This window comes from Coloeus monedula (genome assembly GCF_965178545.1).
Source record: "Coloeus monedula genome assembly, chromosome: 3".
In the NCBI taxonomy this organism is placed as follows: domain Eukaryota; kingdom Metazoa; phylum Chordata; class Aves; order Passeriformes; family Corvidae; genus Coloeus; species Coloeus monedula.
In genome coordinates, this window is record NC_138783.1 from 99,961,890 (window position 1) to 100,106,068 (window position 144,179).

The 144,179-nt window shown below is 38.8% G+C and overlaps 1 protein-coding gene across 2 annotated transcripts; it reads right to left on the bottom strand.

The window, feature by feature from the left end:
* Positions 1-1,361: 1,361 nt before the first annotated feature.
* MID1 (midline 1) lies at positions 1,362-93,182 on the bottom strand (the record flags this gene model as incomplete). 2 transcript variants are annotated; one of them, XM_082278429.1, is made up of 10 exons in its annotated part: positions 1,362-1,710; positions 3,267-3,474; positions 5,494-5,655; positions 13,989-14,132; positions 22,266-22,393; positions 25,771-25,919; positions 28,998-29,105; positions 42,100-42,195; positions 62,763-62,846; positions 92,523-93,182. In XM_082278429.1, the coding sequence occupies 10 exons, from the start codon at positions 93,180-93,182 to the stop codon at positions 1,362-1,364; spliced, it is 2,088 nt and encodes a 695-aa protein (XP_082134555.1). The 2 variants fall into 2 exon arrangements, with proteins under 2 accessions (XP_082134555.1, XP_082134556.1); XM_082278430.1 differs by lacking the exon at positions 62,763-62,846.
* Between the last annotated feature and the right edge of the window lie 50,997 nt (positions 93,183-144,179).

The following is a 144,179-nucleotide window of genomic DNA, read 5'->3' on the forward strand; positions in this document are numbered from 1 at the left end:
TGTAAAGGGAAAGAGAAAAAAATGCACCTGATTCAGCTCTGAGATAAAGTACATACAACCTCTATTGCCTTCACTGAAGCTCTTCTACCAACACCAGGATGAATGTAGGGTCTCCCCATGCAGATTTCTATCACTGCTGAGAGCTTACTCTTTGCATTCACAAAGTGAACTGTGCTTTCCCAAACAACCTGGGACAATGATAACCATGAGCAAACTCCAGCTGCAGTGTTTCTCCATACAGCACATGTAAAACAGATTTCCTTGCTTTGTTATAGACACTACACAGTGTATGACAATGAAACATTTGTATTTAATTTAAAACCAATGGTAAAGTGGCGCATGTCTCACTTCCGAGTTGTTGGCTGGGCTTGCTATGTTGAACCTTGTAAAATCAGCAATAAGCATTCACATGTCTACCATCAGAACCGTGACACCTTCTATTACAATCAATCCTCAAATGATGCTTTATCAAATTAGTCTACAGTCAGACCTTGGATTGGCTGCTCTCCTCCAGTGTTGCTGATTCTCAGAGATGGTATCGGTTTTCCACATCCTCAGTGGTTCTGTAATGTTTCCCAAAGACGAAAGCGAAGCACTGGTAGATGGGAATATTGCCATCAATAAAATAAATCACCAGATGATTTATCCACTCACATTTCTAGGAGATATTCCACATGTTTTTTATGAACTGAGAGAGCACTGCCCTGTAAACAGAAGTAAATTAAACTTTATTCTTTTGCTGTGTTGGCGAGCTCCACTTCCTCTCTTGCTTATTTTTTTTCTTTTGGTCTGCACACTCCGATGTGCAAAGTAGACATTGGGAGATCTCGCACTCAACAAGGTTGGTAATGAGACCACTAATGTGGGCACAAGTAAAACTTGCGGTATACTGACTTGTCCACTATGCAGTTTTCATCCTTCTGATTTCCTGCTATTATCCACTGTAAAATAAAGTTATGCAAAAGGCTGATGAAACTTTAATTAACAGGACCATCAATGTGCAAAAAAACCCCCCAAAACAACAAGAAGTCATTTCCCAGGTGTCCATACTAGGCTTTCACTTTTCTTTTTTTTTTTTTCAATTTTTATAAATAATTTATAAATCTTCCTGTAAGAGATGAAATACAAAACCAACAAAACAAAACCAACTGAAAAAGAAAGTTCTAACATATTATTAAAGCCACTTCTTGTCCTCCAGTACAAAATACACAGAAAGAGAGATTCTCTCCTTGCCAGTTTTGCCCAAATTTGGCAGCGTTGTCTGGGATGCCACATGGGTCCACCAGCTCCAGGTAAGCTCCAGCTGGCACCACTGGGCTGCCCTGGGAAGATGTGTCATCCTACCTTTTGGCTTTTAGCAGTCACGCGAGCTGCTCGGAGGAGTCTAGGTGGTCAGGGATAGGCAAGCCAGTTATAATGGTCAAACATTTATTCCACACTGTGAACGTGGGGCACACTGGCTGGCCAAATGTAATGTCAAAAGTGTAAAGGTGTAGGGAGTTCAAAGCATCATAAAAGGCAAGGGAACCGTTGTCGTAGTCCAGCAAAATCCCGACCCGCCGGAGGTGAGGCGCGGGCTCGATGGGGATTTCTTTGCTGTTGTGCCGCACCACCCACGTGTTATTGCAGCGGCAAAGCACCCAGGAGGCAGAATTCTTTCCAATCCACTCATGCTTCGGTGCTGACTTGTAGGAAATACCAATAGCATACCTGCAAAACAAAAGAACACCTCAAGGAAACAAATGCTTCCTGCCATTTTGTCTCTCAGTGAAGTCACATGTTAGCCCACAGAAGCTGCTGAAGTGCCCCGGCCTCTTACTGCTGTGGGTTAAGCTCTAATTAAATGACGTTTCACCACAACATCTGCACAGGCTTAATTAATGCTTTGCCCTGTCTCTCTTTTGGGTCTGAGAGGTCAGGGAAACTCATTGTATTATTTTTAGTTTGGCAGCTATGGAAATTTTTTTGAGGACTTGCCTCTGCTATTGAAAAGGAAGATTTTTGTGTACTCAGCAACTCAGAGTTTGAATTGCTGGACCTCAAATTTCCATTTCCAACAGACGAATACAGAGAAATTCACTGATTTTAAAATACACTGCTATCTGTCAGCTAATCTGATCTCTCCTTGCTCCTTTAATACATGGCCCAGAAGAAGGAATGCAAGAGTAAACATCAAAGGACACATTAAACCCCTTCCCCCATTTTGCCATTTTCAAATATGTTTTGCCAGATGTTGGTGTGGTTTTCAGATTCAAATGAGTATTTTTGAGAGTGGGTTTCAGGCCAAGTGAAGCAATTGTAGGTAAAGACATTTGCTCTGCAAACCAAAATTTATGGCAAGATGTGCAGGGCAAAAGGACTGCGAAAATGTTCTCATTAATGGACACTGAGGAAAAATACCTGATTTGTCATATATAACAGAAATTTAAAAGTTCCTCATGTTCTAGACACACTGCAGTATTTGCTGGGCGTTCAACCAACAGAAGTTAATGTGCCACAAGGATTTTTTCCCCATTCCTTAGCACTGGCACAGAAAAACAGCATTTTTCTTCTTCGAGACAGTGGGTAATACCTGAAGACCTTAGTGATTTTTCCACTTCATTAACTTTCATCATGATGTCTTTGAATACCAAAGGATAACATCTCTCCCATTGACTAAAGGACCTCTGAAAGACACCCCTGTATGACACAGAGGATCATTCAGAAGTGAAGGAAAGCAGTCGTCTATTTCCTGCCCCTTGCTTCATACCCTGGGGCACAGACCTACAGCTCTGCTGCTTCATGCCCCCTCCCCAGAAGCAAATCTGACCTCTGCCCCTGTTAAACTGGATCATCAAGTTGTCCTCAGTTTTATTCATTTTTTCATAGTGAAGGACAGAAAATCTTTCACATTTAGTAGAGAAATGATCACATTTACAAAATTATCTATCTGTATAAACAAGGTGAAATTTTTTGATCCCTCCAATTAAAAAAAATCTTAAAACGTACTGTATGTGGGTTCAAAAAAACAACAATCCCAAGCTGTGGAGTAGAAGTCCTGTGAAGACTGCTAAATATAAAGATGCATAATCTGACAGATTTATTTCCAGGGTCCAAAAGTGCTGGAGATTGGGAAAGTCATCTGACAAACTATTTGAAAACACACGCTTGGCCTGCTCTTGCACTGTTCCTGATGTTTCTGCTACCGGCCTCTATCAGAGGAACTGTACCAGCACCTGCGTGGTGTGAACTAGTGCTTCTTTTCACATATATTTTTATATACCTACCACGTACTCCCACTTATAACCACTTCCCAGTAATGCCGCCCGCTGTCGATGAACACGTTGCCAGCTACTCCGTAGCTCCCTTGGCTCGTGAATCTCTCTGGTGTGTGACTCTTTTTGGATGATGTTTCATCCCGTTCCACTGTCAAGTTATCATGAGACACTTTCAGTTTTCTATGGGCAGATTTGGGGTCCAGTTTAAATGGCTGACCTAGAGAAGTAGAGACAAAGATGACAGAAGAATGATTTGGCTTAGATTTTAAAAAGGAGAGTGGATTAGCAAGCCTCTAAGAAGCCCACAAGATTACATAACCGTATTAATTTCCTCCTCTCAAGTGTTCTTGAGATAGACTAACCTATTTTGCTCCCTGCAATAGCTAGTTTGCATTGCATTGTCAGTTTACTGTCAACTTCATTGTGGACTAACTTCCCCGTGTTGATAATCCCTGAAAAGAGCCCTGCATAATCATCATGTCCATTATCTCTGACCTAGAGGTAACCAGAATACTCTAATTCTTGCATGTAATTGAAACCAATATACATGCTAATAAAGGTCTGAGGGTTGCTTTTTTCACAGCATATTAGATTTAGAATAAATTGTGTTCTATTAATTCTCTAGGGATAAAGCTCCATAATAACACCTTCGTCATTCCTACAAAAAGTATGATTTCAAATCTCACAAAATGAGCTTGAAAATAAGAAGCACTAGCCTTGTCTCTTTGTTCACTGACAGCTTTATTTGTAACAAGCACAGTCAACAACTCAGGATTGCTTTGGAAGGATGCCCATGTGGTGCTGGATACTGTGCATTAAAAGGAAGGAAGTGAAGTGTAACTTGGCCCAAATAATATGGTGCAATAACATTACTGAGGCTGTTGCTCTTGGCAAGTATCTTCGGCTGTAGCACAAGGTCTGTAGACAATAACAGGAAGCTCTTTGGTAAACCAAACCTTGCAGATATATAAGCCCACCACAATTCTGACAGGCTTGCTCATTGTTTCAGAAAGCAGAATGATCATTTACCTCCACCAAGAGACAGCTACAAAAGTATGACTCCACAAGTGGTCCAGCAAAGCACTTTTCCCTTCTTACTGTCTTTCATATCAAGGGGAAAAACATGTAATCAGAAGTTTTGATGACATGCACAGAAAATGCAAACTAGATCTCATGAACTCTGTGTGAGGCACTGGCACATGTACTTAAAATAAGATGTAGACCGTTCAGGGCTATCTACTTTTGCAATGTGCATTTAGTTATATATTACGAACAAATACAGAATAAACCTGTTTGAAAATATTTGGGGACTATTTCTTACTGCCTGGTAGTGGTAACATAGCCTCTTGTCTGCCTCTCTGACTGCTTAGTAACCTTTGTGTGCTGAAGCAGTATCTGAAGGATGTCTCTCTGTACTAAATTGTGTCTGGTCCCATCACACAGGTTAATAGCAAACAGGAGAAAATCAGAAGAGTGTACATGCCATTCTCTTCAGACTCCTTTCACCATTCACTATCACTCCCCCTCAAGCACCCTCCCCTACAATAAGCAGGTTTCAGAGGATGCACAGATCCCAGTGTTTCCTTTCCAACCCTCAGAGCTGCCCATGATGAGTATATGGCTGAGGGATTAGCTGGGACAAGAGGAAAAAACAGATGAAAACTAGTCTTAAAATTGCTATTCTACATCTGCTAATAATTTGATATCAGTAACCATTGTTTTTTTGAAGTGGGATCTCTGACTACTCTATCACCTTTCTGAACTCCATAAAAAAATGAGGAGGTTGAAGCTAAGAAGTTTTCCAATGTCCTAAAAAAGAGATCGTTTTGGGGGATAAAATTAGACTAGCAATTATCTTATGAACACTACACAAAAATAAAATGTTTTACTGCAAACATAAGGAAAATTTTTGCTTTGTAGAGGAAAAAGAATAGAGAGGATATTAAAACAAAACCACAAAAGAGTATTTTCAACCATTTCACATGTGATAGCTTAGTTCATATGTGATATTTCCACTGACCAAACTACAGATGTATCTCTCAAAAAACCCCAACATATTTTCTGTGCTACTGAAGACTCAGGCAATCTTGAATTATGTTAAATAAGTGGCTTTCATTTTGGAAAGCACTTTAAAAAAGTTAAACATCTCTGTCCTCCTGTATCTTTCAAAGATCAGACCTAAAAAGGAAGGCCAGAAAGGAGAAGACTTTGTGCATTCTGATCTCATGTTACTCACTGTTTGTCTTGAGCTTGCCAGGCTCGCTGCTCCGGCTGCCAGCCTGATTAATGGCCTTAACAATGAAGATGTACTTCGTGCCACTCTGCAGCCCATGCACTGTGTAGTGGTTTTGTTTGATATTAGGAACAATCATCCAGCTGTCGGCTGAGTTGCATAAACCTGCAATTTCAAACAGAGCACATCAGTCATAACACACTAAACACTTTGTAACAGAGGGACATTTAGAGCATTCCCAGGCACCTAAGGGCCAATATGAACTTTGCTTCTGTACCTTTTAAAGTGTTGTTACATTTACTGAGCCACTACTTAAAGCCCTTAATTCATTTTATCAACCTGCAGCCAAGGTACATTTTAAGTTCTTGCTATGTGAAGTGAACCATAAAAAGTGGGCATTCAAGAAATGGCTTGGTGGAGACACTAGCAGTCTGAGATTTTTCATATCCCAACACAAGGCATTCTTTATTGCTTAAGAACTGGAGGATTATGGAGATCCCATCAATCTACTGTTTGGATTAATGAACTCAGTTTAAACCTCGAACGTAAGCAGCAAAGCCAGGAGGGCTGGGGAGGCACCTTGGCTGACAGTCCCCAGGTATGCATTCTTCAGAACCTGAAGCAAATCATGGGAGGCCAAACAGGGTAGAGCATGGACTTCAGGGAAACCTTTGGCTCTTGCACTTCAGGCTTTGCCAGAAAGTAATCTAAGCCAGTAAATTTAATGGATGCAACTTTTTGATTTATGTCCACATGCTGAGATGCCAGCTGGAAAATTTTCCATTTATAAGACTTTTTGGTTTATACTTGGTTTACATTTGATGCCTACCACAGAAGTATAATACACAGGAAGTAGGTAAAATAAGGGAGTACCAATATCATAATCAAAACAGGAAAATACTCTATTAAAATGAACTTATTACTCTACACAAGTTTTTCCTACTGTGGCATAGCTGCAAAGGCAGTCAATCATACATACAACTCACTGTATATTTGGAACAGCTCCTGGTCTAATGGATTCCCCAGTCTCTTATTGTAGATGTTTACATAAATAAAAAAAATTAACATTTATGAAGAGTATATGTATTCACAAACTTTTATATGGTGATACAGCCAGAAATAGGTAGATGCAAATGGAAGTGTATGCATGTGTGTGCATGTGTAAGGCTGGAAAACTTAACAGAGAAATGCTTGACTGGATTAGGAACTTGACAGGCTTCTTGGCCCCTGTCTTTACTGGGCATATGACACATTATGAAAGCTGTTGTTATTTACAGACAGCTTTCACCTTTTAACTAATGTTCTACCAGCAAACCACTCATGAAGAGAATCTTTTAGAACTCAGTAGTAAATTCAGCTCTGCATATCAGAAAACATGAACCTTTATGTAAAACAAAATTCAAAGGCTACTGGTTACAAAACCTGAAAGAAAGGGATCTGTGATACAGGTTTGCAGTCTCACAGACAATTCATGGCCATACTGCAAGATTCCTTCCTAATTTGATATGTGCTTTTCATAACAAAAGATCATTAGAAACAGAACTTAAATTCCAAATTTCAATCTAAGTATTATGAAGTTCGTGTCTCTTGCATTACAAAGCATTCTTAAGAGGCAGGCAGAACAGAGATTCATCCTGCTGTGCAAATGGGTAACTGTGGCACAGTTTCAGGTTGGATTCATATTTTCTTGTCGCCTAACGAAGAGCTACAATGCCTAACCCATTTTTCTGGACTCTGAGGAGAGGCAGAAATCAGTAAGTACTTTCTTTCACTTCTCCAGGTGTGAAAATGACATGAGATGAGTCCCTCATCTATAGATGATTATATATACATATATATCTGTGTGTGTGTGTATGGTTGTATAGAACAATTATCTGCCTGTCTCATGAAGGGAAAGAACCCCACGTTATACCCCATGGCAACCCCAGCTGGGCCCAGCACTTGTAGTGAACTCCTTAAAGCAACATCAGTCCATTTCTTCTTTCACTGAGCCGTACACACCAACTTATACTTATTTTTTTAGGCTATGCGTGAATGAGTTTCCTATGAGGAAAAAAGAAAATAAAGGAAGCAGCTTCCTGACATAAAATATTTCACTGACAACTCAGAGGAAATCTCATCTTTCCCCAATTTGCCACAGATATTAAAGGGACACTTCTGTAGCTGAATTACCACAATGATTTTGGATTGAAACCATCCCTTACTGGACTCACAGGCACTATTGCAAAATAAGTATGTTAAAATAAAGCAAAATGAAGCACTGGATTTAAAGCAAGTTCAATATAATCAAGGAATCCTTAACTAAGATGCCTCTGATGGGACACAGAATAACATGTGACAATAAGTGGGATGGATACAGACAGTGGTCCTAGAAGGGTCTTCTCCAACCACAACCACACTTTGAAAGCAAAGTTCTGTGGTGTGTGTAAACCATTTATAAGCTGACCGTTATGCAGACACAGAAATGCCCACAGTTTTGCTAACTCATCTAGAAACTAGTTTTGTATTATTCACTGCAACTCTCTAATGGGCACATTTTTAAGACTTGCATTACGCTTTTTACAATACCGTCCAGAGGCTGATTGCTCCTTAACAAAGTACAAAACTTTGATCCAAATAAGTATATAAAGGACAGTAAAGGTATTGTTGCATTGCTATGAGTCTCCTCTCGAGTTCATCCCTTCCTCCTGGTTACGTGGATTTATACATACCCAATAATCACTAAGGACCTTACCTACCCTAAACTCTCTGCACAGTCAATAGAGAGAGTCAGAAACCCTGTGTTTGACCTGACTTATGTTGTAGAGGAAAGCTCCATCCTCTTTGATGGCAGAATACATCTGATGTTTCTTTTCTTTGTCCTTCCAGTCTTAGGCATCCCAGACTACTGATGTGCAATAAATGTTGGATGCGCAGTGACTGTCTCGGTTACTTTGCTCAACAAACCTTGTTGTCCCAACAAGCTCAGCTTTTGCCTATACATCAAGGGGCTCAGTGATGTGTTCTGATTTCTGACTGTAAGCTCTTTGATAACAGGCTTTAGATTGTACTTTCATTCAAAAATCCTGGGAATGAAGTATTGATGATTCCAAACTACAAGTCCAAACTCCTTCAAAAGGGAGAATAGTTATTATTGGCAGCCACGTTAAGCTTTTACATATGAAAGAATAATTTGTCACTGCATCAAAGGAATTTGTCTCCAGTTATGCCCTGTCAGGACAGCCTTTCTTCTCTGAATACAAAAGAATATGATTAAGGAAGTTCAGGGAAATGAACAAGCAGCCTGGTCACACTGACATCTGGGGGTAGTGTTTGCCCCCTCAGTTCCCTGCCTGTGGCAGCAGGTGAAGTGGAAAAGTACACATCTCCTCACTGGTGCAGCAGCAGGAGCCAAGGGTCTCCTATTGTACCCACTCCTAATCCAGGCTACATTCAGGTTTCTTGTTTCAAAAACCCAGGGCTTTTAACAGGGATATGCAGATGGTAAAACAATGTACTTTAAAACTGTAGCCTACAAAAATGTAGAGAATTTAAATTACATCCTGGAATGGTGCTGTGAGCACAGTGATGTCCATACAGGATGTGTGAGTTTTCAAAACAAGTTTCTCAGAGTCTGGAGATAATAATTTGTAAAGCTATTTCCCTGGTGTTGGCTGTTGATGCACTTTAAAAAACAGATGGGAAAAATCCCAAGGTGTAAATCCTCCTAAAATTTACACTGGAAGATTTTAATAAAATGTATTTTCTTGAAAACTGGAAAAGGAGCACAAAAGTCATGGGAAGGTTATTTAATCTCTTGAGTATTTTAATTATTGTAAAATGCTTTATTTAAATAAATTATTACCAATTCAAATTGGTAGAGCGAATAAGGTAGGTGAAAGTAACAGATAGCTCTCCACCCCCACTCTTCATTCCCATCTGAAAAAAAAATAACATATGCAGGATTTCTGCAAAACACATTGAATTTTTTTTTAAAGACATACACTCTTTTTATACGTTAAAGAGGCAGAAGTTTTCCTGGTTTTATCCCAAATTTGCTTTTGTGCCATTAAAAATTCTCACTAAAATCTTCAATAGAAATCTGAAGACTGTAAGGAATCTGCTTTTGGTGAAATAAAACTTAGAGAAAGAGACAAAGGCTAGAATATTAAAAAATGAATTGGTGAATCATAAATTCACTGTTTTTAATGGAAACTTGGGCTCCTAATTGTCTTAGATCCTTCAAAAAACTTTTATGCTCTCTCAGAGGAAGAGAGGTCCTGTAACAGTGAAAAGGTTCTGACAGTAGTACACTGTATCCTTGACATGGTGATTTTTTAGAAATTAGACTGTGTAACTAATTAACCCTGATTTCTTTTACCAGGTAAGAGAGAATGATTTACTGATTTTTATCAAGAAGGAAGAGATGTATTTTTCCTGAAGAATCTTGTCTCAGAGCTAGAGAAAAATTTGAACTGTCCTGAAACACACTGTAACAAATCCGTGGTGTTAATAAAAGGCGTACTGAATGAATACTTGAAAATCTATTAAAATGGGATAATGAAATTATAATGCATGTTAGTTAGCTAGTGACAAAGTAATTTTGAAAGCTTTTACCATATTCAGATTGCAGGTGATTAGCTGCCTCTCAGAAATGCAAATGTACAAATGGTATAACTCTGAGAACAACTGCTTTAGTAAAAGCCTACTTAATCTAAAGTTCCACACTGCTCTTATGCACAGAACAGGTCTGCCAAACATTCAATAGCCAAGAAGTTTGGCCACATTTGGAAATAATCTTTCCTGTATGAAATAGGATTCAAATGAAATACTCTATTTGGACTTTGGCCATCAAAAGTTAACTTTCCAATTTTTCAGTTAATAAAAAAGAATATAGTTGATTATGTTGGATCGAAAATATACTAAAAAAACATAGTATTGCTTGTTTTTGTTACTGAATTCTTAGCAATCTCTGGATGATATATGCCTCTGGTGGGGGAAATGTACTGTGAGTGGAAAGTGCAGTCAAGCTGGCTATGTGGTTTAAGAAACAGATTCCAAAATAACAACCTCCATTAGCACGGTAGGTGGGTATGTATGCAAAGTGATTCCTATTGTCTCAGGGGAAAAAGCTTGTTGGTTTAATGCAGTACTTGAGCTACTCCCTGGTGACTAATTCATAGCTACAAAAACCACGGAACTGAAGTCAAGCTATGAGCCTGTTTACATTTTCTGCTACAGGCAACACACAATACCAATGGAAATTTTTGGGATGTGACAGAGAAATAAAAATACAGTTATGTGCAACAGCATGCATATGCCATAAATAGGAAGACATTTGTGCTAACCCAAAGTCTATTTCATTAAAACAGCATTTAAAAAAACCCCCACAAACCTATCCTCAGTTCATCAAAACATGAAGGCTGCAGTGCAGCACCTGCTAATGCCACTTACAGTGACACTAGCTCTCTGTGTTCAACTGCACTACTGAGGTACACTCTGATATTCTAAGAAGAGCCTTGGAAAGCCATTTGTAACAGGTGGGATGTTGAATCCTTCTGCAGGATCAAGAATATAATGTGACAAAGAGAATAAATATCCAAGCAGTTCTCTTGAGTAAAATGAGGTTAGGATTGACAGAGCAAGGAGAAATGGTCTCAAATTGTACCAGGGGAGGTTTAGATTGGGTATTAGGAAATTTCTTCATGGTCAAGCATTGGAACAGACTGTCCAGGTAAGTGGTGGTGTCACCATTCCTAAAGGTATTCAAAAGTCATGTGGATGTGACATTTAGGGCCATGTTTTAGTGGTGGACTTGGCAATGTTAAGTTAATGGATGGACTCAATGATCTTAGAGGTCTTTTCCAACCTAAGTGATCCTATGATTCTATGATGTTTGTTAGTGGGCAAATCTCCAAAACCAGTGTAATTTGGAATGAACTGGGAGAGTCTCACATTTTACAAACCCAGGCAGATTTGTAGCATGTTGGCAGGAAGGTCACCATTGGAGGTACTCAAGTCTATATTAAATAATGAAATTAAAAAAAAAAGCTTTACAACGTTTGGAAAGGCCTTTCACTTATAATACATGCATGTATTTAATTTGGGTTAACATTATAGCTTTCAATTAAACCAGGGTATTTGCATAAGAACTAGCTCTCTTAAAAAAACCCCAACCAACCAACCAACCAACCAACCAAAAAACCCCCCAAAAAACAAAACCAAAAACCCCAAACAAAACAAATCCAAACCAAAAAACCCACCAAAAAACGGGCCATTCTTTCATTTCTTTCTACTCTCATTTAAGGTCTTCTGAGCATTTTGTAAACAAAATTTGTTTTCTCTTCAAAGTTTTAATTATGCGGTTTTTGCAAAGTGATATGAAAGTTCAGACTGCATACTGAACACTTCATGCCATGCTTGAAAATTATATTGCATCCCTGAAAGCAGACTTATTGATACATATTTTGCTGATCAAAACTTTCACGTCTACATGGGAAACCTACAGTGCAGCCTAAAATAGAAATACCTTGTTATTTATTCACTAGTAAGCAAGGAGTAAAATCCCACATCTCAAGGGTGTGGAAATGGCACACCTTTTACTGCTGTTCACACATGTTGTTCACATATAATGCAAATCATTTACTTGCACAGCATAAAGCCATAGATAAAAATGGACTAGAAAACAAGCAACACACTCTCTTAAGTCCTTTCTGCTTAGTAGTGGCTAATCAGGGAAGCTTTTCCTTCCTTATCTACCTTGCTTCAACTTCTTCAAAATTACTATTAGACTTTTTTATTTTCCAGCTTGCTCAGACGTAGAAGCATGTGTTGAAGTTTATTTGGTCTTTCCAGCAGCCTTAAATTTTGCAGTGTATTCTTCAAAATCAGGCTGTTAAGGGAAATACTGCATGAAGGTTTTGACAAATCATTCATCAAATTTTCAATAATCCATCTTCTTTTTTTAAGTCAATCCTGAACACTATAATACATTCACAGTATGCTACTTAAAAAATGTGTTAAGATGCCAGCACATGGATCCTCAGATATCCTTTCAGATGGCTTGAAACCAAACTCCTGCTTAGTGATGGAGAAGATGAGAGGTACACAGTAACAGAGGAGTCAGTGGGAGAGCTTGGCTCAGTACTCAAACTTGGCATAGACCATACAATTTTTCCACTGACATAAAGTATGTAAACATGCCCACAGCACTGAGTTTCATCAAAGTATCTCAACAAATTTTCTTCTTACAAACAAATTTTGCAAGAAGGAAAGCATTTCTGCCCTGTCTCACAACAAGGTCTATCTAGGTCAGTGCATGTCCAGGGTATTAGCTGGTGCACCAAGGTTAGGGTGTAGGAAGGTTTTAAGGAATAGGGAAAGCACACACTGATCATTTCTCACCATGTTCTCCCAGGCTTCAACAGCTTACAGCTCTGGGACTTCCAGAGCCACTTCATTGCACTTCATTGTTCTCAGTGTACTTTTCTTGCATGATCTGTCCAGGCATCTCTTGAACTCCAAAATACACCAGCCCTCTGTGGCAATGGGTCCCCTATCTAAATATATGTTGACTTGAACAAACTCCACATTTTGACTGATTTGGCTCATTTCAGAATCCTTGTTTAATAAATCAAGTATGTGTCAGCTAGTGGTATTCCCATTAAATAGGGATCAGGAAGAAGTTGAATGACTTCTCCAAATTCATACTCAATGATCCCAATGATTGCAGACCACTGAACCCAGAAGTGCTGACTTCCTGACCAAAGATTAGACAATATTTTTTTTTTTCTGTGATGAGTAGTTATTTTACAATAAACAATCTAAAATCTAATAAATAAAATCGGTCATTAAAGAAAGTCAGAGATTCAAAACATAGAGAGTACTCATAAAAAGTGTGCTATGATACAAAATTAACATTTGTTAGTCTCATTTTAAGTAAAACCAAGTTACCATATAAGTTGTTGTTCCACTGATGTTTTCTGACTTAGCCTGTAGTTCACTGAGACCTATGCTTTGTAGCCTTGAAGACAGTAAAAGTCAGAGGGAAGGACTTAATCTGTATTTCACACAAAGGTCCAGATGTCAAGTTTATATAAATGACAGTGGGGTTGCAGTTCTAAGTAGTGACCAGTTCAACACAGGCTCCCACATGCAGACTGACTAGTGCAGACAATGAAACGGAGGTCTTTGAACTTGCTGCATCTGCAAAAAGGGACTTGGGATGCAAGAGGCAAGTCCTGTTAATACAGACAGTACTTGTCCTGGGTTTAGTCTTCAAAAGTTCCCAATACATGACACTCCCAGAAAAGACACAAGAAATTCTAACTGAAGTAAGTCTGAATTTTAAATGCTTTTAAAATCATTATAGGTTTGGATTGAAAATTTTGGCTTTAAACCTATCTAGAAAAGATTTTTTTCCTTTTTTTTTTGACATAGGAGTATATTTATCTTTAAAGACACTTGGTTTATGTAGAAACCATACGGAAACAACAAGAAAAGAGAAGGTTTATACTCACTAACAACGTTGGCTTGTCCAGTGAAGATGGTGTACTGCAGCTCGTAAGAGACCACACTGAACTCATCATCTGATGTCCAGTGCACAGTAATGGTATCATAAGAAGCTGTACAGAGCTCTTCTCGAATGGTGGGTGGGTTGGGAGCTGTGAGATACAACACAGGAGGCACAATCAGTGAAGTATTTTCCCTCTCCCCTGAGATTAGGGGATGTAGTTGATGTATGAGTTTGTAGCGATATCATCCAACAGATTTTCAACAACTTTTCACTAATTCCAGTACTAACTGTGATTATCAATTAACTGTTAGGAAGGAATTCTTAATATCAACATAACCACCTGGGAACTCCAGGTTTTGAAAATATTTTGTATTAAAGTAGCTTTAGTTTCAGATGCCCTAGAACAAGTGATGTATTGGTGATCACATTAGATGGGTACAATGACGAGTTAATTTTTCTAAGATTGCTCTGATCATTTCACCAAACTTATCAAAATTACATTGATGCATGTCAAGAGGGAGGGTCAACACTTTTTTCAAGTAAACACTGTTTACTTGAAAGCAGTGTTTTCCCAGCCTATCTTAACAGGGGTTTCCATTAGTGGTATTGTGGTGGTTCATCCTTCCTGGCCCCGCTCCAGGCTGCACTATGATCTGTCACTCATTAGCAAAAATATAATTTTGGGGAAGCTCCCAACACTCATACTTTCATGCTGATTTTTCTCCATTTTTATTGATCTCTCGGCTATCCTTTCTAATTTAGCTGCATATAATTTCTGCTGGTTATAAAATTCACTTTTTCAGTATTAAATAAAGAGTTCCTATCATAGCATAATTACTGTATGAATATTACAACCAAATAGTCACCCAGGAGTCCTCTGTTTCTCTCTCTCTCTTTTTTTTTTCCTAATAGACAGAAAAGATCTCTGTGTAGCAAGATATACAGACTTTTCCCATATTATTGCATGTTTGTTTTAAAGAACTGTTTAAAGAAGTGAAACTTGAAGCAAGTTACTTAGGTCTAAATTTTCTCGTTTGCAATCTTTAAAAAGCCAAACACCTAAATAACAAAGAAATGAGTCTCTCTTTGAAAGACTGGTGGATCTTCCCACATCCTTGTCTCAGTGGGAGCTTCATTCCAAATCATCTTCCCTACAAGCCATATCATGAAAAGAAAAATAAAAAATCCTTATGCTTAATAGCATTTCTCCCAGCTGTCACAAGTGAAGAAGGAGAGCACTCAAGCTGAAACAACCAAAATATGTCTGCATTAAAGGAAAAGAAAGGCAACTGTGAATGTTTGTGGTTTAGTTTTGGTTGGTTATTTTTTTTCCTGTCAGCTCTTTAACCTCTGATAGCCACAAATAATAGCCTCAAAAAAAGTGCCTCTGAAGGAATTCCACCTTTACTTTTGCAACATATTATTTTTATGACACATCTATTTTATTTTCCATTAAGAATTTTTATAGATCATGTCTCTGGTTTACTGGTGTATGTTCCCAAGGATTAAAGTGCAGACACGTTTCCAAGCAGCCTGTTTTAACCATGGGGCATAAGGAAACATTCAAATGTGTTTCATGATATGGCCATGATTTGTGATGCTCTAAATATTGAATCACAGTAGACAACAAATGCCTTTTTTTAACTTGTCAGACAAACCCTTGGGAAAGATGGGTATTAATGAAAACAAAGACAAACAAAACTCAAATAAGAACAGGAGAAGAATATAATCAAAATGTGGAAAAAAACGTTCACGGTTTTCTGAAAAGACTTATGGTAATATCAGCTGTGTTCCAAAAATGTTTCCTGTAGAACAACCACAGGAGGTTTTAAAATTTTTTTCTTCCTAGCTGGGGCTTCATTTCAAAATTTTCCTGTCCTTCAAATGCCAAACAAAAAACTGGAACAAGTCTTAATTACAAACATACAAGTAAATAAATTTTTTTTGTCTGCTGGTGTTCAACTAAAATTTTTTTCTGTCATCTCCTGCACCTAACAACAAAATATTTTACTTGAGAAATGTACTTGTTATTATTTCAACACAGAAAATAAATACTAATTTATAGAAAGCAAAAAATACTGAAGGTTTAATTAACTGTAAACTGCATTTCAATAACACCTAAGCATCTTCAAATTCTTTGAAAATGGCAGCCTAAGTTTGCTTTTCGTATGCACACCTGGCCTTATAGCTGGAAGTTTACAGGCCTTCATGTAATGAAAATGACTGAGAGAGGTTTGACCTAAGCAGGACATATTTTCCCTGGCTCTTGTGATTAACCCACACTCACCTGAGACTATACTGCATGAATTCAGCTCTTTGGCAACATTCATTTCATAAACCACTCAGAATAAAACAAATACACCTGCACCTCCTACAGAAAGGCAGGAAAGTCTACATTTAGATGCTTTGTATGAGAAAATAATGTAGCAGTCCAACTGCCAAATTCATCATTCCACAGCACATACTCCTTTAGAGAGTGTAACTTTGTAATGCAATTTGAGATTGACCTCAACCAGCTAGCTTCAGTATTGCATTTGGTAGCGTGTAGTTTGGTTACTGAATTCATCAGTACTGTTACAGAGCTCTGTGCCACAGGAAAACCTCCTCAAAGACTCCAGTGATCTCAAGGCTGCACCAGAAACTTCCCCTTCTTGACTTGGGTGTGCTTCACCACTGCTCCAGAGGGGAAGCCCAGTATGCTTCCAGCACAGCAGTGGAAGACATAATACACTTCTCCGTAGAGGATCAGACAAAATATCTGGGAGTGGTCACTGCTTCAGACACTCAGACTTTCATTCACCAGCATTTGTGAATCAATACTCTCTCACAAGACAGAAAAATCATTGCTGAAGGCTGTTTTAGTTCATTTTGACTCAAAACTGAGTAAACACACTTAAAAATTCAGTAACCACACCTGAAATGCCTGAAAGGCATTAATATTAGAAATGAAGTTTCTTAAATTTGCTCTCAACAGTAACTGATCTCATGAGAATAACTACTCCCTTTCAACCCAGTTAGTTTAGTGCACCTTCCTTTCCATGTCATCTGCATGGCTGTTGCTCTGAAGCAGAATGAATGGCTCACAGGGTTTACACACCTGAGAGACAGTTTAGGGACATTGCTTCCTTTCCCTGGTGAATCCCAGCATGAATGCGGTGCCTCCTGGGTGCCTATCGAGATTCTATCTAAATCCTCCCAGCACAAGGTCACAGAGATTGACTAAAACCACCTCAACTTCATTTTGTATGCTCAGTTTCTCTTTCCCTGCTGTCATGCAGTGATTGACTTGAAAATGTTCCTTATGGATTTTGATACTGAGTAACAGACAGAAGACCTAAGCAATCTGCTTGACTTAATGGTGCTAGAAATATCCATATTTCTGGTATGACTGTGAGGGAGGTGCAGAAGCTGCACTGACCCTCTCTCAGATGTTCATTACTGACTCCATTTTGTATCATGGCACTGGACTGAACCAGCATACAGGAATTTGAAAGGCACAGTTACATCAGATGTGAATACAAATTTTATGTATTTTTAACTTGTCATGTATGAGTTGGTACCAAGGGCTCAGTCATACAACCATCTAGACATAGATGGTAGACCAGGACTTCAGGTAGACCAGGACTGCTCAAAATCAACAGAATGAGAAGAGATTACACTCAAACCATGAGACTGAGCGCTGACCATAGTTGGTTTTTGATCTTTCAATGCTGAAAGAGCTAAACAGTAAGAGAAGTTGTGAAGTATTTCCAGAAGGAAGTTGTTTCTGTGTGAAAAAATTGCTGGCATATCCTAGGCAATACATATTTCTTTGTGCAGTCATAGCTGAAGTAATGGATGAAGAAAACCTATCACTGTATCAGATGGGATTTCTGAAGTAGGGCAAATTGCAAGGCCAAAGAGTAGATGTTCCTGCAAGTGATTTCAAAGTATTAAGACACAAACCAAGCATTTTTGATTCACAATGGACAAAAAACGTCCTTATAACAGTAATATTGTGCAGAGGGTTTGCAAGTCATACATATTGCCTGGATCTAGCTAGATACATGTTTAGAAAAATGATTTCCAGATGAAGAGCTTGAGCAACTGTTAAGATAAGAATGCTTTCAAAAGACATAAAGGCTATATATACAGAGAATACAACAGTCAGATGAAGATTAAAAGTATTGTTTTAATATACTGAGCTTGATATCTCAATGTCTGGCGGGCAACTTTCAGAAAGATATCAGAGATTTTATGTGGATAGCAGAAGCTTAGGACAGACATCTATGTAAATGATAAGCACAAACTAGTTAAATTTATTTCTTCAGTAAAAAAATAGCCTAGAAAAAAGATAAGGTTGGGGAGATGGAGGGTGAAGAAGATCTGACAAATATTATACTGGGAAGAACCAAAGGAGAAAAAATCTCCAGGAGACAGCCGAGGTCAATTGTTTCAAAAGCAACTGACAGCAGAGATAATGAAGCTGGAATTTAGGTTTTGACTTTTTGTTCAGAAGCCGTACAGATGATAGTTATAAGGTAGGCTTCTTCACTTAATTCACAGCATAGATCTATGACTAGGATGTACAAATGGTCTTTGTTTTACTTAACTGTGAAGCGTGATAAAAATAAAGCCTAATTTACTCTGTCACAAAGTGTTCAGGTTATGATCTATGAGAATTCCATGCACCAGTCTGAAAGGAGTAACATAAATCTTTCTCTGAAGTTCTGGACAACAGTAGAGAATAATAAAATGCATTCTACTCTTGGGATTATATATATACACCTCTATCTCATATATACCTATATACATATATTTGCATAAATATATTCTAGATGTCTGCATAGGTTACATTTTATGCTCAGATAATTTGGACCTGTGCTTTCCATTTTGCCACTGTAGCCATATGCTATTTATTAATGTGAAGAAAAGCCAGCTAGAACTGTTTTTCACTGGGCATCAAGGGCAGGGATAAAAATGGTTTGTTAGGAAAAACCAGCTAAAATGCTTGATACATATGTAAGTTTCCTTAGACTGCATTGTGAGCAAATTTTTAAGACTGTGGATGGGTTAGGAAAAAGGCAGAGAAGGAGTTACATAAGTGACACAGCCATCATGAGTGATCACAGAAAATATCCTTATAGCAAGGCAACCCTTCATTTTGATACAGATAAATCCTTTGTTTTCTTCAGTGTACAGCAATTAGGCTGGTAATATTGACATATGATGTACAAAGGGGAGAAGACCTGAGGGATGCAGGAACAGACTGCTAGACAGAATTCACCTCATGTAACGTTACAGATCTAAACCACAGTTATCTGCATTTGCATGAATATTATCTATCCTCTGTTTGGAGACAACTGGGAGGAATAGGCAACTCCAGAATGGAGTCAACTGCCTCGACATATGTGCCTCAAAATGAGATGGTTATTTCTCTTATTTGACTATAAAAGAAGACGTGGCTGATTATTTTAAAGGTAGATTGCTAGGTTAGGGCAAATGAGCCTTTTTTTTGTTTTAATTCTTCCTTTCATTTCCTTGGACTTTTATAATTTTGGGGTGAATGCTCAACACAATGGCAAAATTCCTACAGAGTTGGAGAGAGGTAGACACCATAACATTACACTGGTACTGTATAAGAAGCTGAAATTACTCTTATCACATTATTATTGTGTTTTATTTACTTGAATATGTGTTAGACACTGATTGTATTCATCTGTCACACAGTGATAAAGAAATTCTTTGCAGATAAAATTTCTCTTTTAGATATGACAAGAACCCCACAGCTCTAGCAGGCAGGGGTGCTGCTGCCCTGTGCATGCACACAGTCTTGTGCTTCCCAGTATTAATCTGTTCACTTATTCATGGAATCACAGTGTCAGAGAATAGTTTGGATTGGGAGGGACCTTAAAAGTTCTTCTGGCTCAATCTCCAGACAGTGAATAGGGACAGGTTGCTCAGAGTTCTGTCCAACTTGACCTTGGATGTTTCCAGGGATGGGACCTATACAGCCTCTCTGGCAACCTGTTCTACTGGATCACCACCTTCATTTTAAAGATTTTTTCCTTATATTTAGTCTGAACTTACCTTCCTTTGGTTTAGAACCATTACCTCTTGTCCTGTCTCAACAGACCCTACTAAATGTTTTAAGTGTTGAAAGACCACAATGAGGTCTCCTTGGAGCCCTCTCTTCTGCAGGCTGAACAACTCTAACTTTCTCAGCCTTTCCTCAGAAGAAAAGCCAGAAGACAGCCCTCTGCATGGAAGAGATTACAGTGGCTGGCAATGAGGAGACTCTGCACCCTCACATTCTCCTGAACTAACACAAGTATACCCTCTGCAAACTGGAACAAGTGAATGGACCCAGGAAGTGTTTTCCAGTGCTTTTCGAACAGTGCTTTGTGCCTTTCATTGCAAATTCTTGCTATTAACAGCAGATGCTTAAAGACCCTGCAAAATAAAAACCTACCACATCTCTTCTGTTTTCAATTGAGCTGGAATGAATTGTTCTAATTCTGGCATTGAAATCAAAACACCCTAAATTACAGTAATTTGTTTCTCTTTGTGAGTCATTGTACGCTCTGAGACTGCACATTACTCAGGCTTTCAGTAAGGGTCTAATCCTGTGGGCTTCTTCAGGCCAAAGATCTCAGTTAAGTGAGGTGGGGCTCTGCTGTGTGGAGAACCCACCCCGCAGCCTGGCTCAGAGCACAGTGTGCTCTCTAGTTCCAGACACAGCCAGATCCTCCAGTTCTGTGATGGGGAAATACACAGTGTCACCGACATGAGAAAACATCTTTCACTGCTGAGCCTGTGATGTTGATTGCTTGAGCAGCTTCTGGTTGCTCATGGGAACTCTGCCAGGCAGCAATCTGCTGCAGCAAGGAGGCAGCCCCAAGGGAGACGATAACATGTCTCCCGGGAAATAGGGTTTGGTCCCTGCTTTCCCTCCTCTGGCTGCTCCAGGCTGAGCTCCAGCTGTTCTTTCACTCCACTCTGCTGCAGTGGCTTTTAACCATTTCTCAATCCCACTTCCTCACACTCTGGTGGTGAAGAATGCAAGATGAGGAGGTAGGAAATGCATCCCAGTTGTTTGAAGCACCTAATGCCTCCTGGGGCATTCTGGGGCTGCTGGAGGTAATATATTCAGGATTACGAGGGTGAGTGTATTTGGTTTATGTAGCAAGGTTTTGGTAGTGGCTGGGCTGCAAGGATTATCTCTGTCAGAAAAGATCAGGAGCTGACTCAGTATCCAACACAGATACTCGATCAGTTCTAAGACACACCTGCCAGGGTCCAAAGCTGAGCCCATCACTGGTGTTGATAGTGCCTCTGTGACAGCATTTTAAAGAAAGGGTAAGAAAGGCTGTGCATAGCTGGGGGGGAAAGGAGTGAGAAAATGTGATAAAAACAGCCCTGAAGATGCCAAGATTGGTGAAGAGAGAGGGAGATGAAGTGCCCCAGGTGCCAGAGTAGAAATTCTCCTGCAGCCTGTGGTGAAGACTATGGTGATGCAGGCTGTTTCCCTGCAGCCCACAGAAGACTACGGTGAAGCAGATCTCCACCTGCAGCTGTGGAGCTGCTCACACTGGAGCAGGTTGATATGTCCTGGAGGAAGCTGCAGCCTGCAGAGAGAGGACCACACAGGAAAAAGGTTTCTCACAGGAATTGAGGACCATGGGAGACTCACACTGGAGCAGTCCACCTCTGAAGGACTGCATCTGGCAGAAGGGACCCACTCTGGAGCAGTTCTTGGAGAATGGCAGCCTTGAAAGGGCCCATGTTGGAGAAGTCCATGAAGAATTGCATTCCATGGGAGAAAGCCCATGCCAGAGTAGGAGAAGGGCACCAGGAAGAAGGCATGGCAGAGATGATGTGTGATGAACTGACACAACCTCCATTCCTCATCCCCATGTGCCACTTGGTGGGGAGCAGGTACAAGAGCAGGGAATGAAGCTGAGCCCAAGAAGAAGAGAGCGGGGGAAAGGTTTTTTTCATAGATTTATTTTTATTTCTGTGTCCTACTTTTACAATTAATTTGCAATAAATTACATTAATCTTCCTCAAGATGAGTCTGTTTTGCCTGTAGCAGTAATTCTTGAGTGATCTCCTTGTCCTTATCTCAACCCATGAGCTTTTCATCTAATTTTCTCCCCTTACTGAGGAGGTGGAGTGAGAGGGGCTTGGTGAGCATCTGGCAATCAGCCAAAGTCACAAACACAGGGAGGACTGAAGAAAATCCTATCACTGCTATTTTATGAGGAATATATAATAGTAGCACCTCAAGAAAAAAAAGTACCTGTAAGGTAATCAAGGCATTCCAACAATTTCTTCTCCCTGGTAAAATCGAGTGCGAAAGTATCAAAAGTATCGTTGAGATTAATTTCAGGAATTAGAACCTGGGAGGATGCAGTTGCCATGGAAACCCTGTAATGAAAAGAAAAATGTCTTTTAGCCCTCAAGACAAAATGGATTTCATATCAAGGTGGACCTGATCAATATGATTGTTATTGCTTCTCAAAAAGCTTGGCAAAAGCCTCCACATGTATTTTATTTATAAAATAAATATTTATTAAGTTAGGAACTTTTTCTTCCACTTTTATTTTTGAGAGCAAGATCTCCAATTTTTTTTTTATTGAGCTTAGGTCTAACATGCAGTGTCAGGTAAGATTTTAACAAAATATTGGTCAAGCAACAATATACCTTGAATTCTTTTTAATCACCCATTGAACCAAAGAAGAAAGAGCACTATAATTAACTAAGTTCTAAGCAATTCTAACAGATGCTGCATCTCTCCCAACCCTTGTTTTCCCAAGAAGTTCCTTGCTCCAGGCATGCCTTGGCACTGCTGTCCCAAGGGCTTGGTGCAGTCCCCACACCTCCTCAGCTGTTCAGCACAGCACACTGCTGTTAACTTCAAAAGGCACAGGAGGGAGATAAAACAAATAGATGTCAGCATGGTTTATTTTAAAAGGCTTTTCCCTGCAAAACATGTGTGCAGACTTATATTTCCTCCAAAACTGAAAAGCTTCCTTGCCTACCTCATTTCAGGAGCTACATCCACATTTTCTCTGTTCAGATGTAATAATACAAAGATACGAACTTTTCACAAGAAAAATGCCATGAAGAAGCATTTCTCAGACCCTTCAGTCTGGTATCTCAAAATGCATATTTCTGGAGACCTAGATACTACATATGTTTATAGAAAGTTTGACTGGTTTGAGGAGAGAGATCACTAAATATTTTGCTACACAACAGAAATTGGGCAAATGTTTCAGTTTGGAGGTAAACAGACAACCATGCATGCCATGTATGTCTGTTATCCATCATTCATGACACATCTAATCAAAATATTTTATTGCTTCAATTTAAAATTTTCCCAAATTAGAGTATTATTTTTCGGTAGACAGGACTGAAATGACTCCAGGACAAATGTTGACTAAGGACTACTTTTTTTTTTTTTTTTTTTTTTTTTTTTTTTTTTTTGTAGTATTTTAGGAAAGTACAATAAGGAAAGTCAAAAACTGAGCAGTACATCTCATTGTCTTCAGCATAGTTTTCAAAAGCTGAGCTGAGAAGGTTTCCTAGTAAATATTCTTGTTACAGTCAGTTTTCAGCATTGTTTTTCTTGCAGCTGTGAATGTAGAACTTAGTTTAAAGTAGATCCTAGGACCGTTTGGGTTTTTTTTAATATCACCAGGTTATTTTTCGACTGTTTGGGCATATGCAAAGGGTGCTCTGTATTTACATGTGTTACAGTCAGTTTTTGAGGACATCAACAATTCAATATTTCAGACAGCATGTTGCCATATTAAGTTCAGAGGACTGAATTTTGTCCTGTAATTCTCCCTACTGTTGACACTGTAAACACTGACACTGTACTTGATTGGAAAGGGTTTTTCTAGGATAAATGTATTTCACCTACTGTAAATAATGCACGGCCTAAATCATCAGAGTGTATGTAATGACTTTGGTTGCGTAGCTGCCTGTTGTGCTTAAAACAGAATATTATACTGCAATTACTTTGAAATGTGTGGATGAGGAAATGCAATGAGCATGATTTCAGGAGACTGCTTTAGCTACTGGAGCTCTGAGCCCTGGTGAGACTGTTACATGAGCAGCCTAAAAGCAAACAAAATGTTGCTCACCACATGAGAACTAAGAGAGTTACTTGTGAGGAATTATTTTTCAATCCAATTTTGCCTCTTTTTCCATTTGCAATTTGTCCGCGAGCACTTGGTGGTTTTTTTACCCTTAGTTTTATTCACTGCTTGGAATGATTCTCTGATTTTCAGGGTGTTCACAGCCATCTCATTACAGACAACAGTCTATGATAGCCAAGAATTAAGTTTGATTGGGCACATATGTCAGCTTGTCTCATTTCTGCTCTCCCAGTGTCTCTCCTGTGATTGTATTTATGATGCAACTGCTCACACTGTTCAAGTTCAAAATGGAGCTTCTCTGAATATTCCCTGGTAGTCAGTTACAAAGCTCTGTGTCTCCACAGGTTTCTGCTCTACTGCTGGTTCTGCTGAATACTGAAAAAAAGGGCAAACCCCGCACCTTCAGCTTTTGATACTTGTAGTTTTACTACTGGCTTCAACTGGGATGCCATAATGTTGCTCGGTGACAGAATACAAACCACGGTCTGAGAGACAACATATAACTCACTGCCTTGCCTGGCCTTGCCTGGCTTTGCCTTTTTCAACTGATTTTCATGTCTCTGAACCTGTAACAGGCAACCCAGTGTTGCTGGCTTATTTATAAAGTGATAATTAGCTTTGATGAAGACTGATACAGCACACCAGAGTAGATGATAGAGTTAAAAAAACCCCAAAATATAATAGGAGCAGAGAATTTCATGCTTTGTATTTGGGGGAAATTGGCTGGAAAATGTGAAGTTATAATGTGAACCCAGAAATACAAAAACCAGCTATTTAAAAAAATTAATAAAAAGCCTACTTTTGATGTCTTTCTTCTTTGTTGTCCATATTCTCCTTTCTTTAAATTTTTTAAATTTTTAAAAAAACTTTTCTGATTGATTTCTAAACAGCTGATATTAGAGCAGAATATTTTTTCATCAGAAAAACTCAATGGGAATGTTTCAGCATTCACAGCATTGCACTGAATGTGACCAGACCAAATTTTCAGATAGCATGGTACTTATCTTTGAGATCCTTGATATATCTGGCTTGCTGAAGAGGAGCCAGGATCCTGAAAGGAGTAGAAATTGCCTGCACCCAGGGACCCAACACAGCAACTGCTGTAACTTCCAAACCCCTTGGACTGTTCAATCTCCATCTCTTCAAGATCCATAGTGCAGGTACACAAAGTTACACACTTCATAATCTTGTAGCTTGCTATTTGTGAAGAATATGAATCCATTAAGATAATTCCCAGTTTCTTCTAAGGCATGTACTTGCTGCCTGATTTCTTTACCAATTTCAGAATTTTTTATGAAGTAGGAATTTCAGCCACAAACCTGTTTTTATTAGTGTATTTAACATCAGACCTCTGCTTGGCAACCATTCTACCTCTTTTACTTGTGCACGGTGTTACTGTTCTAGCTCTTAATTTGCACCCTCTTTTGACTGCTTCTCTTCTCAAAGGGATGTTTTGATTTAGCATTACAGTGAGGTTCTTCCCACTCTGGTACAGCATGAACTAGCCTTTTGTGGGAATATGTCAACTGCCCCCCTGCCTTTGACCACACCTGTGATGTGACAAGACAATACAGCAACTATGACAATCCAGCTGCCTTAAAGTGTGATTTTCCTTTTCATTGAGAGGAGTGTCTCCTTTACCTTTCAGTGATGTTTTTAGCTGTTTGCAGGAAGCGAGCGTGATCATTCTCCTTCAGCGACTGCTCAGCCTGAGAGATGAGGGATGTCGAGCGCTCGATGCACTGTTTGCAGTTTGCAATCTGCTGAGCCAGTTTTCTCAACCTCACCACCTTGAGTGGAAACACAGGAAAGCAGTCATGTCTCTAAGGTCACAAATCATGACTGAGTTTGCAATTCAGAAGCAAAGCTGGGCAAAGGAGCAGTTAGGATGAATGGCTTTGGTGACAAGAGCTTCTTTCACACAAGCTTTGTGGTGAACTCCATCTAGCCATGTAATATTTTTAATAAGGGACAGGCACAGTCTTTCTGCCTGAATATTTTCCACATGGAAAACAACAGGAGAGAGCCAAAACAAGCACAGCTGGCCTATTTTCCAGCAGAAGGAACGTCATTTCCTGGTAATTTCTGCTTACATGATAACTAAGGGCTATTTAGATAACCATTTCCCTGAAATTATGAGATCTGTGTTAGAGGCTACTTATAGATTAACTACTGTTTTTCTATTACTTAGGTGAGCTTCATAACAAAAAAAATCTGAAAATAAATCTTAACAGAAAAAGACTTCAATTCAATTAACAATACATGCCTGACCTTCTCATTATGTGCTTTTAGTAAAACAGGGTGTTTTCTTGCTGGATATTTTTAACTGGACAAAAGCACAGTAGTGTTGGAGAGCTGATTATTATTACTGCAAACATACGTGCTGGAGATAAACACAGTAGATGTGACTGTAATCATTAGCTGAAAGGTTAAGGAAGGGCACAGTCCTCCGTTTAAAGACAATGTTGGCTAACAAAACTTTCAGGAACTACAATAGTTCCTGAAAGGTCTGGGAGTCCTTCCCTTTGTTATCACATCAGGATCATAGTTTTAACAGGAGTAAGAAATAGGAAGGAAATTAAATAATTCTGGAGTTTAGAAAGGCACATTAAGACCCAGTTACATGCAAAATGAGGAAACTAACAACCAAGTGGGTTGGCAGAAATATCCAAATTTATAATCAAGATAACATTCCCAATCTCAGGAATTAGGGCACAAGCTATGAAGTTGCTGAGCTGTCTTTCAGATATATTGGCATCCTAAGCAGTGATGAGGGTATATTAGTGCATGTATCTGACAACAGAAACAAGTAGCAAAATAAACATTCTTGAAAAACTTTCCAAATAAGATACTGGCCAAATGATTTGTGTCATGTAACATTTGTATCTCTTTAAAGATAGAAACAAAAAAAGAGGAGAAAATGTTTGGAATGCACAGGTTTTGGTACTGCTAATGATTTGATCAGCTTCTAGGATGAACTAATGCCATAATATTTCCTGTAACTGGGCATTTTCAGAGATTCCAATTCAGTCTACACCAGTGCAACCAGGGAAAGGTTCACTTTCACTTTTTTTTTAAAAAAATTATCTATTTATTTACTAATTAATTAACAAGCAAACAGTGAAATGAAATAAATGTTAACTTGTGAATTTTTTGCACTAGAAGGCATGCCATGATTTGTGATGCCTATATATGAACTATATTTTTGACTTGATTGATTCTTTTTTATATCTTCAAGAAGATGAAGATGATAAATTGAAAAAGGAAGAGTCTCATCTCACTCACTCCCCACCCACTTCTGCAATGGTAGGAATGACATCTGCCCTAGGATTATCTTATCTAGTTGATATTTCCTTCTTTCCTGTCACATCTTCTGTGGGTTTTTATCAGGTTTGCGATAGGTGAGATTAAGTATGGAGCTGCACAGGGTTTTCAAACTTGTGTAACTGAATCTGCAGCCTTGCAGGCACAGCTAGAACCTAGTATGTGAGTGTTTCCAGCTCTGTAGCCACACCTATAGTCCTACAGAGAAATTTGTCTTGCTCTACCTTCCAGAAAGACCCTTAGCCATAGGTCCCCTTAAAGGAAGATACCTTGGGCAGAATTTCCTGTGGCTTTTCACATGGGTCTCTTGAGACCCTGAAATCTTTCAATATACCCCATTTGAGTCAAAGCATTCCAGATCTTAACTGGACCTCCACTGATATAACTTTCAGTTCAACAAAACAGAACAAAGAACAGGGACAGATTCTGATAACATCTCTATTCAAATAAATTTGGAGTCAATTGTATTAAAAATCTTCCATGCTAGTGGAAATTAGAATATATCTTTGCAAGCAACAGAGTAAGTTTTCTACTTCATTGGCAGCACATCTGGTCTCTCTGCATAGAGAAACACAGCTGAAACAAAAATGAAGAAGGCCATCTACTTCATTTGAAGGGGATTATATTTTGTTAACAGCATGAGGAAATTCAGGTTTTGTCACACAGTGTATGGGACCTGTGGTTTCAAACGTGTTTAAGTTAGCCCTTGCCTACAGGCCTTTCATTTCAAGTTAATTGGAATATCTTGACAGCCACATGAACCATTTAACCTGCGCTTGACATTATTCCTTTCCTGAGCTTTTCCCACACAAGAAGAATGAGTATCTGACTTAGTTAGTTTAGGAGTTAAACAGTAAACACCTTGTATGTAGAAAATAAAAACATAAATTCAACTCTAACGCATTTCTGAATTAACAGTTAGCTAGCAAAAGATGTTGAAACTTCAATATCAGAGATTTTTCCTGCTCAATGTGTTTGCTGCTCATAATCATGGAACTTCAGGACTTAGAAATGCACACCTAATTTAATTTCTTGCACACTTTTGAATATATTTTTTTGTAAATAAGTTAAGACTTCTTATTCTCACAAATGGCAATGACTGGAACAAAATTTTTATGCAATAGTATTTGAATAAACAATGGAAGTACCTAGGAAAAAAAAAAGATAATTGCGAGACATGATTCTCTATGCTGTGACATTTTGTGAAAGTTAAAACTTTGGGGGAAATACTGTCAGGCACATAACAGAGTGAAGGAAACATTAAGTGGACATAATTTAATTGTCATTTAGCCATCATGACCACATTTCTGGTTTTATCCTTAAAATCTGTAATCACCTGTAGTGAAAGAAATGCCAAATAAACAGTTGAGGTCTAGCATACTAATCTTCAAGGATTTCATTCTTCTTTACATGAAAGTAGCAGTAGCCAAGGACTACACAAGGACTTTTACAAATTTCTGCTAATAATATCTGCAGTAAAAAAAGCTGCAATCAAAAGGAAACACTGTTGACCTACTTGTGATCTAAAGAATTAAAGCTTTTACCTTTCCTTCCTTGATTTTGGTTCCAATTATTTGTCGTCTTTGCTGGATTATTTCAATGAGTTGGTCACATTCTTCCATTAGCTTGGTTTCCTGGCGGGAGGCATTTACCTACAAAGTAAAACATTATGATTAGCAAAACCTTTTTTTGACATTTTCCTTTTCCATTTTCTAATTTAAAAATTGCAATTTCTAAAATGTTGGGTTTGGCTTTTTTTTGCTCTTTTCCATGTATGATCTGTGTTATTTTAAGTCCCCTCTTTTGGATTTTGGGAAGTACTGAATTGAATCTCAATATCTTGTTTGCAAGAGGCAGGCCTTGCAAATAGATAATCGGATATTTCTAACTCCAGTGAGAAGTCTGTTCTGGTGAGTATTGAGTGGTGTCAGCTCTAACACACATCAGTGAGAAGCGAGGTGTCTTCAGGAGGTGCTTCACACGTCACAGTTTGCAGCCACATAAAGCACTGCAGTGAACACCAGTGCTCTTAGGAGCACAAGTACTGGATCAGAGAGTCCATCTGGTGCAGTATCCCCCCTCACTGCTGTTAGTGCCAGCATCTGTCAGTAAACAACATTAGGGGGAAAGGAGTACCAACATGTGTGATGACTCCCATGAATGTTTTCTTGTCCTCCAACCACTTGCAGCTCAGTCTTCTTGAACCAGACACAATTAAACATCATTACTAATACTTAGAATAATTATATTACGTGTATTTATTTAGTCTCTCCTTCAAACCCTGGAAGTGTTGAGAATCTGCATCATTCTACAGAAATGAGCACCACAGCTTAACTCACAGTGAACAACTGCCTCCTTTTAGATGGATTTGAACCTATCTTCTTCCAGCTGCATTTAATGATCCCAAGTCCTTTTACTGGAAAGGACAGTGAATTACTGATACCATCTATATCCATATATTGGTTCCTGAAAGATTCAAATTACCAAATATCCAACTATAGCAAAGCATGTGCTGGCTGTCTTAATTATTCCTGTTTTGCCTCAGCAATGAATCAGATAGAAAATAATGCGCTCATGTAGTTTTCTAGAGTATAAATATATGAAGAAATGAAAATTTTTTAGTGCAAAAAGCACTTTTTTAGTGCAAATATTAGCTTTCTATAGTAAATGTTGACTTCTTTTTAAAAAAGAAAACAAAACGTATAATAGAAAAGTTTGGGTTCTTGGATGAATATGTTTTGTTTCTGAAGGAGACTGACTTTTTCAATGAAAAGTGAATATTCTGTACAACCAGAAAAAAGTACTTCCCCTTCAGCAGTTGCACGTTTAGCTTACACATAGCTTACACAGTCAGAGAAAAAGGTAAAAAGTTCTAATCATGTTAGAAAAAAAAAAAATAAAAAAAAGAAAGGACATTTCAGAGCTATGTCCCCATTTCCACTTTGCTAAAAGAGGGTAAGAAGGTAAAGCAGCTTTCAGCCCTGGCTAATTGCCCCTACAGCCATGTCATCTTTTCCACTGGGATAGTAAGAGCCAGTGGTGAACAACAATGGGGAATAGTTTCAGGTGACAAGTAACTATATTGCACCTCTTGGTTGTTTTTTCAGTCTGACGAGCCCCATGATCTGCATCAGTATTCTTTTCTTTCCTTCCAACAATGTGTTTAAACATGCATTTACCTGTAAGCACATTATGGAACTCATTAAGCTTAAGCAAATGCTTATATATCTAAATTTGGACCAGAACCAATTTTACAAATAACCTTCTTATGTGAAATATGCAGTGTCTTCCAGGCAAAGAGGGACTTGTTTATAAAGACCTCCTTTTATCAAGGTTTTGGATTATACATCTCAAATCTTCATAAAATTAGTTTGCACATTTTAGAGGCTTAATTATTAATCAAGACATCAAGATTATAAAGAGTGAATACATTTGTTTCTGGAAGGGGTCATATGTATTTGCAAGTGTTGATGAAGATGTAGAATGTATTCCCACCATGCTGTTTTAGGTGCCCATGGATCTCCTTACATTTGCTGTTTGCCCTGCCTGACTTCTCACCACAGTCCATGAGGAGAGACAGAGCATGAAGCAGCTCACCCAAATCCTCTAGCAGTGCCACTGTCTCTTCACTGATAGCTCAGGTAACCTAGAAAAGTGAGTCAATCAGCACTGTCCCTCCTATCCCCTCTATTCCTGGTGTCCCACCACCTCAGCTGCATCGCGCATCTTACTTGGCATGAAACTCTGCAGAGCTGCTTTCAACAAGCTGTACTGTGCACCAGTTTCCCAGCCCTGGTTTCAGTTTCACTAGTGGACTGAAATTCCACAAAAGAGCAGGGAATCCTACACAGGCTCAGCCAGAGGCAGCGATCACATCCACTGCACGTGGGCACAGCTCCTGCATCAATACCAAGGTCGGCTCACGCCACAGCCAACTTCAGCACTTAATTACAGTAACACTTTTGGCACTTAGTTATGGCAACACTTCATGGGATTTTTGAGTAGCTTCCACTCAAAGTGTTACTTCTAGCACCACTTACATCACCAATTTACTTTGTCAAGCAGACCTAATTAATTTTTGGGATTAACTGTCTTGAAACACAGAGTTACAGGAAGGTTAAGTCAACATTGTTTCATTTAATGCTCTGGTTGATTTGAATAATAATGTATTAATTGGATCTTAACCTAAAAAGCTCTACACTAAGAAAAACAAAATGCCTGGAAAAAATCTCTGGATTTCTTAATGCACTGACTGCAGACTTCTCTTTTTCTTTGAAATATGAAAAGTATACTCTTTTATAAACTCCATTTGAAGACATTTCCAACTTTATAGCTTGGACAAGCTTGTTAAAAATGAAAATAATATTCTAAAATTATATGATATGTCTGAGCTTTGTATGAAAAAAACCTCAAACATTTAATCTGGGAGCTTTTCTCAAGCTGAAATACTCCTTAATCACATTTTCAGCCCACAAAGCCTCTGATTCAGTAATAACTTTATAATCCAGCACATGCCTAATTTTAAGTGCACTATATTAGCTGTGGCCCTGAAGGGACTATTTGTGAGATTACCACTGAATATTATTTACTTGTATGTTCCCAACGAGTTGTATGTCAGACCAAAGGCACATGGTCATGTGTCAAAGAGCCACAGGCATGGATCAGGGCTCCGCTGTACAGGTGCTACAAAAATACCAGAATAAGAATTTTCCTTCTGCTTGAGTCCTTTGATGAACAGCAACCTTAACAATAACTTCCAGCTGGGCAGTCCAAGGAATGTGAGCTCTGTCTGGTGAAAATATTTGAGGTTTTACATTCTACATTTTTTCCACATTAAAAAACAAGCCCTCTTTCCAAGGAGTTTGTTAAGAGACTGAGAGCTGCCTTATAAAGGTCTGGTGACTGTGTCACATACTTTGTGAGAGACTTCAAATCATACAGAGGGTTGATTTCAGTCTGGGCCTCCTCCACCCAAGATGAATGTTGATTCCTTAATCTGAGGTATCTGTTGTCTGAGAGTTTATGCTAGACTTGGGGACATCTTTCTACAGAAAATTTCACTGACATGAAAACACTTAGTTTTGGCATCAACCAGTTCCTTAAACATCCATGTCCAGAAATACTTTGAACCTAAAGCTCTGTCTTTTATTGGTATAATTTTTATAAACTTATTTTCCATGCCACAAAACAGTTTTAAAACTGACTAGGAGGCCTTATGACTTAGCAAGAGCTATGATGTCTACAAAGAAGAAAAAGGACGGATTCTAGTCCCCCTGCTTTTGTGGGGAATTTATTCCCATTTCTGTAACATACACAGACCTCAAATACTTTACTGAAAAAACCCAACAACTTTGCAAATTTCAGGTTTCTTTCCAAGTTTTCCAGACAGATGGGTAGAGACTGTTGCTCTCTGCCTCTGGAAGTAGGTGTAGTTAAAATAAAGAAAAATGGGGGTTCCTCAAATATCTGTCTGGAAGCTGGAAACAAGGCCTCCCAGCCCAAAGGGGAGACCAGGCCAGCTGTTCCCAGCTCCACAAGCTGAGAACTGATCGGGAAGATGTTCTGCCCTCTGCAGAGGCTTCCTAGGCTTTCATCTTCAAGCACCTGAGTTAAATTGCAGCTTAGCTCATAAGAAAATGAATGTGGTGGTTTCAAAGTCCCCAGCAGATGTTTCGGAAGTCACAAAAGTACAGAATGACTAGAGATTCGAGGTTACAGTGGAGGTTCTATGGTTAATTCAAAAGTAAACTGAATCAGAGGGCTGGTTTCATACCCACAAAAACTTCCTCAATGAATATACTGAAGCAAAGGATTTTTTTAGTGTCTCAGCAGAATTTTTCTTGCAAGAGCAAAACTCTCCATCTGAGATTCCTTATGGATGAGGCAATTCTCTCCACAAGTGGAAATCCTCATGTGTCTTTTTGGCAAATAATCTCTAAATGACAAGCAAAATAAGACATCCTAAATTACAGGGGGTCTGCTTTTTAAAGGCTACACTGTCTGTGATAAATTCATCAAAACCAGAGCAATTTTTATTTACTAGTCATGAGCTGTTTATGCAAAATGGAAGAAAGTAGGTTGTAGGAAGAGTCTGATCTTTGGAAATTGCGACATGACTTTGAGTTTCAGCTTCATGATTTAAAAATTGTCTCAATTCCTTAAAAAAATAAATTCTTTGCAGCTGTGGCTGTACAGGCAAAGAAGAGGTATGAATTTTTCTTTATGCATTTGAGTTGATGGTTATAGAATGACTATGTACTCACAAGAAAACAATTACTGTATATTCACAAGAAGACAAAAATACCAGAAAAGTAAATCAAATTATTCCACTCAAAACTTGTTACATCATTGCCACATAACTTCACTCTATATTTGAGCCTGAATTTCTTCTTACACAAAACCTAGAAACCGAGATTAAAAAAAATCTAAAATTTTTACATATAATGGCCGATACCTATTTGTTCTAGGAAAACTTTCTTCATTGTCATGTAGATGTGGAACACATTTTCTTGGATCCCTAGATCTTGGTCCCTAGATGAAGTAAAGGATTATACTCCTCTAAAGAGAGAGGCCTGTTTATTTTACTTTATGTTGTAAAGAGAGTAATTTTCTTCATAGAGCTACAGTACATCAGTGTAATATTTTAAAGTCATCCATGTTTAATTTATTTATTTAATGGAAATACAGAGGATAGTCATTAATGTATATTTATGAAAAAATTTCTTCCCTTTTTTTTATGACCATACTGAATGAGAGTTGTGGATTCAAACTTTCTTTGTTTCATATCCCTGTTTGATAATACATGTTGTTAATTTAGTCTTGTGCAGAGCAAAAGCAACTCTTGGAAAATAACTTTTTCAGATTTATCCCTAGTCTGCGTAAATCTGATTTTATCTGTGATGACAAACTGTGCCTTTGGAAATATGTGATATTAATCAGCTTGCCATCTGAATGGATCTTCTACAAATTCTTTACTCTGAAATGGTGCAAAAAAAAGAGAAATGGTCATCTTCCATTTCAAGTGTGCCAGAGGCTTTGTTTTTGTTTGCATTCCACATCTATCTCTAACCAGGAGACCTGTGTTTAGAGGCAGTCTCAGTGCAGGTTAAACAAAGGTCAGTGCAAAAATATGCCAGCTTACTCTGGCTACGTAGGAATTTTGTGAATGAAGGATTGATTAGGCCAGGATAGCTAACCCACTTTGGGTCAGGCAGATAAGACTATCTGCCCCAATCTTGACTAAAAGTAAACTTTTTTTAGAAGACTGAAGTACTCATTTTCCTTACTAAAGTATTGTTTTAAAGTTTTTTGTCCTACTGTGCTTTGAAGCACATTGTTGAGAAACTAACCAGCAAGACATCGAGAAGTCCCCTGGTGACATTTACAATCTAATCCCAAAACAAAAAAAACCCCAGAATTCCATGGGGGAAAAAATTATAGGAATCCCATTATTTTTGCTTATTTTTTTTACACTTTATGTTAGTCCTTTCTTTAAACCTAAATAATGAAAATACTTTAAAATTGAACAATATTTAATTATTTATTGTTTTTACTTTGTTTTTCTTGCTGACATTAAGCCTTTGTTGCATATTGAGCAAAATATTCTACTTCATGTGTTTAATTTAGGGTGGAAAACCAAAAACTATCAAATAATTTCGGAAGTTCAAAGGACTGCCCATCCTTTCATGATGTTGAAACTAGTGCACTTGTAAACAATAGTTCAATACTTAAAACTGTCACGCAGGATCCAGCATCTTTAGTGTAGTGTTTAACATGCTCACAAGAGGACCAGTGCCTTTGGTCTCCTTGCTGCTCTAGTTACTCTTTAGCTGTTTATGTTAGGCAGAAAAATGAGGAATTCAAGAATATTTTGTTCCCACTGATGCCATGAAGATTTTTGCCTTTTCTTTTATACCCGTTATACCTTTTACAACTTCTGTATTCCTAGTGCTTTTTGCCTACATTCTTGGACTTGTTTGTCAAGCTAAGAGACTAAACATTCGTAATTAGGGATCAGTGTGCCCCAGACCCCAAGGTCCTCTCCAGAACACATTCTGTAAACCAAGATAGAACCATCCAGGGGAAGTTTTCTTGGGGAGGGGGGCTCACCTGAGCCCCTCATTGGGGAATCTTTGATAGATATGCTAATTAGTAAAACCTATAATGTTATACCCAATGTTGGAGGGACATAGAGACACAGAGACACAGAGACACAGGGAAAGACTCAGTGGGGTGCATCTCAATGCATATGACCTGGACGTGTGCACCTAAGGATCCTTAAAATAAATACCAAGGTAAAATCCCTTTTCCCCTTCTAACCATGTATGCCTCTTGATTTTAAGACCAGGAAAAGGCATCACCATAACAATAAAAGTCTCAGAGACAGTAGGTTCCATAAATTGACATTTAGACTGACAAGTTACAGTCTCTGATAGCAGGCACAAAATATTACCTGCTACATTAGTTAACCAGTGGTTAATAGTGAACTAAGCTACATTTACTAGTCTAAGGAAAAATTCTTGCAAGAATATCAGTCTAACAAAAATCTGAACATTTGGATATGAGACAAAGCAAGAGGTGGAGCAAATCAGAACTGGCCACCTTAGCAGGCAGTGGCAAGATCTGCTATTAGTTTATATACAATCTGTGTGACCTCTTACCATAACTATGAATCCAATTTACAGAAGGTACAAAAAATGGTTGTAACATACTCCAGCACGTGCCTAATCTGTACATAAAATGTACACATAAGTGCTGCAGTTCCACAGTTAGGGCAAATGATGCATTAGTAATTTTTGAAATCAATTTAATAATTCTTTAGGGAAATAGTATTTGACTACTAGGCTACGGCTTACTAGGCATGCAATTTAGAACATCCTTGAATGAATATTCTGTATCACCATATGCCATGCTTCTTGTTTTGTCAGTTTTTATTTCTGAAGTTTCTCTTTTCAGATGCTATATAAAGTTTTAGACTCTGACTAGGGCGTACCTGAGATTTCCATTGAAGGAAATCAACTTTTATGAGAGTGGAATTAAATGTAGAATGAAAGTAATTAGAAATCAAAATAGATCATGCCACATATTTCATCAAATTAATGTTAGTAGAGAAAGAATCTCCTGTACTTTCTCTCATTAGAAACTCTCTGCGAAAAAACAAGTGCTGTAAACCCCATCTTAGGGTTTTATGCATATCATCATGTTTGCTAATTAGTACCTTCCTGTGAGTGAGAACTCCCAGTTTCCTTCAACTCATATTTTCCTGTCTATTTCAGAAATAAAAAAATATCACTTACTTTTAGCACTTGAATATAGCAAATAAATGAGCTGCTGAACAAGCATTTTCACAAAAATGGAAGATAGTGGGGCAGAGGAAAAAGCAAATTTTGGTGGAGATCTATTCCAAATTATCTGCCAAGTTATCCCACATATTCCACAGTGAGGGTAAGCACTTATCTAATCCATTGGTCCTTTCCTAAAAAAACCCCAAAAATCCCCAGCAAAATAGACTCCTTATTCCAAATAAGGAGTGGCTCTGAAGGCCATTTGTTGTGCTTCAGACAGCAGGATTTACATACAGGCTTTCCAACTAAATTTTCCTATAGAGAACTTCTCAGTTTACTTGGGTTTTGACAAAAATAATCCCAAATCTCAAGGAGTGAGTACCATGAAAATTTGTGAAAACAAAGTACTCACTGTTTTTTATTGTCACAGACAAAGCCTCTTTATAGTTCAAGTGCCCTTTGGGAATTGTATTGACAGCTGAGTTTTGATTTTGCTGTCTCTCAAGTAACAGAGAAACCATAGGTATCTCATATAAAAATTTTGCATTTTGTTGCAAAATTTGAAGGAACTATCTTGTAGATGAAATCTTACCAGAAATTCAAAATTCCATTATTATGTAACTTTCATGTTTCGCTCATTTCTTTTTTATCAGCCATCTATAAAAATGGCAACAGCAGGATTTTTAGGTTCTGCCATTTTCTCTTCGTTGGTTTTGCACTACTGTTTTACACTGATATAAATGCATCTGGTATGTGTGAGTGTTGAGTATCTATGCCAGTGAAATAAAGGTTCTTTCCACTTTTTGTGCAGCTGATTATATAACATGACTATTAAAAACACCATTTGACATACAAAAACCCGATTTTTGATTGGGACCTTTACGCTGAGATTTAGCCTGCAGCAGATCTTCAGAAGTGAGCTAGAAACGGAGCATTTCCATTACATACAAAGAGCAAAGGATGCAGTGGATTGAGGGTTATACAATTAGAGGAAAATGCCTCCTCTTCCTTATACAACCAAAGATTATTTTACAGTGTTGTCCAGAATTTGCTTCCTTTGACGTTTGGTGAATTCAAAACAAAACAAGCAGAAAGACTGAAATACAGATGTTATAAAGCTGTCTGCAAGCAAAACCTATTTCCTTTCTCCTCCCCCCTAGATAATTGCTGCAATTTCTCCTCCAGCTGAGTTCAGATTATATTTCTGTCTAACAGATGAGAAGCTTCATGGTATTGACTATATAACAGACATTTAATCATGTATTTCCTAGAAGAGATGAGAAAAACAGTCCAAAAACAAAGCTCAAATTGCCTAGAAAAAAAGTAACTGGCATTAGAGTCTCATGCTCAAATTTGTGCCTTATGTCAATGAATGCCATGATCTAAAAGACTTGTACAGAAACCTCACACAGTCATAGAATGGAAATTATGACAAAGAAGCAAATTTTCTGTGACACAGCACTTTGTCGGCCAGAGAAACCTGTAACACTAAAACCAAGGGGGGAGAACCTTTCCTGATTCAACTAAGAAGTGGCTAAATCCAGCTGCATACAGCTGGAAGAGGCACAGCCAGGAGAGCAGGATGCAGCCCATCACCTTGCATGTGGCAAGCCTGCAGGGGGTTGGCAGTGCTGCAGTGCTCACAGGCAGGGCAGGTGTGCTAAAGGCCACACTGGGTCACTCCAGCACTCAGCACGATGGAGGGAAACCTGGCAGTGGGTTGGGGTGGCCACAGGGATGCTGTCACCCAGGGATTCACTGTGTATCCTGGGCCTGTCAATCCCAATTTTACCACAGTGTTTTTAGAAGACTTGTGAAAGGGCCGATGAAGAAAATTTAAAGATAAAATTATCCAAGACAGTTTTTAATGTCCTTAAAAAATTTTCTGCAGATACTGTCAGATGTGTGAATGCTGTGAACTAGGACTACAAAGAAATATATATCCAAGCAGTAGCCATTTCTATTCAATTTTCTCAGTTTGTGGAGAAGGCCCGATTTTATCCTATGAATCTGTTTATCATTTTATGCCGCCAACCCTGCCATCCCAGGGGAGGTAGCCACTGCTGCCTTCCCTGCACAGAGTGAGGAGCAGAGCTGCCTCACCAGAGCCAACCCCACAAGCTGCCCTGGGTGATGAGGTGCTCTGCAGAAAGCAGTCAGGACAAAAGCATGAGGTTGTAGACCTGCCATGGTCTCTAAGGAAGGAAAACAAATCTTTCCTGATTAACAGCCTTCAGGGTTTCTGCAAAACCAAGTAATGCCAGACAGGATTACAGAGGAAGGGAGAGTGGAAAGACAGAAAAATTAGTGTAAAACAAAAAACGTGTTATAGATGTGTCTGAAAGATGAGTAGAACCAGTGTGTCAGTGTACTCCTAAAGAAACAGTAAGAAAAGGGGACAGAAAAGTGTTACATTCTCAAGCGATCACATTTCAGGGTGTGGCTCCCTTTGAGAAAATGAAATTTTAAAAATTGTTACTGTAAGCTATTAGCACAGACTATACATCCATGTTAGGCATGAAAGCAGACATTCAGATACTGAAATTATTATTATAAAATGCTTAATATTATATCTTACTTAAAGCAGTAAAGAATACATGTTTGGCCTGATTTATTCACAAAGGTTTTCCTGCTCTTATGACCAGAACCACCCAAAGGAATGCAAGACTGGAAGTGAACTTCCTGAGTGTCCCAAGACGAGGTTCTTCATCAGGATAAATCCTGCCATAAATTGATAAACTCCATCTAAAAATAGGCAAGGTTTATGCCTCCATTGCTGTGATGAGAGGCCAAACCAGATACCCTCTCCCCAGTGGCTGGAAGGCCTCCAGCTTCCAAATAATCAACATCACTGATCAGTCCTTGCCTACTAGTGGGAGAAAAAAGTGAAGATAACTGTTTCAGAAAGGAATAAGCATTAGTTTTAAAACAGAGAGATTGGGATTTGGCCTTTGCTATAGATGAAATTACAGTTGGGAAGGATGTAAGGGTGGATCAATAATCTGCCATAAAGCTGGTTCCTGGGAAGCTACTGACAACTCACTTGGTTGATGAGAAACAGTGTCTTTGTGACAACATTTGATTTGTCTGGCAGGGATTCATTTATTCAAAACACAAAGAGCCTGTTCGTTGTTCATTTTTGGAAACATCAGTTTCTGCTCCATATCAAAAGCCAAAAAAAGACATTCCTTTTTAATTTTTCATGTCATATTGAATTTTTTGGCTTATGACATGACAAAGGCTTAAAAAAATGTTACCGTTTATAGCTACAAATAAATGGTAATTAGCATGACTTTTAAAAGTTTATACATCTCAGAATAAAATCTTGGTAACTTTAATACAAGGAATAATAATAATTTCCTTTCCTGGCTTGTTTTTCAAAATTCAAACTATATGTGAAACCGAAAACTTATTTCCTATTTTTTTTTTAAACTGGTTTTAAAGCCCCCAAAAGCTAAATCAAAATTAAAATTATTTCAAGTTAGGTAAGGAAAATCAAAGTAGGCAACAGAAGTCTTTAAACCTATGTTTTTATATGTTTACGAATGATGTACAATGTATTTTACATTATTATCTGTAATATAATATATCTAAAATGAAAGAGAAAGCACTCGCTGAAAAATTAACTTCCTGTTCAGTTTCAACATTTGAGTGAGTTCATATGTCAAAACTAATACAGTCATTGGAAACTTTTCCAAATATTTTTTAATTTTAAATTTGCATCATTAATGTTTTAGCTTATATATTGTTTTTTTTCATTTGGGTTCCTGGCTTGGGATGAATTTCTCTCATGAACAAGCAAGCAGAAAAAGAGTGTACTGACTTTTCAGAAAATCTATCTAAGCCACAGCTTCTCCAGTGCTGGAGACATGCACATCCTATCTGAACTTTTCACAGAGCTCTGAGAAACAGAGATAACTTTAAAGTTTACTTCCACATCCCACTTGCCCAATTTCCAGCACGGCCGAGGTCCAAGGTTTTGACTGAAGCTCATTTCTTAATATTTTGCTAATTTAAATGCTAATTAGACTAATTTGATGAATAAAACATGGTAGGAATTCATTAACAACTATGCTGTGATTGCTTTATGTCTACAGAGAAATTTTCTAAAACAGGACTCCAGGGACAGTGGCACATCTGTTACCAGCTGAACAAGTTGGATTCTTTGTGATACTAAACTTAGAGCTGGTAATATATTGCAGAACTGCAGAGAAGATGGAGGAACTTTAAATTTTACAGACCTAGCACATCTTGGACATAGGCCACCAATGAAGATGAGACCTTATGCTTCCTTGCATAAATCCTGAGCCCATCTGCTTCATGAGGTTTGCTCTGAGTGTCAGACACGGAAGAAGAAAATGTGCCTTATCTCTGTCTCTCATTACCTACTAATGTCATTCCAGTTGTTCTGCCTGGCATTATTGGTGCCTATATAAAGAAATTAAACCATTCACCTCATGTCTGATACTGTGGATACACTTTTGTGGTTTTATTGAGCTCTGTGAAGTTAATGAGGCTCCAGAGAAGTGGAGCAGATAGGATTATCTCTTTGGAAGAATAGGGGGATGTTTGGCTTTGGTTGGTTGGTCGTTTGTTTGTTTGTTTGTTTGTGTTTGTTTTTGTTTTTTCTTTTTTGTTTTTGTTTTTGTTTGTTTGGTTGGTTTTGTTTGTTTGGTTTGGTTTTGTTTGCTTTGCCTTTTTTGGGTGAATTTTTTTTTCACCTTTTCTCAGGGGGAAAGTATAGGTTCAGATCCCACCATGCTCAAGATTTTTTGTTATACTCAGAGTAGAATATGTAAATGAAGCAACTAAGAGACCTGTAACCACCTATCTTCTTTGGAAGATAAATATATTTCATGTATGACATTTGAGTACTGGTAAGTATCTAGATAGTTAATTCTGATTAAAAAACAAAACAAAACAAAACCAAAACTAGTGGTAAACAGAAACCTAAAAGAAGTTGGGGATCTGGGTGTTCCTATTTCCTTGCCTTCATTTTCCACCTGTAAATATTTCTCTATCTCACAAAGGATCCAAAAAGACAAACGTTACAGATAGTAGGTGATTGTTCAAGTAGAGCAGTGGTGGAGGCCATACTAACACACCATAGTTAAAACAGGACAGAAAGGAATGTAAAGGAGATTTTCTGTATTGAGAATACCATTTATCACTGAAAAAGCTTTAAGTCAGTTTACAATTATTTAAATTAATTTCTTCACTTGTTTGTTTGTTTTTGGTTTTGTTTGTTTTGTTGGGGGTTTTTTGTTTGGTTGGGGTTTTTTTTGTTTAAATGTTTGCTCCTGAATGCTAGGAGTGAATGTAATTAAGTTTATAAGTTTTTCAAATGAAGGTCAGTACTCACTTCTACATGTTGACAGGTCTGAATGAGTTTTGCCAGAAGAGTTTCCAGTTCAGTGTTCCTCTTAATAAGGTTGGTGAGGTTGCTCTCCAAATTTTGCTGTTAAAATGAAGGAAAAAAAAAAATTAACATTTCAAAGAATTATTATTTGGGTGAATATTTGAAAAATCTAATTACACAGGTACGAACATGAGACTTTCATATTGATATGTTCCATTACATGTTTGATTAGATTAGATGTTTTGTCTATGCAAGACAAGAGAGAAAAAAGTTCAAGAATAGAATTCTGGAAAATAGATTTTCTAAGGACCTAATAATAACTAGATTAAGCAAATAGTTTTATTCAGGAGGAAAAAAAATGAGTAAGGAGAAGACCAGAAAAGGTAAGAACATCTCCCCCCCCAAAAGTGGTTTATTTTAACTGAGAACATTTTAACTGAGACTCCTTATTCGCTGCTTTCAGTTGAACATCTGAGTTTAAAAGCCTGCTGCTAACTGAGGTCTCTGAGCTGGTCAGCACTTTCTTCTTAGGATTCGCAGTGCTGGATGGGCTTTGATAGATATGATTTAATTCCCTAGTTCATCAGAGTTATATTTTCAAACAAATAATTCTAAAGAAAAACATCCTTTCTATGCTTAAGAATGAAATATCTACTCGCAAACTCTGCCTTCACTAACTGTTCTTAAGATAGAACTTGTGGCATGTTTCTGTGTTTATCAACTGATTATGGCTGCCACTAATATCTGCAACTGTGGTAGAGCGAAGTCCTTTCCAGCTCACAGATCTGAGGCTGCATCCTGGCTCTCTTCTATTGCATGAGAGATTGAGATCTAGCAACAAAAGTTTCAGTTTCCCTTCTCCTCCCTGTATCCACAGGAAGGAAACCCAAGCACATGAGGAGCAGGTCTGTGACAGCTCTGACCCACTCCCTGGAGTTACTGAACAACAATACCAGAAGTGTGTCCTGTGCTTTTCTCCTGACAAGGGCTGCGAGTGTCTCTGCACGACTTCCATTAATTTCAACCCTCCTCATGTTTTATTAATGACCTTCTTTTCTTCACACTACTACTTTCCCTCTGGTGTATCTATTCTATCATTCCAGTCCCTGCAGCTACTCACCTGACTTGTATAATCCTCCTCCAAACCCCACCTCCACACACTCATTTAGAGTGTGCGTGTGTCTGTTTTCTGGTGCTGTTATTCTCTCCTGTTTCATGCTGGTTTAAAACACTTTGTTCCTGCCCCTCCCTTTCTGCAGCCGTGCAGTTCCCTTTCCATTCTTGTATATGGCTACAAACAAATGAATATGGGACTATTTCATTGCTGAATGATACATATTTTGGCATGTACCAGGGCTGATGCTGTAAGCACCGGGGAGGCAGTCAGTTCTGTTCCACCAAGGAAAGCACAACATTCTGATGGCTTTACATATATGACCCTTCCAAGAGGTGTGATGGGTGTTTGAAGTACATCATTTTGGCATTTTCTTCCCAGCAGAGCCGTGCATATTGTGTATGACAAGCTCTGGCTGTAAAAACAGCTTCTACACCACACTTATTTTATAGCCCATTAAAACAAAGAGTAACAAGAACAGGTACTTTTACTGAACTGCTTGTTCTGGATCCTAGATTTCCATAAGCCATACTGTGAACGATCTTAATTGTGAAGGCATGTTTGCTGTGCTGTCAGATGTCCCTTTGAAGGGCTGAGACTCATACGCAAAGTCAAAATATATATAGTTACTATATCACATAACTTTTGTCTTCAAAAAACATCTTCCTTAAGACAATCCAAATGTGCAAATACTCTTGAAGTTTTATTTATATAACTTCTTAATCTTATATATTAATTTTTTACATGTAATATTTTACACTAAAATGTTTAAGTGGAAAACATGTATTCTTGATTGAGGTGATCTAATTATAAATGTATTATTGGACATAAAAAATACTAACAGTTGGTACCTATACATACTATGAAGAAAAAATATATTAAAAATTGTTGTTTTGAATATATATAACTGCAGTTATTTTAAATAACTGAAAGCTATTTCTCTTCAACTAAAGCCATTAATACATGAAGAGTCAGCATTTTTCTCTGAAACAAAAATGTATTGACCCATAGATTATATACAGATTATTATATTCAGGTTATTCCCAAAATCTGGATATAATAATCTATATTCCTGTATAAATATATATATATAGGATGAAGAACAAAATCTTAGAATAAGTTTCATATCCAGTGACTATAAATATAAACCCATATATATTATTATGGCTTCACACAGGTCTCTTGATATCTTCTGCATTTCCTGACTGTGAAAACGGAAGAAAACCCCGAAACAAGCGAGTTGCCTTAGAAAAACTGGAGTTAATCCATTCCCATGCTCTCTCTCCTTGAACTGTGTAATTTTCCATATGGGAAGCCTGGAATTTTTTTCTGTGCAGTTTGGTATGCAAGAGATTGATTTTTTAAGTCACGCATGATCAGAACTTTGTTAAATTTTTGTTGAAAAACCTGGTGGCTGCTTTCTGAAATAAATGTCAATCTTTCCAGTTTCACTAGGGCAGTACCGAATGGCAGCTCTTAAAAATACCTGATTTGAAAGTTTTAAAGGTCATAAAACTTGATGGATTCCTGCATTATGTTTACCCAGATTTTCTTTTGTCAGTATCTTCCTCTAGTATTTTCTCCTATTATTTTGTCAGACAGACCATGGTGCCACTTTAGCTACCACATGATAGTAGGTACCAGAAGCAGAGTTTGAGCTCTGCCCTCTTTCTTTACTCCATATAGGGGGACTCAGAAAAGGCCTGAACATTTACATTTCAGAAACAGATGTTCGCTCAGAGACTTTCCAAAGTGTTGCAACCTCATTTCCCATCCACACCAGGATCTTCCCCAGTTGTGTAAGACTACAGTGCCAGATTTGGAGGTCCAGCCGAGCAGGAAAATGAATCCAGTTATTGTAGACTAGAATTCCTGGGAGAGTGAATTGTAGCCAGGTTTCAAGTCCAAAGAAATTGTGCTGTCACATTATGATGAGTACATGTGAGAATGAGTAGCAGAGTAACCTGATTCCAAGTATCTTCTACTGCTGCTCTGTTGGGCAAACCAAATTACGATTGTATTTTTGTTAGCTTTCTAGGGAAATCATAATTTCTTAAATATTCGCACCTGACTTTTCTCATCTTTTTTTGTCAGTTGCTAATTTTCATTGTTACCTGTCTATTAAAAACTGATCTTAGAAACTCTGGGGTTGTTTTTTGCAAAGATGCACAATAGTTGTTCTGCATTTTCCCTGTGGACAGGCTTCACATATATTAACACAGTAGATGCAAACTGCTCTCTAAAAGCAAAAGCAAGGCTGAATGCTTCCTGACTTACCAATGTAGATCCAGCCCAAGATCTTGACATTCCATGCATGCTTTGAAACTGTTTTTACAACATCCAGTATAAAGTGAAAAGAATGCTTACTGTCCATTTAGCATGGTCTGACAATTATACAACATAAATATTCCTATAATCTTGGGATAAATCCAAGTAGATGAAATCACAGACATGTAATTGAAAAAGACAGTTAAGGATGATGTTTCATTTTGACTCTGCATGCCTATAAAATGATATGATCCAGGGACTGAAGTCTAAGTTGGAAAAATTAATGTTAAAAACTAGAGGAGGACAACTCAGGACTGATCACATTTTTTAAGCTGCTGTCTAGCTCATGATCATGTTGCTGCTGAAGTCACGATCATGTTGCAGCAACGATTGTGTGAGGCTTGTGCCCTGATTGAAGTGGGAGGTCAGACTAGATGATCATAATGGTCTCTTCTGGCCTTTAAATCTATCAGTCTATGAAAACCAAATGTGAACCTATGCCCTTTGCCAAATTAACAGTCTCACGCACAGCATTGCTTGTCTAAAATAGGAAGGTAGCACAAACAGATAGTCCTAAGCTACTATATGGGTTGGAAATGATGTCAAAATAAATCAGTGTAAACTTCTAAAGAAGAGAAATGCTGAGTGTGTGTTCCTGCCTTACGTCACAGCACAGAAAACAATAGCATCCTCGAGATCATATTTTCAGAGACTTTTTCCATAAAAAGTGTCTATTCAAAAAGCCACAAGATAAAACATACAGCTATCAGGTACAATTAGATTTGAAATTCCATTTGAAGTAAAGCAATTGTATTTTTCTTATTAAAAATATTATTTTTCCTCCCATTGGCAAATATAAATACTCATTTGAATTTTCCACTCACTGCTTTGAGAACTGTTCCACTGAAACTGCAGCACATGCTAAGACACATTATGGGATAGTATATGTAACAACAGTCCTGATCACCATTTATATCAAATCCACCATGACCAAAGACTTTCAGCAGGAAACATTGACTGCAGTTTGCTTTTCCCTTGATCCTGGCGTAGAACTGACCAGTGTAAAGCATATTTTGAGACTATCTCCTGGTTCAAAGAAGAAAACAACTTTGCATAGTGGAAATTAAGTTTAGGGATTATACAGGTTTCTTGAGAACCACTGTCACCTTCCCACCACCTCTTTACAAGCAGTCAAAATGAAACAGTTTATACATTTTCAGTTTGGGTTGGTTGAAGTGTGTAACTTAAAGCCACGCAGTCACACTGCTGTAATACACAGATGAGGAATAAAACACCACAAAGCAGAAGTGTGATCACATTCTAACTTATTCAAGCCAGCAGGGAAACCAGAGTGATGTTGACATGGCAGATCAATCTTTAGTACTTGCAGGCTAGCTAGAGATCATAAATATACTCCCTGTCACTAACACAGTCCATGCAAACATATCTTCACTGAAATGTTTTCCTCCTAATTCAAAGGTATTATGCTTGCATGTGCTCCAGTTATATTTTCACCTCGTCATAGTGACATACCCCATGAACTAGTTGTCTGTTGCCTCCAGGACTTATGTCTAACCTATTAAAATAGTTGCCCATCAAATCCAGAATAACTGCCAGAATATCAAGCATGGTTTTGAGCCAGGTTTGGGGTATATGTGAGCTTAATGCTTCCTTTGGTGTTCTTTATTTAAATGGACATGCCAGGTGCACATGGAAAAACTTAAGCTCATTTTTGTTCTATGTACTTGTCCTGAAACAGATTACTACTCTTCTATAATATTCACATGCTCAACCCTGTATTTCTCCAGCCAGGGAATGGTAACATTTTAATAGGAATGACTGACCTCAAGTCTCAAATGTGCAGAGCTTGACAACTGCACTCCACATTCCTATGTGTAAAGAAATAACAGCTATGATGTTGATAGACTCCTGGGGATGAAGATTTTTACCTCAAGTGATTACAGGATATCACAAGGAAAGACCCATGAGATATTGCACTGTTAATTAATTGTCCAGGAGTATTTTTATTTAAAGTGCAATGAAAATATCTGCATGGGAAGCCATTATGACTCCAGTGATGTTAACTAAGTTGAGTCTATTTCCATATTTCTTAGGAATGTCACTTGATTTTTTATTAATCTCTATTTAACATGGGACATTGTGGAAACTAAAGGAAATCCAAGCACTTCGAATTCTGACCACATAAAATCTTTATTAACTGAGAAAGCAGTATTCCAGGGAGAACCTTCAATTACAGTCTTGTGTCTCTGCAAAGCCGTGCCCTCAAATATACCAGGGGTTCTTGCCATTTGTAAGTACAGTTCTGCCCTTTTATTTAACTACATTAATCTGTCTTGTAAGTTGCTCTTCAACCTTCCTTCACTGCTTCTTCTCCCTTGGAGAAAGAGAAATTTCATACCTGGGGCCTCTGAGAAAAAAGAACAGGACAAGATGTATATATATGTAGCACACTATAGCAAAAGTTTTCCATTGATGTGTACTATCAGGTCTGGAAAACAAACAATATATATACTTAAAAACTATTTGCCCATAGCAGGGACCATTTTTACCAAAAACACAGGTCAATGAAACTTGCACTGCATACTTATTTTCATAGTTATTTTGTTATTGTATGTATTGCATTTTGTATTGTGTATAAAAATGAAGTGAAAATAGCATTTTCTCTTAAACAGAGGCAGTCAAACTTATTACAACAATTTTGTTCCAGTTTAGACAGTGACAAAACTGACTATATAGGACAATCTGGTTTGGTTTTTTTTTTTTTTTTTTCAATTAAGCTATTAGAAGATATCCAAATGTTAACTTGGCTGGGATCTGGGGGGTTGTTTCAGTCTTATTTTTAATGAGTCATTAATCAAAGAAGGACCAGAATAATAATCAGGAATCAAGGATCAAGAAGGAATAGATTTAACATCTGACCAAATTAAAAACTAAAATGCAATTTGGACTGATATGTGAGTTAAAAAACATTTGCAAAAGTGTAAAAATATATTTGAGGCCACAATATATTTGATGGTTTTTTTCCTGCCTCAATGCAGGAGTCAAACTGGAAGCTGAAGTGTTAAAAGAGCACAACAAATACCAGACACCCTGAATTTAAAGCATGTCATTAAAGACTTATTGTGGTGAGCTAGGGGGCTTATAAGCTCATTCTTTTCCCCATGGGCTAATCCAGTGCAATGAAGGGGGTTAAGGACAACTTGAACTATTGCACAGCTGTCCTGCAGCACCCTAGCTAAATCTACTTCCAACCTCCCAGGACATGGAATGTACTTAAAACCAGGAGTTTAACATGAGCTCCTGCCCATGAGATGCATAATCTAATCCTGTGCAAACAAGATCTGGGAAGTTTTCATTCCAAAACCTGCAATTCTAAGTTTTTCCCATAACTAATGACAGATATCTATATGAAAACAAAGCAAAAATATTATCTAAAGAACCACAATTTATGCAGTGTTATTAAAGTCCTGGTTTCTACAGATGTCTGCCTAAACATTTCTGAAAGTTGTACTTATTTAACAGGTTTTATTGTGGAAAAAAAATCTGGGTTTAATCAGTCAATACATATTACTGCATTTTGCATTTGAAAAACGCCGTCTTATCTAAGTGGGTATGTGTAAAAACAATTCAGTATTATGCAAAGCTGGCAGGTTGGAAAGGTAGATAGGTAAGGAATGGCAAATTTCAATGTGGTGATTTGGTCTGCATTAGGAAGCAGTGGTGGAGCTGTCACAAGCCTAATTCAGCTCTTTCTGCTGGCCTGACACTTGTGGCAGCTGCCCCCTCCTGCATTTCTGTTTCTCAGTATGGCAAACAGCACGTTGAAAGATATCTATTGACTGCCCTCCTGAGGATATTAATTGTCCATCCAGAGAATGAAGCCATGAGTCCATCTCCTGTCATGGCTAGAAGGTTTGGCACACCCAGGACTCACATTGGCTTTGTCTTATTCAAGAAACAGAAGTGACTTTCTGTGCAGTTCTGCTACAGGGAGGAAACAGGTGCATCTGTGAACACAACATATTCCCAGCTGTTGCCCTAATGGCACATTAGGAGCCATACAGGCACCATTGGTAAGCCCAAGGGAAGCCAGGGAAATGCACTTCTTTAGGAAAATGCCTATCCCACTGTCCAATGTCATGGTGCATGAGGCAAGTGTCACCAAACCAGCTAAACAGAAACCCCAACTCTGTCATTGGGTGAATTATACTAAACCAAGCACCACTTACAATTGTGTTCTTTGGGGGTTTGTTTTTATATTTGTGAACCCTATGAAATTTTGCCAAGAATTACACCATGAGTTAACTACAGCACTCTGGAGCACTCTGTTTTCTTGTCACTGAAGTCATTGATGGCTCTGCCTTTTCCTTGCAGTGAATATACCATGGATCATACCTTGCAGCCTACATACCATAAAAAAGTTGGCATCTGTTGAATTTGGTGTTCATTCTGTCACATGTTCACTGCCTTGCTGCCCATGGCTAGAGCTTGCTCTAGACAGAAGTCTAAGTCTCTCTGTGTTTTCTTCTCCTCATTTGCTCTATTTCCTATTCAGCAAACTAAAACCATCTACTAGATTGAGTAAATGCCCTGAAAGAAGTTTGGTGTGGGGAACTTGAGTTCCCCGCAGTTTTCAAGTTTAGATATAAGTTTAACTTTTTGAATAGAAGGCTTAAAAATTCATCTAAAATAGTTGTTAACCTGACCTGATAATATAATTTTTCAGTATTTTTCTATACAAATCTTTTGACCAGGCACCGGATCTCACATATAGGAGTTACTAAAATAATCATCTTTGGCTCAGATTTCAGGTACAGAGCTGTTATTATATTTAAATCTTTGACTTTATAAGTTGCTACGGACAAAACCCGATAACAACATTAAATAATCTTAGTATCATTACATTCTTAGGGACTTATTAAGAGAATGTGATGGTGGTGAGCTGAGCTTAAACTAAACAGTGAGTATAAATTGCAAGGTACAGATGATGACTTGGAAACAGATTTTGTTTCATATTTCTGTCATAGTTGGGTGAAGTTTCTGTTCTGACCTGCCTAGCCCTTATTGCCAATACTTCATCAGAGATCGACTCAAGATTCAAATTCCCTAACCACCACCACCACCAAAATAACCAACCCACCCCAAACCAAAATCACAAAACCAAAACCAAACCAGCAACAAACCCCCCACAAGTTTAGCTGGAAACTTAAAGTTCTGAGTATACTTTAAATACTGATGGACTAGAAAAATAACCAATCCAGCATTAATTTTTCCCTTGCATTTTGCAACTGATAAATGAAAGAAAAGCATGCCAATAAGATACTCAGCAGGCAGAAATATCATCCTCTCTCATTTAATGTACATCAATAAAGGCTTTTCCTTCCCTTACCTCAGCAGTGCATCCAACTCCATTGCCAGGTATCATGATCTCCCTCACTACTCCTACTTCCAAAACAAGCTCATATTTTGCTCCTTTTTTACCTGGTCATGGGTGTAACTCCTTCCCCTGATAAGATACTATTTTTCACTCCCTATTGGAGTGCACTTTCACAAAGAAATGAAATAATCAATTCAGTGTTAATCCAACTCTCATTTGAGAGGCCAATATTTCAGGGACACATTATTTTTCAACAGACCTCAAAAATGTATATGCAATGATTAAAAAACTCAACCAGCCAGAAGCAAACATTCCATGTGGAAGCCACAGCAGACTTGCATGTTCACTTACCTCAGCAGTGCAGATGAGGTTTACTTTACTAATATGAACTAATCAATTTGTATCAGCTAATGAGTTGTTCCTGACAGTATGAACAATTGCATGAGGATACTTCAAAGTAGTGAGTTTTAGCTCAAGAAGGCATGTTTGCAAGTAGTTTTGTAGTTTATTTTTACTCTGCTCCTATAATCACTTGCAGCATGCCAGACCACAAATGTAACTCAAGGCAGTTCTACTTCATTGATACTTGAGATCCCATGACTAAGTATCGAACATTATTTTCTATTTTTTATTTCTGATTACACTCAGTTTGAAAAGTAGAACTGGAAAAAAACTCCTGCCTGTTAAGAATCAGTGGATTGTGATAAAATGTTCCTTATATCACCACAGAAGTCTGGTGCCACAAAACATTTAAAAAAAACATTAAAAGATGACTCTTCTGCTGTAGTTTCCACAGTGATAGATCACATCACATGAAATCAAAGGATGATTTTAGGAAAAAAAGTGCTAGTAGAAGCCCAGATATGTGCACTTGTAAGATTTGAAAGTCACAAACACAGGTCTGTTTCAATTTCTAAAACATTATTTTCTACTATTCTGAGTTAGAACTTTGCTTTCTTGACATTTCAGATTTTCACCTGAAAGGCAAAACACAAAGGAAAGGCCTATGTGTTCTCTAAGAGAACTGGAACAATCAATAACAGCTCTGCATCTTCTACAGTAAAAGACTTTAAACATTTTACTAATGAAATAGGATGAGATTCTTTGTTTATGACCTTAATATTAAGCATACAAATTTGCACTAGTAAATTCAGTAAATCTGTCATCAGAAAAGAGAACATTTAATCCTTAAAAAATGAAAACAATTTATAAGTACATATATATACTATATTTCAATAAATGCTTAATTACGAACATAATACTTATGAATAATAGAGAACAAAATGCCTGAATCCACAGTCCCTTTTCTATAAGAAGAGCAAGGTACAGGTATTGCCCAACCCTTCTTCAACACTTTCAAACATTCAGATAAATCATTATAATTTTAAAGGGCCATTTTCCAGGTACCCCTTCTTCCTCCAAAATGCCAAATGCAAAAATGATGGTCTCTAGAGGTGTGAGTGATGAATCTAGGACAGAGGAACCCAGGTTGTGTGTATAGACTGGGGAATGGGAGGCTGGAGAGCAGAACCGTGAAAAGGGACGTGATGGCAAGCTGGACATGAGTCAGCAGCACCCTGGCAACCAGGAGGGCCAAGCATGTCCTGGGGTTCATCAGGCACAGCAGCACCAGCTGGGCAAGGGAGGGGACTGTCCTGCTCTGCTCTGCACTGGGGCAGCCTCACCTCGAGTGCTGGGGGCAGTTTTGGGTGCCACAATATAAAAAAACCCATCAAGCTATTAGAGGGTGTCCAAAGGAGGACCACGAGGATGGTGAAAAGCCTTGAAGGGAAGCCGTATTAGGAGAAGCTGAAGTCACTTGGTCTGTTCAGCCTGGAGAGGAGGAGACTGAGGGGAGACCTCATTGTGGTCATCAACATCCTCACGAGAGGAAGCAGAGTGGTGAGTACCAATGTCTTCACTCTCATGACCAGTGACAGCACCCGAGGAAGCAGCATGAAGCTGGGTCAGGGGAGGGCTAGTTTCGATGTCAGCAAAAGGTTTTTCACCCAGAAGGTGGTTGGGCCATGGAACAGGCTCCCCGGGGAAGTGGTCACAGCACCAAGTTTGACAGAGATCAAGAAGCATTTGGACAATGCTGTCAGGCACATGATGGGATTCTTGGGGTGTCCTGTGCAGGGCCAGTGTTGGACTCAATGTCATTTTGGGTCCCTTCCAACAGCATACCTAAACAAAGGATGCAAAACTGAGCTAGTCTTACATGGCCTGCTGATCATCTTTACATCAGGTGGGATAACAGTAGTAAAATGTAGAATCAGCCTGCCTGAACCCTCCCATATAGCTTTGTCTCCTTTTCTGTAGCCATTGTAACCATAATATGACAGGCATTCAGGTAATGAAAAATAAATGAACTTACATTTTGGTGAAAAGACTAGCAATTTAGAGAGAAGTGTAAATCAATTATTTCTGGAAAAAGAGAGGGAGATCTTAACATTTCATTTGACACATTTACACAATGTGACCAATTTATACAGACTTCCTCCAGACAAATGATTCATTTGATTTATGACAGCCTTTGAAGTTTTGCCTGCTATCAAGGCTACCAAATTTTTTCTGCTGATAACATGAGTCAATGCTGATTATATAAGTATGCTTTTCGTGGCACTTTGGGAAGATATAAAAACTGTAAAGCGCATGGAAGTCTTAACTTGAGGCCTTCAATTAATTCAGTTTGATTTTGATCTCAGACAAAGTTTTCTTTTGAGAAAAGATATGGATTTGATTTACTCAGTGCATTATTTCACATCTGTATTTTCTACATTCATTGTTTCTGAGAGATGAGTCTCTCAACTTTTTGAGAAACATGTTCACTTTAGCCATACAAAATACACAGAAATGCAGCTGCTGATACATGCTCTGTAATGTGAAAAGAATGAGTAATGCAATGTGCAAGGGGTGTAGAGAGAGAACAGGGTATTCTCTGGTGTTTCTGTGCATGGTCAACAATGGCCTTTTGAGGTCACACAATACTGATTGAGTGCTGAGCCTGATTTCATATACAACAATTTTAAATTTCCTCCTTTTTTCATTGACTGAAGTAAGATCTCTTCTCCCTGGACAAGCAAAGGCTCAAGGGGCCTCATAACAGTAGCTGTATACTTAAAGGGCCCCTACAAACAGATGGTCTCTTCACAAGAGCCACATGGAGAAGACAAGGAGCAACAGGTACAAGTTGCAGTGGGAGACATTTTACTTCAATGTAATAAAGACATCTTTTATGGTGGGAACAATAATTTACTAAAATAGCCTCCCTGGGGACAAGGGAGAGTCCTCATCACTTTACATCTTCAAGATGCAATTAGACAGATAGTCTACATCGTCATCTAGGCTCCCTTCTACATGAAAGGTTGAAACAGATCATCTTGCGAGGTGCCTCCCTTGCAAAGTGTGGTGTTCTACATCTGATGGTTTATTAACCACTCTTATTAGTTAAAGAGTTGTATCTGTAAATGATTCATTCTTTTAAGTATGGCTCTGTGTGCATGTGTGTGCATGTGTGTACATATGGAGGTGTTTCAGCAAATACTCCAGTGAAATGAACCTAAAGGTTAGCTTGGCCTCCCATTCTAGCTCGCTGAGCTCCACGGCTATATTTTGAGCTGATTTTGCCCAGTGTGAAACTATTTCAATTATGCAACTGTTCCCTGATTTTGAACACTACAGTGTCATTAACTATTATTATACAAAACTGAGTTATGTACAGGAGAGGAGAACTGACATCTTTCTAATTCCTGCTGGCCTGGTCCACTCTTTCCTGTATCTCCAGATGTTTGGAAAACAAAGCCTGGAAAGAAGTGCCAACCCTCAGGATGTCAGGCTCTCTCAGAGTGGGGGCCTTTGACTCCTTAGTTCTGTACATGAGCTGGTTCGCCCTGTGCATAAACACGCAAGTCTGTGAGATGGCCAAGAAAATAGTTGTGCAAATAGCTGAGGAGGGGCCAGGAGAACAGTGCCCTACATTGCCTGTGTAACTCTGACAAGAGAGGCTTGACTCTAAATTGCTGTTACACTCTCATAGGAAAAACAAGCTGGTTTTGGTAAGCCTTTCACTTCGTTGTAACTGTTCATGCAGGAGATGGGACATACATTTTGGAAATTACATATTCTAGATAATTATTGAATACTGAAATGACTGTTCCATTAACTTCTATTTTTTCATTTGTTTCTGCCAGAGTGGTTGCTATTGAACATATAAAACTAGCTTTTACCCATGATTTTTATAATTAATAAGGAACTTATTTTACTTTATAATTCAGTATCTCTGGTTTCTTTTTTTCGTAATGATGTATTTGTTCCTGAAGTTAACAGTGATGCAAATCTTCCAAAGTCTTTGTTTCCATAGTAACCACCTTACTTCAACTGAAAGACCCAAATCACATGCCAAACACGAGGCCCTAAAATGCTTTAAATTACTCATTTAACTAATTAAAAAAAAACCTGATAAAACAAATTTTCTTAATAGAGATAAAAGAGTAATAATGCCTACTTTGTACTTTCCCTATATGAATTTCAATTACTTTTACAAGAGGAAAACATCCTGATCCTTATTTTATAGATTATTCAATTTGCCTAAGATCAAATGCCTTTAATCAAATATGCACTTAAGGCTGTGCTATTTTTCCTACTGAGTCAATGAGCTTTAAATGAGAATCATCAGAAGCCAGTAAAGTTAAGAAGATCCCTCCCATTATGGATACTATATGCTGGTAAAATTTTTATTCAGGCAAGTAATCTGGCTGCTCAAGATAATGGTTATTGCTTGTTTGTTAGAGTGGTATCAGCCATTTCTCAAACAACATGTACATGGTTACTGAAGACAGTAAAAGCAAAGATGCCTAGGTTTGACAACAGAGGTGTGCTGCCCTTGCCACAGTCCATTGACATGTGGTCAAATGAAAACTTACTGGATGAACATTACCAATTCAGATTTCTAAACTAACCCCTTGGAAACATATTACCAAAAAAAAAAAAAAAAAACCAAAAAAAACCAACTGCCTTGCTGCTGAATGTAATTTTGAAACTGCGTGTCTGAAGAAAGATTTCAATAGTTCTTGATGGGTTTGTCCAGACCTTTAAGGTTGTCCCCTCTCATTATTAAATATGTGCTGTGGTATGTCTTCACTGTATGACACTAGCTGCTGGGTGCTTTTCAAAGTAAATAGAAATATGGTATATTTCATCTTGCAGAGTTCCCTAAAGGTAACCTCAGAAATGTCTTAGGTACAAACGAAATTTGTACATCAAAAATGTTTTTGAGACTCAGGGTCAAACAACTAGCATGAAATCAAATATGAATGAAAGAAAGAAAAGGGAAATGAAAGAAAAGGGAATCAGTAGAAGCAATGGATTTCACAACTTGGTGATTTTCTCTAAGGAAACACTGTATTTTAGCAAAACAGCTGTTAACCCTGACAGCTGCAGAAGGCCCCACGGATCCTGTGGACAAGGAGCTGGCCATGTGCTCTCACAGCAAAGGTGGCTGTTGTTGCCTTGAAGGTGTTTAAATGATGAAGATGTTGCACAAACGGGCTGTGAGGTTCTATTCTTGAAGACAGTCAAAACAGTTAGTCACTAGGCAACCTGTCTGCATTGTGAAAGGTGCTGCTGACTAGAAAACTTCCAGACGTCTCTTCCAAAATCAATTATTCTCTAACTCTATAATTGAGACACTTATTTTTATAAATCATAAATGTTACTGAAATTCTGAAAATCTATAGATAATTAGTTGAGCCATAAATAATTTTTATATAAAGAACTTAATGAAATATATTTTTAGAAGCTAAGTTTATCATATATTACTAATATATGATCATCATTATAGTAGATAAGTGACAATGTTTTATACATTTGACTGCACTATTCAAAATACGTTGTAAACCATGAGAGCATAATATGGATATATAGATTTTTCCATTAACTTAATTTAATCTATTCTTTGAATTTTTATCTTCTGCAGGATATCAAGCTCCAGTGAATAAAATTATTTTTGGGTAGTTACAGTTACAGAAACAGCACACTTTTTCTGCTCTGCCTGGAATCTTTAACAAAGAATAAGACTGTAATTTATTAAGGGATGTTTTCTGTTTTCAGTGCACTTGTGGGAGATAAAAAAACAGAACAGGAATTGCAAGGCATCTTCAGCCTTACCTATTTCATGTACTCGACTGAACAGAGAAATCTGATTTATTTTCCTCCATTCAGAGTTGGCTGAGGACTTCAACCATGGGTGGAAAAACTGCCACTCTTTTTTCAGGACTTAGTCTGCCAGCACATGGCATCAGACAGTTGTGGCTCAGTGCTCCTGCACTGAGCTAACAGGGATGAAAGTTTCAAAGAGCTTTAAATTAAAAGCACATTAATGGAGGGACAGACTCAGACCTGCTTTTAACTGCCTTTAACATTTACTTGCTTGATATGAAAGCTGTAGGGCAAAAGGAAGATAAAGCCTTAAAATGTGTGTGGATTACTCTACATAGGAGTACAAAAGCAACTGACTGAATTTAGTCCTTTACAGTGTTAGAAAACTGTAAAGAGAGAACCACCTACATGAATTACAATGCTTATATAAAACTTATGCCTACTTCTCAGTTTTCCCTGAACAGCCTGGCTGCCCTGGTTTTCTCTGCCCCATTAAACTGTGCGCTTTTTTTTCACAGTCAAAAATGTTACTTAACTGAAGTGAAATCCTTAAATCTTTTAAGGGTATACAGTATGGGTCTCCTAATTAGGACATCCTATAGAAACACAATTTAAAAAAAAAAAACTGAAGAAAGGGGAAAGAAATACTACATCATACTCTGTACTGAAATAATGCCCCAATTAAATAAAAATGTAAGCTAAAATTTGCATGCTCTTCATTTTTCCCTAGAGGTCTTGCATAAGGCTAAATGCATTTTCAGTTTAGTTTCCCAGATTTAAAAAAAATTGTGTGCTATTGTGCATCAGAGCTGTAATTAGTCATTTTGATAGTAACAATGGATTTTTTAATTTCACACCAGGCTGATCATTACTTGAAACCATTTATTTCAGTTCAGCACATCCCCTGTTAATTGGAATGTTTTGCTAGTGGTGTGTTCCCATTAAGATACAGTCTTGTCATTATGGCCATTAGGTTTGACCTCTTCTCTTGAACTGAACCCAGGAAACAGCAGTCCGGAATCCATGCATACAGACAGCTGGATTCAGATACACTAACAGCTATCCTCTTGTTCCTCTGTGAGCTATAGGTGAAATAAAGGAATTAGTATGCAAAATGTTGCAGTCTCTCTTGCATGTCGTCAGATTCTGCAATTACTGTGGTCATACCTGGCCTTAGAAAGTGGAGAATTTATAATGTCTGCCTGCAGCAAGGTTTTAAAAGTAGAAGTTTTGCTATAAACAAAAGGGCTAAATCCAGACATTAGTTGAATGTTAAGAATCGGATGATTTTGAGAGATGTAACTCAGTGCATAATTTATCCTCAGCTATTTAGAACATATTTCAGACTTTTTAAAGCTCTTACTCATATCAGCAGGGATTGTAGTTTCATCTGTGATTATGTGTATTTGACATTTCCCATTATTAGATCCTTATTTCACATACTGCAATGTGAAACTTGAGTTATATCAGATTAAATTTTCCAGTTGCAGTATTTCCTTGGCCTGATTTAATTTAATTTTTATTTTTGTAGAAATGTCAGATAAAACCACCAGCTAATTTCACAAAACAAGTTATAGAAAATGTGCTGCCATCAATGATAAAGTCTTGCTCTGCTGCTTCAGTGCTTTGAAAGCTGGACTTAAATTTAGCAGGAGATATTTTTGTGCCAGGTATTTGCCTTTCTGCCTTTAGTCTTTCCAAATTTAGACGAGGTCTGAAAAAAACTGTACATCACAGTTTTGCAACTAAGAATTCTGAAGACTGTCAACACCAGGTGAGCTCCAGACTCCCAGCTGACAGACGGGATGTGTACTATAATGGTACAGGTCAGGGCTACTCAAACTCCACTAAAATATCCTTGTAATGACTTCTCCCACCTGATGACCTAAGTCAGGGTCATATTCCAGATCTAAAAGCAGAGAGAGTTTGTCTCACCTGTGCCCCCAGTTCCCCTCCCTTGGGAGCACACTTGTTAATGCAGAGAAGTTCAACTGAAAATTGAAATTATACAAGCACCATAAGTTAGAAACAGAGAAAGGAATATGACACATACATGGAACTAAGTAGGTTAGCAATAGATAAAAAATGCTTCTGGTGAGGCTAGATTGGAAGGAGGTGCAGGGAAGAAATGGGGATGGATAACTAGAAAAGTGAGCAGTCACTATGAAAAAGGGTGTTGAGACTGGAAGCCTCTCTGGAAGTACAACCAGAAAAGAGCCTCAACTGAGAGGGCAAAATAGTAATGTAGATACTGGAAATGATAACCTCAGGAATGAAAAAGGGGAAGAGATGGTGGAAAGATAAGGTGATTGGAAGAAGAAACAGCAAAAAAGGACCAAGGAAAAGTCAGCAGAGTGGGATGAGAATATACAAATGGGAATTACTGTGTTGGGTAAGCAGCTGGGAAAATACAGCCTTGCAGGGTAGAACCACTAGGACAAGCGACCAGGGAGGGCAGAGCCCTGAGTAGAACAGTGGTCTGTGGGATGGCAGGGGCTTACCGAATATAGCTGAGCATCCATGGAAGTCGGAGCAGTCTGGGAACCAAAGGAAAAGGTTCAGAATAAATACAGATGTAGAAGCAGGGAAATACTAATCTCGGGACATGGATGCTGAGCCTGTACAACTGGAAAAGGATTTGAGCAGACAAGGAGACTGAGACTGGGTGTCAGCAAAGAGGAAGATCAAGTCTAGGGAAGGGAGATGGGAGTCAGAAATTAGACTCCATCAGAGGAAAAGGCCTCTAGGTGAATAATTTTGCAGGACTTTGTGTGGTTTTATTTAACAGGGAAAAAAGTCAGCACCAGATATCTTTCTAATAAATCTCAAATGATCCCTATGATATCAGCTATATTTTCCCATTTAGTATAACATTTCCATCTGCCAGCACATGTGTAATCATATATTACAACAGAATCACATAAATGAGACCAACAGAGACAACAGGTCTCTCACCAGAGAGTCTGGTTTTATTATCCCTCACAAATCTTTTTTGTGACCTTGGGAATACTTCTTACATGCAAAATGTGAGAAGTAAAAACCAGAAATGGTCCAATGGTAGTCTTTGGAAATGCTGCTCTTTTGTAGGCACTTAAAAAGGCAAAAATCAAAGGATCCTTTACTCTTCTAAAATATCAACTTGTGATTTCTATGAGTTTTTCCATCAATTTGATTTAGATAGGATTTCACCCTTTCATTGTTTGTAAAGGAAACTGAAATAAAGCACTTGTTCTCCCAATCCTACTTTTAATCAACAAAAGACTTCAATGTTAATGTGGTTATTTGGGTTTTCATTCCATACCTCAGTGTAAGGATCAAGAATTTGGTCTCTTTAATAGGTTTTTTTTTTCTTTTCTGACATTACCAATCAAAGAAGACGTTAAAGTAGTTTCATTTCCCACAATACAATCATTTAACAAAATGTGTTTTCTCACTTTCATGGTTTAACCCCAGCTGTCAGCTAAGTACCAGCAGCCAGGTTGGCCAGGACCTCAAGAATCATGTGGCTCAAACGTTCTTGGCAAAAGCACAGTCTAGACAAGATGGTCCAGCACCCTGACCTGCAGAATCTTAAAACCGTACAACACTGGGGAGTCCAACACCACTACCCTGAGGAGATTATTCCAGTCACTGATTGTGAAAAATTTTCCTTTCGTGTCTAATCAGAATCTCCCCAGTAGTAACTTGGACCCATTACCTCTCATTTTTCCATGGGACTCCTCGTAAAAAGAAGTCTCTATCCTCTTTGTAAACACCTTTGAAATACTGAAACATGATGATAAGGTCTCCCCTAAGCCTTCTTTTCAGAAGGCTTAACAAACCCACTTAGCTGGAGTGAAATCCTTAATTCATTTGAGGATATAGAGTATGGGTCTCCTAATTAGTACATCTCAATTTGAAAAAAAACTGGAGAAAGAGTAAAGAAAGTCCTTGTTTTAGGCTAAGCACTACTTAGCAACAACAAGTCATCAACATGTTCTCAACATTATTCTCACACTAAATCCAAAATTTAGCACTGTCCCAGTCTGACTCTGCCAGCTGGCTTTAGAGATATTTTTGTATTTAACACTTGTCATATGTAAAAGGTGAAATGTTCTCCTCCAATACTTGTATTCACTGCTAGCCGTTTCTCTTACCCTGCTAGATATTGCTGTTTGTTCAAGGAATAAGTCACTGTCTGGAATAAAAACTGTTTTTGAAAATAAAATTCATATGCCTGACTTAACCTGCACAGAGAAATCCCAGCAAATCCCAATTCCCTTGTGAAAAAAATACTTAAGCATAACAAGATTTACCACTTCTTGAAAAGATTCTGGAAATGGCATAGGGCAAAATCAGCATGCTTTTAAAAGCAACAGGTTTACTCTGTTACTTTCTTATTAGTCTTAAGGAAGAAACATTCCTGACTTTTAACATCCAGAAAAGAAAAAAATGAAGAAATCACGATGAGAGCTGCACTATTTTGAGCACAGGCTGGCATAAGAAAAACCCCTACAGAGCAAGTTTTTCACATAAGTTTTTCTTGACTTTTATTCCCAGGAGTGATGTTTATTCTATGGCCTTTGCCACTTCACATCACTGAATATTTCAGTTCTTTCATCTATAAAAGAAAGTAAAAAGTAACGTTGGCCTAACTCTCTTTCATGACACAATGCAAAACTGGCCTCAGGCAGTACCCAGAGGCCTTCCACAGCCACCCTTCATGCACTGGTACTTGCTGGTTTTCATGGGGTGGCAACAGGCACTACAAATGTCCTGACAGATTTACATGTTAATTCTCCCCATTGACTGAGACTGGTTACAAGTGTTACAACAACACTGAACATGAGGAGTCCTGTAGTCTCTAGTATGATACTGTCACTTACTGTCTGCAATGACAAGGCCAGTTTAAGAAATATGGGTTTTCCCTCCCCACTACTCTAATCCTGCGGCACTCTGTGCAGCTACGCTGTCAGCCAGGTGTGGGTTAAACCTCTGGAACAAAGTAGGGAATAATAATTATTCTTTAAAAGCATGTATAAAAAAACCATTTTGCAACATCTCCACAGACAGTTGTAGCAGAAAAACCGAGGAGCTGATGAGCTGTGACAGAGCGGGAAGAGCGAGCTGCTGAAGGGTCAGAAATTGCCAGGCGGTCTCCATGCCAAGGGCAACATCTTGTGGATTCACTAAAAAGTAATCTTGACTCACTAAGTCCCTTTAGCACTTTAAAATACACTTACATAGATCACTATTTTCACTGATGTTGTGATATTAAAAGGAGAGAGAAATTTACTAACAAAAAATGAAAAGTCAGCATCTGATACTACATGTGATGCTAAAAAAGAAAGGGAGGGAATAGAGCAACTGTACGACTGCTGCCAGTTTTCAGGAAATCTCATGCCAAGGTGTGTGATCATCTCTTTGGTCAAACATTATTCAATTTGCAAAACAGCCAGTTGATTCCAGATGCAAATTAATGTTACTTATTCATTAAATCTGATAATTCAATGACATTCTATTTACGTATTTTGAACTGGCATGACAATTTCTGCTATGAATGCCTGTCTTCCCTTCTATTTTAAAGTTATGTATGTGGCCAAAAGGTTTGCTCTACTTCAAATTACAAAACCAATGCTCTCATTTACTGGCACCTCTTATTTCACATGACCACTGGGAATGTATTCATTATGGGATGAGTATAAATTTCTGTTCAGGAAACTGAATTATTAATGCAGGTTTCCTTACCTGGCCTGCCATGGCACTACAGAGTGATACTGCCACAGCTCCTGAATTCTCAGCAAGTTCTGGACTCCAGGGTGGAGTTATTTCCTTGGTGAGAAAGAAATGAATTGATACAGAGAGAGTTGATGGCATCCTCGTATCTTTTATTTACGGTAGATGCAATTTTAAAGAGAGGAATTAGATGGCAAAGTCAGTGTGTGGTATGTGAATCAGAGGCTGGTTCTCAAATTCCAGAAAAGACTGCCTCATATAAAAACCCAGAATGTTTTTCAAAGTAGAGGAAGGACTCTGTTTAAACTCTTATCTCCAGACAGAGAATAACTCTTAGCTTTATCTGCCTTACCTTTTTTTTTTTTCTTTTTTGGCAGCTAGTGACTTAATTTCAAACGTTATTAAAATAACTTAAGAACATGCCATTGTTGAAAGGATCATTATTGCTCTCACCCTTTCATCAGCACTACAGCATGTGGGGGCATATGGCCAAGTACATCAAAATATAAATCCTACTGAAAACAAATCCTTCTCCAAGGTGCGTGATCGTAACAGCCAGCACCAGTGAGGAGGTGGATAACAAGCTATCATGAAGCAAGTAGTGAAACAGAACTATCTCTCCTATTAATGAGGTTTCAAATTACCTGAAATTACTCACAAAACTTCTCTAAGTGACATTTTCCTCAGAAGTTTCTAGAGCCTACACTATTTTCTTTAGGCTTATGACTGTTGAAAGTCTTGCAACCCCTCTGAAAATTAAGCAACTTTTTCTTGGAGATGTTAATGATTAGTTTTTCCAGATGCCGTGGATTTGAAGGATTTTCAAGGCATGGATTAAACAACCAAAAAACCCAAACAAAACAAACCCAAAAACTAAAACTCCATTGGAAAAAATAAAGGGTAAGTTAAATCTCAGGTAGTCACAAGTATTTTATTTGCATGGTATTATAGTTCATTTATTTTTCTGGATGAGCAAACTACAACTGTAGAATGGTGGGTATCCTCAGAACACCTGTGTCACGAAGTACTGGGTCATTCAGAAAAATTCAGAATCCACAGAATATTTTAAACAATTGCTCCCTGGAAAAAATGGGTCCAACTAACTGTGTAGAGTTGTACTGGTGAAAGAGGGAAGAGGAGGGAGTGAAAATGTAGGTTTTCTAGCATTCTAGAGGGAGATAGTATATTGTGGATAGTGAAGAAAAGCCTTGTTTCCAACAGGGTTTCATTTAAATTCATCCTTCTAACTTTCATTTGACTGCCTATAATGCCTCCATGCAACTTTCTTCCACATCTACAATAGTTGCAAACTGAATGTCTAACTTCAAAGAAACAGAGACAGAAGTTAGATAGGCCAAAGTCGTATGAATTTCATTAAAATTTCTTGCTGAATGGGGAGTGAGAGCTCTGTTACTGATCCTGTTGAGGAGGAAACCCATGGTATGAATTGAGCTGACTCAGGGCCTGCTGAAGCATCCATGTACCCTGGACACATCCCCTGTGCTGCCCAGCTGCTTTCCCAGCTGTTAGCCTGTGCAAAGGAAGAGGTATTGAGGGAATCCATACATGTTCAAGAAAGTATAGCAAGGAAGGAAAACTGAACCCATGGAGCATGAGAAGAAACTGGGTTTACTCAGAGCTGTAATTGAGGCACAAGCTGCTCTGCTCATAGCTTTGTTGGTCCTGCTGTCCATACAGCTGAATTTGTAAAGCACTTGCCACTTTTCCAGAGACTCCAGCCTAGACTGGAGCTGGATGATGAACACCAGGAAAGGAGCTGATTTCTGGCCACAGGAAAAATAAAAGCAAAGAATAAATTCTTGTCTAAATTCCTGAGCATCAACTGCTCTGAAGGCAGAAAGGGTGGTATTGACCCCAGCTGGAAAGTGCTACAGTAAATACTGGTTGTATCCCAAAAATACTGCAGGGTACGACTACAAACAATTGCCTAGCACACCAAAATACCTGTGATACTGTATGCTATACATTATTACCAGGCATACTACATTGCAATGCTGCAATATACTACTGCAGAATCACTAGGTGCAACAGGATAAGTAAAAGCACAGTTTATGGCCTGGAAAGGATTACAGACAAGTATTACAGTGAATGCAGCTTTGCATTCTTAGCACATTTTTTGTACTAGCACAATTTCACACTCATATTTGCAATATTTGTGTGCCTGTCAATTTGGGAAAAGAGTCTAGATTAATGACAAAAGTCTGAATTGTCAAAACAACACAGTTAGATCTATGAACTGGCACATTTCGTTTAAGCACTTTTAAAGGAGGTTCACAAGAACTGTTCTATCCTAGAGAGCTGTTCCTTAGCTAATTCATTTAGAAGTATAATGCCAAGCACTCAGTTAATTCATCAAACCTTGGTAGGGAGACTTTGCCATTTGGGATGATAGTGCCCCATTTTTACATTGCAGGTGGAAAAGAGAGCCTTTTTCTCACCTCCTGGAATGGTTCAGAGGACTTAGGCTGGAATTCATCAAACTGCATAAGCATATGCTCACTCTTAAATTCCTTCGTAATTATGAGGACTGTTACTCAACACCAGGAATCCAGATGAACTACACCACTCTACAACATGCCAAATCCAAACAATAAGCATACAAAGTAAATAAATAGACAGGTAATCAATTAATATGGTAATTATCACAGATAAAAAAGGACAAAAAACTACATTTTGAGCCTGCTAAAACCTCTTTCCTTCCTCAGTGCATGAGACATTTATCTGTAAATAAAATGTCATTAGTGAATAACTGTGAAGTTAAAAGAAGTTTGTAGTAATTGAAAGCAGAGCTGAGCACTGAAATACTCTCTCCAGGGATACTTATTCAAATACTGCCTTGTTTAAATGTTAGAGACTTTAGGCTAAAACACAAATAGTGATAATTATCCATAGTCCACAGATGACTAATTGATTACTGATGAGTGATAGTTGGCTAAAATTAAACTAATTTATCAACTTTGTATATAAATATTACAGAGCATGCTTTTAAAACCATAATTCATGATTAGAAAACTGTCCCAAATGTTTATAAGCCAAAAAACCATGAAACCAACATTTAGAATTTTTCCCTGAAGTTTTTAATTGTTACTATATTGTTATACAGTGGATCCAAAACTGAAATTAGTCATTAATTTTGAAATACCTGTGATAAATCAATCCATTTATAAGAAAATTAAGTGATACTGCATTTTTTCCTCTCTCTCCTGCTACAGAGTGGTGTCCCACATCAAAGTCTGCTTTGCTAGATATTGTATCAATATAAGACAAAAATGCAGTTCTGGCCCAAAAGTAGCTAAACATTTCAAGCAAAGAGCCTAGCATTAAATGATCAAAAATTGATACCACCTTTTATTAGCATAATTTTTTAATTCCTTGACATATGACATTCTGAAAAAGCAAAAATTCAGACTTCACTACTTTGGAAGTGCTGTCTCTGAGCCTGAAGTGACCTTGCCCTGAAACAGATCATTGCTCTAGGTTAGAGGATTAAATATGAGAAATGGATATTTATTTGGAAAATGGCAGCACTGAGACAATGACAAGATCAAGGAAGATGCAGCAGCAAAGTATCACCAAGTAGGCTGTTCAAAGGAACCAGGGGAAGCTGAAATTCAGGGAACATCAAAACAGGAGGATACTAAAGTAAAATGGCTGAAACAATATCCGGGACACACAATTTCGACATTAGTTCCTTGGACAATGAGGAACAAAATGAGCCAAGGATTAAATTCATGAGGAGTAGGAGCCTATATTGGGAACGATGTGTATAGACAAGCAAGAACTTGAGCATAAGAGCAGCTGTATGAGAAAAAGAAAGGTTAAAAATATGAGAAAATTCAACCTGTCTGAAAACACTGTTCTTTTGAATAACATACATATTCATACACAGACATAGGTATACAAAAATATATCTACCTGCGCATGGATGTATGTACACAGACACACACACAAACTTGTCAGTGTCAGGTCAAAAATATCTGGACAAAATGAAAAAAACCTCTGTGGATGTCCCATTCTGTGGATGCCCCATCCCTGCAAATGTTCAAGGCCAGGTTGGACGGGGATCTAATGGGAGGCATTCCTGCCCATGGTGGGGTCGGGGGGTTAGGTCCTTTCAAACTCAAGCCCCATGAATGCAGATTGTTCAGCCCATGTGACTGCCTGATTTTCTGCAAATTGCATCAATTTTAAATTTTGTTTCAAGCTATGTTTGTTTCTCCCCAGCTCTTTTGCCTTCAGACCTTGTTCCTGACTGATCTCAACGGCAATAAGCTAAAGCCAAGCATGCTGATGAGAAGTACAGCCTGAGCATACAGAATGCTGAGATATGACTCTCAGAGAGAGATGTCAAGCCTCCCAAATGTCATTAAAGGTCATAGTGTCAAAAATTTTAAAAATTAGTTTCTTAGATGCACATTCTCTGAGGGGAAGTCTTAAACAGTGGTAGACAGATGGGGACAAGGTAACAGTTGTCATTGTTGAGGAAGGAAGCCTATGTGGTTTAAAGAACAAAAAAAAGTGTGGGAGCACAGGGATGCAAATGTGTATGAGGGAAACCACAGTTGGCTGAATGTATTCTAGAAAAAAATGAATGAAAGTTGTAGAGCTTTATAAGAATGATGGTAGAAAGGTAGCTGAATTAACTGAATACACTGGTCAGAAACTTCATGCGATAAGCGAATAGTAGACTTTAGCTTTTACATTTTCTATGGCCCCAAGATGAATCTTTTAACACAGCTACATGTACAAGGAGCTATGCTTGCTTTCCTGAATTGCAGAGCAATTTTCTTATCAGGTATGGATATATTAGTGTGAGATATCCAAGTTCTAGCTGTGATTTCAATGTTTATAAATGGTTATAGATTGAGCACATAGTGTACAGAACATATACTTGAACTTTGACATCCCCTATTATTGATTTGAACAAGTTTCCTTCAATGTCAATTAAAAGTTCACCCATAATAGGAGCATGCAGCTCCTATCATAGTATTTCACAAAATCGCCCCTTATATATATATTCACTTACAGAAACAGTTGTGAACTTCCAACACAGAGTTCTCCCTAATCTTTACTGAAGAATACAAAAGTTAATCTGGTTCCCCTTTTCTCTTTCTCTCAAGCAATTTTTGGCTTTCTGCAGAAATTTTCTTAAAAATGGACCATACCTGGAGAAAAAAAAATGTTACTAGCAACATACAAAAAAACCCCAGCAATAGAAAGTTCATATTCAAATTTCTAGTTGTCCCGGCTTCCAGTCCCATAGAGAATCCTATCAGCTTGATATCTATAGATGTCTATAATAACAGTACTGTAAAGATAGGTAGGCTTCACCTTTGGACTCTTCTTTGCAGCACAGATTGGAATGCATTAATTAGGAAAAAAGAAATCAACTGAAAAACCACAAGTTGTCTCTATTTGAAAGCTACACTGGAATGGAAATTGAATCTTTGTGACCTAATACTGTGTTTAAGTGACAGGAGATTCAGTTGCTGGTTCTGAAATGATGAAAAACTGCTGAAGTGAATTGCAATATTAAAAGTGGATCTGTGCCCAGGCATTAGATTATATTTCATTTAAAGTTTTTGGGGGTTGCTTTGTTTTTGCAAGTTGAGAAATGGAATAATAGAAGATAATTAATTGAATATTAAGAGTAAGAATGGCAGGAGAGTATCCAATTTTACTTCATTCAGTCTTAGCTTTGTTTTAAGAAGAGAAAAGTAATTAAATAATGAATTCCTCATATAAATAATAACTGTTTCCAATGCTTATCTCATGTACTCTATGAAAATAGAAGAATGCAAAATTACTATCATTATCTCCTGATGTTTTTGGCTCTTGATCAAAGATAAACCTAATCTGCTCTGCCTGTGCCCTATATTGAGATTTTCTACATGAGTTTCACTGCAGCATTCATCACTTGTAAACTTTCAGGTTGCTCGTTTTGTTCTAGTAAGGAATAATGCTTTGTCAAACTTATAAGATATTTCTATCTAACATAATTAAAAATGAAACATTTTTTCAGCTTTCCTGCTTGAAATAAACGCTGAACCCTTTGGACTAAAATAGGTGATCCAAATCTGAAACCTACGTAAGAATTCAGAAAATTTTCTTCATTTACTTGAGGCAGCATTGTTTACTAGATAGAATATGAACACAATACTTGACAGAAGAAAACATCCTTGGGTTCCATCTCAAGATTTGGCAATGACCGTGGGTGAGACAAACACAATGCTTTCTGCTTTAAACGAAGGGTGCAGTCACAAAAACCGTGGGAGTAGATAGGGTTTTGAAGTGCTTCAAGGACAGAGCACAGCAGAAGTAATGAAAGAACGTTTGTGGTGGTTCTGCAGTGTCACGCTGCTTTCGCTTCACCCTGTGGTTTTCTTTCAAGTTCCAACAAAGATGTTTCATGTTGCTTAAGTTTTGCTAGCACCTTAATTCAAAAGTTTAGATAGAGAATCTAGCTTTAAAAGATCAGAAAAAAGTCAAGAAATCATGGCTGTAGCTGTCATGATGTTCAAAGTAATTTTCACTCCCCAAAATTCTTCAAGAGTAATGCCAACCTAGTGGCTGAAAGAGTTGATTTTCAGGTACAATCCACTGAGCAATACAAAACCTGTATGATCTCTGTGTTCTCTGCTGGAAACTTTGATGGTGACTTACAGAAATACATAAAGTCACAACTTGAAGTAACAGGCTGCATCTCTGATTTTCAGGTCGTTTATAAATTTGAGATGTGCTGCGCTCCTACTTTGCAAGGATGACTTACAAGACAACAGTGCTACCCATAGTACTTTAAAGGGAACCTGGTCCAGACAATTATTGACTCAATAATTTTTCATTAAAACTTAGGATACCAAGAAATTTAAACACCAAAAAACCAGACGCTTGTCTTTTTAATTTTTCACATGAATCTGTCCTCCTTAATGCAGCCCTATACTTAAAAGGGTATGTTCTTTTCTTCCTAACAAGTTTGGACAAACAAGTAAGTTTGTCATGTGGAAGAAAATATGCCAAACAGAAAGGCTTGCTTTCAGTTTGTTGTTTTTTGTACCGTGGTAAAAAGTGCTGGTTGGAGGCATTCCTGAAAAATACTGTTGTTCAACAATTCTGTTTAGCACTTTGAAATGGCATCCCTGGACTTTATCCCATTACTCCTCATAAGAGTGATCCTTACTCCTGCAAATAGTACAGCTGGACAGAGAAACAGATCACTATTTACCATACATTTCCATTACATAGGGCTGATAAACCATATTGTTTTTAACTATTCATGCCTCTTCCTTCTTAAAAGCTTTGAGATAACATGTTCATTCTCTAAAAGTTCCATTCCAAATGGTACCACAAAATGAAGGATAATGTTTATTTGCACGCAGCATGCACTGAATTGCAGTGATCTCTTCTAGGTAGGAGTTGCATCCCAGTTATCCCACCTTGTGGGATAGGGTCAGGTTATCCATAAGTGCTGAAGAAACAGCTTCCCATTATCCCTAGCCTAGGGCAACAAACAGATAAATATCACAAATTATCCAGTGCATGTTTGAAAGAAGTTTATTTTTTGAATATATAACCTTTTTTTCATGGTGTCTTGAATTAACTTTAATTCTGATAGTTTTCACACTGTACAAGTGCAGTATAAAATGACATGCGAATTAGTTGTGAATCTATCAAACCTATCAAAAATTACTGCTATTAAACATCTATCTTTCAGGGTCTAAAAGCAAAGGTCTTCTACATCACATGAATGATGTACACAGGATCACAGAGGGCTTTGGATTGGAAAGAACCTTGTTGCAGCCTCCCTGCCATGGGCAGGGACATCTTCCAATAGACCATGTTGCTCAAAGCCCTGTCCAACCTGGCCTTGAACACTTCCAGCAATGCAGCATCCAGAATTTCTGTGGGCAACATCTTCCAGTTTCTCATCAACCTCATACAAAAGATTTTTTTTCCTAATATCTAAGCTAAACCTACTCTCAGTTTAAAGCCATTTCCCTTTGTCTTATCACTACACACCCTGGTAAAAAGTTCCTCTCCAGCTTTCCTGTTGGCTCCCTTTAGGTACTGGAAGGCTGATGCAAGGTCTACCCAGAGCCTTCTCTTCTCCAGGATGAACAGCCCCAGTTCTCTCACCCTGTCTGCAGAGTTGAGATGCTCCAGCCCTCTGACCATTTTTGTGATCCCCTCTAGACCCACTCCAGCTGCTCCTGGCTGGTACCAGTGTGAAACAACAGCAGCAGGTAATAGTCAGTGGGTTGTATGAGGGTTGGCAGTCTGTCAGTGATGCCTGTGACGCAAGCCCCTCATAAGCAACACCTCTCTCTTGAGCACACGGGTGCCTCCCTCCATACCTGGCAGAAGAGTCACCCACTGCTATCACCAGTCCCCTTTTCTCTGCACAGGTTGTTACACAGGGAGCAGATGGAGCTGCCTTATTTAGTTCCAGCAACAATCCTGATCTGACAGGTGTTTACTCTCCAGAGCAGTGAAGTGGTTCTGTGAGGGCACCTCAGCCTTCAGGGGAAGTCTCTTCCTCCTGCAGGTTCTTGTCTGTTCAAGCTTCCATTCTTCTGCATTACTGCTCCCCTCCCTCTGTGTGTGCTGGTAGTGGAGCTTTTGCCTGTTTGTCCATGAGCTGTGGGTCCCCTGCAGACTGTGCTTGGAACCAGTTCCCTAACTCCTTCTCAGTGTCCCTAACTCCTTCTCAGTGTCCCTAACTCCTTCTCAGTGTCCCTGACATTGTGACATTTTTTGTAGCTCAGTCACCAACCTCTTAAGCACAGGATACAGACACTGCAATGTCCATTAAAAATTGATGATAAAAACTAGATGGTACTTTGTAAGAGGTTGCAGCCAGAGTAGAAAAATCTGCTTCCCTAAACATAACCCACAGTATTTACAGTAAGATTTAATTTGGTGATTCTGGATAATATTTTTTAAGTTAAGAAACATAATTTGAAAGTTTCTCATTGGATGTCATATCTATATTCCCTGAGCTCTTCAGCCAATTTCAGAGATGTAAACACCTTTCATACCTAAAGGTACCTTACAGACTGAAATATGTCTGAGTTGAGCTAGATGTCTCCTGCTGTACTCTTAGGGCCAAAACAGCACAAGAAGTGTGGTACTATCACTTTAGACTTGACTTTAGACTTAACCTACAGAGGCAGGTTTCTATGGTGTAATGTTAAGTCATTCACTATAGGCTCATTGAGTTCTGAGGTCTCTTGCAAACAAAGCTGTCAAATTGCAAAGGTGCTTTGTGAAATCACCTATTGTACATCAGACACCAAACTGAGACTGGTGTTCATCCTCTGCCAAGTTCTCAGACATGAACAGCTCATGTTTAACCTCACTAAAGACCCTTTTTTTTTGACAGCAGAATGAGAGCTGCAACAGACTGCAGATTATCATTGAAAGTAAAAGGTTTACAAAACTTGTATTAGACATTAATGCTAGCCTGGGGGTCTTTAGCTCTTGGGTGACATGAAAAAAATACAGCAAATACACAAAACCATTTTACATAATGACAGTCCCATGTCTTGTAAGCAGTCATTCTGCTAAAGGGCAAGTTCCTGCTCCCATTTAAGTGAACAGCACAATTTCCATGAATAAAACTGGGGCCTTCACACAGCTTTTATTTACCTTTTCTTTTCTTACATATTTTCTCATCTGATTTTCATTCTTTCCTCTCTTTCTCTCTTTTATATTTTTTACAAATTAACTGAGCAAAATAGAAGTCCTGAAATACTTTTAAATTACAGTAAAACAAGACCTTTCACTAATTAATTTGTATGTTTATAAGCAGCCCTTCATTTCAGACAAATAGCAAATTTTAATTCTCAGAGACACCAACAACAGGACCATGAAACCTGATGTTTTCCAGATAAAACGTCAATAAATAACTAACAGGCCCACCAAATATCTGCCTCAGAAGCATCTTACCATTATATCTTATTATATCTTATTATTAAGCATCTGTGTTAGAACCAGGATTTTCTGAAGCACAGCAATTACTGTCTTTTCACATTAAGTTTGTAAACAAAAACTGCATTAGGGTACTCAAAAGAAATGTAATTATATACTGTAAAACTTAAAGTAGTTGAGTAGCTTTATCTTAACTCAGAAGGAAAGAATACTGTCTCAGAAGGGGAAAAAAAAAAGAGTTTTAAAGAGACATCAATTCCTGTTCTTTAAAGCAGTCTCTAACTACATTGTGTCTGTTATAACTCAGCGACCAGATATCATAAGTCATTCCAGAAATCCAAATTCCTACTGAAATAGTGTTACATGAATTGGAAGTATTAGCAGAAAGACAGGATGTATTTGCCAACTATTTTCAGCATAACTTGGTAGGCTACTAGTTTATGCATGAAATAAAAAGAAGAATGAAATGGAGAAATAAAGAATGAAATGAAGATCAAACACACAAAATCCTAGTGACAGAACTCCTTGCCCCACACACCAATATGCTTGCAGGGCATTTATATAAGCTTTAAATATTCACTAGAAGTATTTCCTCAACAGGGCCAGTTTTTCTAGTGAAGCAACAACACAGTGTTAAGTTGGTCAGCAAAAGTAAAATGGACCACTTTTACTGTGCAAAAACCTCTTTGCAGTTACAAAGTTGGTGGTGTTTTTTTTCCCATCTATGTCTATTGTAATATGGACAATCCAGGGGGTCAGGAGCTTAGGTTACATAGAAGAGCTGTTTCTAGGCAAGATTTCCTGATGTAAAAGCTGTGAACACTGGCTGTATATTCAATAAAAGTGAAATATTGAAGGTGCATAGTATTTCTGGGGCTGCAAAGGCCTTGTGGGCACTGTGTAACCTTTGCCAGGGACATTCTGAAGGCTTATTACACAGTTGAAACTGAATATATAATATAGTTCATGTTCAGGAAGGCTGGGATGTCCTGACAGCACCAGAATTCTTGTGCACAGGTGAAGAGCAGCATGCACATGCCCGGGTAGTGATTGCTGGAAGTCCCAAAGATGTTTAGGGTTCCAGATGAAGAGCGGCCAAATTAGAAGCATGTGAGCCATTAGTTAACATCTGGAAATCCTGGCCTTTAAAATTTGCACAATCCAAGACAGGACTCACCTCAGAAAACCTGAGTATATGGAAGCTTTTTATTACAAACTTGTCAGGGCTTAGAATGTGAAAAAGACCTCATGATCATGAATGCTGATGAACTTCAGTTAGCCAGAATCAGGGAACCACAGTAGGTTCCTGAGCCCTTCTCACCCGCGAAGTCTGGCTGAGCAGAATGGACAAGGCTAATAGAAAACATTCTCATGATCTGATGCAGAGTTGATGCAGGAAAAGTGCATTATTAGTATACGAGCTAAATTCAGATGAAAAGCTGAGTAAAAACTAGTCCTGTAGCTTGCTCATCAGTGAGAAATTCCACTTACCCTAGTAAGGTGTTGTTTTGCAGAAATGGATAAATGCCATCCATTACCTATTAGAGTATCAGTATCTCAGGAAAAGTGTTAACTTACAATGGAATGGACCCCTGGGTAACACATAAAAGCTATTGAATACAAAATTTGAAATTTCCCATTCTAACTTTATTCTGTCATCAAAATTTTGCCGCTGTAAATTTCAACTTAAATAAAAAAAAAAAAAAAAAAATAGAAAATAACATTTTAGATGGGAGTCCTTGCAGAAATTAAGCTCCATTGCTTCTCAGAAGGAGAGGTTCATTATGATAGTAGTTAAGTTTAAAATAAGAGAAATCAACCAAAAATTTGAACTGATCAGAAACACAACTTTTTTCTGATATTGCTTATTTTGTCTTGCTTATTATCTGGATAATTTTAATTCCCAGGACTTCACTCTATGGTCTGTTGTTCAGACCTCTAGGCTTCTGGATTTTAGCTACAATCAATGGGAGAGCACAGAGGAGAGAAGCACTCTTTTGGCATTTGGCATGTCCTAAAGCGATCAAAAATCAGTGGTTGGGAATCAGCCCTTTCCCAAGGCATCACAGTACTTACTGCCATTTCTTGATTGTTCTGAAAACCTTGGCATCCAAAAATCTTCCTCTCCTCTGCCATGTTGGGGGACTTGGTATTGTGTTCCACAGGACTTGGCAGCGTCTCTCCTGGTCCCTTCTGCCGTTTAACCGCATGCTGCCCTGCGGTGTCCGAATCAGACACACATCAGGCTTCATGGTACACTGCCAGTGGAGAAGCCTTTGAGCAATTCAGGTCTTTTTTAGTGTGTGGTTCACAAACCACAGAAGCCCTTCAGAGCTCTGAGGCTGAAATAATGCTTACAGGGATGAGCTTCTAATAGCGTTTCCTAACGCCTGTAGTACAAACCAGGCAACAGCAGCCATGTGTTTCAGTAAAGAAAACCTGCCTTACCTGAACTAATGTAACATTGCCGTATTGCTGGTGGTACGCAAAACAAGAACGAGCAAGTATTTCCTTCTTCTTTCTCCAATTGCTATTAATTTGTAGTGCCAAAATGTAGAATCCAATGATCAGAGGGATAACTCAAGCAAACAATAAAAAAGCTGACAGAACAGCACAAAGTTATTTTCTGCAAACTCTGTGGAAGCTTCTGAGCCTGAGATTTAACCTCAGGATTTGCAAAGCTACACAAAAATGATTTAAATAGCCCTGTTTAAGGAAGTTGGCCCACTAGTGCTGTGACTAAATTACATTTGGTCAGTTGATTAAAGACAAAGTTATCCAGAAATGACTGGATTTCAGGACCACAAAAATCCAGCCACAACAGCTGGGTTGGAACAGGCCAAACTTTGACCATTGTGCTTTAGTAATAAGTGTCCTGGTTAATGAATGTCAGCAGCTGGGATCAGATGGAACACAAGCAAAGGCAAGCTGTGGATGTGAGGAAACAAAGATGGAATGTTGCAAAGACATTACAAGGATCAAAACTGGACTGGCTACAAATCCCAAACCAGGCTGCAAGAACAAAAGAGCATTTTAATGGGTGGAAATTATTTGTAATATATTATTCTCCTCACATAATAAAGAGGAAATCTCTTTTTTCCCTTTTACTGTTGTCTTATATATTGGATTGAAACACTTCCTTCTGGTCCTCTCTGCCAAATCTCAGTATCAGAGGAAATATCAGCTCACTATTGTTACTATATAAATTAGTTGAACTTCATCTAAGACCAGTCTGTAGATCTACTGTGCCAAAAAGGAAAAAAAAAAGGTATTCTCTTAACTTACTACATCTCTCTTTTAAATAAACCTGCACAGAAAATGAGATTCATTTGGAAAATGTAAAGGACTATAGAGAGCTGAATAAGGCAGTACGTAGTAAGCAGCCTCTGCAGGTGTCCAAGCTCCACATAGGCCAGACATACTCACTGTCATACTGAATATTACCTGATTCTGCACTACGTAAGGCTGTGATTGTAATTGATTTTCTGGGTCAGCAGCCAAACTGAAATACTGGAAGCAAAAAGTGGCTGTTTCTTTGGACTGAGAAAAGAACAAACTTGACCTGGGGTTCCCATTTCTCTGGGAGAGAATGAACATCCAGGCTCTATGGACAACCAAGCAGGAGGGCAAAGCTGGCCAACGATGCCCCTCCTGTTAAAGCTGTGTCAGCAGCAGCGTGAGTGCCAAGGCTGTTTTCTGCCAGGGACTTTGTGGGCCAAAGTAGCCAAGACAGCAGGCTGAGAACCCCAGAGCCCATCACCTCTGGCTGGCTGGGCCCAAGAGATGGGGCCAGAAAAAAGAAGAGAGCGCTCCAAATTTCCTCCAACTTTCTCCTCAAAAACATTGTCCTTTTGTAGAGGGTGGTGTTGTTTCTAAGACCCTCATGCTGAGATTAAATCCAAATTCCATAATCCCTGAGTTAGCGGGTAAAACGGGTTAACACGGTTAGAGTTTATCTCCATGCTACTTTTTCCTTACCTCAAACAAATTCTGCCCTTCTACTAAAAAGTGGAAACAGCTTTAGGTTCAAAACTCCATTTGTGATGAATTTGCAGTCACTAAAAATGTTACCCAACTCTATTGACTAAATTGCAGGATAAAGCAAGTCTGATCCTTCCATTAAGCTCAAGATTATGCCAACATTTTCTCAGTGACTTTACAGAGCTTTACAGCAGCCAAATAACCTGACCAAAAAGGCCAAAGCTGAAGTCATCAACAAGTAATGTGAAAAAAAACCACAGTGAAGTTGTTCAGCAACTGCTACAACGTTTTTGGGTATGGCACAGGATAGAGGCACTTAATTGTCTCCAGCAACAATGAAGGTATTGCATATGAAACCCAGGATAACTGTTAAGCTTATTGTGAGCTGAAACAACTTGGCAACAAATTATTTCAGCCTCTCACTAAGATTGCCAGCAATCTGTCATTTGACAAACCTCTAAGAAGACATGAATATTTGTTTTTCTAGATCTCAGACAGCTTTGGGTTTGCAAAGCTACATAAACAAATGAAACTCATGAAATCCATGACGAATCCACAAATCCCACCCTGCCTATTTCTCTTTAACTTCCCTTTGTGGCAGTTCAAATTCAGAAGACATCAGTCTGTTGCTAGAGTAGATTTAAGTTTCTGGAACACTTACCTGAGGTCAAATGTTAGCTCTAATAACTGTTTTCTATTTCCATACAAAAGAATGTTTACTGGTCAATACTGAGCAACAGAAGGATACAGCAGGCTCATTCTTTCTTCAAGACTCGTAATACAGTTTTTCTCCAAGTATATACATATAATAGGGATTCCCATCTAACTTTGAACCCTTTCCTCTTAGTATTTTTAATATTCTTTCCACACGAAGTTGTAAAGTTAAAGTTCTGTGAACTTTACTGTTGAATGTGTTAATCTTTAATCTCAACATTTGATCTCTACACTTTTCTTTCTTTCTTTAGCAAATTATTTATTTTGGTTTTCATCAAAACTTTGAAATTCCTCTGTTTGTCCCCTCCCCCAAGCCCCTTTTTCAATTACATCTCCTGGCAGCTGCTGCTTCTGCAGATTTGCCAGTAACTGCTATGCACTAAGGAATAAAAAGGAAAAAAAAGGCGGAAAAAAAAAAAAAGAAGGAAAAAGAAAAGAAAAAAAAAAAAAAGAAAGATAATTTGAAGGACTCTGTTGGCTTCATCTGAATCAGCTGTCCCTGAGCTGAAGCATTAGGTAACTACTCTGGAGACACGTAATGTTAAATATTGATGGATATCCGATTATGAAGCCATATAATGTTCATAATAATGAACAGTCATATTGGAAACACAGCCCCAGGAGAGTTGCCTAGCATATAAAGGAACACAAACATTGTTGTTAAACAAAAGTATGCTCTAAGCTGCAATATTTTATGTAAGCTTAATTAGAATGGGCATACTAAGGTTTATTAACATAAACCTTAGGCTTATTAAACATAAACCAAAGGCTCAGATTTGGCCCAAATGCAAATTCCTCTCTCTTGAAATTAGAATTTAATTTGTGGTCACTTTTAAAACAAATTAGAAATACAACCTGCTTTCTTCTGAGACTGGGTGACCCTGGTTTTAGTTTTACAGTTTTGTAATCAAGAAACTGATTGTAGAAGTCACTTCATCACAACTCTCAGCACTTTAGTGGCAGTTTGTTTGATCTCGAATGGCCTTAGCAAATACAATGATGTGTTCATCAGAGAAGTTTTTACAGATGTGGAGTTGTTCTCCATGTGCCAGCCTGGATCCTGGCAGCTCTGGGGAATTCACCATGTGAGAGGCCAGCATCACTGCTTTCCCCCAGATGGAGGAGGTGGTTGCAGTTACAGCCAAGCATCCACACACGCCCTGACAGAAGAGGGGGGGCAATGTTTTTGTAAGGGAGCAGGCAGGGAGAAGGAGTCAGCTTGGGGCATGAGGCCCCAGAGTTACCCTTGCCTGATCAGGGTTGTGACTCTTCTGACCCTGATGGTGGCAAAGCTGTGGCTCCTGCAGGCTCCCTGTGGTGGAGCCTCTTTCCTTGTTGACCTTGTCACTGCAGAGAGTGGTGGGGAATTTTTCTGATGTAACATACTCAAGTTTTCTCATCCTGTCCTCCGCTCGCTATCCCAACAGGCTTTCCTGCATGGCTTGGATTAGCCTTAAGTTCTTGTGGTTTCTTGTTTCAGATTTTGGTCTGGCCATTTGTCATCCTGGTTCTGTTTCTCCTCTCTCTGTTCTTAGAGTGACAGAACACAGGATCACCTCTTTGGATAAGATTATAAATGCTTCGCTGTCGAATTGCCAATAATGAGTCCCTGCCAAATTTATACTCTAAAATTCCCCAAGCAGCAATTTAATTACATTATTTTGGATACGGCACCATAGCAGCTGCATTCATTTGATGAGGATTCATTATGGTTTATGGTGAAAACAATGGCAAATTAGCTCTGGTGTGTTTTGGAATTTGCTCTTTATTTAGTTTAGAATAGCTCTGTTTCAGTGAGCATGACTCCCAAGCCCATTTGATCCTGCAGTCTGTGAGAAAGTGGGAAAGCTCTGACAAAAGTTTTTAAAAGTCAGATATATCTACACCTGTTGCAGCTCAGCTGTTGAACTCCTGCTGGTTTGTGGTTAAAAGGGAATTAACAGAGTTCCATTCTACTGTATTTCAAAGAATATTACAGGAATATTTCCAGTCATATGTATAAATCAAAATAAATACATAAATAACAAATCCTCAGTCTTGCCCATATTTTTCATGGATTAATCTTTTCTGCAGAAAAGTATTATATCCCTACCAGAAATCTAGTATGGGTTCTCAAGGAAATCGAAACCAAATGACTACTACAACTATTTCCAAGCTCAAACTTTAAGCCAGCTTTGTGAAATATTTGTTTAATTTTTCTTAACTCTCCAGAGGATTTATAGTAAGTTAGGGGGTGACATGAAGCCTAATCATATGGCAAAATTCACAGCTGGGGTGTAAAAAACCTCCTAAGATAAAATTTGTTCTCCTACCACTATTCTAAACAAAAGCCACAGCTTCACACTAGAAGCTTTTGCCAGAATGCCAGCATCCTGTGAGGGGCATAACTTCTGCAGGGAATTTTTGTACTGAAAAAAGTCTTACTATAGACAGTTATAGTACCACATTTGTATCTCTAGTTTATTTTGATTTGTCTATCAATACTGGTAATTTTAATGATAAAAATAATTTTTGGCCACTTAAAAAACACAATGAAAAAGAAAGTTTCTGTTTTCAGCTTTCCTCAAATTCTGTCATGTTTGTATATCTTAAACAGTCCATGGTGATGAAGAGAACAACCCTTAACAGCTGCACATAGAGAAGTTGCTGTACCCCCTTTTGTTATACTCACTTAAGGGCTATAGTTGGAATTGCTTCTCCTTCCTTAGGATAATATTTAAAGTTCATTCAATCACTTTCCTTCCTGTCTTAATCTGTCAGATCCTTGTCTTTACTTTGTGCCAGAACCAGACTAAGTCTGACCCATCACTGCATAATTTCAACTTGCTAGACATCCAGGAAATTATTCAGTTACTATGCAGAGTGGTTTTTTTAGTTGCTCTTGAGAGCTGGCATAGCTAGGGTGGGATTGAACAGACATGGCATAGTGCTGAGGACGAGGTAGGGAAGAACTGCTACAGGAAAGGGAAAATGGTGGATGCACAGAAACCAGCCATTAAATTGTTATTTCTGCTGGGGAATTGTATTTAAGGAACCTAATCTATGCATCTACTATCAGCATCTGGGGCGGAGTACACTTGTGGAGTCCATGGAGACTGCTGGGTGCCTAAAGAGGGAGAAAATGGAGCAGACTCAGTGGTCCCACCTCAGGCATGCCTGCACCACTGTGCTATTAGAGATGCTCACAGCCAGCAAAAAACGTAGAGAGGGTTGCACAACTACTGAAGCTGCTCCAGTGGGATGACAGCAGCATGCAGAAAAGACAGGGAGAGCAACATAACAGAAAAAACAATTTTTGGTGGCAGCAGGCTTGTTAAATTAGTTCAGCTATCCCATAATATACCTTCAGTGCTAAGAGTACAAGTAAGAAAAATCCTAAATTGTCAATGATAAGTAATAAATAAGCAAGCAAATAATAATTAAAAAATCCAATAACATTTATTGAAGCAATGCGGGATTTTGGTGGTCTGCCTCACACCAGAATTTGGTATATGCTATAAACACAATATAAAGCAAAAATAGTAATAGAGCCAAATTTTAAAGACTGAACTGGGCACCTTTTACCCCCACTACCAAAGTGATACTGCTTCACAGCACTAGAACAGAATTACATGTGAATCTTACACAATACTGAAATTATGTATATAATGCATTAGAAAACAAAACACCAAAGCTTCAAAAGACTTTTCTTGTGCTCGGCACACCCAGTTTAAAGCAGCTTCCCATTATGGAAGCACTTAGCTTCTCTGGGGTTTATGACAGACTTTTCCTACGAATTTTTCTGAAGAAATAATGACTCAGAGAGAGCAGCCTTGAGACACGCAGCTTCCAAGATCGGATATTTGCCTGACCTTGCAGACCTCCTCAGGAAGGAAATGAGTTCCTCCAAGGAAAACACGTGACAGCAGATTCAGAGTCTGTTCTGCAAGCGGGAGTCATTCAATGTGGCACTCCACTCTTGAACTTCAGGGTGAGCCAGGGTTCCTACCATGCTTACAACATGTCAGGAAAAAAACCCATACCTAACTACATGAACAAACAAGCATCCTCCGCTTTACTTTCTGCTGTTTTCTTCCTTGGAGTGACAGTTTCATTGCAAACTATAATCAGAGTCATTACAAAATAAGCTCTCCCACACCTGAATTTTTAACTTGTGACAATCATTTACCTGTAACACAACAATTTACTTTTATCCCTATACTGCAAACACTCAATTCTGCACACAATAGATGCAAAAATTAGACTAAAATAGCTTCCCAATTTATTCAAAATTATTTTGATATTGTACACATTAAAATCTGAAGTCTTCGCTCTTGAAATGAAGTATGATGAGATTTAATAGTAGAACTCCAAATTGGTTTTATTTGCTGTTTCTCTTTTATTTTTCCTAAAGTGTGGTAGTGACTTTGACAGAAAAATTACATTGCTTTGAAGTGAGAGTATGCCAAATGATTTAGGAAGAGCAAGAACCCATTTAAAACTACTTAAAAATCAGACTTTATTTTAATTTTTTTCATTTGTTCATAAAAATGTTTTATTAGCTTAGCACTCTCTTTACCCAATCTCTTCTAACAAAAAAGATTACCAGAAAATTATTAACCTAAAGAGGTAGGATTAGTCAGAGTAATTCACTGTATGTTCAGACAAAGGTTTTCAACCAGTACAAATATGAAAAAAAGCTGGAAGTAATCAAGTAAATTAAAGGGGTAAAAAAAGATTCCTCTGATAATATTCTTACCCCAAAGAACTGCAGTAATTAGTAGCATCCTGCCTGCATAGGAATTTCAGCGCATTGAAATTTCAGAAGCATGTGTCTACCAAGTCTGAAAAGAAAGCTTATTCAGCAGAGGCAAAAAAAGTGTAAAAAACACAAAAAGGCTTCATGGTGCTGCTCTATTTGGTGGATTTGACTGGAAAGGTCAGTTTTTCCTCAAGAGTGATCGTAAGAAATGCTCAAAAGAGGGTGAAAACATTATTGTATGGCTAATATAATGCCCTTTCCCCCACAAGCTTCTGCATATTTTTGAAGGTTGTAACCAAAGGCAGGGGGAAGAACAATGTTTGCCCATACTTAAGGGGCACAGGCAAGAAAAGACTGACTGATCATATAAATTTACCCAATGTTTGCATGACCTCGTGGGTCCTTTTGGTAAGGTAAGGGCTATAGTCTTATTGACCCTTGGGCTGAAAAAGAGCCTCAATGCAGGAGCTCCCTCACATGACAGGTTTTTCAATGTAGATGAAATGAGTTGTATTTCAAAATGAGATGAGTTGTAACCCTCACTGCCAGTCTTCCAACAGCAAACACATACTCACAAAGCAAATGCAGCTCACTCCTGCCTAGCTGAAGAGCACTCTGTGCAACGGGAGAGCCCCAGCACTGGTAGGGCCATCCTGGAGTGACCCACTACCCCAGAAGCCAACTACACAGGGGAAGCAGGAATGACCGTGGGGTCACCAGGAAATCCAGGACTACTGGAAAAACACAGGAGCTTTCACTTGCAAGCATTCACTTCAATCCATCTCTCACCTATCTGTACATATATTTTTCCTCTTTTATAGTTTACAGAATATAGTCCAGTTTGTTATATTGGGAAAGGCATTGAAAATATCTGTTCTTGGATTGAGAATTTTAAAGGTTTGGGTTTTTTTTTTAAACTATGTCATTCAGATATTATTTGCAGTATTTTAATAACTACTTGAATTATTCTTTTGAAGGGATTTCTTGCATGCGCGTGTTTCCAGTCTTTGGAGCAGAAATAAAATCTTGTAAATAACTATTCAGATGAACCTTCATTCATACAGTGATCAGAATGTTCTTTTCTCTTCAGAGAAACTTAGTAATAAGATAGATGTTGCTCAAATTCAGTTTGAATGAGTTATAATCTCCATATGTTACTGACTTAATTTGGAAATAAATTTTGCACACATTGTCATTAGCTATAGCTTAACAAGTCTGCTTAATGCTTCTACCACAAGACACACATGTTGCAAACAGTTGCTCATCTTTAATCTCTTTCAAAATTTGACAGTATCATAACAAATAACAACACTCAGGTTTGTAGTCTCACAGATCAGAATAGCCAGGACATCTCCAGAAGCACAGAGATGAATTTCAGGGGGGAGGCTACTGAAGTTTGGGAACCTGTGGTCTCAGGGTTTCAAAAAATAAGACTGAGATTACATTTAGACAGGAAATTTTCAGTTCTCAAGAAACGCAAACTATGTGAGCATGGAAAAAACCCTAAACCACTACATCCTCTTGCTTTCAGTCGAACTGACGGAACTTTGTTCATTTAATAAATACAAAAATATAAATAGCCAAAAAATTATGGAAGCGTGATAGTCATAATTGAGATGAACAGGGGAAAACATTTCTACAGAACCCTATTCCTGTCTGTGGACTCATTGCTTTTGTCTTTTTCTGATTCTCTCTGATTTTCAGTGGTCATTATCTCAGGGAGCTCTTGCAGAGGAGTCACAGTGTGTGTACAAACACAGGTGCTAGTAGGGGGCACAGAATTTTCTAAATTTTGAATTCTAGCTACTACAAAGACTCACGTCTTGGCAACTGGGAACAGCTGAAAATGGTTTAGTAAGCTTTAATGGAGGGGACCTGTAAGGTACAGAAGGAACCCAAAGGTCCAGTCTTTCAAGTGTGTTTGTCTGAGGAACTAGAATAGCCCTGTAGATGAGCCCCTTCCACTGTTGTAAACTCAGATATTGCATAGGACCAACATGCTGCACAAAGGAGAAATATGTAGAAAAGAAATACTTCCACTCCAGCCAGTAAAAATTAAAAGAGAAAAGACTATAAAAAAACCCAATCCTGCTGGCACCATCTAGATCCATCATCAAGAAAGTCAGTGATATATTACATGTTTATTAGCTGACCAAGATATTATAAGCATTCTACTGGTGAAAACAATGCACTTTCAACTAAGCATTTGTTCTCTAAAAGGGTAAGGATTACTTAAGCATGTGTTTTCAGAAGGCATAAGAGTAACTTGGTATAGTCACATTATGATGAAATCAAGTTTTCTTTGCTCTTTCATTTTTCACTGACTTGAGACAACTGGAAAATAGATTTGTGAGAGCAACATTATAAACAAGATGTGAAAGCTGTGAAGGGCAGGAATCCCCTTGCCTCAAGTCCTTGATGTGGGTGTTTGCTCTCAAGGGCAACAATGTCCTTCTCAGCAATATAAAACGCTTTCATGGACAGTCAAGGGATGCCAGGAGAGATGGGGGTCTGGATGACTGGTTTTGGGGAGAGGTAAAAGCAGGAGAGAAAGGGAACACACAGTCTCGTCACCCTTATCAGGCTTTTAGTCCAAAGTGTATTTTAGCAACCCAACATGGCTTTCCAGTCCATGACCTTCTGCAGGAGTTTCCCTTGGCATGGACTATTGAAGCTTTCCAAATTAGGCACTGTTTCTGTTTGGTATAAACCCTATGTAAGGTTCATGGTGCTAATGACACATACGAGTATTGTTGTTTTGATAGGAAATGTACATTTTACTGAGAAAGAGGGCCAAAGTAAAACATAACATTTTGGGCTTGTAAAGCCCAAAACTCAAAGTAGTATACTGGGATCATTGCTAAATTTGTGTGTGTTTTAAGATCAGAAAATGTAAAAAAAATAAAATATAAGAGGTCTTGAAAATTATTCAAGATGGAGAGCTAAAATGCTTTTGTTCTCCATCTCCGTCTCATCCTCCTATAATTGTGTGTTATAACTGGTCAGAGTTAAAATAATTTGGGTTTCTCTTCATGGAGTAAATTAAGCTATTAAATTAAGTATTGAAAAAGATCTGAATAAAGAGTGTACTGCAGTGCTTATTTGGGAGATATTTGCATCCAGATTTTGGGGTGGGTTTTCATCCTATTTAAAGTTATTATTAACAACCTTCGTATTTGTCTGAAAATGTATTTTCTGGTATATTACTTTTTAAAATATTTTCATTCAGATGAGGTTCTGTTTTAAAATAACTTCAGAATATACATACCTAAAGCATAGACATACACATTTATACCCTTCACACACCTCCCAAAGCCACTGAATACTGTGTGTTTTAGCCTACTCTCCACGTTGAGTGATTTCAGCCTTATGCCCCCAACTATATCATTCCCTGGTAAAGCACTAAAATAGTTAACCAACTCATTCTATTTATCAGTTATAACAAAATGCTCTGTTATGCTAAAACCCATAAATATTCTGCTTTTGAAGACTACTTATTTGTTACTTTTCCTGTTACCACCACTATCTTTGTTACTCTGGTAGGCAGACTACATTTCCTAAATCTGTGCCCAGTGTTCTAAAACAGTTTTTTTGGTTTGCCTTTATACTCATCTACTTGCTTAATTTCCAAATTTATCACTTTACTATTTACTGTTTCTACACAAATCCTCATTCCAAGGAAGTATCTGTCGTGAGTTATATTCCACCAACAACTTCCAAGCATTGTATTTTCTAAAAACACATCAGCAATGAAGGGTCAGGCAAGAGGTCATTAGAGTACACCAGTTTAGAGCTTGAACATGGACTTAAAATCTGTTGTCTAAAGAGTTTGGACCAGAACCATGGAAAAATATGACAATATATTTTACTAACTTCTAGTCTGGCTTCCCTGGAAACCAGAGTCATGAGAACAAAGATAATAATGCTGCACTATTCACAATTTTGTTTAATTCTTTTGTTCTTCCTGAATAGATTAGACCTTCAACACCATCATTTCCACTAAAATTGAAGGAAATAGTAGCATGTGAAAGACTTGCCAACTATTAAATTTGTGAAATTAGGTTAAAAAAACTATGGCTTATATTATTTAAGGAAACTTGGGCAGACAAAACCCTCTAATCTCATAGTACTTAGAACTATCGTAAAATCATTGTCCATTATCCACAGTCATACACATGAAGAACTTCAAAATGTATCTAAAATAATAATAAACACACACACACTTCCCCCCATGAAAGACTAATTTTGGTATTCTGTATTAATACTTTCCGTTATCCTTCTAAACTATGACAAAGAAATACCAAATGGAGGAAACAGACATTGCAGATAACACTGCACTAAAGAGAGAATTTTATAAAGTCTGCCTTAATAAATATATTTCAATGAAATAAAATAAGTGTAGCTGGAAAACCACTGTAGTAAAAGAGCTTATTCCTACATCAATCCTCTTCCACGCAACAACTTCATATTTTTGGATCTTTGCAAATACTGAAACATAGCTAGTTAGTTATATTTTTGCATCCATTTCTGGGTCAAATAATTAAGTAATATCAAATAATATTCTATACTAATTGCTGTGACCATTCATCATTTTAATTTGATAAAAAAATTTATACACTGAAATGTCTATCAAGCACTATCTAATTTAATAATAATATGATAATAGTATCAAGCTGCTTCTAATCTAAAAATAATGGAAGTCCATGAGCTCTACATTTTGCTAGGCTGGATATGATGTTCTAACTACATGTTAAACTTGCAGAACTGGCACTATATAAAGTAACACTCTCAATCTGTTAAGTACAATGCAAAAGAAGGTGCCATTTATCTAAATGTTTGATAACACATATCACTATTACACTGACATACTATGCCTTTACACATGGATGCCGAATTGATTTTTGCCTTTTTGCTTTTATATATTCTCTATATTATTTACATATATTTTTGTAGCTCTGTAGCCCATTATTGTGTTTATAGCTAGCATTTTCCCTACTATTAGACTGAAAGACAAAATAAATTCCCCAGCCGCTCCAAGCTGGGGGTCCAAGGTTACATTCTCTGGGAAGCCAGGGTTGAAACCAGCTTTCCGAGACACATTTTCATGAACAAAATTTAGTTCCTTTCTAAGGCGGGGGGTAATTCACAAAAGTGTAGAATCAGGGAAGAATTCTCTCATCACTTATGTCTCTAACTGGGAATTCTTGTCAGTTATGCTAATTTGCTGAACATATAAAAATTGTATGCACTTTATGTTATGTGTGCATCTTCGGCACTTTCCATCTAGCAAGTTGTGCACCTAGGCATCCTTATGAAGGTAACCCCTTTTTATCACCTAACTGTGCCTGGCTCGTGATTTTAGGACCAGCAAAAAGGCATCAATATCACTTGGATTTTATTAAAATATCTTCCATTAAATAGGAAGTTAGTAAAGTTAAGGGTATGCAGAGAAACTATAAATTTAGATATGAAAATATTCAGCTACTAAAAAGATATATGCATAGAATTGTAAAAAAAGATAACAAGTAAATCTATTAATGTATAGTGTCTATATATATGATTAAATATAGTTTTACTGACCTATACATATATATGAAACTGTACATTTTTACTTAAAACACAGGCATATATTTATTTCTTCAAATTCAAGATTCTAGCTATTCCTTAAGTTAGACATTACTAAAAATTACCCATATTTCTATGCTAGACAACTCTACATAGACATAAATACCAATGTATTGTATTATGCAGTATTAGTGTTGGTTTTGTATACTAACACAAGCACTGTAAATATAGGCATGGAATGTATATGGATATATATTTACATAAATGTGCATAATATATTTATATGTAAGTTTAGAAACAAATGTTCCTGGATTGTCAAGCCCACTGTTTGTAGGAGTACATATTTATAATTGCTGGATTCTTATAACACTACAGTATATCAATTAATGATCGAGCTGAAATTAAAAAATAATGTCACATAAAAATAGTTGGAAAGCTTCAACACATATTTTGCCAGAATCTTTGTGAAGTCATTTGAATATCAAAAGTTTTTTAATCTATAATGTGTATATAGTAGGGAAGTAGACATATTTTTGCATTCTATTTGTAGTAGCTGTGGACTTGACAAAGTCTCCTACCTTTATATGGTCAAAGGTTTTTAAGAGTTGAATTCATTCCTCCTTATGTGGAAACAATTCCTATTTCTATAATATTCATGAGTATTTGAATTGACACACAATAGAAAAAGCAATCCTTGCATCCTGAATCAACAGCATAGGAAAAATAGATGTGTATGGATTCTACCACCAAAACTAGCTGGAAACCAGACAAGCAAGAAAATCCTTTTGTTTCTGGAATTGCTGAGTGCCATTCAGAGAGTTGCCCTGCTTCATAAATATGCCCAAAACAAATCAGCATTAATAAATTCCAAACTAAAATATGGTGAACCAGAGCTAAGCTACAACAGTTTGATTCAGCAGATCTTTCTTGACCAAGCATTAGAAAAATCGTGCCCAAACCATTTTTTACAAGAAGATATATGTTAGAGGTTAAATTCTCGGTAAATATGAAGACAAGTAAAAAAATAAGTTTCAATGGTGTTATGCTGGATTTACACCATTTCAAAATATGTTTTACCATCTATCTTTCTCTTTTGTTACACCTCTTCATTGCTCTTTGTGAATATTAAATGAGTGATATATTTCCATCCATGCCTTATATGTGTGTTCTCCTTCAAATATTCTCTATTGTTCAAAATAAATCTTATCTTACTGGTTTTTTTCCTCACATTCAGGAGTCTAAATGTATCTATCAAGCAATGGTAATTTTATTAATTTTCTCAGAAAGAAAAAAAGGATATATGTTTAAATTGTCATTTCCTCTTCATTGCAATAAGACAGAAAGCATGGAATCAATATAAAAAATAATTAGCTATATACATTTTCTTTGAGGTAATATGATGTGGTAAGCACAGGGATTTGTTCTTTCTGTGTTTAAAGCTTTGATTGTTTTTGCCACTAAAAATTATTTTTAGCTTATCACCATTTTGATCATCACATTATAAATCCAGTGTATTACCAGTATATTTCCTGTTCTCTGTTTTGGCTTTTTCCTTTACTAATATGCATCTGCCTATGGTCAACTTTAAAAAGATAAACAAAAAACAAAGCACATCTATAAACACTAAACCAACAGTGAGCATGAAGGTGGTATTGTGGTTGTGTAGCTAAGCAAGAAAGGATTGCTCCTGAAGGAACGCAAATGCCCTCAATCCCCTCTGCCCCAATACAAGTTGAGTAATAGAAGCACCTCTCAGGGCTGGAGATAGTAGCCAAAGGTAGTAGCCAAAGGAAAATACTTTCTCATTTTGAGATACCCACAATTGTTGCTACACTGACTGTTAAACACACTTCGATGTAAACACCTCTGCTGGGCAAGAGTACAGAGCTCCTAATTAAGGAGTTTCATTTTTGCCACAAAAGGAGCTAGACTGCAATGGCATCTTTTGTCCTATGCTTGATGAGGGGTGAGATACTGTTTAAATCATTAGCAACACCACTGCAAGAAAACGTAATTAGCATAGCTTAACACCCAGAACAGCACAATTTGCTGTTGTTAGTATCAATAGTGTGTTGATTTAAAAAGAACAATCAAAAGAAAGAGTCACCTTAAGTGGTTTTGCTTTTCTTTTTGAAAGATAAAGTTAACCACACATTTTTAACTGATCCACTATACTATTAGCTACCTCATTCCCATTCTTTCAGAATTTTTTTTAAAGATTTGTGTAGCCTATATATCAAACCCCACGTATACTAAAAACTACAGCAGCAATATAGCAAACAACAACCCATTTTCTCATGTGGAGATTTTCTAATCCATTTCAATATTTAATTTGCCCAGTGTGCACAGTACCTGTAAGTTGATAAAGACCATCTGCAATCTCATGCCTAATATTATGTTAGAAAAACCAGTGATTCAAGCAGTCATATGACCCTTAAGGAAGGAGGAGGAAGAGGCCTGAGTGTGAAAATGGACCTGAAATTTTTGCCCATCAGCTACCAAATGCTAGTGTGAACTGGTATCGTTCCATTACTTCTGGGGGTAAATGCTAATCTACAGAACTGAAAATCTCATTTTCTAATATTGATTTGTAAACCAGAACTAATTGCTGTGACGGGAGAGGTAATGAGGAAAGGGAAGACATTACTTCCAGATTACCTTCTTATGAACGGAGAATGGATGCTGGATCTGCACGGAAACCACTTGGCCTAATGTTCCCGGACCAGACCATGGCTGTGTCATATATGTGGCATAATTGGCATGACTGACGTCATCACTGGCATTAGCAATATGAAATAGGCTGCTTCATGACTAAGATGATAGGAACAGGATTTCACATAGACTAATAATTGCCTGTGTAAATTTCTTTTATACAGTTTGGGTACAAAGAAATTCTGCATCTCGAAAAAATCATTAAAATAATATAAATAATGCTAGGAGTTATTCTGAGACAAGAGCTACTTGGCTCAAGTCTATGCTAACCATTAAATTAGTACTTTAATTAGTCTTCAAGGAGGCTGGTGTGAAGTACTTAAGTAGGCTTTTGCCAGGTTAGCTAACCTGAGTGACATCCAGTGTGAATGTTACTTGTCTTTTTGAGATACATCTTCAGAGTATGCTCAGTCATCTTTGCACAGAAAAGACACAGATTATGCAAAAATACCCCCATTTTCTTCCTATCTACAGTATTGAGTTAAAGATCGCAAGGGAGAAGACATGATTTTTAAAGTCTTCTTTCAAGACTTGCATTATCTATGTACATCAACACCAAGAAATATTTACTACTTTTTTCACATCCTCAAATATATGCTTATCCAGTATTTAATGTTGAAGGTCTTTCATGTTAAATAGTATATTACTACTGGTATAAAGGTGGTAACCAGTACATTGTTATGTTATTAAATAATAGCACCTGTTAAGAATGCAAACCCACTGAATTATTAAAAAGATTATTAAATCTGTGTACCTTTTCACATTTATGGCCTTTGCCAATGTTATCAAAACTATTAAAATAAATTAGTTCAGGAAAAAAGAAAGCAAAAATAACAACTCCTCTTGGTAAATAAAAAGGTCTTTAAGAGATGAAAGGAAGTTATCAGGTCCAGGTAAAGATGTGTCTTTCACTATGTCAATATAAATCACAGAATACCATCCACACGTTTCCATAGCATAGAGGCACAAAACCCACACAGAATGTGTATGCAGATTTCACCACCAATCACCTAAAGTTATCACAGACATGTGTGCAACTACATGCTTTAATCTGAAAGTATTTAACTTAGTTAAACCTATAATTCAGTTTCTTTTCCACATCCAAAATTCTGTGTGGGAAGGCTGGCAATTAAGCCTTGCTCTCCACGCTTGTGATTTCTTGATTGCAGCCCATCTTTAAAAATTCCCCCCACAGCTGCACACAAGCACATGCAGACCATTCGGAGGGAGTGGGTGGAGGAAAGCAAGGGATGCCTAATTCCTGCCTTGGCTCTGCAGCAGCACAGGAATCAGCACGAGAGGAATGTACACCCAGGTGGGTGTGAGGCCCCCTGCCTTTGCCCCAATGTTCAGCAGGAGCTCTGGCTCTGCTGGCAGCCTGGAGAGCCTCCAGAGCACACTGAGACCTGGCTGCCCACTGCCACCTTGCCCAGGGCATCCTGCACAGGGTCAGGCTGCTGGAGCCTCCCAGTTACCTGGCAGGAGATGTGCCAGAAGCTTGCTGAACCGTGGGAATGCTGCAAGAAGATCAGAAACAATTTTGGCTTTGTTTCCAGGATCGCACTGCCTGTGAGCCTGGTGGGAGACAGCGCGGGGAGAGCGGAGCCGGCATTCGGCTTCCCTGGCTGGATGGGCAGCTGGCATCCCTGAAACCAGCACAGACAAATGCAGCTCCTGTTAGTGGTGATGTGAGGGGCTTTTCACAATGAAAGCAACCAAATGAAAAATAATCAACAGCAAAGCATACGCAAAGAATGCCTGACATTTCAATGAGCGCCTGTGTACCTGTAGTCAGCACTAAACCTTGCCAGCTGCCAGGAGTAAAGCTGCAGGTAGATAAGAAAATTCACCTAAACAGTACTTTATGCTGCATATTCCTTATTATAGCTCTAGACAAATCCAAACACAAGCGAGGAATTTTTTCTTTTGTAAAATCTGGCACCTTTTACATGGTGAGCAAATGCACATACAGATCTGTATCTCATGATTAGAGATTGCACATCTCCCTGTCCCAACTATTGCCTGAATGAAGACTTTAGCATGCTACCAAAGGGTACTTTCCTTCCCAACCACACACTGCTTGGCTAAAAAAATTGATAGGTAACACTGACCTTTAGCTTGTCATAGCGGTCACTTAAAGCTGCCACCTGATGGTCACGGTGTCGCCCGACCAGTTTACACAAGGCACAAATTAACTGGTCATCAGTCACACAGTACATGTTAACTTTCTCGTCCTCATGCTCCAAGCACATTAATCCCCTGATGTGAGAGTCCGGGATGGGCTCGATGAGACGGTGGCCGGTGAACGGCTTCTTATTGGGGTGAGTGGCTTTCAGGCACTCCTCACAGTAGGACACCTCACAGGTAACGCAGGTTTTCACCGCCTCCTGGGCAGGGTCCTGGTCGCAGAACTGGCAGAGGACCTTCTCGCAGGACGACATGCTGTTGTTATCGAACGCCCGCTCCCGGCGGGTCTCGCTGGGGGAATTGGGCCCACTGACTGAGGCTTTCTGAAACCTGTCAATGATGTTCTGCAGGGTGACGTTGCGCTTGAGCCCGTCTAGACCGCGCTGGCTGAGGGTGATGACATAGCGGCAGGTCGGGCACTGGAAGGCGGTGATAGACTCCACTGGCTCGTTGGTGGCGCAGTGGGAGACCAGGATGCGGTGCGCGCAGTTGAAGCAGAGGCTGTGAGCGCAAGGCAGCAGCAGCGGGTCTTCAAACAGCTCTAGACAGATAGGGCAGGTCAGTTCTGACTCCAGTGTTTCCATCTTCAGGCAAAGCTTTCCTGTGGCGTCAGCGAAATCCAGGGAAGCTGATCAGCTATCTGGAAACACACGTAAAATTCGATTAGGCAAGAGAAAACATGAGGGGTCAGCCGTGGGGGGTTGTCAACTTTCGCCACTGCTCCCTGGTCTATCAACTCACCATGCCAGGCGGGAGAGCAATCAAAAGTTTTGAACCAGCACATACACACATCAAGGTATTTAAACTGTTTTGTTTTCCCCCCTCTCTGTTCACTTAAGAATGAAAAAACCCCAAACGTTCTTATTTTTTTTTCTCTTTCCCTTTCTCTCTCATGCGATCGAGAAAACAGCAGATGTTTCTGTGCATTATTAAAACCCAAAATGATGAACTTCGAACAGCCTATTACAGCAAAATTAGATTTCTTTTGGAGATGCTACTTTTGGCTTCACTCACTTATTAGTAAAACTTTTTTAAAAACCCTACAAATTTGCAAAGCATTAGTACTTTTTTAAAAACCCTACAAATTTGAAAAACAAGGATTAGTACAGAGTATTGTAACTGATAAGTTTAAAATCTCTATTAGCATTAAAGGAGTTATTTTATCAGATTGAAATTTTCACTTGCTACTATAGCAATAGCACAGCATTTGGAGCACATATCTGTGTTTACTTGTGCAAATATGTGTATGGATATAAACACAAGGAGTAATGTTTCTAAGGAGGCATGTGATATCCTACATATATGTATGGTATATATCATATACTGATATACTCCTATGTATTTCAAGAACACATGCGGCTATATTTATATGCACCTGTATGTTCGTGCATATATATAACTGTGTATATATGCCAAAAAGTATATCACATACATGCTTGTAGTAAGATTAATATAGCCACGGGAGCACACAGTAGTGTAGCTGAAATGCCCAAATGAAGATGCCAAACAGTAGTTTAGCCCAAATTACTGCTGAGCCTAATCACTAATACAAGAAAAGCCTCTACACAGTAAGAAAGTAAAATATAGTGAGATAGTAAAATGTGTGATTTGCCTAGGAGGCTTTGTGTGTGACTTGCATTTATCTGGCTTCAGGGATGCCAGCTGCCCATCCAGCCAGGGAAGCCGAATCCGGGACATTGTGTAAGTATCCACTTTTGTATGAGTACTCTCTGCTGCTAAGACATACGAACTATGGATTGCTTTAGTGAACTTATTAAACCCCTGAAGTGGATTTGGATAAGAATCAGTGATTTCTGAATGGAGGGCATGGGATTTTCTGGAGAAGGCAGCAGTACACCCCCATCACAGATCAACTGAAACTTCATTTTGCTTCCTTTCCTGCGCTCAGTGTTACAGAGAATGGTTTTGAAAGAGTCGCCCTACGCAGCTCTCCCTGCCTAAACTCCCATCAAGGGCCCGTCACTGCCGCAAGCAGACGGGTCAGTGAAGCAGAAGCAAAAGCTATGCTTCACACTCACAGAGCTGTACCTCTTCACAGTACAATCTATTTAAGCTTTGTTGCTCATAACTGAGGATGGCTTCAGATGGCACAGCTGCATCGTCTTTACACTGTAAAGTCATTGTTCTGTTGTGTGAACTCTTGACTCCTCCCCTGGCCAGGGAAAAGGACAGAAGGACAAGAATCCCCCACAAACAAACCTTGATTCATTAAGGGTGAGAAAAGCTCAGGGCTCATTAGCAGCCTTGGGAACCAAGCAGGCTTGAATCTTCTGTACTTCATGACAATTAGTGTGGGGAGCGTTGTGACAGTGACAGGAATGCTACCTATAACCCCAACACAAACCAAAGCAAAAAGGAAAGTTCAGCAAACAGTGGCAAGGTTCAGACTTCACCATTGGTATTTAGTCCTCCTTGCTGTGTGGGAAGAGTAGCAAGGCGTCTGTTCCAGAGGTATGCTTAGAAATTAGGATACTTTGCCTCTTTGCACTAATGCGTCCTTTTATTCTACCGAGAAATCTGAGCATTTAAAAAATGCACTGACCCCATCACAAAATTTGCTTTCCTGTATCTTCTGTGATGCTGATCTCATTTGAAATAACGTTCAGTTTGCCAAAGACTAATTCATTTATAGCTATCCATCAGTTGCCATAATTGCACGGTGCATCTGGTCAAAATTAAATGTCTGGAAATTTAATATAAGCAGGAAGACAACTCCCCTCTCAGCCATAGCCACGCAGCAAAGAAGAGATTAAAGCCTTTTCTGCAAATGAAGACCAGTTTGTCTTTCCTCCTCTTCACTCTCTGTCTCACAGAAGTCCCAGAAGATCAAAATCTCATTCACATTGTTTGAATCCCTTCCACACCACAACTGTCTACCTCATCATCCCCTTATCCTGCAGGCTAAATGCTGCACTGGAAAAGGGAGAAGGGGATTTGGGCTTGGCAGGAGACAATATTTAAAAAGACAAACTAATCATTGCTCATCTATTGGCAGCCCTGTGAAAACCTGCCAGCCTTTCAGGTTTGTTTCCTAGGATCATGTCCAGAATACAGGGCTTTCTTCTATGCTAATCTTTCTGTGCAAAATTCCTTCTGCTCCTCCATGTGCCAAACAGTTTCATTCATTCCATTTCCTTCTTAAAGCACTTTTTTTAAGCAAAGGCTTTTTTATAGTACTTGTATACAAGAGAGGTATAGGTAAACAGCTAGAAGCAGCAGAAAAACATTTGCATCACTGCCTCATAGAAAGATGTTTGAATCACCATTGGGGCGCTACACAAATACCACCATCTCAATTGATGACTAACTCTAATCTATCTGACCTGAATGAGCAGCAGTTCAGCCCTAACTAATGCTATTCAGTATGAGCAAGGGTGCCAAAATCTGATCTCAGACTGTAAACATCTTGGAATAAGAACCTATCTTCCAAGGTAAACAAAGCTGAGCACACTGATAGAAACCAAAAAATTACCTTTCCCTGTTTCCTTTTGCAGTTGCAAATAAGTCAGAACACACCACACCTGGGACTGAATAATGAATCCTTCGAGAGCCCCTCACCAAAGAGGGGCTGCATTTTCTGGACAATCAAATGATTACTCTTTAATCCACTTCAATTCTGCTTTCACTTTTAAATAGGTGCCTAAAGTACAGATCAGTGTGCTGATGATCTAGCTACAAAATCTTTCAAACTCACTGGCCCTTGCCTTAAGGTTTCCTATTGAATTTGTTGGTTTTTTTTTTCCTTGATGACGGTAGAGAATCCACAGCTACAGAAAACTGGAAGACTAGGCAAAAATACAACATGCACGGTTTATATACACATATGGTTGTATTCCATATTCAACTCAGCCCAAAAATTGAAAGGCACACAGCCTTCAGACACAGGAAGGAAAGAAGGAATTTCTAGTACACAATTTCCCATTAGCAAAAATATGGAATTACTGGCAGAAAATTATATTATAACCAAAATGTCATTGAAATGACAAGTATTACTTTTCTACCGACAGGAGGTACTTTTAAGACCGGATATCAAAATAAAAGTGATCGTCAAAACAAATGTTATTTAAACAACAAAAATATACTTAAATAAATTTGCATTTTTGACATCTCCCCAGGCACATAATGATTAGTTATGCAGTATGTTGTAAACATGCACTAAATGAAATCCCCAAATCAATCTAGTTCATTGCAAGACTTCTAGTAACACTAGTGGAATTAGCATCTCTGCACCTCTGGTCACAAGCATGACATATTTTGTAGGTGGTATTAACACCATCATTTGCCAAGACATAGCCCAGCAGCAACAGTGGGATAACTTCTGAGATAACCAATTTAGGAAGGGAAAAAAAAGTTGCTTCAGAGAAGCAATTGCAGCCAGAGAACAAGGGAGTGAGAGTATGTTAGAGAAACAGCTCTGTGGACAGCAAGGACAATGAATAAGGAGATGGAGGAGATGCTCCAGGTGCAGATTTCCCTGCAACCTGAAAGGAACTAGATGAATGTGTCTTCACAAACAGATGGTGTGAATCTGCTTGCAGATAGGGCCAGGGACTTGGTGGTAGGGAAGTAACAGGAGAAACCATCAGTTTCACAAAACATTACTAATTGACATGGACTGCTGCCCAGCCAAGGTCTTGCTAAATTCCTGAACTTTGAGAAAAAGAACAAGGACTTAATAGAGCTATATTATACAAAGGATGTGTATGTGTGTGTGCGTGTGTGTGCATGTTAAGGGGAACATATAATAGGTGAGTTGGGAAGTCTGTACCTTCCAAGTGCCTTAGTCACTAGGGAAACGGAGAGGGTGATGTGGCCAGGAAAATTAGGATGAAAAGAAAGATGCATCCTCCAACAATTTGAGACACCCCATGGGGAAATGCCCTATGGCCTCTCCCTTTGTTCATGAATAAAGTTACTGGACTCCTCTGTCTTTCTGGACATAAACCTCTCTGGCAATGTGAATTTTTCTGCACAAGCCTGTGGTGAAGACCATGGTGAGGCAGGCTGTCCCCCTGCAGGCTGCAGAGGTTCATGGTGGAGCAGAGATCCAGCTGCAGCCCTTGGAGGACTTCAGAGCAGGTGAATGCCAAAAGGAGTCTGTGACCCTGTGGGAAGCCCATGCCAGAGAAGATTCCCGGCAGGACTTGTGACCCTATGAGGGATCTGTGTTGGAACAGCCTGTTCCTGAAGGACTGCACCCTGTGGAAGGGACCCACACCAGAGAGTTTGTGAAGAACTGCACTCTGTGGGAAGGACTTACGCTGCAAAAGTTCTTGTAGGAACTGCTGTCTCCTATGGGATGGGCCCCACACCAGAACAGAGGAAGAGTGTGAGGAGTCCTCCATCCGAGGAGGAAGGAATGGCAGAAACAATGTGTGATGAGCTGACTGCAACCCCCATTCCCCATCTCCCACTGCTGCTAGGGAGAACAAGGCAGAAAAATCAGAAGTGAAATTAAGCCTGGGAAGAAGGGGTGGAGAAGAAGGTATTTTCTCATTACCTGATTCTGATTTGTTTGGTAAAACTTTAAATTAATTTCCCCAAGTTGAGTCTGTTTTGCCTGTGACAGTAGGTGAGTGATCTCTCCCTGTTCTTACCTTGACCCATGAGCCTTTCATTATATTTATTCTCCCCTACTCAGCTGAAGAGGGGAGTAACAGAGCAGCTTTGGTTGGCACTTGGCATCCAGCCAGAGTCAACTCACCACAAATATAAAACCACACTTATAAATGAATGTGTCAAAAATTCTAGTATCTTGAGATCACTTCTGGTCAGTAAAACACTGCAGAATTCTCCTCACACTGAATAAATACCTAGCTATTACAATAAAGCTAGCAGGCAACGTTTTAGCATGCCACACAGTGTCTCCTGCTCTTTTTCTATTCCAGCTGGTCCTACAATGTTCAGGAAAGGTGAGAACAGAGTCTATCAGGAGTGGAAAAGCAGTGGAAAACAATGTCCTACAAAACTTCACTTTCCACTGTTGCAAAGGTGGAGCTCATGGCATGAATTAAAGCTGTTTCATTTCAATTGTAGTGAACTCAGTCCTGTTGTAGGAGGAAGCAGCTGTAGGCCATTTCAGAATTTTTAAGCATCTTACTAACAAATAGCACTGGGCAAAAGAGTCGGACTTGTGACATGTTCCAAAATTCCTTGAAAATTCTCTCTGGTAAAAATCAGAGTTTGTAGTGGTTTGGTGAACTACAGCCAAAATATGCCAAGATTGAATAGCATTTTTCTGTGTCATGTTTTCTAGCAATTTACTGTGTTAAGACTACTATGGAATGGCTGCTACAGTAAGGCTATTTCAGCCCTGATCCTCCAAACTCATATACAGGATGGACACAAGACCACCGGTTAATTTAAAGATTGAACACCTGAAGATTAAGTATTTTTTGTTGAAAACACTTGCCAGCTTTTTTGGATAGAAAATGAAATTTATTAAACCGCCATTATACAAATACAAAAAGAAATTGAATACAAAATATAAGTATGCAAGTATGAAATGAAATAAAATGTGCTATGCATGCATGTGTGTGTCCATACATATACTTAAGCCTAGGATACATACAAGGGGAATTGCAGTCAACACCCACACTATTCCTGAGTAATCTGTGGAATGCTTAAGCAGGTTACTACTGTAATATGGAGCTGTAGCTTTCAAAGTGGCAACATTTTTCTGTTAAGTGCCCAATAAAAGTAAAGTTTTAGATTTTTTTTTTGTCATAAAAACCTGCTACAGGCTATTAAAAAAATCCCAGCTTTCAATTTCTTCTGTTAACAGTGGAAAAAATAAGAAAATACTGTTCTTTTTGCCTTTTTTGATCCTTTTCTAGGATATACACAAAATTGTCTGGGAAAAAACTTTTCCTTCTAACAAGTGAACGTGATTGTTCCACACCCCATTCAATCAACGTTTCAAATACAATCAAACCAATAGCCCAGGCAGTCCCTAGTACCTCATGGGTTTAACCTTCTGCACCACAGATATTGAAGTCTGTGAGTACTCATGATGCTAGCAATTGCCTGCAGCACAGCTAGTGAGATGTTCATATAAATAGTGTAGTTTGTGTGAGCAGTGCAAAAAGAACTAATAATCAAACATCATATTTTTTTCTTTAGAAATGTTTAATGGAAACTTCTACAACAGTAAAGAAAATGAGCTGCACACACCCCGAAGCAAGCAAATACTTGTTTTCCCACTGGCTTTTATCAAAGCAGCGTGAATTAATAAATATTCAAAGGATAGTGTCTGCTCAACAGCTCCCAATATGCAAAAACAAATGTTCAGCATGAAAGAAAATTACTAGATCATCCTATTCATACATTTTCATTGACAGAAGAATGATCATCTGCCTTGTCTAGGAGCTACATGCAGTGTTTCCATAATGTTGAGATAGTTGTTTTCAACATTTAAATTATATCAGTACAGCAAAAGCACACCTGCTATGCTGTTTGCAGTGATATAAAGTCTTGATAACATCCCTTTCTGGTTGAAACATATGCTAGTAAGAAAATATATTTTTGAAAAGATGAATCCTGTTATGTTATTCAGTGAGACAAGAACATCTCACAGAATTAGGGTTTTTGGCACAACATCACATACTCCTTCTCAAGGGAGATAAAACAATAACTAAGGCTCAAAAACTAACAGACTAGAAAAGAAAAAGATCAAGTCCTCTAAACCCCAAAGCAACCAATAAGTTTCGGATTTAATATTATATATTGTAATATATTAGGTACAACATTACACATGTGCACATAAACCTATACTACTATACACTTGGAATGCTTTTTGGCCTTTATTTTTTATGTTTTTGCAACTCCTGTAGCTTTACATTCTTTAGATACAGGATTTAACATTTCCTCAAAATTCTTCAGGGGAAGGAATGCAATCAATTGTTTAATCTTTAGCACATGTGAATCAGCACTGACCTCCGATTAAATATATGGTTGACGGTCTGTTCCAAAAATATCCTCAACTAAATTCACACTCTTTCTTTGAGAAACTGGTATTTATTCTGGAGTATATCATAGCTATGTAAGAACAAATATCAAGCTCACATCTTGGTCTGGATACTGGGAGCATGGAAAACAACATGTGGAGCAAGCCTCAAAAACTTACCAAAGGGAACAAATTGCTGTATACCACACCATTCTTCCTACCTCACTCATTTCAAGCTAAGAGCATTCTTGATATAGATGCCACTCCACAACAAAAGGAAGGTAAAATAATTTTACCCACCCAAACCCACCAGTTTTAATAAGGCTTTGGTTGCATGGTAGAGCTGCAAATCTCCCACATTTCCCCAGCTTGTGTAATGCCTTAGGTGACACGGTACACCCTGATTTTTAATGTAGACAATACAGAAACAGGAATACTCAGAAATTATGTGCTCCAACACACTCCTTCTAGTCACAAGCGGTCACACACACAGATATGTTAGTGCAGCTTGGAAACACTGGAGCCATTAAGCTGCTGCGAGTTTTCAGAGGAGGTCTTAGGGTGGCAGAAAGAAACTATTACATCCTCTTCCCACCAAGTTGTTCTGTGAATTCCTCCCCACAGCTAAGTAAAGGGATTCATGGACACTCCTTAAATTTGTAATTGTGTCTTCACCCAGATAATGACATTTTAAGTTCTCACGGAAGAGCACCAGGGTCTGCTTTCTTATCAAAGAGAGCATTTAAAATAACAGCAAGAAGAGTCCCAGGAACTGGTACAGGTATGAAGGTGTGACCTCACCACCACACAGAAATTAAATTACCTGCAATATGTATTTTTGACGAACTAAAGCTCCTTGAATTTATAATCACATTACAAAATACACAGTGTTAACCTCTCACTGTTCTGTTCTCTGGTCCTCATATGTGATCCTCAAAAAAGCCTGTAAAAGATTTTTTACTTTTTTAAAGGAATGAACACACTTTCTCAGAGTTCTAGTCTGTAGATTTGCAAAGAATACAAAGAGATTCTGGCTATTGCAAAAAAACCCCTCTACTGTCTGACACTGAAGAGCTCCTTCTAATTTATGTGTGCTGTACTCTCCGTACACTGAACTCCCTAAGATCAATGGTTTATTTAAAAATCAAGATTTTAATCAGGTCATTAGAAGGGGAAATTAGCTGTGAACTGTGGGAAGGTGGAAGATAAGGAACAAATTATATCTGTGCTCTGAAGGTTATCGGGTTTAGACCTCTGTCAGAAACCTGTCACCAGTGGTTTGGAAACACCCAGCTCAGGCTTCCTGGGCCTGAGAATAATAAAGTGGGAACCAGCAGGAGGACGACTCCATCAGGAAGGAGAATCCTGACACAGGTCCTCACCAGACCCTGAGTCCTGCTCTGAGAGAAGTGGGGACATTTCCCATCCTACTGGTGTCACATGGGCACGTTTCTGCCACCACAGCTTGGGGTACCAGGCTCCTGTTCTCTGTTAGCAGAATGATTTTTAGAAGCATTCTTTAGCTCTGTAGACCCAAACAGAAATCTGCAAGTACCTGGTAGCAAATCACTAAAAGAAAAAATGAGACTCCAGTCCCTCTCTTGCTGCAAAGTGGTTCCTAAATGCAGATGGTGACATTCATCTGAATGGGTCTCTACAGGGTGCCTTGGAAATCAATGGAAAGACATGGCCATCTCTAAAGCCATCTCATTTAAACAAATTGAGATTATCTTTAGTATTAAGTGATCTGTGCTATCTAGATATGTTTATTTTATTCCAGGTATGAAAGGAACTTCAGAATCTAAGAAATTAAGACTACATCAACTAACAACTAACTCTTTCCAGTGTTCTTGAACTTGAAAAAGAGAAAACAGAGAATCTAACATCTATTCTTTTTTATTCTGATGTGCTCAACAATCAGTTGTTTAGCCAAATTTGCTTCCAATAAATATCTTTGAATTTGCTTAATTTCTATTGTTCTCTAGTCAAAAATCCAAGAGGAGACACAGAAAACTGAGTCAAGTTGCAGGAGAATGATCCCAAAGCAACCTCTTTTCAGTTGACACCACTGAGGGGGGTTTTTCCTGGATTTAGATAGTCCTGGTCCCTGCTGCATGCAAAAGGCATGTGGACAGTTCCTTAGAACCAGATGCACTAAGTCTTAAGACCAGCCTGCTTGACATGACAAACCTAACTTCAACTTCTGTATTTCATTCATAGTTTTTTGACAAAGCAATAGTTTGCCTTCCTATACTGCAGATCATGAACCAGGTCAAAGACCCCTGTCCTTCCAACTGCTCATCCCAGTCTCTCCTGCCATCTGCTGCAACTTTCTAAAAAGGTTTTAAAGGGTTACGTTTCTCCCACTCACTGTGCCAAGGAGTGTAGTAACAACTTTACTAGTCCTCTCTTCAGATTGCTTGGCATTACCAAATGGCAGCAATAACCCAAATATCCCAAAATAGTTAGGGCATGTATAAAATAGAGCATGATTAAAAATTATGACCCTGACAAAAGAGGACACAAAATGAAAGCTGCATAATCAACTGAGAAGAGAAAGAAGTACAGAGTTGTATTTAGTGGTTAACAAGCTGCAGTTGTTCTGCCCCCAAGACACCCAAGGGCTCGGCATCCTAACCCAGCCTGTGATGTACCACTCCTTCCTTAAGTTGAGACACAAAGTCTTAGTCTTTATTCTTTCCTAATAAAGCTAAATACTAAGAAGGTGACAAGGTTCCACCTAACCTCTCTTGAGGACTTCCTAAGTCATATCAATTGGTGTTTTATGTAAAGATCCAGCAGCGCTTTATTGTTTACCAGAGACATGCCCATATGTTTTATTTCTTAAAGTGTTACTTTGCAGAAACATACCACAATAAACCCTGGTGATCCCAAATAGTTTCATCTATGCATTTACATCCTTTAAGAATGTTATCCTTTTAAGGCTTTTTAAAGACCTGAGACAAAACCGGTCATTATCCACAGCCGCGTAATCTTGCCGCACAGTTTTTAGTAACCACGTTGTGGCAAAACTTCATTACTTTAAGCTAAGAAATTAAAAGCAGCAAAGGGTGCATTGTATCAGCAATGCAATTTGAATCCTGTGTTGCTGCTGTATAACAGCCAGAAGATCCAGTATCAAATTTATTCTCACTCTGCAGAGTGAAAGGTTGTCTTTCTGAGCTGTCACTATAGAGTGTCTTTGTTTCTTAGAGTCCCAGTTTCCTCCAGCCCTGAGATATGGATGGTATTTGCTTTGTACAGCTCTTCTCTGTTCAAGGAGATCCTGATCCTGGGAAAAGCCATGCTGAGTAGCCTCATTAAATGAATAGGAAATGCTTTTTTTACTACCCAGCTATGTCTGTCCTCTGACAACACACACACATATTCATCCACACGCACACATGGACAGAATCCAGAACTACTTACTAGTTTGGTTAGACTACTTACTAGTTTACTTGACACCCCCAAATTAATTGTCCTGCAGATAATCTTCAGAACATCCCAAAAGGGAAAAGAAAAAAGCAACTAAAGTGAGCAACTTCTTCTGAATAATTGTATCAATACCAGCAAAAGGCCTCTCAAATAAAAGGTTCTCAATATCACTCACAAAATAGCGTAGTAGCTTTTAAGGGAGAATGGAAAAAAAACAAAAAACCAATAGCTTAATTACATCCCTTTAGAATTTCCTCATCAATGACACAAAAATGTCTCACAGTTTATCTCAAAAAAAGAGAACAAAATTGTAGATTTCCTGTCAGCTGGCAAGCAGGTCAGTGTTACTGTAATAACTAGAGTAGCACTTGAGAAAGAATTACTGGTATGCATCTGCACAGCTTCCAGCTTTTTCTTCTAACAGCTTCATAAATACCTACTTTCAAACATCACTGAATGTCATCCTTTTCTCAGACAATTGCTTGTCGTGAAATATTTTACTGGGAAAATCACATGATGATTCTGTACCTGTGATCTATGCATGCTGCTGATTCTCCTAAATGTATGCTGCGTTTTGTGGGCTTTTATGGATATAGAATTTGCATATAAAATAACTGTAGTGACCAGACCATCAGTCTGAGCATACTGGTACCAAACATGCATCCTTTGAAAAAACACCACCTCTCAGCCATCATACTTGAAACATGTCACTGCTTTAGGTTAAGTAACTTAATCAGTTACAAATAAATAAATGGAATTTGAAAGACTTCGCACAAGGAGTGAAGCAGGTTTCAGGGAATGATTGTATTTTTAAAATTTTTCTCATGTAAACATCTATCTCAGCCTTCATCTGTTATTTTAAAAACAGAATTATAATGTTCCAGATGTCGTTAACTCTGTGCAGATGCTAATGCCCCTTTATCTCTCTAGCTGGTTTTATGACAACTAACAAGACAATAAGTCCTTGTTTGAAAATACAAGATGTAAAATGTTCCATTTTTTCCAGACTTCCAAGTACCAAAAAGATAATTCATCACAGCAACAGAGCAAACCTCAACTCCTCCCTGCAACTGCTAAACACATTATAAAATACTTCCTAAATTACTTGCAATGACAAGCATACACATATGCATCTGCTCCACTCCCAAAAAGCCACCCAGCCGCATACCCACCGCTGGATCCCGCCTTACATCTTCTGTGGGGAACATTGCTGCGGAGACAGGGACCACGCTGGCCCTCTCAGGAACCACCAGCAGCCCAGCTGGGACAGGCAGTAGCAGCCACCACTGTCCCAGTAATCCTGTGGCAGCACTGACTGCGTCTGCAACTGCAAGACAGTTGTGGCTGAAACACAACAGGAAAATCTCCCCTACAATTGCAGGAAAACCCGCTCCACCTAACCGCCTCCGCCAGGATCTGTGCTCCCAAAGCCAGTCCTCCGTGCTGCACCCACAGCAAAACACCTCCTCTCCCTCCCAAGGGCCAGCCCTGCTGGGGTGAAGGCAGGAAGAAATGGATCTTCTTGCAGAGCATCCCAGCAAACCACCAAGGGCTGTGGTGGGACAGTGCTGACTCATGGCTTGGGTGAGGGCGAGCTTGGCTGTGGGAACAATTTGCCCAGATTTGGGGCTGGCAGCACCCAGCCATGTAATGGGAGGCTGGCTTGGACTGGCCAAACCTGCCATGCTCAAAAGGAACATTTCTAATCTTGCTGTTCTCCAGAATGGCAGAACTCTGCATGACAGACTTGTGGCAAATAATTATTTCACTTCTTTTTTACTGTTTTCTCAAATTATTCAAAAACATAACAGCACAAAGTCCAGCGGTTTGCCAAAAATGGGGGCAATTAGAGAGTACTTGTGTGAAAGACTTCTCTTCCTACAAACACTAATCTGAGATTCACCAGGTGAAACACAAGATGATAGCAGTTACTTAATTTTCTTTTTTTTTTTAAATTCACTTTAACTTGTATGTAAGCAGCAAACTGCAACAGGAAACTGCAAATGCTTTACCAAAGTGCCCGGGAGGAATCCTGACTGAAGTCACACCAGACATTTGGTCTCCAACAAAGGTGTTAAAAAATCACACAAAGTGGAAACAGCAGGAAAGAATTGCTTCCTTGTGTTCTCCGTTTTTCATGTTGCAATGCCCTCTTTCATACAATGGTAACAAAAAGTGAAACAAAACATACCTCAGACATCTGAGCATAAGGTTGCATATCCACACTTGTCTTAGGTTTTCCTTCCATGAAAGAGCCTGCACTTTGTTCTTTTGAAGCAATAAACAACTATTGTGATTATTTAATTTCCTATTCATTTCATTTCCTTGAAACAATGGGCCAGAGACCTCATACAAATACATACTCTTCATAAGGTTTTTAAAGGTTTTAGTTGGCAACGTCTGTTAACTTGTGTGTGGAATAGCAGCTTCTAACAGGCGAACTGAGTATGCAGAAAGCAAGACAGATGTGCAGAAGGATGACGATTATTAGAACCCTTTTCCATGATATTAAATGTCTATGGATACCTTATAGTCAAGTTATAAGCAGCCCAGTAGAAGCCATAGCACAAGTCCTAGACAGAAGAATTTTAGATTCCTCAACACATATCCTGTCCTTGATCTTTCATTAAACAGCATCATGTAGTTTCCTTGGACTGGCTCTCCAGCCATTGTACTCATACAGATGCATTTGTGATCAACCAGCCCAAATGATTCTTGATTCTGTGATTACCAGATGCTGTCTGCTGCTCTTTATCCACATTATCGTCTGCATTTTCATGCCCTTTGCTTGCAGACAACCAGCCACAGTCTGAAGCAGTTTCAATGAACAAACATTTATTTAAATCTTCTCTTTCAATCCTGAAAGTGATACCAATCATAAAAGCGATGCCAATTTCAATAATCTTAATTTTGCTGATACATCTGCCTTAAGTCCTACATGTGTTTTACTTCAGTTTGAGGGCAACAGTGCATGTGTTACGATAGACAACAATGAGGGAGATTTCAGAACTTAGAGCTGAGTATCTCTATGTGATGGTTTGTCAGAAAAGGCTTCAGATGCTTTCACTGCTTATGCACATGTATGCACATATACACATGTATGCAAGTGAATAATTATGAGTTCTAACCCACAGCCTCATAAAGTTGTATTTGTGCCACTGGTGATGCCAGCTTGTTTATCATTCAAGAATATTAGCTTAGATAAAGAAGACATCTAACAAATATCCTCTGCCACACTAATCTCCCTTCTTCCACTTTTGACCTCGCATGAACTATAAGATAGATGTCTTCTAGCCTTCCTCCTCTGCAATACCTATTGAAATTCATGAAAACCTCAATAGAAATGTCTTCAGATATGGAACTGGATTCTCATATAGCAGAAGGACTGAGATACATGACTGAAAATAATCAAATTACCACAGTTTAACATATCTTTAGTGCTCAGAGCCAACACAGCTATGGATTTGCGTTCTTATGACACCTACCAAGAGCTTTGGTGAATTTTACAAAGGAAACAAAAGATATTTCAACCACCAACAGCTCCTTTCTGCTGAAAATTATCCCCTTCACCGCAGAATCAGTAGATGAAGTGCTGAACCATACCTCATGTGTTTCTCCGCATGGTATAAACTACAAAAAATGGTTGCTTAAGGTGTGTATGGTTGCAGTAAGTTACAGGAATGAAAAGAAGCAGGTAGCTTGTAACAGTAATTTCTTAAAATATGTCAAAAGATTCAGTACATATCAACTGGCAACGTCCCTACCTCAAATAGGATGTGAAGAAATTCAGTCTAAGACTCTGAGCTAATATATTACTAGAGAAATAAGACACTGTATCTAAATTTAGTATAGCTTAAAGTTCAGAGTCTTAATGAAAATCCATCTATTGACCCACTGTAAAATTTTTCTTTCATCATGTGTGGGTTCTAAAATGATGTATTTCTGATGTCAGAGTCTCCAAAATGTATCTGTTTGCTGTGCAGCTCCTGTTTCTGCCAAATTCAGAGTCAGCTCTTCATGGCAAAAGTTCCATCAGCGTGATCCTGTTGTTTAAGGGAGCATTGAGTATCATACTTCGCATCCTGCACACCTCACAGCTGTGCTGTATAGTTACAGTGTTATTCTGCTTACAATGCTCCTCGCACTCAAGAAACAGAGCACCTTAGGAGCTGAAGCAGATCAACAATAGAATAGAAACAAGCAAGTGCCCAGTTAGGTTACAAGAAATCCTGTTTCCACAAAATAGTCAAAGCTCTAGAAAAAGATAATACCAAGACTGATTGGGAGAAGCAACTTAGATGGGGCACAAAATCATAATCCAGTGTTAATCCTGAAATTCACTGACCCACAAGCATCCAGCACAGCTTTTTGCTGGGTTCCATCGTGTCACTTGTAAGTCAGGCATAGATACCTTGGTGAAAACAGTTGGACTTGAAAAATTGGTCCATGTTTTTTAAAGAAAGCTAGAAAGTAAGATTTTTTCCTTGCTAGTTTGGAAATACTAATACGCAGTTTCCAAAATCTCATTTTTACTGCCTTGCCTTCTGCCCTCAAAAGAGAATTCTCTATGCCACTCCTTCAATGTACAGAATAGAAACACAATATTTGTTTTAAAATTCATTATTTGCGCAGTTTTATCTTATTTTGATGGACACGAACATACATTTTTAGATTGATAGGTGCTGTTGCTGGACACTTATTCCAAACAATCAATCCACTGTCTACAGAAAGCAGATGCCATAGCATAGTATAATGGATCATATTGAAACTGTAATATTAACAAATGGAACAAATATGCTAATGTCTGCAGTTTGTAACCTTTCACAGGCAGGCACAATCACATAAATTACTTGTTCTATACAGCTAATCATAGGATTCTATGATGAAGAAAACCAACAGCAGTGGATTGGCTAAAAATAGTATCTCTCCAGTCTTTCTTCTCTTACCATATGGTCAGTCAGCACAGAACGGCTGATCCAAATGACATTAGCAACTCACATTTTTTTGTTCAGGGCCAGAGTAAGAGCAGCCTCACTGCTGTTCTAGCAGCATGTCAGAGATGTAGGGTTTTCCTGCTCCAGGCAGGAAACCTTCAGTACATTTCTGATTAGCCACATCCTCTGCTCACCCCAAGTGAAAGAAGTGGAGAAAATACAGATACTCCTCCCTTTAAGTCAGCATCTGCACCTTGCAATTCTCTTTGAACACTAAGGACATAAAAGGAATAAAAAGGTAGTCTGGCTTTTTGGAAAAATTAAGAAGTATCATGTCACCAAGAGCAATTCATGTGACACAATTTGAAAAATGTCTTAATATTAAATTGTTTCATATGAATGGTAAGTACTGATTCTCCCTCAAATAGTTGTTTAATATTAATTGCTCTTTGAGCTATAAACCTCCTCTTGTCTCATTGATGGAACTCTTTAGACATTGATGGGTCACTCTGTACAGGTATGCCATTTCCCCCCTAGTGCTTCATTTGTATTTAAATATCATTTGAATTTGGCCCAGTGAACCATACTATAAATGACCCACCATTCAGGCTCTCTGGAGAAAGGCAAAACTGTAATTTCAACAGCAACACGTGATTCTAAAATATTTTATGTCTTGCTGAAGGAGAAATGTGTAGTACTTCTTCCACATTTGAATAGGTTATAAATTGCTCTATCAAATATAATATTGCCCCAATTTAAACAAAAGCATATCTTTCAAAACTTCAAAGTAAGTCACAAATTAAAAATCCCCTTGCTTAGAATGTACAGCAGCTGCTTGCAAATTTGGGGTGTAGGCGAGGCAGAGAAAAGGAAAAAGAAAAGCTACTCCCAGACCATTTCACTGCTACACGGAACTTGCTTTTAACAATTCCTTATGATCAGTGAAGCCTCTTGCTCAGTGCTGCATTTTGGGTTTTGGATAGAGAAAGAAGATTAATTACTCTGTTCTAAATTGTTAGATTGACAATACAGCATTGAATGTAGATCCTCTAATTCATGAAGACCTCACGGCCCTGAAGGACACTGAGGGAATAATCAGTGCAGGAGTATGAAAACATCAGTAGAACCTGACGATCAAAATAAGGCTTGAAGAATACCAGTGTGCAAGTATATGTTTAAAAATGGGGAAAAAATTAAAACAAACCCAGTCAAAAGCCAGGAACTTGATCCTTTTTATGTTTTCTCTCCTGAAGCATATCCAAAAAGATTGTTTACCCTTTCAAACTCATCACACGGAAAAGGTTTTGTATTGAAAAGATAAGAAAATTGTTTTCTTTTCCTTTGTTGTTAACTGCTTTTTAGCAGTACAATGCCAAAACAAACTTGAGCTGACATTTACTACATGTGAAGCCTGAAGTTTTTAAACACATCTTCTGAAGTTTAAGTCTCTTCTACAGAGTTGTAAAAGGCAGTTAAACCTAAATTGTGGAGAGGATATTGGGATCTAAAATCTAGACAGCCTCAAAACTTTGGAAGGTTTAGAAATCAATCTTAATTTTGAGGCTCTTGGCTACAGCTAAATCCACACTGTTTAATATTTTAAAAATCATGGTTTTTTAGCATCACAGGCAGATTAGTATTTTTGGTGGAGATGCTTCACAAAGAGGATGTCTGATTATGCTTTACCTCTAAGTGATCTGATTCTGATTGGGATAAAAAAATATCACTTTAATGAACTTGACAAACACCGCCTGAATCTGTTCATGTTTTTATATCATGGCCACAAGGAACTATATTAGAGAAGAAATTTAAATTTATTTTCTTAAACATTGAAATTTAGCCCTTAGTATTAAGGAAAGATTATGTGGTATTCATGAGTAGTAGTATGAATCTACACTTCCAGTAATTACAAGCGTATTTTAGCCTAACTCAGCTCCCAGTTTTGCTGAAACTTCAGTTCTGTTTCCAACTAAAGCCATAGTTCAACAGCTTTCCTATGAAGGGAGAATCTTCTTACTGAAAACAGTAGAGGCAGTTGCTCTGCAGACACTAAGAGACAGCATCAGATACAAGAATTTCTTGGGAACGCTAAATAAAGTTAAGCACATAGACAAATACTTAGAGGATTAGAACAAAAAAAGTTTATGCTAATGAAATAATCTTTAGTCCTGAGGGTATTGTCTATTTTCTTCCAGTGATATTCATATATTAACTGTACCAGTATATTTTAAAAGAAATTAGGATCATTAGCAAATTAAAATGAATAGCCTTGAAAAGTATTAGCAAAAGAAAGCCTTGCCTTTTAATAAAGAAGACTAATTTATGAAAAACAAATCAAAGTATCAGAGAATTCAAATCCTTGCATACCAGCACAGGGCCTGTTAAATGAATTAATTGCCTTTTAGATTTCCAAAAACTTCAGGATAGAGACCCTTGATGTGCAATGAAACATATGCACCCTTTTCTTATTTTTCTAATAGTTTGTCAAGTGAAGAGATATAATTATTTACAAATGCAAGTGTGTAAAAGAAAAAGATTCTGGATATTCAATGTGCTCAATGGAAAGGAAATTGCTTAAAACCTAAAAATTATATACTTAGTCTACAGTTAGTTCAAAGACTAATTCTTGTAACCTCACATAAGATGAATTTAAACACAGACCTCCAGAGACTGCTAAAGAAAACATCTCCACAAAGGCAGACCTTGCCGATTATGCTTGATTTATGGGTTGATTCAGGTTTTTCTGATTCTCCAATGAAATATAAATCACTTTAACTCATTACATATTATTTTTGTTGCACTACTGACCTGTTCATCTGATTTCTCCTCCATTCAAAACCAAAATGGTTTGAATTAGTAAACCAATATGGATTGCAAAGAGCATTCTTACAAAGTTCAAGTTTTAATTAATGAGCCACTAGAGCCAGGAACACTTGTTAAACATATATCTCTAATTAATCCCATCAATCACTCTCCCTCTAAGTACTCATGATTGGCAAGAGATTAAATAAGCACCAAGTCCTGGACAACACAGCAATAATTTTTTTCCTATTTATTATTAAATCTCTAAATATCTGGCAACTTTCCCCTTGTGTCATACTCTACTCCTTATTTTCTTGTCAGTGTCTTCTCCAGGGTGGTGCACCTGCATCCAGACAGAAAAAACACAACTTACTGTCAAATTTCAGATTAAGGACTCATGCAAATATTATTTTCCATCAGGCTGACAGAACAGTCTGTCGCTCAAGTTGTAAGCTCTCCAGAGATCCTGCACTATCACTGTAGTCCATGAAATGAAGTTTTCCCCAAAAGCAATGCTGACAAATAGACCAAGAAAGGAAACTGTATGGTATTTCTTTCGATTCTTCAAAAGAATCTCCTGCTACTGTAATCTATCATAAAATACAATGTAAATTACAGCTAAAAGCATGACAAGAAACAGTGCATTTGTACTCAAGCAAGAGAAAAGGAAAAAGGTTAACTAACATCAAAGGCTAGCAGGTAAACCAAAGAACAAGGGCACCCGTAGTGACTCAATAAAAAAATCCAAACCAGACAGCTATTAAGCAGTAGTAATATCTTTAGGGAAGAATTTTTATGAAACTTCCAGGTCTTGAGCATGATATTTTTCAGCCTAAAAGCAAAGACAAAGTCCTCTAACTGGCAAGGGTGTTAAACTTAAAGTTTCTGTAAATGAAAAGGTCATCACACAGGCAGTAATATGTTTCAAAAGTTAAAGTTCATACAGGACTGGTATTAACATACCACAGAATACCAGTAGAGAATAATACATATTGCAGCCATTAATTTTAATCTCCTTGAACCTGAGATTTTTAATAAAGACATATCATTTCATAGGAAGCAGTAACACCAGATTAACCAAATGTTCTCTTCACAGCTGCCATAGAAAGGCTATGTCCCATAGAACATGGGTGACGTAGAAGAAAACTGAGGAACAAACCTATTACTGATAGATCCCCTCCCAGGAATACCCACTCTGACGCAGTGGAACAGCCATCCATGTGCCCATCTTCCATTAGTTACTCCTCTGAAAGCCTTTTTATGCTTTAGCCTTTTACAACATGCCATTTTTAAAGTTTTTGACTTGCTGAGCAATAATTCCACAACCCCCCCAAACAAAAACCACCAAAAAACCTTCCCCCCAAAACCCCCATTGCCTATTAGGGCTTTATATAGTGAAGATTCAAAGGATTGGAATCTCGATTCTGTGCTTTTAATATTTATTGCAAATTCAATTTTTCATTTCAGGTAATATTTATTTGCCACAGCTATCATCAATTTATCCTACCTAGCTCTCTTTAGAACAAATAGACAAAGCACAAGTCCCTTGAAAACAAAGGTACTGGGCTGTTTTCAGTTGCCAGTAGAGACGTCCGCTATGCTCTGCAATTTTCCTCTCCACTTGTCAGTCCTGTATATATTATCAGCTCAGGAATGCAATAACTTCTTTTCTTCTCTTTTTCTTTCCTACCTTCTTCATCTAATTAATGCTAACCCAGAATAAACGTGTCTTTGTGAGCTAGTCAGATGTAGTAGTGGCTGCTCTGGGTAGCAGCTCCAGGTGGCAGTTTTTGCCCCTCCAGATTTCACAAAGCAACCAAACAGGTTCAGCAACATCTGACATCTGAGCATGACTTTGGGAGGGGAAGAGAGGAGGGGAGAAAAAAGACAGACAAGACAGACCAAACAACCTGCCTTTGGATCACTTTGCACTAATATCTATGAATCTGTTATAAATTCAAGAACATGATGATTTTCGTTTAACAAAGAGAATAATTCCCTTTTTTCCATAACAAGCAAAAGGAATCTGCTTAAAAGCTTGAGTAACGGCCACCACACACTTACTAAATAGCAGCCAGTCTACAGAGACTTCTTTTCTGGGAAACCAGTCTGGCTGGCAGCTAAATCCCCTTGACAGGAGACTTACTGCATTAGTCTTAAAACCACAGACTCTTACAGGTGGATGTAAGGATATAAATGTCACATTTTCTAACTACCCTTGTTTTCTGTTGGATCAACCTAATAGTATCTTCTGCCTGCATTTTTCCTAGATGAAAAAATTCCCCTAGCAGAACATGAACACTCAACACCTCCCTTCCAGCAACAAGAAATGATGAAAAGGTATTGTATTACTTGAGATGCTGGTGAAAATAAATAGCTACAATATTCCAGAAAGAACAGTTTGCTGCCACTGGAAGATAGAGCAGATCAGTTGAGAATGATGTGTTAAGGGCTTTGCTCCTGCACTGAGTTTTGCAGTTGTTTTCTACTCCTTCCTAGTTCCTTATAAGCACAGAGATCCACACCCAAAATGGCGTCAGAATCCTCATCCACCATAGAGTTACATCTGGAATATAAATCCATGCTTTGATCCATTCATTCCATGATTAGATTTTTTGCAGCTTCTTTTTCCACTTTCAGTTAGGAAAAGACAACTTCAGTCATCTCTAATGCCACAGACAGGATGAGCCAGATTAGCATGGGATGACTATAGTGTCAAGAAACCAGTCTGAGAAAGGGCAAATGGGGCAAGGGGCTGGCCAAATGGGGCAGGCAGGTGGCCTGTGTCAAAGAACTGATAGATAAGTTCCTCTAGACATGACAGAACAAAGCTTTCTTTTTAGCCATTAAAAAGCTAGACAAGATTTTAGCCACCTGTTTAAGGTTCTGCCTAGAAAACTGAGTGATACAGGCACTCCAGAATGGGAAGGGACAAACCTTTTCTGGAGATAGATGACCGAAATAGGTAGCATGAATGTCTGTTGGTAACCATCTCTTCCACGAATAACTCTGAGAAAAACAGTACAGCCAAGATGTTCCTGACCATCAGACAGCTAAACTGGTCCTCTCTGGAAGAGGTGGGAATGTGTAATGGCAGTGAACACATAGCTCATATCCACTTTACGTCGTTTCCTTCAAACACTGCTCAGGTTCCTGGATTACCATCAGGAAAGGGTGATACAGCATTTCTTCAAGACTTTCACAAAGGCCAGACCTACTCAAGCCAAGCAGAAATGGGCAGAGCTTGGTTCAATGTACATCTCCTCCTTCTGCTAACCTTGCAAATGCACTTGGAAGACTTCCGGTGCAGTGGTGAGGGAAAATTCCATCTTAATGACATAAAAATACCCCCACAAGCCAGGGCAAAAAATTAAGTCTGTTTTCATTAGCTTACTTTACCAAGTTTTGAACAGCATCTAAAATAGCAGTTAAAGCTGCTCTCATTTCCAGTTTGTGAGAACCAAGCCTTAAAAAAATCCCTCATGGAAGCCACTAACTTTTTTTTTTTTACTTGTGTTTCAACTCAAATCAGCAACATTGTCAATGTGAAAGGGTCACATATAGATACCTTATTTATAGTGTTTTCTGGAGTGCTTTCCTTTCCTAAACTATGTACACCTCTAGAAAATAAGGATGAGTATAAATCCCTGACTAGAAGCACGGCAGAGCTCCTATACAAAAGACATAAACAAGATATGGAAAAGGAGCTGGTAGCAGCAGAGCCTGTCAAGAGCTTCCAGCTCATCTTGAGGGATCTATAATTCAGCAATGAAATAACATGATTTCTAAGGCAGGGGGAAGGCCAGATTCAGAAGTAGTATTCTGAGAAAGACTCTGTGTAAAAAGCAAGTTTTGCTCTCCTAGATGTGTAGGATACAGAATCACAGAATCAATTAGGCTGGAAAAGACCTTTGAGATCATTGAGACCAACCAATCAGCCAACACCATCTTTTCCACTAGACCATGGCAAAGAGTGCCACATCCGGTCTTTTCTTAAACACCTCCAAGGAGGGTCACTCCACCACCTCCCTGGCCAGCCCACTCCAATGCTCAAGCATTCCTTCTGTGAAAACCTTTTCCTCCTGTCCAATCTAAACCTCCCCTAGCATGGCTAAAAGACTGTTGGGACTGAAGTGCAGGACTCAGCACTGTCTTGTTGAACCTCATACCATTGACCTCAGCCCATCAATCCAGCCTGTCCAGATCTCTCTGTAGAGGCTTTCCATCCTCCAGTAGATCAACACCCCTGCCCAGCTAGATGTCATCTGCAAGCTGAATGAGGGTGCCCTCAATCCCTTCCTCCAGGTGATTGATACATTTATCAGAACTGTCCCCAGTACTGAGCCCCAGGAAACATCACTGGTGATTGTGCCCCAGCTGGATGAACCCCGTTCTCCACCACTCTCTGGGCTGGTCATACAGAGAGATTTTTACCCAGAAGAGAGTGCACCTGTCCCTGCCGTGGGCAGCCAGTTTCTCTGGGAGGATACTGTGAGAAACAGTGTCAAAGCTTTACTGAAGTCCCGGTAAACAACCTCCACAGCCTTTCCCTCATCCACAAGGCAGGTCACCTTGTCATAGAGGGAGATCAGGTTGGTCTATCAGGACCTGCCTTTCCTAAACCCATGCTGGCTGGGCCAGATCCCCCAGTTGTCCTGTATGTGCTACACGATGGCACTCAAGATGATCTGTTTTGCTTGGTGCTTCACTGGCACCAAGGTCACACTGGCATAACCCTCTCTGCTCAGGGAGCTGAGTGTACCAGCCATTCAATGAGATACTCTCTGTAAAAGATGAGAAACCAAAACATTTTCCTCACATTAGCATGGATGAAATGTGTAAGAAACCCTGTGAGATGAAATATTTCAGCAGCCATGCATGAATTCAAAAGGCAGCAGCACAGCCATCAGTTACTTAAATATTTAATGTTGAAAGAAGATTTAATGCTATCCTCAGTGGCTCTTTTCTTAGGTAACAAGAAAAAAAGTGTTTTTTCTCCACACTGATTTTTAAAAATAATTTAGGAGTAATTGCATACAAACAAATCTACACAATAAACAAGCAAGTAATATAGCAATATATATCAGAATAATCAAAATATATCAGAATTACCAGCAGGGGAGATGGGGAAAAGTACTTTTTGCTCCATATTCACGTTCGAGAATATGTTATTCTGTCACCAATGCTAATCTCCTTTGACATAAAGGACCGGCTTTAAAAATGACACTAGGCATCTAAGGAGACAGATTAAAAAGTCCACCAAGTGGTTCACCAGGAGCCCTGCTCTCACTGCTAAGGTTATTATTTCAGGATAAACCCTGTCTCATTTACAAGCTTCCTTCCCCTTCTCCTCCCCCCTTCCCCAGTGTTGACTTTTGATTTCACAATCTTGGTTTCTCTTTAGAGTAGTGATGGGGGGAGCTCTCTTGTGTGGAACTCAGAAATTATGATTGTGTGACTGGCTGAGTTTACTGAAGGAAGCTTTGTTCTCTCTTTTTTTCCTCCCTCCTGGGGCAAGCCGAGTGTTTCCCTCTTTTCCCCTCCTTCTTTTGAAATTCAGCTGGTCAAACATGAGCCATACATTCACAAACCCTCCTCTTCTCCACCCCCTTAACTCTGCACCCACAACCTGGCACATCAACACCCAGAAGCAATTGCCTGAATGGGTGATTTTTAATCACTATCTTGACTGGCAGCACTGGGATTAAGCTATGGTCCATTTGAGTAGTAGCTTTAAAACACATTAGCCCCCTGAAGTGCGGGACTCAAAACCTTTTTCTTCTGCTGTGTCTAGCCTGTATCTTTCAAAAACCTTCACTGATGGCTGCAGTGTAGTTTTTGATCCACAGATCACTACAGAAATTGAATTAACTGGCACAGCATTTTTAAAAAACTAGAACTGACCCTTCTTTTCAGAATGCAATAATGAAGGGTGAGAAACTTCCTTTTAAAAACGAAAGTCTTTGTTGTTGCCTTTATTCCTTAAGGCAACATTTTTGCTTATTCCTAGATCAATTGATAGTAATTATTTATTTTATTACTGCAGATCTTTATACTATCCTATCATGTCTGTTAAGACTTTGGGATAGATCAGAGGTAAACAGATGATTGATGATGTTGATCAAAGTCAGCATCTTCTTAATCTAGCATAGTTTCTGGCTCAATGGCCACACCTAACAATATACTGTCTGGCCAGATTCTGCTACACTGTTATCTTTAATAAGCCAATGCAAATCACTTTTACCATAATGCAGTTCCTCCTACTGAGGGTTTTGTTCCAGCAGTATCAAAATCTTTGCCATTTATAATGCAGAATAGTCTATCATCTCTGAAAATAAAAGTGTCCCATGCAGTAGGTAGGGTTTGTCTTTGCAAAATTTCTGTAAATGTTTGTGCTGTTTAAAAGGAAGGAGTTTGTTGGATTTCATTTTTTTAAATCCAGGTTTATACTTCATGCCTCTTTTACTCCATTAGTGCCAGTATGCCTCAAAAATGAGTCTGTTATTGCCAAGATCAGCACTGTGTTAAGTGTCTGATGGTGATTTAATAAAAAAGGAACTAAACTGAGACCACTGAGCTCTTTCAATTGTCACCTAAATCAGATTATAACCTAGGTTTTTCAAAAGTGAATAGAATGCTGTAGACTAAACATCCAGCATCACTTACATTAAATCCCACAGGAGCAAAACATTTTGAACTCTTTAGGAAGCAAAGAAAGTTAATACTTCATTTTGCTGTGCGTTCATGCTGGGATTTTATCACACACCCAGAACACAGAACATCTTTAGCAAAGAAACCCTATTCCCTTCCGCATTAATATTATTGTAAGTTATTTTGCAATGTTGAAGGGCTAGTTCACAAAACCCCCCATGTATTATTCAGATCTATGGCTTTGTATTATATTGTTCTTGGGTTATGAAGTCATAAGAATTAGCATTTCCTGGAAACAAAAGCACAAAAACATGAACCTGAAAAACACAGTCCTTGTCTTCCTGAGTCCTTTATTATGAAGTCAAACTGGGCTTTGCAGCTGTCTCTCAGTGGAATGTGGCCTAGATCTTTTCTACAAAATCAAAATGTGATTAAAGTGGTTTATAATTATGAACCACATAAATAGCTACATGGTATTATCGGCCTATCTTTAGACATTACCTCTTTCACTTGTGTGAAAAATTCATATTATGTGCATACAAGGAAAAAGCAACAAAACCCCCAAACATTTGTTGTGTGAGAGATCCTTAAAATGAGAACTACATAGTGAAAAATTTCAAAATAAGTGACTGACCACAACACCCAGAATGATTTTCACTTACCAAAATCAATAAAGTAAATTATATTATTCAGGTCCTATACACAAGTAACAGGGAAAAGTGTCTGACAGTATTATGAACAGCATTATTCATATCTGTGCCACCACTAATGGTCTGCCCCTCCCCTAAAAACTCAGACAAGACAAACTCCATGTCACATATGTTCATGTTGCATCAGGAACGTGGATATTATATTTCAGATGCTAAGCAAAATAGAGTTCAAAATAATATAGAGGAGAGAGAGGAGAATATAAACAACTCAAAGCATAATACTTCACCATCCACTTGAGATTATCTGATAAATATCTTTCTTTACTTTGAGTCAGACCTGGACTCAAGGGCTTGAAAAGATTTCTTCTGTCTAGTTTGAAGATAAATATCACCCTGTTGTAGCTGATGAAGTATAGCAGTTCTCACGACCAGTTGCTTGTTTGGTAAAGATCCCCAGTACATAGAATGGTGCTTGTTCTCAGGACAAAACATTTTGAACACACAATCTTTTAAGGCATTCCCACATATATATTTTTATTCTACTACTTCATATATTTGAAAATGAGGGCTTGCTTTCAACTGAAATATTTCAGAAGCAAGTATTTGTTTATACCAGTAAAATGACGTTGTAAAAATATGTAGTTAAGATATAGGGGAAAAGGGTGTCTGTTTGTGATCAATGTCATCAAACCTCCCTTAGGTTTCCTATCTGCCTTTCTCAGATGCTTGGGGAGTGGAAAGGAGTTCTGTGATGGTACAGCATCTGGAACAGGCTGACTTCCAGGACAACTGGTTGGTGAATTGGTTAGCAAAGTACTCTTAGGGAGAATGTTTCCAATAATCAACAAAACCACATTTTTGCCAATCTGGCATTTGACAACACTGTTCTCTCACAACCCTCTTTGAAGACGCTTCTTTATCTGTCAAGCTGGACACACCACTATGGACAGAAATCTGGACATAAGGATTTTTGGTGGGTTTTACCCGATGTATTTTAAGTTAGGACCATGTCTAACAATTAAACTAATAGTAAGGTTGCATTTCCAAGGGGGAAGTGGTGAATAAATTGTCTGACACAAGCCACAGTTTTCCTTAGAGAAGAAAATATAGATGCAGAGACATATCTGAGCTCTCAAATTGGGATCTTTTGGGGTTTTTTTCTGACTCAATAGACAGGATGTCTCTTGGAATCGTTTTGATTATGATACTGGTTTATAATACAGATGGGAAAATTGAAGGCAAATTAATTTTTTCACTTTCTTACTGTTATATCTTTTATTTTCAAAAAAGACGTGACAATATATGTTTTTTATATATCCAGTTTTTGAGAAGTAAGTTCTCAGTAGTCTTTAAAAAACAGATCCATTTAATACGTTCCTAGTGACCTTGAAAATACAGGGTGTTCTTGGTGCCCATCATCTTGAGTAAATGAAAATGAAGCTACAGTCACATAACCAAAAGGTGCCATTTGTAAGTGCCCATGTGCGCTGTGACATTTCCAGTGCTCAGTATGCTGCCATCTCCTTCCTGCATCAAATTTCTCTCCCTTTCATCTCCAAAATACTCAGTTACAAATCAGAATTTGATGGATGCAGTTCTTCTAAATGATAGCCTTGTTCTTCAAAGTTTGATTTTTTTTCCTTAACAGAGTTGTACAACAGGCTTCATATTTTCCTGCAGCATAAATTTGTATAAATTCTAAAATAATGAGGCCTTAATGGAACATAAAATGATTACATTGCTTTAGGTAGCTCTTTGCTGCCAGCCATTCCTTAGAGTCTTTGCCATGCATGGCTCATTACACAGGAAACAGTTCCAGTTTTCTTGCGCCCTACCCCCACTTTGTATGTACTATTCCTTCATGGAGCATAATATCTGCCTTTTTATTCCTGGATTTTAAAACATCAAACTGCTAAAAACATTTTAGTATTTCTTGGAATTACAGGCATTTAATCACTACATTCAAGCGGCCAAACAGATCGGGTGATATATGGTTGGTTGAACAGGCAACACTTGTTCATCTTTTTCTCAGTGTTATGAATGCAGGAAAAACATAAGGTGTCAGTTTGGAGGCTATAAAGAAAATAGCAGTCAAGCAAAACTTCAAAAAGAGTTTTAGCCATTGAAACCCAGCAGCCGAGGGCAACAAAAACTTCCCATGGATTAAAAATTCATAGAACTGGCAAATCTTTTGTAGAGACAAGGGGTAAAGTTCATGCGTTTCATAGCTTCACTAACTCCAAGAAACAACAGTGCCTTTATGTACTCCTGAGCTTTTCTATAGGAGAGATCTTTCCATGGTTAGCCGAGATAAGAAATAATGCAACACAGATACAATACTCCCATACTTCTGAGCAGTGTAACGTCCTAAACACATTCATATGCTTGGTCAGCAGATATTCCACAACTTTGGTTGAGTTACAATGTTTTAACAGTAAAAACCTGTTCCCCACCTTGAAGAAACACTAGCTGCCTTTTGCAGTTCAGCTCCCTGTTAACCATGGAAAGAAACAGCTCTGCTCAAAACGGGTGCCTGGGAAGACAGAGCAAAGTCTGAATAATCAGGCCCTAACAGGGGTCTGGCAACAAAGCCCAGAGAGGAAGTTAAAAGGATTAGCACTATAACACTGTTTAGTACTCCTCTCTCCCAACCTGACCCAAACCCATCTTCCTCCTGCTAAGCCTCCCCTTCATCATTTTTACGGTGCTCAGAATACCCAAGTTCACTTGTGTATAACTTAACCTCCTCACTTGAGGGACAGTCACACCATTGTGCCCTGTGAGCCTCTGAGAGTGGCTTGCTCATTAGTTGTATCTGCACTGTTAGCACCATCACTCAGGAGGAGCCTGGCTGGGAAAGCTGCATTAGGGAAATGAGCAGTACAAATGCTAATTCAAGGATATCTGTGCCCTTGCAAAGCAGAAGCTGTGCTTGCTGTATGTCTTCCTGGTAGTGCTTTAGTTCAGGTCATGAGAACACTTTTAAGCAACCTCCCAATCCTCTCCATTAATCAGGCTTGGATTCATATCTCTGACTAATGCTGGAGTGCATGAAGTCTCAGACAAAGCACAGATGATGAGCTCTAGATGAGCACTTAATAATGACCTTCTGCTGCTAATGAAGTCCTCAGGCCCTGACTATAAGGAGTACAGTATGGGAGCAAAATGTGCATAGTCTGGATATTGGGTTCCTTTCATCAACCATTTCATTCTCCTGATCTGCTGTTAGTTAACTGGTCCAGCATGACTTCTTAATGTGTACACAGGCACTGAGCATGCCCAAAGCTTCTCACCTTCAGGAAAATCTGACCAAGAGTTTAAGTGTGGGCAAGATTGGGAAGTGGGAAATGTAGAGTTTCAGAAATAGAGTATACAGGAAAATGTGAAATAATGGGAATGAGTGGAAAAAGATATGAGATATTCATGACTGCAGTCCTGGTTTATGAAGATAAAAATGTGTTGTATGAAGAAACAACATTTCCTTCCACAGGTAAGGTTCCCATTAGGATTTCTGCAGGGTGTAATGAAGGTCTCAACCATAATTACATTCTGGATGGGAGAAATGCTTCTGAAGTCAACATTTTTGAAATTAAATTGTCAGTTTGTGCTGTCACTCAGTTCACTGTGACTAAATACCATTGAGCACTTAAAAGGAGCTGTAGTGTGAATTCTGGTGAAGAAATCCCTGGCTGCCAGGAGACTGCACTACCACTCTGCTAACCTTAGATGGTTGCCCTCTCTATAAAGTCTGAATTTCATCTCACCTGACTTTAGATCAGAAAAACAACATAAAGCAAAACTTTGCTGCATATTTTATACAGCCATCTTTGAATGGGCTATGACAGATGTCAGGTAAAACAAAGCCCCCTCTAAATGTTGCTAAATTTCAGTTCATCTGATGAAGTAGAGGTGTCCAAAATACAGGAGTCTACAGATGACAAGATCCTTGTAATCCTGGGATCTTTTCCTACTCAATAAGCATTTCAAGGAAGGAAACTATCTTATATTTTTGTATGGTTTTAGTGCAAAGGAAAGTCCTATTGCTGAAGTACCTATATCCACGGACTACAAAAGAAGCCAGTAGAAAATGGGATAAGACATAGGTATCCCCATTGTCAGTGACTATATTTTCAGAAGACTCCCATCACAAAAGTGCAGTATATCCAGAGGATTTTCAGTTAAATCAGTACACTTCCTGGAATGCAGTCATGCATCGTTTAATCAAGATTAGAATACCTTATTAAAAGAGAGAATCTCATAACATTGCTTAAAACATGAACCTAAATTTAAAAAAAAAGGAAAAAAAAATCATAGAATCATAGAATGAAAGTCTTTTCAACCCAAACCAAAGATCAAGCAGTCCAACACCCCTGCTATGGGTACCAACATCAATAGATGACACTGCTCAAAGCCCCATCCAGCCTGACCTTGAACACTTCTAATGATGGAACATCCACAGCTTCTCTGGACAACCTGTTTGAGTATCTCACCCTCCTTTTAAAATATTTCTTCCTTATAACCAACCTAAATCCATCCTCTTACAATTTAAAACTGTTGCTCCTTGTCCTATCACCACACACCCTTGTAAAAGAGACCCTCTTCAGGTATCTTGTACGCCCCCTTTAATTTATTGAAAGGCCACAATAAAGTCTTCTCTGAGCCTTCTTATTCCAGGCTGAACAATCCCAATTCTCTCAGCCTGTCTTCACAGCAGAGGTGCTCCATCCTCCTGATCATTTTGTGACCTTCCTCCAGATCTGCTCTAACAGGTCCAAGTTTTTCCTGTTTTGAGGACCCCAGACCTGGATACAGTGCTCCAAGTGAGGTCTCACCAGACCAGAGGAGCAATATCACCTCCATTGACCTGCTTTTGATGCAGCCCAGGAAGCAGCTGCGCTTCTGAGCTGCAAAGACACATTGCCAGTTCATGTCCAGCTTCTCATCCACCAGTATCCTGAAGTACTTCTCAGCCTTGCTTTCAATCTATTCATCCCTCAGTTTGTACTGATACTGGGCATTATCCTGACTTGATTAAGTCCACATTGGTCTACTCCTCAAGCCTGTCAAGCTCCCTCTGGATGGTATTCCTTCCTTCATGTATATCAAATGGGTCACTGAATTTCCTGCAAATGTTTAATTATAAACAAATGCCTAGAAACAGATTCTTTAAAAATCTATGGACTATCACATTTGGATTGCCTGTTGAAGCTGGTTTTAAAAGGTATGTCTTTTATAGGCAGCACAGTCTTTTGCTGTCTCATTTTGTAAATAGTATTCCTGTCTTATAAAACCAAACACTTCCATTTTAATCTTTTTAAATAAGGGTATGGGGGAACACAACAAACTAAGAGTACCATTTGATTTAAGGCTAGTGTGAGATTTTTTATTTTCTTTAAAATGCCAAACCTACTGAAGATGCCTCTTCTCTACACCCTGTTTCCTCATGCTGTATTAGACCTTGCTGAAACACTAACACAGTAATCCTTCACTTACCCTAACTTCTCAGAGAACAGCAAACGTTCAATATTATTTTCATAATTCTGTATTGTTCTGCCTAGATCAAACCTGTTACAAAACATCTTTTAACACAATCTATTTAAAGCCTTCCATCACTTTTCTTCCTTAGTTAAGTGAATATCCAACACAGCACCAGGAGGTTTCAGTGCTCTATGTCAATCCATATATCATTTGAAGACAGATTGCACAGATGATAAAGATTAGTTATGCAAGTATTTTTGGGAAAGGCATGACTCTTCAGGCCCCTTCTTTTACATCTCTCCCCTTCTCTGATAAAAGTAATAAGCCACAGATTTAGACACAGACATCTAAAATCCTGTTAAGTAAGGTAGATAATCTCATGTTCAACTAAGGTATTTAAAATTCTCACTCCATAGTTTTTTCACACCAGTTTTCAGACTGAAGTTCCTGTGTTTGTTCCTATGTTTTGTTGGGGCAATTGCTGTGGTTACTGTGTCTGAGCTGCTCCCTGATGCTTTCCACTTAACTGCAGGAAGACTTTGCTGAACTACTGGGCACTCTGGAGAGAAGAATAAACAGGTATTAGAAAATTAACAGCACAAATTGATTTAGACTGTGTCCTTCCCCTGAGGTGAATAAGGGACATATAGTGGCTGACATGAAAGTAGAACTGCCTATGTTGTTAGATTGGGAGAGTTGGAGGTCACCACCCAAACAAGCTGAATAATAACTTTCTCAGTTGCAGTGTGGACATATGGAAAGGTAACAGGCCACAGACTGACAAGTCCAGGATTCCAGCCTCAGCACATTTACATTTAAAAGATAAAGATAAATCTGCAAAATATTAAAAATACGACTATGTACCAAACCTTTGAAATGATGCTTTAAACCACAGCCAAGATTTGGCATAGTAAAACATCTGTGAATTATTCCATCCACTGAAATAAAATGCTCTGAATCTTTGGAAAATGTGGTCTATGCATTTTATATGCTCAATGTTAAACTGATAATACATCTAGAGTCTGGGCATAAATTTCCCAGGTCAGATTTGGGGATTTAGATTGTTTTACGAAGCAGCCTTTCTTAGCATTGTCCACTTCCTACTATCATTGAATATCAAGGATTTCCCCCAAATAAATTTCTGCTAGGGTAATAACACTAGCAATTTATCTCCCTTATTCTGAGCTATTCGGAGGCTTTTATGGTTTTTGATCTTTTATACCATCTCCTTTAAGTATTTTCTGATATTCGATGACTCATTTCACTATTTTTATAAATAAGGTTTGGAGAGTGGATGTTCCTCGTACCCTTCTGAGCGATGGGAATTTGTTTTCCCCATTCTCCTTACCTCTATATGTCAAACTTCTGCCCATATGACAAAGTAGTGTGGCATGAAGTCTCTTAATTCATGCAAACAGATTTATACAGAGAACCTTCCTATATTTCCTTTTTTAAAAAATGGGAGTCTTTCAACAACAATAAAGTAGAACCCAAACCCCCAAATACAGTAGTTTACCTATGTGCCAATTTACATCCTCTTCCTGAAACAAGAGTTGACAAGTCCAACATGTGTGACCAGTAACTGCTATTCAAAGCTAAGCTCTGGAAATGGTGATTGACATGGAGCTGGGCATTCCTTTAGCCAGGGGAATTATCAACTACAGACCAGCCAAAATAAACTCAGAAATTTCCTCTGGGTGTTAATCACGCTGAGTATCATTCTTTCCCACACACTGGGCAAAGATTCTTGACCTTCTGATTTGGAGCAAAATCCCTCCATTAATCAAATAATTTGTCTATTATCACCTGAAGACATATGCAACCTTTTCACCCTACACAAGAAAGACCACATTAAGTAAATAAATCTCTATTGTAAATATGAGCAAATCCCCAAGCTTGTTTCATTTCCTGCAGTGCATGTGCCATCCCAGCACTGCTTAGTGTAGATCTGCACAGCATAGCACATTAACACATCTTTTAAGTCTCCAATGGATGTCTTTGCACAGAACTTCCACATGAAACAGTCCAAAGTCAGGAAAATTAATTATCATTGACCTTTCAGCTATAATGGCTGGACTTATGCCTGGCAGAAGTACAGCATTGTGCATCTCTCCATATCATGATACCACTTAGGTTATATGCCTTTCATAGTACCTTTTACTGAGATGAAAGCATCAAATCTTTATCACAAAAAACAGCTTTTCCCATGGAACTGCAGTCATGAAATTGTGGGGGAAAGTTTTGGTATTGTCACTTCTGCAGGGTGAATCTTTATTCACACAGTGGAAGACCTACAAGCTCATCAGGAGTAATGTTCTTACAATTGGAACAAAGACCTTTTTTAACAGCAACTTATGGTAAAAATTGTTCTCAGAATTTTTTACATTAATGCTGCCCCAAAAGTGCAGCTAACAAATTTCAGAAATGAAGATGCCTAAAGTTATTGGTATATTTGTCTTTTTAAAGGATTATGTGCACATCTAGCCCTCATGTGCATCTGATTTCAGCAGCTGGTAGAGAACATTTATTTGCCCTCAAGACTAAAACAGTCAGAAGCGTTGCAGTTTGATCAAAAGACTAAGCCTTATATTTTAGTTTCTTTTACAGACGTTAAAATACCCAACACCCCAGAATTCTCCTACAAATTTTAAAAAGACACTGCAAAGGAAAGCTTGCTAGGAAAATAGTTTTCTAGATGATTTATAAAACTAAACTCCATTGACCATCTCATTACACCTTCACACTGCGATGCAAATATGAAGAACACGTACAACTGGGAATGGTTCTTTCAAGAAGAGAAAGGCCAGACAGTTTCAATGGAGGTTGTAAGTGTTTAACCCCTTTTGTAAGCCTTCAGAGGCCTTCTTTATCCTTCTTACCTTTCTGTCTTCTACCTTCCTTCTCTTTGTCTCCAATTTTTGAAATTTCTGTACTATTTCTCTCTTTTTCATTTGTGCTTACCAAGGCAAGTTCTGACTTTGTACCACTAAAAAATCCTGTTTTCATCCTCAAGATTTTCAAACAAGAGTCTTTCTCAATTTCTGGATAAAGACTGCCTTCTCTGCTTTCCTAATGCAATTTGAAGAAGAGAGACCGTTAATCTTTTCCTTCTCTAAAGTCTCCTCCTGGCCTCCTCTCCCACATAGTTGTTTTCCCTCTGGGCCTCTCTCTGTCCCTCTCTTCTGTACTTTATTTTCTGGGTAACCTAGTCTAGTCTCAGCAATGCACCCTGATATTTTAAAATGTACTGCTCTCAAGAAAAGACGAGTTGCTTCCCCTGCTATTCTGTAGGAATAGAACACAAACAGCCCAACTTCCCCCTTTCCTTCCTTTCTCTCCCCTTCTCTTACCTCAAGTACCTTAAAAAAGCAAGCACACCTAGACATCCCTTGGAACAGCACCAACCAATGGCACAAACATCTGCCAAAAGGTGTCCAGAAAGGCTAAAATAGATTTTCTATCTTAGGATTTTTCAAGAAAAAATTGCAATTTTTGCTAAATTTTGCTAAATTTTGCAATTTAGCAGTTCACTGCTACAAGGACAGGAAGAGAAAGGGCAAATCAGTTTTCTTTGTCATGATCAAACATCCAGCTTTACACTGACAGTGCCAGGAGTTCTACCTCCCTGATGAGGTTAAATGCACATTTGAAAAAGGAGAGGGATTGAGACAGCATTTCCCTTCTCCTTCCCCTGCATTTACCTTACAATTCTGAGAGGTATGGTGTTGTCCAGATACCTGGGGAAGGAGCAGAATGCCAAAAAACTGGGGAGAGAGAAGTGAGGAGGCAGTAATAGAAAACCTAGAGCAGTGCCATGGTGGGGGTCAACAAGGCTCAATACAAAGAGCTAAAAAGAAATCATTGGACTAAGAAAGTGTACTGGAATTAGTCTGAAAACTCAAGGGAAAGTTAGGCAAAAAATCAGCACCACTGGTTATTAGTCTCTTTTGGTGCATACCTGCATCATCAGCTCAAGACAAATGGGGAAATAAAGTACATTTCTCCACAAACCCGTTTTCTCCAGTAACAGTTTCCAGATTTTCAAGACCAAAATGACACAATCTGTCTTCCTAAAGCTAACTCTTCTACAATATTTGGAGGTATCAATTCATAGAAACACACAATAAAAAACATCATGGAAATAGACAAATTAGACAAAATCCATGATCTAATACCACAGGAGTCCTGGTCCAGAAAGACAGATGATGCTTGTGAAATAACTAAAGCCCTTTGTGAACAATCATGCAATAAGATAAAGTTAACCAGGGAAAATCTGGGGGCTTGTTTGTTTTGTTGTTGGCCAGGAAGTCCCTCTTGGAGGCTGTAAAGTAACATTATCAACTAAGCCATAATGGAAGCTTAAACAAAGAGAAATGTAATGTTCTGCTCTTGGAAAGCATTAATCCCAAGCAGCAGCACAATCTGGGGACTGATGAGCTGAAGGAGCAGCTCTGCTGAAAGGGACCTGAGGGAAGTGGCAGGCAGTGAGCTGAATGGGAGCCAGTGGTGTGTCCCAGCAGGGAAGGCGGCCAGCAGCCTCCTGGGCTGCACCAGTCAGAGTGCAGTCAGTAAACCAAGAAATATGGCTATTTCAGTCTGCTTACAAGGCCACACCTGGAATACCGTGACCACTTGTGGCCCCTCAGCTGGAGAAGTTGAGAAGGGTCCAGCAGAGGCCACTGGGACTATTAGGGGGTTGGAGTACTTCACATGTGAAGAAAGGCTGAAGGAAACAGGTTTGCTCAGACTGGAGAACAGAAGGTTCAAAGGGGATCTAATCACACTCCTTGAATATCTAAAAAGTCAGTTATAGAGGAAATGGAGCTACTCTCTTGACAAGGATACCTGCTGACAGAACAAGAGGCAGTGGGCATGAGGTGCTGCAAAAGAAATTCTGTCTAAATTGAAGGAAAAAAAAAAAATCTTCCTCATGAGAGCAACTGAAGACTGGAACAGGCTGCCCAGGAATGCAGTGGACTCTTGAGCGCTGGAAGTGCTCAGTATTGTTTGAGGAAATTGCTGTAGTAACCTGTGCTGAAGAGAAGGTTGGCCAGATGTCTCCAGAGTACTGTGAGAACTTTCCACGAATCCCTAACCATGCACAGTCATCCTAGCTATGTGAATTGTGTTGTCAGCCCACAGTCATCATCTTCCTCATGCTTTTACTGCTCTGGGGATATGTGATATTTATTTCCAGTCGTTGCTAATCCTTCATAAGCAATTTACACATTAGTTCTGTTTAAAAGAAGGAGGCACATGGGAAGCAATAGCAGAATTCTCCCCTGACAGCTTCTCTTGCAGTCAAGACATTCAAGGAGAGTTAAATTGTTGGAGGATTTTTTAACCTTCAGTAACAAGGCTTAATTAGGGATCAAGAGCAAATGTTACAGCAAAGAAGCAGCACCTCTGAACACTCATTCATATTGGGCTTTTGTTCCAATTAAGCTGGTTAACAAGGGATGCAAGAGCATTTGCATCTGAAATATGCTCAAAGAATTCAGATAGCTATTACAATTTTAAAATTTTTTTAAGCTGCAAATTCGGAGTAAGCAGGACTTTTTGAAGATTAGATGTATTTGTGCAGAAATGTTACAGAGGAAATGTACAAGAGGAACTTGTACAACTCTTACTTAGCTCATCAAAATATTTTGAAACTGAAAGGAACAAGCTCATGCTAAAACTCAGGAACAATTTTCTTATTATTTGAGACAATATGAATTAAAATAAAAATTGTAAAAAAAAACTGGGAAAGAAAGCCTGATTTTGCTTTCACTATCACCTGATCTGTTCAGTATTCGTCACAAACGTGCAAATTTACTCACAGATGTATTTGAACAACAATAAAAGAGTATTTTGAAGGGGGGATCCACCTGACCTTCCCAATAACACTGACTTCAGCAGAAGCAAAATCAGGCTTCAGGGCTGCCCATTTTGGATCAAGAAATGTAAGAAGCAAAAGGTGCAACCTTGCAATACCCTACATTTGTTAAACACAGTAAGGGGCATAGCTGTGAGGAGATAGGTAAAGTTAAGGAAGAGATGGAGCTTTCCTTAGCTAACATTTACCAAAATACTGTAACAGCAAATTTTTTCCATTAGAGCAAAGAACAGTAACATCTAATCCCCTGGCTGTTCCCTGATGTACCACAATGCGAGCACTGGCAAATGCAAAGTCTTGCCTTACAAGTCAGACGGTAGCAGAGGAAAAAACCAGTATAAACATGAAGAAAAGAGCTTGTGATTTTGTTGAAGACTTAAAAAAACCACCTCAGTTTTTCCAAGAGAAATACTGATGACTTTTTATGAGACTTTACCTTTCAGGGAAGTATATAGTGTTGTTCCTTTAAGCCACTCTATTTTACTTAAGTGTCTAGGTAAAGATAAAAATGCTGGGTTTTAGCAATTAAAAACCCTTATGGGGAAGGTGTACATGGCTATATGAGTTAGCACAGTCATTTTGTATTTGTGAACTTTATTGAGTTTTAAATACAAAAGGGACAAAATACTTTTCAGAATTCAGAGCTATAATTTTGCTGTGACTAAATTCACTCCTTTTTGTTGCACTGAGGACACATATAAAAGGGAAACTGTTTTCAGGAGGTTTTTGTTTTGTATCAGTTTTTCCCAGATCTCTAGAATTAGCCTGAAGGATCCTTTTAGAGAGCAAGTAAATATATAAAATATTAGGACAACACTGCAATGCAAAAAGGATGTTAAATTGCTCATCCAAGGAGATGACATAACTAATACTGACATAATTTCCAAGCAGCAAAGCAAAACTAGGTCAAATCACATTGACCTATCTAATATAATAAGCTCTTTTTTTTCAGATTTTTACAATGTAGACTCTGTCTCCAGGCATTAATGTCCCCTGTTATCAATGTATAGTATTGTCACTCTGCTTTAATGTCTTATCACCATGTTGTGTTAATTAGACCAAAACAATACAGTGCACTTTTGAACTGTTCAAATCCCAGTTTGAAACCTCTGTCTAAATTATAATTCTCAGGTTTTCCAGTTAGAAATTAAGTCATTAACCCTTTACCCATTTCAATAGGTGCTGGTGGTGATGCCATAGTGAATTTTTGCCTTTTCTTTTATACACCTTTTATATAGCTTTTATGTATCCTCAGTGCTTTTAACATGCATACCTGTAATGCCTTAAGCCTGATAATTTAGCATAGTCCTAATATCCCGTTAAGACAGGAGACGAAACATCCTGGAGGCCTCACAGCTGGGGCCAGAAAGTCCTATGCTATCCTGAGAAATCAAGGTCCTCTGTAGAACACATCCTGTAAACTAAGATAAGCCCATCCAGGCAGGAATTCCTCGGGGTGGGGGGATATTGTGCTATTCATTTAAGATTCTCATTGGGAATCTTTGATAGATATGCTAATTTGCAAGGTCCATAAATTGTATATGTGACCTATTGTGCATTTTGGCCCATTCCACCTGGATGAAGTCACGCACCTTAAGGTGCTTAAATAAATACCGAGGTAAAAACCCCTTTTCCCTTAAATGGTGTTTAGTTCTTAAGTTTAAGACCAGGGAAAGGCAACAGTGGGATATGGTAAATTTTGACCTGTATGGTCAAAACTTGAGCTTTGTAATTTGTTCAAAACCTGTTAGTGAGGAAATGCATGCTAGTATCGACAGCATTCGATACAAGGCATAACCAAGGAATACATCTCTTGAGTATCACATGGACAAACCCGGTCTGTGTTTGACAGTGATATCTCCCTGCCCAAGAGCTTTATCCACATGCACTGCCCTAAAAGGAACAGTCCTTTTCCTTGCTCAGGGCAGCTTTCCCTTCCCCTACTCTTGTTGTTCCTCTGCACATCAGATTTACAACACACATATTTTTCAGTGAGATTATTAACAGATTTACATAGGCTTCTGCCTACAGCCTCTTGCAATTCCATCAGGAACAGGAATATGAGTAGTAAGAGAGAGAGAGAGATCTGTCTGTATCCTTGCTTCCAGAACTGAGGTGGAACCAGAGACCAGGCTGAGGGCTTGAGACCTTACTACCCAGGGAGCCAGAGCTGGTTACAAAGGAGGAAAAAAGCGGGGGCAGGAGACAGAGGCAGACCTTGGTGGTCCACAAAGGAGAAATCAACAGTGTACATATGCCGTGTAAAATACATCGATTTTGCAATAAGAGTATAATCTTAGGGAGAGAAGACCGGTACAATCCAATGATAAAATCAAAACTTTTGAAGCTTGCTTGGTGATGAAGAGTTCTTTGAAACTGGGATGCTGGCTGTTCTTATGATGGAGTGGCTGGATTTGGCCACTAAAATTCTAAATACAAAATGTATGAAAATGTGTAGTGTTTCTCTTTTCCTTTTCTTCTTCTTTTATATTTTTTTATGTCTCCAATTACCTCTCAGAAAGAAAAATCCCCAAAATACACAAAACAAGCCAAATTAAAAAAAACCCAAAACCAAAACAAACAACCAAGAAAACCCCACCCCAAACAAAAACCCAAACCACCAAAACAAAATGAAAAAAACAAAAGGAATCATATTTCCATATGGGATAACTACTGAAAAAAGAATAGAATTTTTTTGAGAACAATTTTGCTAAAAAATACTGATTTCTCAGGTTTTTTTTTAAAGAAAACATCAGTCTTGGCTAGTGCCTCCAATAAAGGTTAAAAAAAACCGGGGGGGAGGGGAGGGGTGGTCTCATCTAAGCAAGCTCTCACTTCACCTGAGTCTACAAAGTTCGTCAGCTTGCCAGAATCACAAATGAATGTGCCCTACCACTCTGGGGTGTGTGTGGGGAGGGGGGTCTCTCTGAGCTGCTGCAGCTGTTCAGTAATGAAATACCTGCAGACCAAAGAGATGAGCTAATGCTGTTAGTCATGGGCACCTGCTCGGACACTGGGTGCTGGGGGGAGGCTGGGGCCCCACAGGTGCACAGGCAGCATGGGTGAAGAGTAATGGGAAGATGTTTTTGCCACCAAAGGCACGAGAAATATGTTGGCCTCCCTGTCCCAAAATGTGGAGCGACTGTTATAGCATGTCACCAGCTCCTTTCTGGGGCCATAAAATATTCCTCCATAAATATTTTCCTTAAAGACTATCACACTACAATAAAAAAATCCTATCAGCCCTATGGGTCTCCTCATTTACTGTCCTTTTATTCCTTTTATAGGAAGGAAACCCTGGACTTTCTTTTATTTGTTTTACTATCTCAAAATTGTTCTTGCACCCAGTTATCTCAACACTTATGCAAGCAACAAAGTTGATAAAACTTTTGGGCCAAACAAATATTGCCTCTTTGCCAGCTTTTTTCTCCTCCCACATCCCTCTGGGAAGATATAAATACTAATGATAAACAACTGTTACATGGCAACAAACGAGGAAGAATTTTGAAGAATTAAGAACTATTTTTACTATTTAGAAAAGAGATCAAAATCAGCTTCCTAGCCTTTAGCCCTTTTCCCAGCTTTCAGGCAGGCTGGATTCTGCACTGCAAGCCAGGGATCTCAGGAATATACAGCAATTCCTTACAGCTTGCTAAAGCATTACAAGCTCTAAGCTGCATGACTGTAATAAAGACTTCGAACCAAAAACAGGCTAAAGAATGAAATACCTTACGAAGTCTGAAATTCAGTTCAAACAAACTCCAGCGCACACCCAAAAGGCAATTAATACACCTGTATGTGAATACAGGTCTGCTCCTTTCTCTCAGCTCAGACTTCACCCACAGACAAAACTGTTTCTACAAATGCTGAAGCATTTTTTGAGCTTCAGCATATTCCCTGAGCATTTACCACCACAAGCTCCTTGTTCCCAGCATTTCATTTTCCTTGACCCGAGGCTCCAGCAGATCCCTTACCTCTCGTGCTATTCTGTGGAGGGACTCTGAGGTCTGACAATTTTTTGCTGTGCTCAGAAGCTGTTGAAACCCTCTGTGGCACTGCCTGCTTCCCTGTCCCTTGCCAGTGGGGAAGCCCTGAGACCAGGCAGCAGTGGGAAGCCGGCAGCCAGCACAGCAGAGGGCTGGTCAGGCTGGAGGGAGGGAGCTGGAGACAGATCTCATCAAAGGTAGGAGGCCTAGTGGGGATCACAGAGACGGAGATACACATTCAAATAATTTAGGTGCTAATGGAAGCTTTAGGTTGGGTTCTGTTCAAGACATGAAATGAAGCTGAATTTTTATGTATTTCAGGCTTCCATCAGTGCAGAACGTGGTGTTACTTAATAACCTGACACTGAAAAGCCAACATTATTTTAAAAGTATTCCACATAAAGTTAATGAGGAAAGTGACTATGGATATGTATTTTTATAGCCTTAGGTTGAAATTCTATCGTGGGAAGATTTTGAGAGCTTCAAGTCTGACCTCTACAGGTAGGCTGCTGAAATAGGAACAGGGATAGCAAGTTGTAGACGGAACTCTTAGAAATCAGGGAAAGGTAATGGATCAGATGCACTACTTAAAATCACATTATCATCACTGCCTCCTGAAGCCGTATTTTAAAAACACAACTATTGGTAGCATCATCTGCAGCAAACTGGCTCCTACAAATGCTTCTTTTGCAAACTGCATAGATGGTGCAGCACCACAAGAAAAAGCACATCCAGCATGAATATTTTTGCATTCAGAAGTGTAAACGGGTTATGCTTCTGCTTTTTATTATCCCTCCCCCTTCCTCACCAATCTTCCACATGATCTACTCTTGCAGAGCTACAGAAACAACCATTACTTTGAAACTGATAACATCCATTTACGTTTTGCAAAACTGATGTTTTTAAATGCCCTGACTGGTGCCACCTTTTTCTAATCAGAACCAACCACTCTAACAAACTACCCTTTGTCAGGGGATCCCATCCCCTCTGTTCCCACCAACCTACAGCACATGTTGCTATAGCTACCCTGCATGTCTATTTACCACACAAGTGATCAAAGGGAGCAGACAACACACATGCACAAAAAATCCTTGCCAGGCTTCCTACCGAGCAATGTCCAGCCACTAATTAACTGATACACTCCCCGCCTGAGGACTCTGGACATTTGTTTTCTTTATTCTGCATGATACACACAAAAAAAGGACAGCATTCTTCAAGATGTTGTTTCTTCCCTTACAGGCCAAACAAACAACAAAACATCCCAGGATGAACTCTATAAGATAATTTCCTAGTGCCAGGCAAAGGATTACAGAACTTCAGGCTAAGAATACAGATTTTCTACACAGGAACACATTAAGAATTTTAAAAGGTATGCAAAAGAAAATAGGAAATAAGAAACACATGCTAAGAACTTAAACAGCTGAAAGGAAAGGGAGTGATTTTGAACTTTGCATACGTTTTGCACTGAAATGGTATACAGCCTTTATTCACTTGGTGAATTATATGCACACTAAAAGCCATATGACTGCAGACATGATAAGTAATTGTAATGGTTTTATGCGCCTTAGAAACACAGTTTTTCATTTTTAGGTGGCCTGTCAGTTAACAGTTGAACGCCTTTATGTGACAAAGGGCTCAAGGCTCAAGACTGCCTCGATCAAAGTCAATGGTACTTCAATAGGAAGAGGCCAAAATAAGGAGCTGCATTTTTTTTCAATGACAATCCTGCGAGCTGCACTTCAGGGATACGTTGTGGTTGAAAGGGAATGAAAATGAAGTATTAAAATTCATCAAACATTTAGTTTTCTGTGAAGTAGGCTTAGGAAACAAAACAGAGCCCACAGTGCCCTCTCCAGTTCTGCAGCAAATTCAGGGAATCCAGCCACATAACTGTGTCCAGTCACAAAAACTCCACTACCTTCATAAAGGTTGAGCACCCCTTTAAGAGTTTCCATCACTTGCAAAGTTCCTTACTTTATAAATAATAAACTGAACTCAGTACTCTGAAAAGCAAAAAAAAAAAAAAAAAAAAAAAAGTGTTACTTGCAAAGATTTTTTTCTTGTCTGTTAGTTCTTTTTTTTTTCCTTGCAACCATGTTAGATACCTTTAAAAATTGCACTTCTGCTTCCTAACACTAGTCGTATAGCACACACAAATGTGTATATTTCCTGTGAATGCTTAAACTTTTCCCAGTACATTGTGATCAGCATAGTTTCCCAGATAGGATAGAAATGCTCCTATTTTGGTTGCGGGACCTTATGTGTGAGGTTATTCTATGACACTGCAAGAAGACACCTCTTGCTGAGGTTTTCAATGATCAGTTAAAAATGACTGCTTTTTTCTACTGTCTCATTTACAAATCTCAATGCAATATTTACACCAACCCCTGTGACCTGCTGGAGACTATGGGACTGGCACAGTAGTAAGGTAGGTTGAATCTTATCAACAGGCTGCATATTACATTTCTACAGTAATTTCTCCACTTCCACTGGGGAAATTAGTGTAATTCTCTTCCCATGTGCTATTGTTCAGTCATTGTGGGTTGCCCTTGGGTCAGATCAGTCATCAGCACAGTACATGGTTTCATTCCAACACCTGCAGTACATTGCCACGTGCCTATGTACTTGATGGTTAACTCTGCAACACCAAATTGAGCTATAGCTCCCACCAAGAGCCTCTCAAAGTGGGAGCACTCCCAGAGCCTGAGAAGATGAAGGAGTTAACCCACTCCCTCCCAGCTGGTGTAAGGATGAGGAAGGGAGCACCAGGGAAGGACAGAGAAAGCAGCAGGACAGATAGCAGGAAAGATGACTGTAGGGTGGAAGAGTAGGTAAAAAAGGGCTCTCTGTTGCTCTGACTAGGAGGGCCATGGAAAAGTCGCCCTCTGCATGTTTCTCTTTCCCCTAGCAATTTCCAACTAGAAGCAGGAATGAGAGCTCCAGCTGCACATGACTTGCCTGCTTCTAAGTGTAATGGATTTCCTAAACGTTTTATACGGTTAGTCCATAGCCCATCACAACCTTCAGTTCCCACCAAACCACGAGCTCTGCTGACAGGGGCTGATGCACACAGTAGCTCAGCACCACCTTGACATCAGCTCCCTGGATTCCTCGGGCCCTAACAGTGCCCACAGACTTTCCCTGCCAAACTAAAAATATTTGTGCACAGCAAACCAACCGAACCCAGAGAAATACTCCCAAACTGTTCCCTTGGCACGGGAGAGAGAAACCACACTCGGAGGCAGGTGTTTAAACAAACCCTGGCCGCGGCTCAGGCGGGCGCTCCCCCGAGGAGCACGGGGCCCCTCGGAGCGCGTCCCCCTCGCTGCGCTCCTGCGGGAGCGGGGCGGGAGCGCACACCCACCGGGACGGGCCGGGCCCGGCAAGAACGAGCCCGCCTGTGCCTGCACCTCTCTTTAGGATGGAATGTCTCCCCCATCCCTCCTCCTCTTCTGGAGGGTACGTGTGTGCCTTAGCATTCCCCCCTCCCCCCCCAAACTCTATTAGACTTATTTGCCTTGCTCTTTTAACCCACCACCTATGAATCTTCATTACCCATGAAACCTATTCTTTAGGTAGAAATACTTCAGGAGAGTAAAGTGCACGTTCCACAGAGCATTTTACACTTCATTTTTGCCGTCCTGTAACATTTCTGCTTCTTTCGCACTCCTCACTGGTAACCCCCTGTGCCAAAGTACCCTCTTGTGGCGATAATGATTTCTGATGACTACGTGCATCCAGCTGACCAACTTGAGTATAAAAAATGCCCTTCATTGCGCTTTGCAAGGACAAGAATTCCCTTCTCTTTAAACAGTTTTAAAATGTGGTGCTTTTGCTAGTGGGAGCAAGAAATACCTTTCCTCTTCCTATCACCTATATTTTCTCTTTCTTCACCCTTCCTCACCTCCTGTAACTTTGAGAAAACTGTCAGGGAAACTGGGATTTCCCACCATGGTTTCAGAATTGGAGCATAAAACAAATGTTCCATTTGCACTACAGGTGCAAAATCCTTACACATGCATTTCCTGGGCATGTGCTATAAAAGTCCCCCTGAGAACTTGAATGAATGACACCCACACAGAAAACCTAAAAACCTTCTCATTTCCTCATATTTACCCACTGCCTACCCAGAAAACAACAATTATGAGCAAGTTTCGGAAGTGGACTGGCTTTTTAAACTGGGACAGATCTTTGATTCATTCTTAAGATACAGCCAGTTTTTCTTCGTCCCACAGGGCTCTTCTAAGTGTACATTGTTGCTGTAAACTATGAACAACAAGAATCAAAAATGTTTTGTCACTGTGCCTTATAACTGTGAGAATGAAAATAAAAGCTCCTTTTGTCTCCTCAGGTGAATAGAGGTCTCGAAAAAAACCCTCATTTGAATAATCTTAGAAAAAAAATCTCTAGAAAACCCATCTTAAAGTACTTTTGTGAAGCTGCAAGACAGCTTGAAACTACTACATTTTAAAACAATCAGAAGATTAAAGCCCTCGCAGGCAAGGAACTCATGCAGAGCTGTTTAATAAATTATCCCTGGGCTGAATTATTGGCATATTTAGGCTTATAACACAGCAAGCTCTTTCCCTTCGCATGTCACAAGCAGGGCTGCGAAACAGCCTACACAATGCACTTAAACCATGGCAAACTGGAATTGATTTACATAGCTCACAAACCGCTTCCATGCTCCCTACAAATCTGAAACGTACCATGACTTGCATGGCACCCCTGCCTACTGGGAGAATCAGGGGGAAAAAAAGAAAAAAAAGAATATTTTTTTTCCCCATCCCGGAAACTTACAATTATAAGAGAAAAACAGAGGAAGGAAAAAAAAAAAAGCAGTCGAGCTCCGCAGGGAGTGAGACTGGTAGTACCCGGAGCCGGCGGGCAGTGGCTCCTTACCTGCCTCATGGTGAGATTCCCATCATCCATCCAGCCGGCCAGGGGCTGCTCACACCGCGCTGCTGTCGGCAGGGCAGAAATCCATCAAGTTTCCCACAGTAAGCAAGTTTCCCTCCCTCCTCTTCCCTGTCTATTATTTCCCCACCCTTTTTATTCTTTGCTGGGGGGAGTCCTAGGACAATGTCAAGTTTCCCAACCTTCTTTCCCCAGCCTATGAAAAGTCGGCAGCGGGGAGGCAACTGTCCGCCTGACTCTGATTTCAAACCGCAGCGCAGGGATGGAGTAGTTGGCTGAGCTGGGCCATGGAATAGCCCCGCCAATCAGGAGGAAGGGGAGGGAGGCAGAGCACATAAAGGCTGCTGCCTACACGAGGATTAGGAAAGCTTTCAACGGTTTAAAAGACTGAAAGCAGCTGGAAACTGTGTCTAGGGCTACAAAGAGGGAAGTCAATTTGCGGTGTAAGAGATTATTCCCATTCTCATGTAACTGCTCTGGGTCTGCTCGAAGCTTAACAGACTCCCAGGACTTCGGTAAGGATATGTAAATGCCCAGTTGAAATTAGTGCGACATCAGAGTGATGCAGGAACGCTCGACAGCGGCCCGGGAAAGTGGCAGTATCCCGTCTCCAGAAGCACCGATTTCCTCATGTCAGATTAAAAGGGAAATTACATAATGACATGAGCAGGAAGTAAAATACCCTCTTACATTAAGGGCAAGTGCCTGTCTGTTGGAAGGAACAGAAATGTGTGTGGATGTGTAGGCTATGGAAATGTTTTGTTGCAAAGCTTTATTTGTTGCAGTGGCAAATGTTTAATCATCCCTAGCCTCAGTTCATTGTCTGCTTTCCCTTCTTCGGGGAGGGTGGTTTCCCCATTCCTGAAGCTGTGTTCCTCATGCAAGATAACACTGCAAATGCAGTGCAAATGCAACTTTGAAGAAAAAAACAATAATGTTTTGCTTTGTTTTGTTTTTAACGAGATCAGCTGCTATTTGCTGCCCCTCGGTGGCATTCATTAAAATAAACAAAGAAAAGGCAAAATCAAAAATCTCAAATTTGACGTGCCATTGCCCTTTGAGTTGAGTTACACCTTTCATAGAATTATAGAATTGTTTGGGTTGGAAGGGACCTTGAAGAACATCTAGTTCCAAATTTCTTGAGTTAAAAAAAAAAGAAAAAAGCGGAGAAGTGCAAGCCTGCATATTGATAGCAGCCAATCTTCTCCAAAGTGGAGAAGGCTTCTAACTTAAGATCAGTTCAGAAGCCTGTCAGTTGCTCTGTTCCGCTCTTAATGGAAATCTGTCTTTTGATCTTAGGGAACAATCAGGCAAATCTGATGCCTGAAGTAAAGTCCCAATATCATGAATTTGCTTCTGCAATGGCTTTATCTACCAATGAAAAAATTAGTCACTACCGAGAAAACCCTTAGCAGTACAAGCAATCTTATTGAATTGAATTACAGAAAAAAAAGTTGCAATGATGTTTTTCCCAGATTTTAATTAAAGGCTTCCAAAAATATATTTCCTTTAAACTTATGATAAGCTTCAGCACTGGGTATGTCACAGGGAAAGAATGAAAAGATCCAAAATGTGTATTTATTTGTTTTCCCATTTAAAGACAATAATGATTTTTCTCACGAGTGCAACAAAGAAAGGAGTTTGCAAATATTGGTACTGTGTAGGTCAGAAGCAAGGCATGGATGGAGGGAAAACTTGATTTAAACCACTACTGCACTTTATCCAGATCCAACTTTGCTCTTGCCTGGTCCATGTCCTCAGGTGGGAGGATCCAGTTATATGTTTTAATGTACAACATCAACCATCTCCAGGGGTCAAGGTAGCCTGTTACATAAGGGTAAGTCCAACCATCCCCTCTAGCCAATGTGAGTGACAAGTCAGTGACGCCCCAGTGATGGTCTAGTACTGCCCACTTGCACATCGGCTTGAAGCAGCTGCAATGCAGAGAGTGAGGTGCATTAAGAGCATTTAACAGGAATGCTTGTCTCCTGTTCCCCAAGCATAGCTCAGGGGACACGTGTCACTTGAAATAAGTGTGTGGTATGTGAGGACCTTTTACTACTTTAAATCTAGGAGAATCCTCTCCAGGATGCATTCAAAGGAAACATAAATGTACTTTTTCAAAGTAATTAGACCATCAGGGGTAAACTACCCTGGTGAAGAGGATGTAGTAAAAAGTTCAAAACTTACAAAATTATTATAAGGATTATAAAGGATTTGCACCAAAACCTTACATTTGATTTCAGGGCTTTAAGAAGGGGATTCTTAGGACAGTTTCAGAGTTTCACATGGGAACAAAGCAAAAGATTATGTAAGAACTCAAACATTATAAAGATAAAACTGTTTCATATCTTTTCTGGAAGTGCAGACACCTTTTCACATACAATATGCACAACTTACAGGATAGGATGGGTACTGCATTTTACTAAAAAAACAGCAGAATGTGCCATCAAAAATGAATTAGTTGTATGGGATAAAAACTGATTTCTAGTATTAGCAAAAAAATGAAACCATTAAAATCAGTGACCTATGTTCTACGTGGGGTGTGGGCTATTTTTTTTTTTTAAATCCAGTGTCACAAACAGCCCCTATTCCATTTATGCCATTCACTTTACACCTTTGAAGAATGTATTTTGTAATCAACCTGCACTCAGTTGATGAGGGTTTTTTTGGTGTAGTACAGTTTTTGTAGTCCAGACCAAGATAAGTCTGCACCAGCTGCAGGGGGTGCAGTGTTACTATCACACGCAGTGGATTCAGAAAACTAGGTCCTGCACTTCACTTCTTAGAGTATTCAGAGTGGCACAAGAGGAAAAGAGAGGGTCTATATCTGAAGTGGTTTTGCAGTCAGCATCCAAAGACACAGTGGTACAGCTAGATGTGAGGAAGAGGAATTGCCATCTGGGTTGCAAGAAAAGACAGGTGCTGTTTTTTTCACCTTCCTCTGAAAATCCCATTTCCCGTCTATAACCCAAGTATATGTGTGTGCATGAGGAAGTCATATGGTGTTTGGGGAAGTGAAAGGAGATTCTGTCCCTGATAGAGGAGACTTTTACAGTCTGTCCAGTGGAACCAGAGGAGGTAAGGGCAGCCAGAGGAGGTGTAAATTCAGACATCTCTGGGAGCAAAGACCTGCATAAGCCAGACCAAAGTCATGGTAGGGACCACAATAGTTTTAAAGGATTCTTATTGAATTAATTCAAATTAAAAGAAAAATGACCACAAGTACATGAAATCATTGGCAGTTTTATGTTATGAGAACACTGGTTATCAGCAGTAATGGTCACATATTCCTCTTATCAAACTCCTTGGAGTTATGAGTGACACCAGCAGACACAGAAACACCAAAGTAGCTCTGACCTTGCTGCTCCCTGTGGATGCCTGCCACAGTCCTTATCGGACACCAATCACCTCCCAAGCACAAAGGGCAGACACACAAGCCCTCCATCTAGCCTCACGTCTCAAGCATTATGTTGCCTCATTCACTAAAGCAAAATCAAAGTAGGATAACTTTAGCTGGTCTTCCATTATTGGCAGCACCAATCAGCAAGATCTTCAGTGTGGTTCATACTGTTCTGCTCTTGACTTGGCAAAAGTAGTCAGCAGGCACTTGTGAGAACTCAGGGTGTTGGGTTCGAACTAAAAATCCTGCCTCCCATTTCTACTTAAGACAAAGATGTAATATTAGAATACAGTGTCGTGAGCCAGTTTATGTAGCCAAAAAACTCTGAGAGTTCCTATAAATGTGCAGAAAAACCCACCACCATGTAATACCAGTTATAAATCGTACATTATGTAAAAGTATCACATATTTTTTACACAGACATAGTAAATTAGGTGTTGGGTGCTCTTTGTCAACACATCAACTGTTTCTGGAAATGTTCATCTAAACTTAGTGGGATGAGACTTAGTTCAGTGCTCATCAATGCAGTGGGCAATTTTGAAGGTTCTAAGTTGTGATGAGGCAAGGACAAAAAATCTTGGTACTGAAAATTTTGCACTGTTTCAGAATCTGAAACTTCTGCTCATTCTGATTTGTTAATTAAACCTTCCTTAACTACTTTGATTGTTTCTAATAAATTATCAAACACAGCAATTATTTTGAACTGGTGGATCAAATGCAAAACAGCCTAATGTGGAATTACTCAGTTGCTGGATATTTTTGGTGTAATACAGTTTTCATAGTCCAGACCCAGATAAGTCTGCATCAGCTGCTGGGGGAGCACAGAACAGGAAGTGGAGAAAAGGACTTTCTCTCATTAGCTGAATTCCAGCTGCCATGGAAATCCTCCTGGGCCCAGAGAATTTAATATACGCTAAAGACAGAAGAACTGCTCTGTCTCTTTACTGAGCTGTGCCAAACAGAGACAGACCAGACCCCAGGATCTGGTTATATGGTAGGAGTGAAAGAGTTGCAGCGAAAAATATGACCTGGCAAATAGGTGAGAAACAAACAACCCGTTTGAAAATCAGCATCTTCAGGTATGAAGTCAATCACAAATAGATTGCCTTTAATTTGCAATATAGACAACTGATAAAGACATGCTTTTCAAAATAAGACAAGCAGCTAGACTGCTGCACTTTGAGAGAAAAAGGTAATATTCACACCCAAACTATTGGCATTGAAATTCATTTCTAATGGTTTTTATAGTCCCTCCCTTTGCAGTTTTAAATTGTCACCTGCAGGAAGAGCAGGATGTCCAGAATACAAAATACTACTTAATAACCCCATATAACACTAGAATATTTATCAAAGGCAATGCTAGCATGTAAAAATAACCTCCAGAAGAACTGGCACAAAATACGAGGTTGTAAGATGAAGACAAATGTATGAGAAGCCAGTATAAAAGAAAAAAGAAAAAATTCGCAAGTACCCCAAATATG